The following is a 144179-nucleotide window of genomic DNA, read 5'->3' as shown; positions in this document are numbered from 1 at the left end:
TTGTTGACGCAGTGCTTGGGGGGTGGGGCTTCAGGCAGCGTGGTGCTCGGGGGAGTGTTTCAGCGGCATGGCACTGGGGGTGGATTTCAGTGGCACGGTGCTGGGGGGGTACGGCGGGACGGCACTCTTCTTTTTTGCTTGCGGCGGCAAAAAAGTTAGAGCCGGCCCTGGGTGATGGGTAAATTGTACTAACCCAGGCATATTCCTAGAGACACTGAGGAGAACCAGGCCTCTGTTACACTATCACAGTTCATCTTCTTCTTCCTCTTGGTTCCCAAGGGTACTAATTTACTGCTGTCCTATACCAAGCAGTAAATTATTAACCATCCATGCTGATTCAGTCACTATGACCTATGTATTATATGGGAGGAGCTAATGCTTCATGCATTTCCCATCAGACCCACTTTCTGTCCATCTGCTCCAGGCAGGGACTAAGCAGGTAACATGTCCAGACCCCAGATCTGAGTAGCCTATGCATAGCTGTAAGGGGAATCCTTACTCCCTTGAATGAATGCATTTTATCCTAGTCACAGTCTAACCCATAATGTTTTTCAAAGGAATGCTGGCCAAACTAATAAGCATTTAATGCTTACCTGGCACTTAATACTTCTAATTTATGTTTCAGCTGTTGCCAAAGGCACAATGCCTGCTCACACAAGGAAATCACTCACTGCTAGATTCACAAGAAATATGGAGGCTCTAGGAAGGAAATGCTAGAAAGGTAACAGCAATCATAGAATCACAGAACTGGAAGGGATCCTGCACTCGTGGCAGGACTAAGTGTTATCAAGACCATTCCTGACAGGTGTTTGTCTAACCCGCTCTTAAAAATCTCCAGTGATGGAGATACCACAACCTCCCTGGGCAATTTATTCCAGTGCTTAATGATGCTGACAGTTAGGAATTTTCCCCTAATATCCAACCTAAATGATTTTTTCAAGAATATTTCTTAAAAGAAATGGTGCAGAGACGTTTTTATTCCACTTTAGAACAATGCAAAGGTTGTTGAAAGCGTTGGAAGATTTATCTATGCAAAGATTAGAATCTGTCTTTTCAAAACTCATAAGAACATTCTGAAAATCCTGGAGTATTCAAATGCATTATCAGATACCCAGGCATATATTCTGATTACAATTACAATGCACTACAATAGAGAATCATTAGTATAGTGAACATGCAGTATTTACTTTTACCATAGATGTTCGCTGTATTTGCATATTTTGAATGGTTAATTTAGCTACTGCATGTGTTAAATGTATTGAGGCAAATTCAGGCATACAGCTGAGCTCTGTCTGGGGCAGCACCTGAGGGAAATGCCATGACTACTTTTATTTAGGCCCTGAATGTGAAACTAACTCCACTCAGACCCCTGTACTTGCACAGAGCCTGATTGACTGAAGTTAATGAGGGTCCATGCACATGTAGGGGGTCCTCCTGCCTGGAATTCATTGCAGGACTGGGGTTTTAGGTACTCCGTTCCCAAATATGCCAAAGGCTATTTGCACTTTGTGAGCTTAGGGGAGGTAGAAGGGTGGCATAGGGTGATCTGGGAACCAGACTGACTTCTGGTGCAATTTAGAGCAACCTAAGCTCTGCTTTAACTTCTGCCATTTTACAATCATCCCCTAGGAGCCAATACACTGGCATGGATCAGCTAGAGCACAGTGCACTCTGATCTCATCCCTGACATGCCCCCCCATTCTTGAGAAATCCTCCACCGCCTCTTTAGGGCAACTTTGGTCATGGCGCAAAGTGACCTTGACATAGGGCAGAATCTGTCCCAAAGAATTGTAAATGGTCTGACTAAAAATTCCTCGCCCTCTGAATTGCTCAGCTTTCCCTCTTGAATTAGGTAAAGTCACCATTTCACTAGCCCTCCAGTCACTGTAGTCTTACAGCACGAACGTCTAACATTAAAAAAAAAAAGAGAAAAAAGATCTTATCGAGCCTTCTGCATGCATTGTGAGAAAGCAAAGCCAGGCAACATCCAATTCATTTTCCTTTGCAGGTCAGCTTTAATCCCTCATTTCCACTGGCTCTCAGCCTACACCCTTCCCCCAGTGTCCTCTGAAAGCAATAAGTGTAAAAACACCCCTCCCTCCAGCACTCTGACTGATCAGAGAAAGTTGTGTCGATTTCAAAGGTTTTCACTTCCTCCCCAGCTCTGAGTGGCCCTGGCAGCACTCTTTGAAGAGGAAATGCAAGTAGCAGACAGGCAGGTAGCTTGGGGACCTGCTCACAGAGCCCCAGAGGTGCTTGGGAACAGCAGAGGACATTTTGAAAGACATTTCATAATACCTGTTTCCCTGCAGTACCTCACGGGCATGTGGGGAGGATTAATTAGGTTATGATTGTGCAGCACTGGAAAGATGTAAAGTGCTGTCGCATCAAGTATTATTATCGAGGGGTGTATCCGAGCTGTGAGAAATGGAGGGAGGATAAATCTAAAAGAGACTCTCTTTCCTCAGAGTCTCTCCACAGGCAAATTCATATGGGTGGGAGCCCTTCCCAGAAAGCCTGGGCTTGGGCTCAGGCATCCTCTTAAGGACCAAAGAGCTGCCAGAAGAAAACTAAATGGAGATGGATCCCAGGGCTTTTAGATACATGTTAACAATGAATATAAGTGATGCAAGTAATAAAAAGTGCAGCGCGTGGAAAAGGGCTGCTAGCTTCCTGGCATCTGGGCCCTATCTCCTCCCCTCCTCGCCCCTTTACTGCCGCCTCAGGTCTTTCCTCATTGAAGTCAGGGCCGGCGCTACCATTTAGGCAGCCTAGGCAATCGCCTAGGGCGCCAGAATAATTGCTGGGTGGCATTTTGCCAGAGGGGGTGACAGGCAGCTCCGGTGGAGCTGCCCCAGTGGTGCCTGTGGAGGGTCTGCTGGTCCGCGGCTCCAGTGGAGCTGCCGCAGTCGTGCCTGCAGATGGTCGGCTCCTCGTGCGGCTCCGGTCAACCGCCCGCAGGCATGACTGTGGCAGCTCCACCGGAGCCGCAGGACCAGCGCGCGGGGTGGCGAAATTGCTGTCCGCCTAGGGTGCTCAACCCCCTAGTGCTGGTCCTGATTGGAGTGGTCCCTTGCCCTCGAGTGGGAAGGAGGCCACTCTGCCTCAGTACAGGCAGACTGCAAGTCACAGTTTGTGGGGGAAACTGCAGCCCTCTGGGTGGGTCAGAGCCACAGTCTGTAGCCCAGCACCCTCTGGCTGGGGCGGATAGTAATTAACAGTCTATAAGGGAGCTCTGGTGTCCTGGGCAGGGCAGGGCAGACCAGAGCACAACCAGTCTATAGCCCAGCACCTTCAGGCCAGGGGAGAGGGTACCAAACAGTCGAGGCCTGTAGTTAGGGGAGAGTAGCAAAGGAGTCTAGGGGCCCAGACCCTCAGGCAGGGTGGGGTACCAAACAATCGGGTGCACTTACTCCAGTGGACGGCTGACAGATGCAGGCCTCTGGGCTTAAAGGTGGGGATGCTGCCACCTCAGGGTTAGAGTAGCAGGGGTAGGGGGATCCAGGTCCTCCTGACTCCACCGGGTCCCAGCCCAGGGCCCAAACAGTGGCAGAGAGTTCCACCACTAGGTCGGGGAATCCAACCGCAACACGACTCACACTCCGGCAGCAGAACCGGACCAGAATCTGGTTCCCCTGGGCTACTTCTTACCACAGTATGGATGTAGGGCTCTGTAATACCAAGGTCCTCTGTTTCATCGGGGTACTCAGCCACTGGTAGTCCTCACAGCTCCTTGGTCATTTGTCTGATGGCTGTCCTGGCAGCTCCTCGGGGCACTCATCCGTCTCCTCCGGCCACAGGGTGCAGCTCCACTTAAGGCCTAGTCTGAGATCTTGAGATCCCAGTTCCCTGGAAAAGCTGTCTGCTCCCTCCAGTGCTCCAGCCCCAGCTGAGCTCTGGAGCTCTCCTTTTATACTTCATGTCTCACCCTGGGACTTCCGGAGAGCGTGGCAGCGTGGATTTAGCTCTGCCCACCACAGGGAGTGTAGTGGTCCCTTGTTTTCCTGCTTGGAAGGAAGCCACTCTGCCTCACTACACACATCGAGCTCTTGCCTCCAGTTTTAAGGCTCAACACAAAGCTCTTCCCTCTCCCACATCTCAGCTCCTATAACCCCCACTCTACATTCTCCTCAGTCCTTTTTCCCCTGACTGCTCTGTACGCACTGATCTTGTGATCAAACCCCCTAGCGTAGACCTCTGAGCCAATGGGGCTCCGTACAGGTACAGGAGCTATGACAGTGAATATGACGGCAGGATTGGGTTCTTGGTCTCCTTCTCCCAGGCCTTCTTTCACTCTCCCCATGCTTATGCATGGAACAGCCCCTCTTTCCTCTGTGCTAAGCCATCTGGTTCCTATCCCTCCTTTAAGGTCACTTCTTCTTTGCCTTCAAATGTTGTTACTCTCTCTAATTCTCCCTCACTCTTCCCATTGTCCTTGGCTCTTTGTATTTGTCTGATATATGTGTTAAGCTCCATAGTGGCCTGGGGTCTGCTCTCTTTTTCCTACAGCACCACATACTCGTCTGATGACATCAAACAAACAAACAGTAATACAGATAGATCCACTTAAAACCTTTGTTTCCCTAAAGAAGGAATAATTAAGATAAGTCTTTCACAAGCACAGTAACACAAAAAAGGGATTTTGCCAGCCACACATGCAGAGCCAAGGGGTTAATATATTGGTGATTGACTGATGCCTTGCCCAGAGCTATCAGGACATGTGCTAATCCAAACTCTGATACTGCATCCATGCCAGGCTATGGAGTAGTAAAGGATCCTCTCCACGTGGCTACTTCTGCCTCAGGGAGTAGCCTATGCAACTGGTGTAGTCTCCCTATGTGATTCGGCTTAGCTGGTGGATTTGTGAGGTTGTTGGTGCCCCATCAGTTTCCACTTCTCTTCCTACAGCCAGTTCTATCTGATTGGTGAAGGGTTGGCTCCATGATGCCCAGTGAGTTTGTGTATCCTTTCCATGGGCTCCTCACATCCTGCCTCTGCCACCATACAGAGGAACCTACACTGGTTCATTGCATAGCAGGTGCCATTGTCCATATGATAGGGCAGGATTTACCCTGAAGCTTAGTAGTGACCCTTTCCACTTATTGAGCCAGATACTCAGCTTCAGTGAAGTCAATGGAGCTGCGAGGTGGATGTGACACATGTCAGCTCTTGCCAAGGCTTTAGGCCTCAGCCAAGCATTGACAAATTCATTGCTGGAAAGCAGTCGATTAGTATGGTTAAGACAGGTATTGAACTTATAACAATGTGGTTAGACTATGAAATGCTTGCAAGTTGCTGCCTGCATTAATCTCACTTAGAATATCTTTATCACCTGCTATAAGGCAAATATTCAAGTGTTTGCTTTTTAACTATAAACAGTGTTTGCTCTGAAACCATGAACCTAGTCAGGAGGGATTGGCTCCTGCCCAGCAAGAAAGGCTATCAAAACGAAATGGGCCATTGTAGAACATCGCAATACAAAGACTTTAATTGCCCCCTCACACTATGAAGAGGATTCTTGCAAAGGGGCTTGTCCCATCAGCTTGAATTGTGGAAGAAGGAAATAAAAATGGCCGACAAGAAAATTTTTCATCTCTTTTGCTGTTTGGGCTCTCATGGGGACAGAAGCAGAGATCCCCAGGGTCAACCTGAGTTAGCCCTAAAAGACATTCAGAGCCAATGGATTATTACAATTGTATCAGCTTTTGAAACCAAAGACTAACCAAAGATTTATTAACTAGGAAAAAGAAATGAGAGTTACTACAAGGTTAAAAGCAGGCAAACATATATATACAAATGAATTTGGTTTATTACAGGATTGGCTACAAGTGTTGTCTTTGGCAAAAGATCTGAGGTAGAAATTGACCTGAGACAAGTGATTGTTCTCTTGGGACTGGAAGCAAACTGAATATTTTGTGTTCTTTGGTGTATAACAACCAACTGTCATAAAGGCTGGCTTGCCTGGTGGCAAGAGAAACTGGAATGCCCAAGGGGACTGTGACTCCATGTTCAAACTGTTACAGTGTTTTAAGCATTCACACTTGTTGATGGGTTGGTGAAATCCAATTATAGAACATACAGCCAGTGTGGGGTCTCTGCCCTGAGGCTGGCACTTACAGTCATGAGCCACTCCAGACACAGTGATCACGGAGGCCCATTTTTAAAAAAATTGATTGATGTATCCTACTTTCCTTGCAATCCAGATGAAGTGTTGAGCAGAAAAGTTTCCAGTCCACTTCTGGATCTGACTTCATTTTCATGTCCTTCCTTTGGATCTCTGTGTGAAACAGTCTTCGTGCTACCACAGTTCGCTCCTGAGACGGCCATGTTGCTTTCTCCGTCCATTGTCTGCTGGGGACATTGTGATTCTCGACTCTTAACTTTTCCAATGTTTAGTTAGCCCAGTAACAGAGATCTCCAACTGCACATCACTGCCTCACCTAGTAATAGTCAGAGAGCATACGGACTTCCCTACTGTCCACTGCAGGAGCAGCTACTTCACAGCAAAGCAAGAAACTTCCTGAGGAAGAGTTGGGAACTGGCATAATTTTGCTCAGAAGATGTGGTTGCTGTTTTCAGTAGAAGAACACTTCAACTTCTCTAACCACTCAGTGACAGACGTTAAGGTGGCAATTTTGCAACAGAAAAGCTTCAAAACCAGACTCCAATGAGAAGCTGCTGAACTTGAATTAATATGCAAACTAGATACCATTAACTTAGGTTTGAACAGAGACTGGGAATGTCTCGGTCATTACACTAATTGAATCTATTTCCCCACGTTAAAGTACCCTCATGCTTTCGTGTCAACTGTCCGAAATGGCCCATCTTGATTATCACTTCAGAAGTTTTTCTCCCCTGCTGATAATAGCTTCTCTTAATTAATTAGCCTCTTATAGTTGGTATGGGTACTCCCACTTTTTCATGTTCTCTGTATGTATAAATATCTTCCTATTGTGTGTTCCATTCTATGCATTTGATGAAGTGGGCCGTAGCCCACAAAAGCTTATGCTCAAATAAATTTGTTAGTTTCTAAGGTGCCACAAATACTCCTGTTCTTTTTACCTGTTATAGTTATCATACAGATGACAATCCCCATTTACACAGGATCAAATCCATGGTTTATTGCCAAAGTATTGAAAACCTTTGGGTCAGACAAAGCATTGCGGTATGACAAGAACAAAAGCTTTCTGATAAGCTTGATGTGTGCAGTACCAAAAGCCTGAGGATCACATCTTCAACAAATTTGGGGGCCTTTTAACATCAGCTAATTCTAGGCTCCTATATTTATTTGTAATCGTATACATATCTACATATACATATATTTGAGGTTATTAATTAGTACCTGTCGGGACTTGTGAGAAAATCTTATTATAGTCTTTTTCCTTTGTCTTGTTTTTAACTAGCATCGTTCCTTCAAAAACATGCTATAAGGCATAAATGGAGAAAACAAACCATATGTTGCTTACAAGTAAACCATAATGTTAACTCAAGAGTTAAGTAAAGAAAAAAATAATGGTAAGAGAGAAAAGCAACAGATTAAAATTGCGAAGTCACTTACAAAATAGATTCTAAATGCCCGTGTTAGTGGCCAAATCCTTTAGAACCCAACAGTGGCAGGATAACGTAAAGCTCTGCAAGCCCTCTTTTACTTGAAAGCAGCACTCTGAGCATTTTTGTCTCATAATAGGCTGGAGTAGCAAAGGAAAGATAGGTGGATAGCCATGGAAACCAGCACTGCACTGATGACAGGATGCTCAACATTACTAGCAGGTGTGTGATAGCCAGGCAGTATCTGTATATGTTCCCTGCTTGAATAGTTCAACAGAACATACATAGTATTTAATTTTACTTACGTGCATAAGAAAAGTAAAGCCAAGCCGTTTGAATGGATGAGCAGGTGGAGAGCTGGTCCAATTTATATTTTGAAAATACATTCATCTAGAGCTGTGGCTAAGACCTTATACGTTATCTGAAATATGTGCTTTGTACGGGATACAGCAGATTTGAACCTTCAGGATTGAGAAAGAGCCAGGCATTTCAAATGAGCAATGTATCATTTTGCTTTTGGAACCTTTATTGGAAGGTTGTAAGAACGTTTAGATGTAAACATTAAGCTTTGCCTTCTGATTTTGCATGCCCACTGTTTTCACATCTGAACTGATTGCCCCTGCAGAAGTGGACCTGTGCCTAATGTGCAGCTACAAATGGCAACTTCCAACATGTTTGTCTTTGTTTGCAAACATAAAGTTACAGGGGCTCCCGAACTAGAACCCTGCATCCAAACCACCCTGAACTTGGGAGAATTCAGATTTGCACCCATCTCCATACTTAGTAGTTTAGATCAAGCTCTAAAATGGGTCCAGACTGGAATCCTGAAGCCAAATACCCCTGGACACAGGAGAATTCAGCTCTGAATCCAAATCCTCCAACTAAGCCCATCCTGTGGAGTTACCTGTTATTAACACTGTACATTCCATAATGGCTGAGAGTCATTTTGAAGCTTTTATGGGTCTGTTATGCAGCACTCATGTTCTCTGTAAATTGAAAGAAACAGGCTCAAACAGCCTGTCTGCTGGGCCTTGCACTTGTTCTCTTTTCAATGTACGGTCTTAGTGCGAGACAAATCTAGGATTTGCATTAAATCACCCAGCATTGCGCCCCTGGTGCTAACCAGCGCTGAATGATTCAGAGTATTATGGCAACATTGATTTATTGTGGTAAAAGATCTGAGATGGGATAAGAAGGAAACAAGCTACAGAAGCCACACCCAAAAGCTTCTTGGGTGAGGTATTTACATTGTCAGAGCTATACTGAGACCTTTGCTCTTAAAAAGCAGAAGTGACTTACAAATCCAGGAGGTTATATTGGCTTCCCTTTGTTGGACCAGGGAGCCCCCAGATGGCTTGGCACTGAGCTGAGTAGAGGCTCATTTAACACAAAGTGAATTTACTGTGCTAGAAAAAGACAGACACACGCCAGGTCTGGCCCCAGTGTGTGTTGGGGACAGAGAAAAAGTTTGGTCAAAGATCTTGAACTTGGAGCTTTGCTGCTGCTTCTGCTGTCTTTGGGCAAGCAGGTAAATATTTGTGAATAAAGCCCCTTTGGAATAGAATATCCTGGGTTTGTGCCAGCTCTTCTCTTCCAACCCACACCAGAAATCCAAGACTTCTTTAATTACTCAAAGACTGGGACAAAAGGATGACCAAGATCCCCCAACTGACTCAGTACATAGTGCAGTGCTGTCCAAGAGGATACGTTCCTTCTTGAACTCTGTGGTGATCAGCTTACACCTGAAGTGCAACAGCTGATTATCCTTGTCCTAACAGGCAAATATTACTTATGGAGTCTTAGAGGGGCAGAGACCAGACCCTTCCTTCTTTGCAAAATTAGCAGCTATTGTGGAAAAGTTATAAAAGGGAAGAGAGATTGCTGCTCTGGGGATTCCCAGAGACACACCAAGCATTAGGGGGACAGATCAAGGGGAGGTCAGAGAGGGGTACCACATTTACAAAAGAATGACAGTGGCTGCTGGCTTGTGTCTCTGGGTTGTGCTGCCTCTGGGTAAGGTCCTGTCACTTCTACATGCCCTTGAACATAACAAGAAACAGGCAGGGTGACTTTCAAGGATCCTGCTGCCGCTAAAAGAGGCAAGGAGTGTACAAAGCTTGAACAGGGGACTTGTTGGTGGGTAGGATTGTCTGATAATTACTATTTTATTACAGAAATGTATAGAGACCCCAGCTGAGATCAGTGCTCCATTGTGCTAGATGTTATATAGACAGAATGAGAGACAGTGCCTGCCCCCCAAAAGCTTACAATCTAACTAAACAAAAGATTAGAGAAGAAACAGACAGGAAGAGATTTGCCCTAGGTCCTATGTCAGAGCCTGGCCTAGAACCCAGGTGTCCTGATCCCAGTCCATTACAACTGGGCTGGCTGGATGGCAGGCAAGAGAGTCAGATAAGCCTCTAAAACTGTGAAAACAGCTTCAACTTTTTGACGGGTGTTCATGAAATTTCAAATATTGATAAAAATAAGAAATGTCAAAATCTTCATAACATTTTCATCTTGTTCCTATCCCAGCTTTGATTATAGATTGAGCTGAACTAAATCTTTGAGCCTTTTGATGCTCATCTATGACTAATATGTCTCAGCAGTTTAGTGTTCAGAGTAGCAGCCGTGTTAGTCTGTATCCGCAAAAATAACTGTTCTTTTAGCAGTTTAGTAGTAGTGGGTAATAGTTGTGGGACATTTTATGTTCCATTGACATGAGTTTGTGTGAACCCTCATCTGACCTGAGCGTTATGAATGCTGCTGTTCTCTCTAAAGTGGTAAATACTTTATGAAGATGGAAACAGGACAGAGTTATAACTTTCGCCTTTGTTTGCAAAACCCTTGAAGATAAGCTCTTCCCCCACTGGCTTGGTTCCCAGCGTGAAAATACACACATGCTTAACTTTAACCACATGAGTAGAATTGGGCTACTCGGGTGCTTAAAGCTAAGGAAATGCGTAAGTGTCTGGAGGATCAGGGACCAAGGCCCATTGAAATCAATGGGAATTAGGTACCTAAATCCTTTAGAGGATATAGACGCAAGATCATACCATCTTTATATTAGCCTATCTATTTTTGGCCCAAATCATTTGACTATGTCCCTTTAATAAAACTGAACAATAACAGATACAGAGATTATCACTACCTCAATGGAGCTATACACTTTCTTAAAGAAAGACGTACAGCGGGCAGGTTTGTATGTTATCAGTGCCTTTAGAAAAAACAAATAGTTGTTCCAGTATTTACTTATGGAGCTTGAATTTGATAAAATACCCCAACACTAGAGAAGAGTCAGATTCAACATTTTTTTTCCGTTTCACACATTTTCTCTTTTTCTTTGTTATATTAATTTAAAAATTACCTAGATATTATCTCAGAAGGGAAATGGACAGAGGAAGTGATAGAAACAAAGGAGAGCTGAAGACCAAGACAATATGTATGTGATCTGTTTGGTGTATTTCACTATTTTGTTTCAATGGTAATGCAACAAAACAGGAACTGCTGCTAGTGTGACTTTTTGTTTTTCAGTGAAATTAAGATGTATTCTAGATGTGAATAAGTGATTAGTCTTTCTGCAACTAAGAGGAAGCATTAATTTAGATTTCCTTTCTGTATGAAAGAACTTGTTTGTATAAACTGAGTACCATTCTGATCTCTATTCAGATAAATCTTCATTTTGATATACCACCTGAGTGCAGCAATGAAGATCCTAGCAAACTGACAGTACTTAGTGTAACTTGCCTTTTGTGGGGAATAAAGTGTTTATTGTTCATGTTGGGCCATATTCTCCTCTCACCTGAACTTCACTGAAGTCAATTGAGCAGCATAGATGAAACTTGAAAACCCATTACCTATAAAAATAGTGAATTAATTCTGGTAACATAAGATTTGACTCTTTGTACGCTGCCAAAACTCTGTAAGTGTTGAGGAAACGATTCATTAAAAGACCCTTCAGGTAAGTTCTACCATGTTTCCAACTTTCTTCACAGTAGCCTCCAGCTTGCACTTATGCTCTTTCAGTGGGGAAGAATGGACTTGTGGTTAAGGCACTGGGCCAGAGCTGTGGGTTCGGTTCCTGGCTCTGCCATGGACTTCCTGTGTGAGCTTGGATAAGTTACTTAGGTGCTTAAATACCTTCAAGGATTTGGCTCTAATGCCCACTGATTTCAAAGATCTGGGCCTTAGTCTTTCTGTCCCTCAGTTCCCCCAATAAGCGCTTATATACACTACCACTTGGGCTTGATCTATGATATGCAACTTCAGCTACGTGAATAGTGTAGCTGAAGTCGACGTACTTAGATCTACTCACCGCAGTGTCTTCGCTGCGGTAAGTCGGCAACTGACGCTCTACCATTGACTTCGCTTGCACTCCTCGTTCTGGTGGACTACCGGAGTCAACGGAAGAGTGCTCAGCAATAGATTTATTGTGTCTGTACTAGACACAATAAATCAACCCCTGCTGAATCGATTCCGGTGGGTAGTGTAGACAAGCCCTAAAAAGTGGGGATAATAATGCTTCCTTTGTCTATTTAGTCTGTAAGTTATTTGGGGCAGGGACTGTCTTTTATGTGTGTATGTATAGCTCCTAGCACAACAGGCTTCAATCTCTGTTGAAGCTTCTAAGTGTGATTATACGATCAATAATAACTCTATCTACTGAGACCCCTCAAAAATCAGCCATCTCCCAGAGACCCTAAATAAACTCCCTCTCTTACTAGACCATCTCCCTCCCCCAACGCCTGCATACAAAATGCACTACTTGTATTCCCACCTCATTTTAAGATCTATTGTGGAATCCAGCTGTTGTCAACCCTGGGCCACAGGGTTCTGCATTTTACGACTCACCTCCTTTGAATTTCAGGTGGCAATCCAAGTTATGTCAAATGCTCACCGAATTTAAGGTGGAATTACACATGGCCTGGTGAAGAGCCACCTGAACCCCACTGAAGATCTTTCAAGATGGGGAAAGCTGATAGGGTTACAGAAAGGGAAGAGATCAGGTGTTAGGCAAAAGAGATGATGGCAGCCCATTGGAGAGCGAGGGAGGGTGGCAGGGTCAAGATGGGGGTTCCTCTGTAAGGAGAGAGGGAGTGCTTGTTGGAGAATAGGGAATGAAGTACAAGACTGGAAGTTTGATTATAGTTAGAATAATCATGTAACCTTCTGGATGCTCATTAATACTGAATTATCTCTCATCGCTAATTATTAAACCCCTGGTTCAGCAACATATTTAAGAATGTGCCTAACTTGAACCTTAAGTGTAGTCCCATCATACTTCTGGAATTAGGGCGTAAATGGAAAGAAACTGAATAAAACAGAGGCCGACGGTGAAAAGGTGCAATCAGAGGTCCAGTAAATTGCTAACATTTTCCCCACACTGTATTGTAAAGCGCACTCTTGTGGTGAAGGGGGGTTAATGCATGTTTGAATGGTGTCCTTTCATCATACTAAGGCTTGGGTAGGCAACCTATGGCACGCATGCCAACGGCGGCACACAAGCTGATTATCAGTGGCACTCACACTGCCTGGGTCCTGGCCACCGGTCCGGGGGGCTCTGCGTTTTAATTTAATTTTAAATGAAGCTTCTTAAACATTTTAAAAACCTTATTTACTTTACATACAACAATCATTTAGTTATATGTTATAGACTTCTAGAAAAAGTCCCTCTAAAAATGTTAAAATGTATTACAGGCACGTGAAACCTTAAATTAGAGTGAATAAATGAAGACTAGGCACAGCAGTGCTGAAAGGTTGCCGAGCCTGTACTAAGAGAATAAATATACAGGAACAAATGCAATGCTGCCTGTCTTCCGTTTTTCAGGGGGTGTAAGTTGGCATTGAATTTAGGCCATTGAGCAAACACCAGCTGATAGATTTTTAAGGCTAGAGACAACAGTGTTTATGTACGCTAGTCAGAAATATGTAGTATTATTATAATAACTCAGCACTTATACACCACCCATCTTTTGTAGATCTCCAAATGCTTTATAAAGCTGGGTAAGCATCATTGCCCCCATTTTACAGATGATGAAACCTGAGTTCTCACAGAGATTGTGACTCACTCAAGGCCAGTGTGTAATTCAGCACAATTATTATACTTCCATTTCTGCAGCAGAGTGTATATTTCTGGGGAAATGGACAAAGTGGGTGTTGGACAACAGGGGGTTACATTGGACCATAAGAATCGTCAGACTGAGCCAAACCAATGGTCTATCTAGCCTAGTATTTTGACAGCAGCCAGTGCCAGGTGCTTCAGAGGGAATGAACAGACCAGGGCAATCTTGAGCTATCTATCCCCCTGTTGTCCGGTATGCCAAGGCTTGGCCGACATGGGGGAAATTTCCCATATATCTCTAATCAGTTTTTAAGCTGGTTCATCTGAACCAATGATGCTTGTCTCATATAATCCTTTAATTCAGGAAACCTTCTTCACTCACACGGGGCTGGACACAATCTTTCCCTTCAGTAGGTAGGAAAGATTCTGGATTGATGCCAGGGGTGGCTCTAGGTATTTTGCCACCCCAAGCACGGCAGGCAGGCTGCCTTCGGCGGCTTGCCTGTGGGAGGCCCCCGGTCCCGTGAATTTGGCGGCAGCCTGCGGAAGCTCTGCCAAAGCCGCAGGACCAGCAGACCCTCCGCAGGCATGCCACTGAAGGCAACCTGCCTGCTGCTCTCACAGTGACCAGCAGGGCGCCCCTCGTGGCTTGCCGCCCCAGGCACGCGCTTGGCGCGCTGGTGCCTGGAGCCGCCCCTGATTGAGGCCACTGCTCAGGGCAGGGTGAGGAGGGGCTGTTTATTGGCAGCCATGCCCAGAAGCATTGTGCCTGAGGAGCACTGTGGGAGCAGCCTCTGCCACCTCATGTTGAGGTATGTGCTTTTCTCTTTGCTAGCCCAGCTCCACTGCCAGAATATGGGAGCCTAGGGGAGTATGGGGAGAGGGGAAGTTGCCATGGTATTGCCGTTGCCTTCTTCTGCCCTTTTGGGGTGTGTGAAGCCACTGTCTTTTCTAAACCTCCTCAGTCCTGTCGCAACTGGGAGTGCAAGGACCAGGATGGTAGTGGGAAGGGGAGAATGTCCCTTGCCTTCTCTCTCAACATGTGCACCTGGACATAGAGAAGCATTGAGAAATGGGTTGTGCCTATCAGAATGATGGGAGAACCTTGGGTGAGCAACATGGAGAAAAGCAAGGCAGCAATGAAAAGATTCTCTATAGTCTCTGTCCGCCATCTATGGAAACCTCCACAGAACCCTTCCACTATCCATCAGCTCCTCAGCTGTCCAGCCGGGGCTCCCTCTACTCCTCAGGGCAGAGATCACGACAGCCAGATCACTCTCAACCTTGGTTTGCGCTGACAGCTAATCTGTTTACAGTAGAAACATTGATGTTTTGAACATCCCAGGTATTTAATCTCAGGAATACTAATGTACCAACTCGGCTGCTTCCATTGCATTGAGTCACATATATTATTCACGGACCCCAGCAAGATTGTCTGACAGTATAATTTTAGCTTAAAAAATATCAGCCCAAACAAGCGTTGAAATCTTTCCTAGCATTAAAAAACTCCTTATTTAAAAGTACATTTGAACAGTGAACGTACCAGTGGCTCACAAAAATATCATTAAAAGATCCAAGACATTCTGAATCTTATATAAGGGTTCTACATATTAATTTTTTATTTTCTAGCTACTGGAAACATGCCATATTTGCATTTTTGAGCCTGACTAGTTTTAATTCAGTTTTTTTTATTGTACAAGCTAAAGAGGAACATTTACTTTGTTTTCACTGATTAGTTATACAATTATTCCTTTCAGATACTACATGAACCATGAACCATCATATTATATTCTTTGCTAATGCATTCTGGCAGAGCTATTTACATGAAAAACACAATACACAAATGTAATGAATTTCTCAAATGAACACATTGGTAATATAAAGTAATCACTTTTTTATACAACAAAAATTCATTAAACTTTTCTCAATTAGCAAAGTGACTTTTCTAAATAAGCTACTGAGTGAGTGACAGTCACTCACACAACCCTGCTGGATTGTGTGATATTGCTTGGTGCATTATACTGGGAGGACAGGAAAAGAAAGAGTTCATCTTAATAAACTTCAGATAATGCTGACTCCCAAAGAACTAGATAAATATCAGGTTCCTTTGTTTTTGTAATTTAGCTCCTTTTAAAGAGTGACTGGATTTTATAAGTTCATACATTGTAAGGTCACAAGGAATCATTTATTCTGACCTCGTCACAGGGTCAACTCACCACTAAGGGTCACTCCTCCTGGCCACTCTGGGGATTAGCTCCACACCAGATGCTGCACCATCCTCTTGTGGTGTGGCCACCTATCTCTGCTGCTCCTCTGTAGCCACTCTTGCCCCAGGAGCTGCAGCTTCCTGTCTGTGACTTGGCCCTCTGGCCAGGTCACTATGGTCCTCTCCTTCTGGGGTATCAAAGTCTTCCAAGGGAAACTATCCCAGGCAGTCTGTTCTCTGCTGTCAGGTCTGCACCACTTCCCCAGTGTCGAGGAGGGGAACTTGGGCCCACCCTCTTCTCTGGGTTCCTGCTCAGGGGCCCTCACTTCAGCTGCCAGGGTCTGCCCACCCCATACCTTGCAGTCTTTCCCATGAGCCTTTCTGGCTCACCCCCTTCTCCGGGGTTTGCTAGCCCAAACTCCCTCCTCCCAGGAAGTAACTGTAAGCTACCTATCTCTAGAGCCCTAAACACAGCTCCCTTCTCCCAGGGAGTGACTGCAGACTGCTTCCCTGCTGCTCCTGTCCCATTGAGGCTCATTTAATCAATCCCCACTCCCTGGCTCTCCCTCCAGGTGCAGCCTGGGGAGTAATTTGGCCCACCTGCCCATCTTAACCCTTTCTAGTCTTGTGTGGGGTAGGCACCCCATCACATTCCTAGAACCTCCCCCAGTAATTACGGCATCAAGCCCATCACTTCTGTTTGAGTAGGTCTTAAAGAAAGCCATCCAGTCTTGACTGAAAGACTTCAAGTGATGGAGAATTCCCCACATTCTTAGAGAGGTTGTTCTAATGGCTAATTAATTATCCTCACTGAGGAAGGGGCAGGAGTTCAAAAATCAAAAGACAGACCAAACAGACGGCTTTTGACTCTCCCTGCCCATTCCTCAGTGTACGGCGGTGTGATGACAATTAGTGTTGCCCCCTTTCCCGAATGTATTGGTTAAAGTAATTTTGGTCCCATTGAAAGAGCTCTCACCCTTCACATCTGCTCATCCTCTACCAAGCAGCTAATTCGGCCCCCTTCCCCCAGCTCCCATCAGTGCAGCTCCTTTCCAGTTCAGGCTTCCCACCACAATTCACTCCCCCAACCCCTCAGTTCTGCCCCTCTCCCAAGTTCAGCCCCCAGCCTCACCTCCGCTTCTCATAGACTCATAGGCTAAAACCAGCGGGGCCCATCTTGATCCTCTAGGCTGAGCTCCTGCACTTTGCAGGCCACAGAACCTCACCCACCCACTCCTGGAATAGACCCCTAACCTCTGGCTGAGTTACTGAAGTCCTCAGATCATGATTTAAAGACTTAAAGTTACAGAGAATCCACCATTTATGCTAATTTAAACCTGTAAATGACCCATGCCCCATGCTGCAGAGGAAGGCAAAAAAACTCCCAGAGTCTCTACCAATCTGACCTGGGAGAAAATTCCTTCCCAACCCCAAATATGGTAGTCAGTTAGACCTTGAGCATGTGGGCAGGACCTGCCAGGCAGACATTCGGGAAAGAATTCTCTGTAGTAACTCAGAGCCCTCCCCATCTAGTGTCTCATCACCAGCCATTGGAGGAGATATTTGCTGCTAGTAGTCGCAGATCAGCTACATGCCATCATAGGCAGTCCCATTATACCATCCCCTCCTCCATAAACTTATCAAGCTCAGTCTTGAAGCCAGTTAGGTTTTTTGCCCCCACTGTTCCTCTTGGAAGGTTGTTCCAGAACTTCACTCCTGTGATGGTTAGAAACCTTTATCTAATTTCAAGCCTAAACTTGTTGATGGCCAGTTTATCATCTATTTTTTCTTGTGTCCACATTGGTACTTAACTGAAATAACTCCTCTCCCTCCCTGGTATTGATCCCTCTGATGTATTTATAGAGAGCGAACACATCTTCCCTCAGCCTTCTTTTGGTTAGACTTAACAAGCCAGGCTCTTTGAGTCTCCTCTCATAAGGCAGGTTTTCTGTTCCTCAGATCATCCTAGTAGCACTTCTCTGCACCTGCTCCAGTTTGAATTCATCTTTTTAAAAAATGAGAGACCCCAGAATTGCTCCCAGGATTCCAGATGAGGTTTCACCTGTGCCTTGTATAATAATACTAACACTTCCCTGTCACTACTGGAAATACCTTGCCTGACGCATCTGAGGACTGCATTAGCCTTTTTCACAGCCGCATCACATTGGTGGCTCATAGTCATCCTGTGACCAACCAATACACGCTGGTCTTTCTTCTTCTCTGTCACTTCCAACTGATATGTCCCCAGCTTACAGAAAAAAATATTGTTGTTAGTCCCTTAATGCATGACTTTGCACTGTTACATTTCATCACATTTCTATTAGTCCAGTTTATAAGGTTGTCCAGATCCTCTTGTATGATATTCTGGTTCTCATCTGTGTTGACAATACCTCCCAACTTTGTGTCATCTGCAGATTTTAATAGCACACTCCCACTTTTTGTGCCAAGGTCAGTAATAAAAGTGTTAAATAAGATTGGCCCAGACCAATCCCTGAGGAACTCCACTAGTAACCACCCTCCAGTTTGACAGTTCACCTTTCAGTATGACCCACTTTAGTCTCCCCTTTAACCAGTTCCTTATCTACCTTTCAATTATCATATTAATCCCCATCTTCTCCAATTTAACTAATAATTTCTCATGAAAAACTGTATCAAATGCTTCTTCACCCCCCTCTCCAGGCTTGAGGGGGCTGCAGGATTTGCAAGGAGGGGCAGTCTATGGCTGTGTGTTCTGGTCCCATGCGGCTCCTAAACCCCAAAGGAATGTTCCGTGGAGCCATTACAACTTCATTGTGGCTGCTGCATGCCACCAGCCATCCTGCAAATAAAAGGTCTTCAAATAATGGTCATAGCTCATCCATTACTACCACAAAGTGAAGGAGCTACCCAAGCACCTGTTGCCTCCAGAGTCCCCTTCTCTGGGCCTTTTTGTAAATATTATTGTCTAAATATTAGCATAAACCCTGAATGTAGCAACATTCCAGACACACTGCAGCTGATGAAGCAGGGCAACCCGTTTGAGTTAGAAATATTGTTTCTGGAGCGGGGACAGTTGCTCCTGACAATCTCCTCTTGAGGCCAGATCCCCTACTGGTATAAATCTTTGTTGCTCTATTAACATCTGTGGAACTGTGTTGATTCATAGTAGCTGAGGCTGCGGATTTACTGAGATTAAATTTTTCAAAAGCGAACAAATTCCACCTGTTTTAAAATCACTCTTATTGGATTCAAAAGAATATATATATTAGATTTCTTTCTAAAGGCATGAATGTCTGAAACACAGTCAGCTCACTAGTAAGAGTCTGGATTTGTTAGATAGACTAGTTGAGCTGCAATTTGAGTAGATAGCTCTGTAAGATGCTACTTCTTGGGGAAATAAAATCTGCGATCCCGTGTTTGAACACACACACACACACACACACACACACTTTATTGACTACAATAAAATAATTACAGAGATCACCTCTTCCATCTAGTTTGCATACATTGGTTCTATTCTGGGTATCACAGAATGAAAGCAATTCAGTCCTTTCTGAGCAATATAAATAAGCCACTTAAGGGAGGAGGGATAGCTCAGTGGTTTGAGCATTAGTCTGCAAAACCCAGGTTATGAGTTCAATCCTTGAGAGGGCAGTTCAGGGAACTGGGGCAAAATCAGTACTTGGTCCTACTAGTGAAGGCAGGGGACTAGACTCAGTGACTTTTCAGGGTCCTTCCAGTTCTATGAGGTATACCTATCTCCATATATTATTCTTACTTTCTAGACAGTAAATCCATTGCTGGAGCCAATATGGCAATTGTTGCAGAGATCAATGTTTACTGAAATTAAAATGATGGGCCAAGTCCTGGCCTCCAGGAAGTCAATGGGAGTTGTCTATAAGAACAAGATTTGGCCCAAAGTCAGGCACAGTGTGTAAAAAGGAATAACAGCTAGTAGGAGTTTGGAGTCTTGATACAGAGAACACCTTTCCAGGCCTTTACACAGATCATATTGTTATATCATGGGCCTGACCTACTTTGCTTTAATAAGCTCATCTGTGTGCAATGAAAAGATACGCAAAAACACCCTCCTGTTCCAAAAAATCTATGCTATCTATATGTGCCATCCTTTTTATGGGTGCTGATAAGGACCCGGTCATGCAGGCAAAACCTTCATTGACATTAAGGAGAGTTTTGCCTGCACAAGGGTGGCAGGATTGGGCCCTGTAATGGGGCCAAAAAGGATGACTTCATCAGATTATGTAGAGATATTTGCAACTGGAATAATGCTGCATGACAGAATCTGTGTATAAAGCACCTGAAGATGCTCTCTACATCAAGACACAAGTGGCTTCGGGGGAGATTTTCAAAGGCACAAGGGGCAGAGGCCCCCTTCCTGTTGAAAGTCAATGGGAGTTGGGCCCCTAAATCCCATTTGTTCCTTTAACAATCCCTTCTTTTATTTTCAGAGGTGCTAAGCCCCAACAGTCTTGAAAGAACATCGTTTATCTGCAACAGATTTTGGCCCCATTTCAGCAAAGCACTTAAGCAGGAGCTTAAAATTGAGCACTTTGCTGAATGGGGATGGAGCTCAGCACAGGCCACACTTTGCTTAATTAAAGCCTTATGCCCAGATCTTCAAAGGGATTTAGGCACCTAACTCCCAACCTAACATAGTAGATAGGAATAATGGGCCAAATCCCACCTGGCTGTATGTAGCTGAGACCTGGCTTGAAATTAGTGATTAACATATGGAGGGAGGCCCCAGATTCCTGAATCCCCCATTTCCCCACCATGATTGAGCCAGATCCACTCAGCACAGCAGTGCTGTACCTGAATGACAAAGGCTGGGGTCAAACTGAATCTTATGGAAGCAGATCTCATGGGAATCCCAACCATATAACCCCACTGAAGTCAAGGGAGTTACATCACAGAAGAATTTGGACCATGGTGGTTTGATAGTGGTGCAAAGCAAGGCAGAGAACTGTCTCTTGATTAGGAGAGCTGCATTGGGTGGCTTTTACATCAGGCAATAAATGCCCACAACACTTAAGGGTCTATAGTACCTTCATTTGCTATTCCTAATCATAGACTATCAGGGTTGGAAGGGACCTCAGTAGGTCATCTAATCCAACCTACTGCTCAAAGCAGGGCCAAACCCCCACACTAATTTTTGCCCCAGATTCCCTAAATGCCCTCCTTAAGGATTGAGCTCATAACCCTGGGTTTAGGAGGCCAGTGCTCAAACCCCTGAGCTATCCCTCCCACCTTTTTGTTAATACTTGGTACTGTGGGACCTCTCTAGTTCATGTTCTTTCTAGTTAATAATAGCCTTTATGCAGGCCTTCCTTTCCTAGGAGGGAAGGCTAATGCAATACTCACTGAGTTGCAGCTGCTGGCTTGGAATCGTCAATAGGTCATAAACCTACCACCACATAGGAAAGACAATGAGATTATATATACTCCTACTACCTCCAATTATAGTAAGAGCAACAATTATAAGGCTGTACTCCTACAGCCACCCTAGGGAGAAAATGAGAGGAAAATGTTCCATTAGCCTAATGAAGAGAGTGTACTAGAGCTACAGTCAAATTTTCTCACTATTAGCCCCTAGAGTGTGCCACTAACACACAAGGGAAGCAGGAATCATAGGGTAACAATTAAAGTTCCTGACAATCGGCCCCTATGATGTACATGCCTCTAACCTGATGAGAAAATTAAAAAGAGTCACATTTACATTTTCTTGCCATTAACTTCGGCAATGTACAATGTGTCATTTGCCAATGAGAGAGAAAGCAAATACAAGTTCGTCCCGGATCAGGTGTGCACGATGTCTATACAATGCCATCAGACCTGGGCAGTGTAGCACTGTGTGTCCATAGTCGTTGTTAAATGTTCTGGCTAGTCCTGGAGTCACTGGAAGGCACACAGAGATGGTTAAGATTTTTGTTATTTAACAGCGATGAAAAGAGTTGTTAAATTTTCACCTAGTGAGGGAAAAGGTGGACAGAAATGATGTGGGTAATTTTCTGGTGTATACTGCCACTGCAATAGCTTTATGAAAGAGGAAAAGCAAGAGAGAGAAGGACTAGACCAGGGGTCGGCAACCTTTCAGAAATGGTGCTCTGAGCCTTCATTTATTCATTCTCATTTAAGGTTTCAGGTGCCAGTCATACATTTTAACATTTTTAGAAGGTCTCTTTCTATAAGTCTGTAATATATAACTAAACTATTGTTGTATGTAAAGTAAATAAGGATTTTTAAAATGTTCAAGAAGCTTCATTTAAAATTAAATTAAAATGCAGAGCTCCCTGGATCAGTGGCCAGGACCTGGGCAGTGTGAGTGCCACTGAAAATCAGCTCGCATGCTGCCTTCGGCACACGTGCCATAGGTTGCCTACCCCTGCACTAGAGGCTTAGGAGATGGAAAAAGTTGGACCCTTAATGTGTGCGATTAACAATGTAGGGACAATCTCAGCCATCACATAATTTGATATAATATCCATTGACCTCAATGAGAGTTGCATCCTTTTGTACCAGCAGTGAATCTGGTCCACATGGTAGCCAAGATTAAAAGCTAGCATTTACCAAGAATGGCCACAACATGGTACCTGACATACCCCAGCTATTACCTATTATAAAACCATGGAAATCCTGCAGTATCTCAGATATCACAGTGTAGCCAATGTTGGTGGAAACTGAGATTTTGATGGTGACTGCTAAGTGACACACTGGATTAGGTACTTCACTTAAAAACCCTGAGGTGAAATTCAGTCCCAGTGTAAGTGGGCATAGCTCTGTTGGGAAAGTTGCCCCATTTACACTAAAGATAAATTTGACCCTATTTTCCAGTTGCTACTCGGGTGACAAGTTGCAATTGGCTGGATGGTTGCATCATCAAGCCAGATTTACATCGGTTATGGAGCTGGTCCATAATCTGTAATGGCTTTATTTCCACATCCCTGAAAATGTAAAGTGGATGAACTACAATGGCTGTAAAATCAGTGCATTTAGCAGGGACTGGAAACACTTCCCAAGCCAGTTAAATGGAGAACTGGTTCAACAATTAATCCCCAGAAGTAATGTGTTCAGTTTTCAGTGCTAACCGCACAAGGTGATCTGCACATGTACCATTCCGTGCAGCCCTGCGACTGTAATTCATTGTGAGTCACACCTGAGGTCTTCCTTGGCAGACTACCTCTCTGATTCAAACTTGGCGGTAATTATCTCAGTGGCTGCTTCACCATTGTGAAATAACCAAAGACCAGGGCATGCTAATTTCTTTGTGCAGCCTTTGATAATAATCTGCTTGTACCCAGAGTTTTCACAGACCTCATTTTCTCCAGTTGGCTGATTTTTCAAAAATGGTTTGCATTTCAAAGCCACCTAAAGGATGTAGGTGCACAAATTGAATGGGAGTTGTACACCTAAATTCCACAGTTTGTTTTGAAAAAATTCAAACATGGCTTGTACTTCATCATAGGACCAACATCTGGAAAACGTGAAGTGAAACCAGACTTTGCTCAATGGATTGCTGAAGAGTGAATGCATCCATACTAGTGTTGGGTTAACAGCTTGGAGCTATACTGCTTTAAAGGAAGCTTTTTGTTTGATCTCTAATATTGCAAAGCCAAGAGCTGCACTGACAGCTTCTGGAGAAATTATAGGGTGTAAAGAAAAGCCCCCTCTTCTTGTTCCCACACACCTGGAGAAATGGTGATCCACTGAGAGACCAAGGGTGAAAGTTAGAAATAGAGGGAGATGGAGCAGAAGGAAGGAGTGGGTGGTGAGAGCAAATCTGAATCCTCTCCTGGCATCTGCATTAGCTAATGGCAGTGGTGCGAAAAGCTGGCTGCCCTGAGTGATTTACGTGGTGATTTCTGAGCCAGTGAGCGCTACGTGGTAAAGCTGAATTCCACTTTTAACCCAGTTAAGAGATAAGACATTATTATTATTATAATTACTATGCTGTTAGTTTATTGGGTAAATTAACATTCAGTTGTTGGGGTTGCTGTGCAATATACAATATTATTTCACCTACTGTGCCTTCAAAGTCATCTTGTCACAGCAACAGCGTGGCAGCCTGGAAAAAACCTTTTAACAAATAGGTAAATACATGCCTCTGGGGAATGCAGAGGGCTAATTATGTCAGCTTCTGTACATTTGTGGATGAAAAAAAAAGCTAAAAATAAGTTGAACTAAAAATATTAGAAAAATATCTAACATTTTTCAAAAAGTTGCTGAGATAAAAAGGTCCAGAAAATGGATTTTATTTCCATGTTATTTTATTTAACCAGTCCCACACCTGGGGCCCACTGAAGTCAACGGGCCAGAGCCCTGGGTCTGGTAACATCCCTTTAAACCACTAGAATATAAATGCTACCAGAGAGGCTCTGTAGCTTAGTAGATTTGGAAGTAGTGAGGTATGTAGAAAATTGGAGTTCAAGATCTTTGTGCATCAGTTTTCCCCATCTGTGAAAAGGGAATAATAATACTGACCTCCTTTGTAAAATGCTTCAAGATCTATAATTAAAATAATCTTAAACTTGCCTCCAATGGGAAGCTAAGGATTGATTAGTTAAAATGGGCACTACAGTCTCTTCTTAATGAAATCATACTTTTGAAAAAGAAACTCAGGGAACAAACTTCCTCACGCTTGTTTAATGTGTCCATTCTTAGTGCATCAGAAACCTGGGATTGCATCCAGTTGCATTGCAGTATATAACATATCTCAGTACCTACATTAGAAACTGATAGATTTTATCAAAACATCATCGGGATTAGAGCACAAAATAGCTTTGTATGTTCATGGTATCTTGTCATATTTGCAGGCTCGAGAAGCATCATTAAGAATTACAGAACAATTGATCTTGGAGTTTAGGCAGGCAAGAGGCTTCAAAATAAATTACAATAAAATCTGAAATGTTGGGAATGAATATTCCTGAAAGAGTCAAAACAAACTGTTGACAGATACATACATTTAAATGGGTAATAGGATCTTCCAAATATTTAGGAATAAATATTGTGGAGAAACAAAAATCTTTTTACAGCAAATTACCGTCCACTATGGAGTAAAATATTTTTTTAAATGGTGGGAGGGAACAAATAAGAAATTTCTTGGCTAGGTAAGGTAGCCTTGGTAAAGATGGATGTTCTCCCAAAGTCATTATTTTTGTTTCAATGCATCCCTATTGGTATCCCTGACATTAAAAACATGGCAGGATGCACTATTAAAATTCAGATGGAAACATAAAAGTCTGTGACAGGCAGGGCTTTCGAGCGGAGCCCGGAGCTGGAGCATGAAGCAGCTCTGGAGCAGAGGAGCTGCAGGTTTTTGCCTGGAGCTGGAGCGGAGCCGGAGCACAGCTCGAAAGCCCTGGTGACAGGGTAAGCTTCTGCCCCTGCCTTCTGCTGTGTCTCTACAGACTCAGAGACCTTCAGTTGTTAAACACCCTGATGCAGCGAATTTGCATTTTCTCTTGCCACCACCTTGCTGAGCCATACACCATATTATTTACAGTTTCTCCTTGGTTCTCTGCCAAGAAAAGAGAGTCAGCCAGCTAACCCTTCCTGTGCATTCTTATATGTTCTGTGTTAATGGGTCAATTTACTCATTAGTCTTCCCCATCCTGTTCTAATCCACAAATTTGGCCCATCAGGTCCACCCTGTGGGGAATGAATTGCTGTTTAAGTGCCCAGGGTGCTGTCTCAGCTGTTGGTTCCCAGCACTCTGTCACGCAGACAATGGGTGAGTTCTAAACATCTATATAAGCCTACATAGCAGGAGGGACTAGCTTTTCCTAAACTGGTTTTTTATTATGCATCACACTTGAAGATGGGATCCGTTGGTTTAACGATAGATGATCCAAACTCTGGGTAAAACTTGAACAAAACCGGAGCCCAAATATAGCTATTTATAGTCACTGTTGGGTTAAAAAGAAATTTAGGTCACCCCAAATAGTAATACACCCATTCATCCAGACCACCATACTAGCTTTGGATAAATGTTATAAACTCCTGCCACCAAGGCTCTCTCTATTAGCTACTTTCATTAATAATCAAGAGTTTATCCCTAGGAAACATTGAAATGGCTATTCTTTGTGGGTAAGAACTGAGATTACTCAATTTGAACAGCTGTTCCCAGGTCCTGATTTCAAATTATACCAAGAGATATGTAGTAACACAAATCTGGGTACAAGACAGCTTTATCTAGACCTTTAACAACACTGGAGGAGTTGACCCAGGACAAAGCTGAAACAAAAGGCTGAATTACTAATATATGTACGATGTTGATTGAAAAAGATGTTGAAAAGAAAAGAATCCAGACAAAAAGATGGAAGAGGGATTTAGACAAAGAAACTGATCTGGATGAGTGGGTCTCTCTATGGGAAAGGGGATACACATCTTCAATTTGTGTAGCGCAGAACAAAAATGTTTATAAATTATTGTAGCTGTTGCATTTGACTTCAGTTAAGATCCGTCGTATTTTAGCTACTAGGGAAGTTCTCTGTTGGAGGGGTTGCAGGGAAAAGGGGGACATATTTGCACATATGTTGGTTGTGTCCAGGAATAAGATGGATTTGAGGGAGTGGGGGGAATTATGAAAGAGATTCGTCTGATGACGAAATACCAGCTTCCCAGAGATCCCTGACCTGCTTCCTTGTTGTTCTAGAAAAGGATCTGCATTTTAAACAGAATGACAAATTCATTTCTTTTTTATTGTTAACAGCAAGATTTTGTATTGCACATTATTAAAAAAATGTGAGCCCTCTTCCACACAGAAGTGTGGTATAGTAAAATGTGGACTGTCCTTATAACAGAAAAGCTTTCACACCATGTACGTAGGCAAGAGATGTGCCAAAAAGAGGATGGGCATTTAGAAATGTGGTCACCCTTTCTAGCATAGTCAGTGGAGGAGGGGTCCCCAGCCAGTAAGGCAGAATCATTAGTCAGGTTCTTTAGATATTAACCTGACCCTGAATAAGTAATAAGAAATGTACAATGAAATATGTTACCATTTTATTGTACCCTTAATAACAAGTTTAATGAAAAAAAAAGAAAAGAAGCAGCTGACAGATTTTCAGCATGCCCAGCTCACATGGGTTGCTGTTGTCTAAAGCATAACAGCAGCTCTCTCTGAGCAAAGATGTAATTTGGGCAATTGGCAGCATGTATCCAGTTCTGACGGGAAAATTATGGTAATCCCACCTGTAGTGCAGCTCCTAGGATCCCGAGCCTGCAAAATGTGAATTGTGTAACTTTCCTCATCTGAGTGGCCTCAGGCTGGGTGCACTTAAGGGGCAGGAGGCAAAGGAGGCCCTAAGCCACCTTTCTGATCCTAGGGCCAGCTGAGAGCCAAACCAGCCCCTGGCACAAGCAAGAGCAACTGAACCTCTGTGCTGCCTGTGACGAATCAGAGATATTTAGCAGGCCCACTTCCACATTCAAAGCACTTGACAAACAGAGTAAAGGCAGGGCCAGAGTGCTAAATGCTCTAGCCATTCCTGGCTGGCAGATGGGGTCAGACAGGATACTACATCCCCCTCGCCCCGGAGGCTACTCTAATCTAGGGTGATCAGACAGCAAGTGTGAAAAACCGGGACAGATGGTGGGGGGCAATAGGCACCTATGTAAGAAAAAGCCCCAAATATCGGGTCTGTCCCTATAAAATCGGGACATCTGGTCTCCCTGCTCTAATCTGTGCTGGAGCAAGGGCTGAGCCTTCCTTTTGCCCCCTCCTCCACACTGCATCTCAGCTGTGCTCACACTCAAATATCAAGAGAGTGAAAATGAAACTGACCAAGTCAGAATCCATCCGTTTCAATTAGCAAAGACATTCTATTTCATTAACAGTCTATTTCATTAATTAAATCTTTAGAACAATGATACTCAGACGGAGGCTGGCAAGCTACAAGTGGCTCTTTAATGAGTCTCCTGCGGCTCGTTGCAGCACATGATATTAAAACACCGTGTGACTAAATTATTAACCCATCTAAGTTATTAACCAGTCAGGAGGCTTTTACTATTCATAGTAACCAATTGTAGTTGATAGAGTAATAATTTTTGGTCAGTCATTTTGCTGTGAGAATTATATATATATCTATATATTTAAACATCATGACAGGGCGAATATTTATTTTATAAATATACATACATACATATGCATATAAGCTAAATATCTGCCATCATACTGTTTAAATATGACTATATACAGTAAATGAAACAATGACTGCACACTACTGTGGCTCTTTTAGGCAACGGTGATCGTTTATTTTGCGCCTGAATCGCTGAGGTCTGAGTATCACTGCTTTAAAACATCCTAAATTAACTGTGAATTAGGGGCACAGAATGATTTTGCCAATGGCATGTGTTCCAGGTAATCCATACAGACACTACCAGAATTAAAATTGCCTCTCTCTCTCTCTCTCTCTCTCTCTCTCTCTCTCTCTCTCTCTCTATGTATGTGTATATATATATATATATGAAATGTATGTGTTTGCTATGGCTGGTTAAGTGCCCACAATGTACCCAGTGCTGTACAACATGCAAAACGAAGACCATCTTGCCCTCAGAGGGCTTGCCATCTAATAGACACAAACGGAGAAGATGGAGCACTCTAGGAAGGCCAGAAAAAGGAGCAAATTTCTCTGATCTATTGTTGCAAAACACACTAGAGACAAGTGGTTCAGCTAATGAAGAACCAACCACATCACATCATCTCATAGGATGGGCAAGCTCTAACGCATCTGTCATAGTATAATTCCCAACTTTGGACCTGAGCATCCAGGATATGGGTACTAGCCTAAAGTCCTCTAAGCTTAATTACCAGCTTAGATTCTGTAGCGCTGCCACCAATCAGGAATTTCAGGGCCTGATACCCTCTGGTCCCCCCAAACCCTTCCCTGGGGACCCCCAAGACCCAGATTCCTTGAGTCTCACAACAAAGGGGAATAAACCATTTCCCTCCCCCCTCCTTTCTTCTTCCCAGCTCTTTCCCGCCCTGGGTACACTAGGAGACCACCGTGATTCAACTCCTTGAATCACCACCCGAGAAGAATGTTACCTTCCCCCTCCCTTCTTCCCCGGAGAGAGATACAGAGATAAACGCAGAGAGCAGGTTTTTCTTCCTTCCTCCCTTTCCTTTCTCCCACCAATTCCCTGGTGAGTGCAGACTCCCTTCCCTGGAGTCTTACAAAAGATAACCAAAAAATCAATTAGATTTAAAAAAAAAAAGACGAAAACTTTAATAAAGAAGGAAAAACATAAAAATTGTCTCTGTATTCAAGATGGTAAATATACAGGGTTTTTATAGCTTATAGACAATAGAAAGAAGCTTTCTTCTGCAGAAACACAATTTAAGCTACTTCCAGCAAGTACACATCTGCAAATAAAGAAAAACAAGTTAAAAGACTATAACCGCATTTTTACTTACTCACTATTCTGAATAGATAAGAGACTGTAGCAGGGAGATTGGCAGAAACCTGGTTGCACCTCTAGTCCCGTCCAGGACCCGAGAGAACAACACACAAACCCACAAACAAAGGCTTCCCTCCACCCAGATTTGAAAGTATCTTGTTTCCTGATTGGTCCTCTAGTCAGGTGGTTGGGTCCCTGTTTGTTAACCCTTTACAGGTAAAAGAGACATTAACCCTTAAGAGACAAGTGGTTCAACTAATGAAGAACCAACCACATCACATCATCTCATAGGATGGGCAAGCTCTAATGCATCAAGACACGGGGCTTCTGAAACGCCAATGAGCCTGATCTTGAGCTAGTGCAAATTGTCCTAGCTCCACTTGACATCAGCAGAAATGTGCTCATCAATATCATTTGGAGAACTGGCCCGAATGTAATTTTCTTTTGGCCAGAGCTGAGGCGTCTCATTGCAAGTTCATGGAGAGAATGGGACAGGAGGAACAGATATTGTTACTCTAGAGCCATAAGTACCAATGCAGGATTCAGAACTTTTATTACGAACAACCTAATTAATAGTCTTTAGAATTATTATTAATGGCCATTGGTTTGGGCACTTAATATGATGCTCTTTGTCTAGTTTTTAATCTCTTTTTTTTATTCTACAAGCTAACCATGTTATTGCAATATAAAATAACAGCTAGGAGATGAATTTGGTGGAAGAACATATAAATGAGATGCTAGCTCTTGTCTGCCACACAATCCAACCCTCCACTGCTCTTTTACAGAAAAAGAGGTCAGTGTAAATTGCAGTATAACATGCAATTATTCTTTCTACAGGCTAACTATGAATGTTTTCCCACGCATATTTGATCACTATATTCAATTACACATCCACTTAAACAACACACACTCGTTTGCATTTCTGTAAGGCTTTAATTTTTCTCTTTGAACAGATTGTTTGCTATGTGTGCTGAAGATCAGCAGGACAATCGCATGAAACGTGTGAAGTCTTGTGTAAAATTATCTTATTTTCAAAATAACTTGATTTATTGTCTGGAAAAATCTCCTTCCCTCCCAATACGCACTCCTGAAAAGAATAATTTCTGGGGCAAGCTCTCTCTAACGTGTAATCTTCAGACCTGAGTTTGCTTTCACTTGGTTAGCTGCGGGGAATATGAGCAAAATTAGAATGCTTTTGGGTTGTTGGGCGTTTTTTTCAAAATAAAGTGCTCATTTCTGTTAGCAGTTCTGCACAACAAGGCAGCCCCTTCTGTGAATCTGAAGATGCAGCTAATAAATTTCCAACACTTCAATAAATAGAATTTAAATGTTAGTCATTATAATGCCTCTATTGTTAATGCCAAACCTGGATTTTTCAACCTCTGACTCCCAGCAATGACTAGCTGAGTAGCAACAGCATAGTGCTGAAAGAATTTTTCAACAGCAATTTGCTTGTTCCAATTTGCTTTTCAAGGTTTGTGATCAGGATTGCTATAGAGCCGGTAAAAGGATCTAGTTCTATTAATTTGGTCCAGTCATTTCTCTTGTTCTAGTCATATTTAGTTTCTCTGGCAGTTCCACTGAGTAAGTTAATTGAATCAGCAGTGCCTCCAGTAGCCTGTGTGCAGTTCTACGGTTTCACATATAAAACCTGCTCAGCTCTGCCGCAGAAATAGATACGCTGCACCTGTTGAGAAGCTGAAGAAATGTGGAAATGACTGTTTTAGAGACATTTCTACACTATAGCTTACGTTGCTTGTTCCTCCCTTCCTCTTCCAATAGATCATACAATAAAACAGTGTTTTATGTTTTGCATGCTGTGTAATATCAATTATACCAGAGCACTAGTGACTGGACAAAACATAATGAAAAAGGGAAATGTAATAGACTAGATTTTTAGTAGAATTGCACTTTAAATAATGAAGTGATTCTGTAAAAATGGCCAGATGTCATTCCATGTTGATTCTCTGTCTTTGATTCTAGATCAAATTTGCCCAGTTTACTAATGCAAAGATTTTTTTTTCCAGTTGCCAACTCTGCAAACTCATCTTGGAGTCCATCCTGTTTCCACAGAACTACAAGTAATTATATTAAACCAGCCAAATTCTGCCCTTGCCTACACCATAAATAGGCTTGGAAGGATTAGATTGTTGTTGGTAAATGTTGGTAAACGTCAATTTCACCATGCACACACAAATCGATGAAACATTTCTACCAATAATAATCATCAAAATGTACAGATAGGCAAAGAAATAGAAAAATCTTGGTTGAGAACTTCTTAGAGGTTGATTTAAGGATCTTTATTTTGTAAATTTTAATGTGTGATGTTGACAATTTGTGTTTTAACAGTGATCAAGCTTCAACTTTTTGAATCTCAGCATCTACGGTCATTAAATAATTTCTACCTGACCCTGCCTATTGTCTGATTCTCTCATAATTTCCCACACCTGTGTAAATTTAAATCAGTAAAATTGTAAAAAAACAACAAAACTTTTAAAATCCATAATTTTGCAGAAGTGTGAAAATTCAGATAGATGTAGAAAACAATGCTTTAAAATATCCTTTGATATTATCCATTGAAAGTATATGAAAAATTTCTGCTGAGCCTAATCATAGAACTGTGGGGCTGGAAGGGACCTCCATAAATCATTTAGCCCCTAAACTGAGGCAGGACCATGTAAACCTAGACCATCCTGGACAGGTGTTTGCCCAACTCTTCTTCAAAACCTCCACTGACGCAGAATCCACAGCTGATCTTGGAAGCCTATTCCAAATCTTAACTACCCTTATGGAAAATTTTCCCTAATTTCCAACTTTAATCTCCCCTGTTGCAGATTAAGCCCATTACTTTATTCCCCTACATTTAGAGCCCCATCATCTTCAAATTAAATATCTAAACCCCTCTAACTCTCAGCATGTTGCAACAGGTGTAAACAAGAGGAGAATTTGGCCCTACAGTATTTAATTAACAATTCTACAAAAGATCTGCAAAATCACCTAAACTATTTAGGAGCCCAAATCCCATTGAAAATTAAATGAATATATGCTCCTAAATCACTTATGGTCAGCTTTTTAAAGTTATTTAGGTGTCTCAAGATGCAGATAGGTGCCTAGTGGGATTTCAAAGACACTAAGCTCTCCAATTTCCATTGATTTCAACAAATCCCGTTCACCTAGGCTCAATTAGTCCCATAATTACCCCTGCCTTAACAGTCCCCAAGTCCTTAAGGTATCAGCACCCTTTGGCTGAGGAGGGCAGTGGATTTGGAAAAAACTCTGACAAGAACTCCACACATTTGCTGAATTGTGTGCATCAGCCATTGTGGCTCCTGGCAGGTGCAAAACTAAGTACATGCACAAGCGTCTGCAGGCTCAGAACCTTGGCGATGTGAGGCATTTCTGCAGCCTCAGCTATCTCTAAAGATAAGCAAGCTGTGCCTGTAATACTGCAGGCAAGCACCTTTCAAATGAAAGAGCAATAAATACATGAATCAACGAAGGATGGGGAACTGAACAGCAGACCTTGGCCTGGCAGAATACTTTGGCCCATTTCAGTTATCAGAAAGACACCATAAACTTGCCATGAAAACAAAATGTTCTGTGTTTGTATGGTGTCTAGCACAGTAGTATCCTGATCCATGACTCAGGTGCTTAGGAACAACAGCAATATACATCAAGAATAAATATTCCCTCGTTCTCATCACTTCTGCAGTGGACTTTTTTTATTTTAAATGAGTAGTTTTTTTCACCACCGCCAGGGGGCAGGAAAGGCCTTTAAAGAGTATACTTTTCCATGAAAGCCCTACTCCTAACTAAAATTCCTGAAGACTCTAAAGTTTTCCACTTTTCTAAGTAATTCCTATCTCTTTTACAAATAATGTGTTGACCTGCCATATCCTACAAAGTTAAAACAGTGGCCTGTGTGAAGGATGATGCTTTACGACCTGTATAATCTAGAGGTGTTACTTAGCTGATCAACACAGAGAACACAGGGTCACACTAATTTTTGTTAAGGTATATTCTAATGTCATGAACTATTTATTTCTTAAGAAATTAAATAATATTTTAACAACATTAATTGGGATAAAACCTTTTAACTTAATAAGGATGAAGTATTATCCTTAACCTCGTATTTCCTGGAAGTTTATTATTATTTGTTTGGATGTATTTCTGTTGGTAGGGAACTGACATGCAAATACCTTAAACACAATACAGCTTTTCAATAACAGATTTTTTGCTTCTTGATTACACATACAGTACAAACTAATGAAGCCACTGCCCCTTGCTTCCTGCTCATCTTGGAGTGGTACCGTTTGTATTATTCATGTAAATAAAATGAATTTTCCTAAACTGTTTGATTTAGTAATTAATTATCTTAATTTAGAAACTAATTATTGAACATCAGCTAGACTGTAGAAAGGTCAGTGTGGGTTTTATGGCTTGGTTTTTTGTTTTTGTTTCTTTAAGTATGTCACAATTATTAAGTCACTTTGAGTTCCTTTCTCGGAGCTGAGGAAGAGCTCTGTGGAGTTCGAAAGCTTGTCTCTTTCTCCAACAGAAGTTGGTCCAGTAAAATATATTACCTCATCCCTGTTGTCCCACAATTATTATGCAGGTTAAATTCTTATTGGATTATTTTCTAGGTTTAATTTCTCTTCTCTCCCAAGAATGCTATGAAATCGATATGATCATTACAGTAAATACATAGAATACTTTGATACGTACATGCGTTTTTAACTGAATAGTGAATGCATGTAACATTTTATTTACCAGCGACCCTAACAGCACCTTTACAAATCCTCATGTAACTCCAGATTTTGGCATTTCTTAAAAAGGGATTTCTTTTTAAAACCCACTACACTGTAATGGCTCTTAAGAAGCTGTTACTGTCTAGAGTGTAAATCCTTCTTAGTGTGTGTATTATTGACCTGATAGACTGTGATGGAACCTTCCAGGAACCATTGTGTTGATTCAGCTGTGAGGCATGTGCGGTAAGTCTACTTTCTGAAATCTGTATGAAATTTTCCCTGAAATGAGGAGGGGGACTGAATCAGAACGGAATATCCAAGTCAAGTTTATTCACTGGTGCCCTAAAACACTCATGCTATATACAAATTCAGGCTTTTTCAAGTAATAGAATACTAACCAAAAAATGCATTTTAAGAACTTTTTAAAAGTTCAGCCATGAATTTAAAAGTAGCCACACATAGCTTCTAATGCCCTGATTCTGCAAAGACTTAAGCGCATCAGCCCAGGCCCTTGAAGGTATTCAGGCTCCTAACTTCCATAGAAATCAACCTTTGATGACCTGGGCCAGGGTTAACTTAATTTATTGACCTCAGTGGGAATGGCTTGCAAGGCAGGAAGTTAAGCAGGTGCAGGATCAGAGCCTAAATCAGGAATAAAACAAATGTTCTCTTGAGCTAACCTATATGATTAACATTCATTTATGTGCAAATAGTAAAGCCTTAAAATGAGAGCTTGTAGAGTGAAAATGCTGCCAGCCACTTTACCTGAAATGGCATAAACAATATTGCTTTCCTTTTCACTAAAAATAGATTCATCGTGAGGCCTCTGGCCTGCACCAAGAACCCACAGTGGGAGACGCAGCTACAGAATCAAGGCCTTATTCTTATACTACCATCCACATCTCATAGTCTGCAGATTACATTAGTACAAAGTTATTTAATAAGTCAGAAGAGAAGACAGAGAGAAGGATGTTAGAGAATGCGTAAGCAAGGGCGGGGGGGGGGAATATAGATTCAGAGAGAGACCACCACCATCTCTAGGTTTGAAATATGTGATTTTAATGAACTTTTTTTTTCTAATCAGTCACAATATATGTTCCTTTAAAAATATTTTATGGCATAAAATATAGAACTATGCATGTATTGAATCTGACAATAGCCATGTCATAGCTATTGTCAGCTATGTCATAGCAGGGATTTTCCAGCCTAAGACAAGAGGTTAACACCACACCGGACTTCTAAGGGGGAAAAGCTTAATAGATTAAGATAGAGAATTCTGTGTTGCAATATCTTTTTCAAAACCGTGGATCCTTCACACACCCCACATGCTGCTCGGTAATCAAATGGAAACTGGAGGACCAGCTTTGCAGAACAGAAGCACTTCTCTCATTATAAGACAAGGCCCTTCCCTTGAGATACGTGATGCAGATAGCACATGTAGCAAAAAAAAAAAAAAACAGTTAGTTCAACCATCTTGTTTTGGGGAAGAAAAGGCCTAGATTTCCTAAAATCATTATTGTCCAAAGCAAGAGGAGCTATTTGTCCTATTATGTAAGAAACAAACTTTATTTGGTATTCAGCTGACTTTCTAACTTAGAAGAGAGGACTTCAAATGCAGAAAAGAGATTGCATTCTTGGCTCTTGCTTGAAAAGGTTATGAAGAATAAACGCACACCCTGGTAGCGTTCTAGTGATCTCCCTAATCTCAGTTGCACTTTGTCAGAACGAGGTAACTGGTAGTTAAGTGAAATACCCTAGATCAAAGGGGGATTAATCACCAACTGAATCCTTGCTGAATAAACCTGTCATTCAAGAAAATTATTTCCACTGAACTTAGCAGAGGATTGAAGGTATTTGCATAACAGGGACCAACGTACTTCAGCCAGGTTAAAAGGTTCAGAATTCATCCAGTGTTTAGCTTTTTGCCTCCTTTTCCTTTCAGCAGCCCTGTACAATGGCTCCTAATCTGATAATACAGCTAACTATCTAAATGATGTCAGAACAGGAAAGTATTGCAAAGTTTGGATGAGGGATGGATCAATTTCACTTTCAGTAACTCCTAAATCTGATTTGTTGGAATTTAAGATGTAATCCTTAAAAAAAGTCCCTTAAACCTGAGGGCTGTTTATTAACATCCTTTTTTTTATTTGACCTTTGTCTTAGAAACTACTATTCTGTACCTGCCACCCTCCAAGGGTCCTTTCTGATAATTTCAAATGCGTTTACTTTTAATGACTTATTTGGGAGGATAGCTACAAAACCAGTTGGGTTACATATACAATTTCAGATTTTTATTTTAAAGCTTGTGTGGCTGAGTTAATGAATTCATACGAATAGAAGCAGGATGGATAGGGTTAAATAAATGAAAACAGTAGGCTTCTAGCACTTTCCAGAAAGTATTATCATAAGAGTTTCAGACACCTACAGCCTTTCAATGTGTAATCATACAAAGATTTTTAAAGCCAGGAAATTGTCTTTTTTTTTTTCTTCAGGGAACTCAACTGTGGTGGAACAGAAGATGAGGAGAATAAACTGGTTTTAGACTGCTGTGGCATTCTAAGTCTGTGCTATGAAAACTTTGGAAAAAATATGAAAAATAGTGCAATTTTTGTGACTGCTTTCACCATCTGTCTCAAGGAAAACCTCTCCCTGTGCTCATTTTCAGGTGCCTTCCAACTCTCTCACCTTTTGGATACATGGCAGGAAGTTTGGATACATGGCAGACGTCAGATTTCATAATCAGATTTTGACACTCAATGGAATTTAGCCGCTTTTGCATTGAGAATACGTTTGACACCATTCAGGTTTTTAGCAGAAGCAGTTCATATTCATTGCAAACTCAAAGCATCTTTCAAGTTAAAAAAAATGGCAAAGAATGGTTATCAAAGAAAATGAATAAAATCCATATTGAGATAATTTTTTAGAAAATGATTGAAGTTTTAACCCAAGAAAGGACTCTTGGAGTTTCTTATAGCTTAGAATAAGAACATGTCAATCACGATTAAGCTTCTGGAATCGGAATCCCTTTGAAATGCAGCTGTTTCTTCTTTAACTGTGGCAGCGGACTCAAAAGAAAAGAAAGGTCCAGCCTTAAAGATGAGTAAGGAATACAAAATAGCTCAGGATTAGTTGTGGAGTTCAAAGGTCAGTAATTACACTAAGGAGTTCCCAGACACAGGGAAAACATTAAACAGGTCACCTACCAAATGGGAAACAGACTTTGTCTTCAAAAAAATTATCTTGAATAGAGAGGTTTCTAGACAAAATCAAAAAGCATCACACAGTGAGACCAGCTGATCTCAATGGGATGAGAACGGGCATTGGTTTTAGTTCTCTACTGTTATGGATGGCTACAGATACCCTGAAGATTAACAAAAATTGTCTAGATTTCATCCAGCTTTCTAGAATGCTCTATTAAGGCATAGGGAAAGGCCTCAGTATGAAAAAGATGGTTTTTACTTACTGCCCTTGATCTGCATCAGTGAAATACAAACCACCTCTAAGATCAATAGCTGACCTTGGTACTTGCCTATAAAATTGTTCAGCTGGTAGAGAAACTTTAGCCTAGCCAGTCAGATGACTCTGCTGACAGCGCTATCACACAAGAGATGCTAGTTCAAGAATGACCTCCGAGGAAATCTTTCTCCACCAGTGGGGGCTAGAAATGGCTTGAGGGTAATGGTTTCCCTCAAGGTCTCTTCCCAAGAGAAAAGTCCAAGGAGCATTGTTTGTTGGCTCTGCCTAGCAGTTGATCAAGGGGAGGAATAAATATCAGCTGGGGATGAAGACGGCTGTTCGGCAGCCAGGTGAGTGTGCAGCAAGAATTAGGAAATCATGAAGGGAAATGTGGTGACTAAGAATGACAGTGGGTGGAGGCAATAGGGAGATTTCAATGACCAAGGCCCAGATTCAACAAGGTACTTATGCAATACCCAGCGTTAAGCATTGACTTCAGCTGGACACGAGGAATCCCATTGATTTCAAGTGAAATTCATGAGACTACTCACATGCTTGAAGTCCAGCACATGCTTAAGTACCTTGCTGAATCAGGGCCCAATGGTCCCTTGTTGTCAAAACCTGTTCATTGTCATTGCAAAAAGATCTACCATGCCAAGCTATGTCTCATTCCATGGGGAATGCCATCCTTCACTGGAAAAACCTTAGAGCATTCAGTTTAAGGGGGTGAGGGCAGGAGGAAATCTCTCTCTGCCCCCTTAGTTTATTGATTAATAAAGTTATTTACATGAGAACAAGATCTATTTCTTCAGTTCCCACTTTCCCATCTGAAGTCACAGTCTTGTTCCTGATATTGCAATCAGTGGATCTTAGAGCAGAAACAGATTTGTGGTTTCATGGAAATAATGCTAGAGAACTGCAGAAAATCTGCTCATTGTGTACCTTAGTGGTTTACAAAGAGCCCGTACTTGCTCTTGGAGTCAACTGAAGTTTTGCCATTGACTTCTATGGAGCAAGATTGGGTTCAATTGTGCCATCCTCCTCTCCCTGCACACTGTGTGACAAATTAAGAGCTGGTGCCACGGGAGCTAACCCATACACAGGCTATGAAGCTGCAGTGCAGCCCCTCTGTGGCAGTTATCGATCGTAAGAGCAAATGCTGCACCTCTTCTGCTGAGGTCTGGAGTTACTGCTGTGACGGGTTACCTCTGGGGTGCCACTTGGGACTGAGGTATCATTGAGCCCACCTGACCCACCAGCCTGGGCTCCTTTTACACTGTACTGCTGAGGCAAGCCAGCCAAGCCCTTTCCCAGGCTTCAGACTACACTTTACCAGCACACATACAGGTAGGGACACACCCAGCTGCAGCTACACACACACATGCTAAGATCAGCTCTGCATGGGAAGGCTCAGCTAAGGAACTGCCCAGTTACTCAAGTGCACACCCTCACTGCTGGGATCTAAACCCAACATTGTATCATCTTGCGCTGCACAGAGAATTCTACAGTGTGAGCTCATGAGATTCGCCCCCTCCCTCAATGTGCAGAGGAATATACACAGCTTTCTGCCCCTCCAGTTATGATTTCCACACACTGGTTTTAGACAAAACAAAAACAAGTTTATTAACTACAAAAGATAGATTTCAAGTGATTATAAGGGATAGCAAACAAACCAAAGCAGATTACCTAGCAAATAAAACAAAATGCAATCTAAGCTTAATATCCTAAAGAAATTGGACATAAGTAGCAAATTCTCACTCTAAATGTGGTTTTAGGCAGGTTGCAGACATTCTGGAGGGCAAGTAACTCTTGCAGCTTAAAACTCCAGGTACTCCTTTCACAGGCTAGGAAACTCTAACCTGGGTTCAGCCCTTCTCCCCCAGTTCAGTCTTTTTTCTTATGTGTTTACAGCAGTGATCTTGGTTGGGAGTCAGTGAAGAATGACTCATGACCATGTCACTCCCTTGCCTTAAATAGTTTTAGCATATGGTGGGAACCCTTTGTCATCTGGTTTGATTCCCACGTCGGGTCAGTGGAAAAACACTAGTATTATGATGGAGTCCAGTACCAGGTGACTTGGTCACATGCCTCTGTAGGGCCATAGCAGCCTTGAGACAGAGGCTGTTTGTAACATCCTCAGGAAGGCTCCCCGGTGGGAGATTATCATTTTCAAAGTTCTACTGCTTTCCTTAAGTCACTGCTTCCCAGGATAGAGTCCTCCATCCTGTAAGTATGGCCTAGATTCTTTGTTCCTAGATATATGACTTTACATTTGGCCACATTAAAACATATTGTTAGCTTGTGCCCTGCTTACTAAGCCATCTAGGTCGTTTTGTATCAGAGACTTGTCCTCTTCATTATTTAACACTTATGCAAATTAGGTGTTATCGGCAAACTGTACCCGTGATTTTGTGTTTTCTTCCAGGTCATTGATAAAAACATTAAACGTGGGCCCAAGAACTGATCGCAGCAGAACATCACTAGGAACACACCCAATAGAGAAGTGCCCATTTACAATTACATTGAGACCTACCAGTTAGCCAGTTTTTAGTTCATTTAACGTGTGCCGTTTTGACTTACTATTGGTCTAGTTTCTTCATCAAAATGTGCAGTACAAAGTTTATTACAAAACACTATTAAGCTTGTTTAATAAAGGTATGTAATCAAAACAGATTAAGTAAATTCCATTATTTTGCCGCACATGGATGTCAGGCTGATAGGCCTATAATTACCCACGTTGTCTCATTTGCTTTTTTAAAAATATCGGCACAACATTAGCTTTCTTCCTCTCCTTTGGAACTTACCCTGTGTTCTAAGACTTATTGAAAATAAACATTAATAGTCTGAAAGCTCCTTGGCCAGCTCTTTTAAACTCTTGGATGTAAATTATCTGGACGTGCTGATTTAAAAATGTCTAGCTTTAGCAGCTGTATCTGTGAGAGGTGCAAATATGGAATTACAAAAGAGTCAGGGCCCTTCCTCTGAGAAAGAGCACTGTGTATAAAAAAATATTCTTAAAACTGCCCTTTGGTAGAGAAAATATTGAATAATTATTTGAAGTAATTATTAAATGGATGACCTTATCTTGAAAAAGAGGTTTGGTACATTATTAAGCAACTAAAGGGACATCAATTTGATGTCTAATTAACATCAGAACAAGCTAGTAGTAGTTGAAGGAACACCTATCCTGGAGTCCCCCTAAAAATTTTGTGGGTTCACAATCATATTTTCCTGATATATAAAAAAGTTCTTCTCCCAGTTAGTGTGTGTGAAAGACCCACACAAATGAGGAAAACTGATAGGGAAACAGCAAACCTGGCTAGACACAACATACCATGAAAAACACAAAGTAAACAAATTGAGAAAACAGAGAATTTTTTCTCTAACTTCTCCTGTATAGTAATCTCAGCTGTAGGCATGACATTTTTCAGATAGCACTTCCATTAGATATCATGGGGGATTGTGGTGGTTATAATTAGCGGTAAAAAACCAATAACACTGTTTCCCATTGTTCATGCTGTGGCTGTCTCACAATCACCACACCAGAGAGGGGTCTTGTGGCTATTAAACAAAGCTGTTTAGCTCAGACATGCTTGGTCTACCTCCATTTGTCTTTCAGGCTGACTAGTTCATAGCTGCTTTCCAACATATGGGCCAAATCATGCTCTCAAAACATCCCACTGAAGGCCAATTTTGTCAGAAGGGGACTGAGAAGTAGTAGTATTTCCCTCGTCATCTGACTATGAAGGATTTTTCTGCCATGGGATGTCATGGTTTCCAGTGAGGTGAGAGAGGCTGGCCATGGCCTGAGGAGAGACACCACCTGCACCAGCATCCCCCTCCAAACCTTCACTGACATCCGCATGTAAATTAATCCTGCCAATCACTTTCCCTTCTTGCATACTGAAGTCCTCCTCACTAAGGAAGATTTGGAAGTATGGACAGGAGGCAAACCAAAACGAGCATAGCTTGTGAAGCAGCCCTGCTTTCATGGACAAGGGAGCTCCTCCTATCACACAATGAATTCCTCAGCCCCTGTTGATGCTCCAAGATACACAGGATTGTCCTGGAGATTCTTGGACACCTGTGAATTACAAAGGCAATGCCTGCTTTGAAGGGTGAACAAATCCCCTTTCCCTCTACTGGGATGGGGCAAAGCAATCCCCACAAGTAGAAATTCAGATTCATGGCCCTTCTGTAGTTTTCTCGTACATACGGAGGCGGGGGGCACACCATGCCCTAACTTAAAAAAAAAAATTCTCTAGCCTAATCTCAGCACAGTGTTGGTCTGTATGTATGACGGTGTCTTTGGGGGGCAGGGGTGGGGTCAAAACTCTAGGAAATTTATGAATGCACTCTTTGTCCAGTAGTAAAAATGAATGCAGCATCTTTGTAAAATGGGTCATTTACTGTAGGTGTCCCTTAGAAGTTTGCATAGCAGTTTCAACTGAGCTGCATGGTTCACATAAATTAATCTACTCTTTAGAACGTTTAACCAACCAACTAGATTACTATCTCAATCTAAGCATATTTAAATTATAGCTTAAAACTTTCATCCTTATATAATCACTAATCTTATTTATCACACAGCGTACAGTTAAACAAGAGGTGCTGTAGCAGCAGCCACAGTGCTCAGTTATTAGAGGCAACATTCTTCTCTTCTTTTGTGTTGCTCTCCAGGTTCCCATTTTTTTCCACCAGCTTTTCACAATTTGCTCATTTCCTGATATCTCTCTTAAAGTCCATTTCCTGTGTTCCTGCAGATACCAATTTTCTTCTCAAAATTGGTGGTTTGCCTCTGTAAACTCACACTCCCTTTCCTTTAAGCCCAGTTTTCCAACGAAAATGGGTTAGTGATACTTCTCAGCATGTTAACAAACTTGGATAATTTTGTTAGCTATTTTTGGTTAATATTCTGTCATTTATTTTTTAAACTGTATTTGCATCTCTGTATCATTGTTGCTACTGTCTCCTATAACAATGCTATCTAAAGGTAGATAGCAATAATCTGGCAATCAATGTAATTATGTGGTTATTGTTCACAACTTTAAAAGCACGATACAATTCATTTGCCATTAGTAAAATATAAATGAGCTAAGGTGTTCATATGTACTTCATACAGAACCACACACAAAACCAATTGGGAAGAGCAGCTGTATGAAGACAAAGATAAAAAGGATACATTGCTATTGGACTGCCCTATTAATTTAGGGGCCAATCTGACTCCAACTGACTTCATTATAGGAGTAAGATCAGGTACTTTATGTGGGCCTGTAAGTTTGTGTGTGTTAATGGACGCTGGTGCCTACGCAGAAACACACTGAAGTCAGTGGCATTCTGCAAATGAACAGAGCTCATCCATACCAGCTTGCAGCATTGGATCTTTATTTGTAAAAGTTAATAATAGCAGGAAGATATGTGTGGGGTAGCGATGGAGGGGTGGAATCAGATTTTAAAGTGTATTATTTCAAATAGTATCTAGGACTAAAAATTTTACATCAAACAAGATAAATTTTAATTTGATTGAAATAAATTGATATGCTTTCCCCCCAAACAGGAACTTAAATACAAACATATTCATTAAAAATGCTGCTCTCCCCCCACTTTACAATATATTAACATCACGTTTGATAGCGGTCTTTTTTGTTCAAATACAAAAATTCTTCACAGGGAAATTAGAAAAATAATGTTCTGTACACTACAGGTGCTGGGGCTTTGGAATTCCAGATGTAATAATCTGAGGAAATCAATTCCCGGGCTAAAAAAGATAGACAAAATAAACATTAAATGGTGTCTTGCATTAAGATATTTCTTAAATTAAATAAAGTAAATATTGATCCATTCTCACTAATTGACAGAAAGTGTAATGGTCTCTTTACATTGTAATATTTAAATTATTATTTGAAAATCGTTTCTGAAGAGGAGACATTTAAAGTCTCAGCTTCAATTACCTCTACTAATACATTGGTCACAAGTTTGTAATTCAAAACAGAGGTTAACTCAAATTCAGGCGCATGGTTTGGATTTTGTTCAATGAATATAAACTGTGTATTCAACATAAATATATATGGTATGACAATTAACTGCTGGGATGAATGGTTTGGCATCACTAGAGTTCTCATGAGGAATTTCTTGGCTTCTGCTGAGGTACTTGGAAGAAGTTACAGAATAAAGCAGCAGCAAACAGAATGGTGACTTTATTAGCCACCACTGCCTGCTCACATACGAGTGTCTAATGTTTGCCCAACAGTGGTACTTTTTGGGTGAACACTCAAGAATCTTAAGTGTTCAGACTCACCAGAGAAAGAAAGCAGCACTGTTAATTGGGGATGACACTTTCCTACATCACTGGCGTGTAGTGAGGATAAATATATTAAAGAATATTAAAGACTGTGAGGCTCTCAGATACTTTAGTAATGGGGGCCATATGAGTATTTAAAATACAGAGATTATCCATTTATGCCACGTGCATATTGTTCCTTCTATAACCCTTTTTTTTTTTTTTTTTTTAAATCAGGTACCAGTCTTAAAACAGACATAATTTAGGTTGGAGCTAGAATACAGTAGCTGTTCTACATGGCATTCATAATTCAGTTTTCCAAGTGTAGTTCATAATGGCGTATCTTGTCAAAAAGACTGCACTATTTACTGTAAGAGCGGGTATGATATTTCTAGTTACCATGTCACTAAATTTTTACATTCTTGTCAGGCTCAGTCACATCATTCGATTAAAAAGGTACTTTAAAAAAATAAAAAAGGGTTGATAGACAGTTTTTGCTTTAGTGACTTTTACACTGAAATTCACTAACTTTGAAAGTCAAATTTAATAAAATCAACAAAAAATAATTTTAAAACTCAGCCAGTTATTTATCAGAGGGTAGCCGTGTTAGTCTGGATCTGTAAAAGCAGCAAAGAATCCTGTGGCACCTTATAGACTAACAAGACGTTTTGGAGCATGAGCTTTCGTGAGTGAATACCCACTTCCTCAGATGCATGTAATGGAAACATCCAGGGGCAGGTATATATATGTGTGCTAGCAAGCAAGCTAGAGATAACGATCAGTTCAATCAGGGAGGATGAGGCCCTGTTCTAGCAGTTGTAGGTGTAGGACCTACAAAATCTCCACCAAGCATTCTCAAAACTACAATACCCGCATGAGGAAATAAGGAAACAGATCAACAGAGCCAGACGTGTACCCAGAAGCCTCCTACTGCAAGACAAACCCAAGAGAGAAACCAACAGGACTCCACTGGCCATCACATACAGCCCCCAGCTAAAACCCCTCCAACGCATCATCAAGGATCTACAACCCATCCTGGACAATGATCCCACACTTTCACAGGCCTTGGGTGGCAGGCCAATCCTTGCCCACAGACAACCTGCCAACCTGAAACATATTCTCACCAGTAACTGCACACCACACCATAACAACTCTAGCTCAGGAACCAATCCATGCAACAAACCTCGATGCCAACTCTGCCCACATATCTACACCAGCGACACCATCACAGGACCTAACCAGATCAGCCACACCATCACTGGTTCATTCACCTGGACATCCACCAATGTAATATACGCCATCATATGCCAGCAATGCCCCTCTGCTATGTACATCGGCCAAACTGGACAGTCTCTACGGAAAAGGATAAATGGACACAAATCAGACATTAGGAATGGCAATATACAAAAACCTGTAGGAGAGCACTTCAACCTCCCTGGCCACACTATAGCAGACCTTAAGGTGGCCATCCTGCAGCAAAAAAACTTCAGGACCAGACTTCAAAGAGAAACTGCTGAGCTTCAGTTCATCTGCAAATTTGACACCATCAGCTCAGGATTGAACAAAGACTGTGAATGGCTTGCCAATTACAGAACCAGTTTCTCCTCTCTTGGTTTTCACACCTCAACTGCTAGAACAGGGCCTCATCCTCCCTGATTGAACTGACCTCGTTATCTCTAGCTTGCTTGCTAGCACACATATATATACCTGCCCCTGGAAATTTCCACTACATGCATCTGAGGAAGTGGGTATTCACCCACGAAAGCTCATGCTCCAAAACGTCTGTTAGTCTATAAGGTGCCACAGGATTCTTTGCTGCCTTAGCCAGTTATTTGTACTTCACGACTCCACTTCGCTGTTTCAACTAAATAATCAATAATTTTGAACTCACATGTACTTATTTTTGGTTTTCCTGATGAAAAGACCTGAACAGAATGCTGGTCTGCATAACATCCAGTAAGCGTGTAGTCTGGGATCCTAAAATAAAGCTTCAAAAATATGGAGAAAACATGATCAGATGCATATTTTTATTCTTACTTCAGAAATGCTGGCAATCTAAGTTGTGTCACCCTTGGTGTGCAAAGATATAAAATTGATAGGAAGGAGCATTCTAGAGAAAACAGAGAAGATACTGATTATGTGTGATGCAAATCAATGTAGTTTTATAGCCAATTTTAGTTAATTAAAAGTGATTACTAATTCTCATACAGACTACAACTCACTTTTACATACGCTGTGCTCCCACTGCAAATTGGATCAACTGGTTGCTCTTTGCTCATAGAACCAAAAGTCACAGTTCCAGTAAGAGAAATTTCTAATGATTTGGGAAACTTTTGTCCTAGAAACAAAGATAGCCTCGGTAAAATTTTAGATAAACAAATGTATACAAAAATGACTAGAAAAAAATTGATGTATTTTATTCAGCTTACCTATGACCCAAACTAATAAGCTTTTCTCTCGAGATACATCTAGCTGGCCATAACTAACTTTGTACTCCAAATGAGCGACTGGACCCCTATTGTAGAAAAGGGAGTAAAATGTCATTGGAGCGAACACCATACAACTATTTATTGACAGGTATTTTATTGAATAAAGCAACAAACGCATTAAAACGAATGCCACTATTTTTGTGTACACAGCCAAATCACACTGAACTGAACATACTGCTATCTTGTGGAAAGAAATTACAGCCAAGGGGGATCGTTACCGTTTTAAAGTATTAACTGCAGTAAAGCTTTTGGTGACTTTATTTCACTGACAACATTTTACCACTGCAATGATCAATGTCAGCAGCTTTGTAGAATTTCATTGTTATAATTTAACAATAATTATATGACAATACACTCATAGCAATTGTGAGAGAGGCTTAATAAAACTAGTTTTAATTTTAAATAACTATATTTGGATAAGCTGATTTTGGACTATGATTAGAAGTCTCTACAACTGGGAGATCCTGGTTTGGAAACAACCTCAAGACTTACTCCACCCGGTGGGTGGTGGCTGAATTTGGCACAAAGAATGGTAGAGGGAAATAGGATAGTCAATAAAAGTGATCTAAGTTATCCTTTAAGAGTAGTAGCATAAATCTGGTTGGAGAAAGTGTCTGTCCTGACTGTTGGTACCACTGATAAAAAAAAAAAGGCCTCCCGAATCAGGATCCAGGTGAATATCCTGAGTATCTCATTTGAGTCTGAATACATCTTAGATGATTTCTTAGTCTCAATTACAACAGCCTTGGGCATAAACTTGAGGGAGAACTAATCCTGATATGCTGATCCATGAGATCCCCATTCTAAGAAGACTATTAGGGAGGTGAAGAAAATTATTTAAGATTTCTTTACTCTTACCTGTTAAAGAAAGGTATACGAGCTTCACAGTACTCAAAAGCATTTTTTACACTTTCATGAAGTTTTAAATTAACTGTTAATTTTAATTGCAATTCTTCTTCTTTCAGCTGGTAAAATCCCAAAATTGGTGGTATAGGCACCTGAAGAGAGTACATTAATTTTAGGAATAATTCAGCAATACCTTCAAGAAGTTAGTTATGCTCTTTAATAATAGTAAGTAACTTGATAGTTGATTAATTTATATTGAGAACTATACATTTTTAATGAACCTGCAAGCCAAGCTCCTCAGGTCACTTATGCTACATAGATTTGTGGTGTGATAGGAACAGTTATTGGCACCTTATCTTTGCTCTACTGTGTCAGAGTAAAGTTCGCTAATCCCTGAGGAAGCTCACTTAAACTTTCTCAAAAATATAGATTTTCTCCCCCCTCCCACCTCCACACCCACTTGAAAGAGCGGTAAGTTATATGCATCAGGGAATGTAGTTACCTGGGACGTATAGTAGCACAAATTGAATAAGTCAGAAGGAGGAGTGAAAGGAAGTTTGTATGGCCCACTAAATGCAGAATCATCCATGACATCAACGCTACAGGAAGTAAGAATTGCAGAGTCAAGAGAAGTCACACAGGGATGCACCAGGATATCCTGGAGTGGAGAGCCATTGGCAGGGAGGTTCAAGCTGACAGTCACATTTGATGTAGCTCCTTCCAAATCACACTTGGAACACAAAACGTCAGGAAATTACTCAAAAATATTTCTAAAATCAGAACTAGACATTTGAAAATAAAACAAAAAATAAACACTCCCATTAAAGAATTTGAAATGGGTTGCATGTGAAGATTGACAGATATACTTTCACACCCTTGTCTTTTCCCCAATTTTTAACCTTCTGATATCCTAAGGAGTATTAACACAGACTCTTTTATAGAACAGTCTTTTAATTAATACGCACTCCTTGGCAAAAGATGCAAATGAACCAAGCATATGCAGTAACAGATACATTAAGAATTTGATAGACATATTCAATAACTGTCTGTCCAATTAATTCAGTTATTCATACATCATCAGTTTAATAGATTCAAACATGCTATTAAAGTCCACTGAGATACCATGTCAGCTTTCTCGCACTGATGGCCTGCAGTGCTATCCACTGTCTAGTCACTTGGTGCGCCAGCTCAGCAGTGCGTGATTACGCCAATACTTTCTTTTTATGGCTGGCTATCTACTCTGCGAAGTGACCCAGAAACCTGCCCTACTGAGAGCAAGAATCTCTCCACCAAGATAATCCTCACCCGCACAACTGGTGGGAAAAACCCCAGTGTCTTCAAGAGCAGTATACTTTGGTCAGCTTCCCTATGAGATGAACACGTTGACACTTACTGCTAATAATTAAATTACCATGATGCACTTCATCAGAATTTCTTTTCTCCTTATCAAACAGTAGCAGCTACAAAAGTGGTTAGTTATAATAATGTCACACACTTCTCTAGCACAATTTATGAAAGAAGAGGAACTTTAAATCATTTGATACAGCTACTGGATTCACTATTAAAGATACATATATTAGCATGTTTCATAAAATTATTATTAATCTACTTAACCAACATGCTTCCTCATTTTTACTAATAAAAATAAACACCTGAAATACATACAGAAGTTATTTAAAACAATCATAAAGCTGTTTTCTTTCATAAGAATCTATGTCCTTAGATTTAGCAACATTAGGAATTACTGTATAAACAGCATGTGTGGATGCATGATTTTGTTTTAATAGAAGATATAAAATTAAACTTTCATTTACTAGAAACCCACCAAGCAATTTTAAAAATGCTAATGCAAAGACATTTGTAACATTCTCATTTAAGAATTTTGTTTTTTATTGATTATTACTAAACCTTTATTAGATGATGGGGGTAAATTTGGCACTGTAATTGTTATTTCCCATTCCCTGCCCTTACATGCAAACACTTACTATTTCATTTAACAGAATAAGAACATTGTAAAATACTTTGGATCTGGATGATGCTTGAGAGGAATGTTGGTTTTATTTCCCATAAATAGCTAGTGAAAAAAATGTGTGAAGAATGCAAGAAAACAACAGTAAAGCAACATTTTTATTCTGATTTGGCTCATTAATCTAATAAATATCCTCTGGTATACATTTAGGCATAAAAGCCATTTAGTTCAATTGCCCCATATGCCAAGGTAAAATGAACTGAATTTTTATTTTTCCTAGTGCGTTCATATGCTAAACAGGTCAGTCAGACTTGTACCAGAAATATCCTCACCTTACAAGTCACAGTTCCATAAACCTGCCACATATCTGCAACATCCCTTTTGTCATATTGCATGGACTTGACTTTTTCAGTGATGCAGACATTAACCTGAGGTTTGCCTTTGTATGTGCTAATTCTCCAAACTGGTTGTTTCTGCATGTGGTTTGTAGAAACATGAATGTTATCTAATAAGCCATTCAAGTCTGTATCTAATGGGGTGCCAAGTGGACAGGCCTGCATGAGCAAACTTGGAAGTTGGCCCACTTTTGCACTCATCTCAGCTTCATTCTTCTGACTGGAGTTAATAAAGACCAGCAATCCTGACAAGAGAGCGAAGGCTTGTGAGATTCCACTAATGCTAATAAGGGGTGGGCGTGGCTTCAAGGATTGCTCAACTAGGGGAAGACAAACGTATATCAAACCACTTTTCTGAAAGGCAAGGACAGGCCAGAGGTCTCCTCCTGTTGGAAGCGCATACACTGAAGTCTTGTTGATTCGAGAACAGCTATCTCGATATTCCACAAAGTTCTTGTCTCGATCTGTCAGCTTCAGTTCAAAAAGCAATGCTTTAAGAAAAACACCGTCCTCTGGTACGGTCACATAGCTTGCTCCATTGAAGGCTTTTGCTCGTTTTTCAACAGTGGGGTAACGCCTGTAATAAAGAAACAGAAATTCATTAGAATTACTCATCTTACTCTGCCCACAAAACAAAACACACACACACTTCCTGATATTTATTGTCTGAGCTATACTTTGTCTTTTCTAATTAGCCAAATGCAGAAATTCCGCTGCTGCTCCCAGAGGGAGTATTATAAAGAACTATGGAAAATGGATATAGTCAGGGTTGAGGTTCAGTCAAATATAAAAGCACAGACCGAACATTTGAAGGCCCTCATCCTGCAATTATGCTATGTTCACGGATCCCTATGACACCCCAATGAAACAAGTGGGTGACTGGGTCTGCCCACCCAGAGCAACTTGCAAATTAGAGCCTAAATCATTGCTAATAATATAGAAGATTTTTTGGCAACAATGGATTTTCATTGAAAAGTTTGAACAAAAGTATTCACCCATTTTTGAATAAAGATATGTATCTTTTCTGTTATAAAAAGATGCAGACTATTTAAAATAAAAAGAAGCATAAATAACACCTGTGCAACAGAACTTTAAAAGTTGAAATGTTCCAAGAAGCTAGAACTTCTTCACTGAGGACTAGTTTCCAGATAATTTTCCAGGAAAAATGAAAAATAAGTTTTGCATTTGTGCAATACAAAATTTGTGCTACCTTTAGTGTTATAATAATATTTAAGACTACAGAAGAACATAAATACATAATATCAATATCAGTTCATACATGTAGTTTTGCATTTCTATTCCACTGTGGACTTTCATAATTCTGTAATTCCAAAACCGCACAGGCAAGAGCTTACATAATAAAATCTGTAGAGTGGTGATTACTTAAATTAATCTAATATTAAGGTTAGCCAGCAACCTTTACTGTAATATACAAAGGCCTTTCAATAAAAAAGTCCATTTTTTTCAACAGGAGTTGTATGGATTTATATGTGGGCAAAACTGGATTCTAAATTGTATGTACAGTATGTGTAATTTAAGACTACTGTAACAACTTACGGTAATATATGCATTAACTGTTTAAAAAGTTATAATCTTAATATTGCATTAAAAGATTTTATATATTTTAAAATTTCTATTTTGTATCAATGTTCCTTGCATTTTTTTCTCTGATTTTCTAGTGAGAGAATTTGAGAGAAACCAAGCCAGCTATTTTATGCTACACCTGGTAATTTATCCTCAAACAGTATTAGTTTATTTATTTGTTTTAGGAGGGGGAGGGAAATCCCCATTTTCTTTTTAGGCTAATTTATATCCACCGGGAACAAATGAAGATTTGACTTTTTAAAACAATTGACAAAAGAGGAAGAGTGTTGTCATTGGTTTACTCCATCCCCTAATCATCCTGAAACTGATTCCTATTTGGGCCAAACTTCTTTTTCTTTTGTGTGTGTTGCTCTAGGACTGCTTTAAGCAACAGGGGAGCAAAAGTTATTTTTTACATATTATATATATATATATATATATATATATATATATATATATATATATATATATATATATATATATACATATACATACACACACACTATATATGTTTATATGAATTTTTAAAAGACTATTTATATGATTTTACAGAAATTAAAAAGTTAGACTCAGAGACTGTCATCCTTTTTGCACTTCATTTTACGTGTCTTCCATGTGTTCTGCTCCCTTTCTCCCTTTGACTCCTTGTTCCTCAGGTCATTGTTCCTTAGTTGGAGGTTTCTCTCCCATTGACTGGCAGACAGCTCCAATCTCTTCTGCTTCCTCTCTTGGCAGAAACCCTCACTGGAGGCAGCTATGCTGGCTTTTCCTGGTTGATTTCAGGTGGTTTTTACAAGCATCTAGGCCTTTGCAGTGAAGGGCCTGGATGCCTGGATAAGAAAGCATAACAAAAAGAGAAGCCAGAACTGTGTGATTTACACATGGGCCACAGGAAAAAGTTTGAGAATCATCTCTCCAAGTGGTGTCATATGCATGATGAACAGTAGGGGGCATGGATCTGTTTCACAGCTTGAATTTTTCTTGGGGCTTGTTAAACATAATTGAATAGGATGGGACCAAATTCTGCCTTGGGGATTACCTCTTGTTTTTGGATGCTTTTTTGAAAATATAGGAAGAGGAAATGCTTGGTGTGTAAAGTTTTGCATCACTAATATCCCACTCTTCTGCCAGCACACTTCATCTGCTTGAAGTTTGTCAGCAAGCCACAGTGATCTCATTCTATGCATGGGGAGTAGAGGCTCAGATTCAAAGCACTGATAGTGTTGATCATCAGAAGATTATATTGCTTTACTGACTTGCTGGTCTCTTAGACTTGTGGTTTTTCCTTCAAGGACATGCTGACAATTTCATGGATTTAAAGTTTTCACTGGTGAATCAGCTGTGGTGGTGCACCTATCTTTATAAGATACTGTAGAGTGAATGCTCTGATCTTTGCCTGGACATGGATGTGATCAGACCAAGAGAGTGGAATGTTCGTGATGTCTCCAATGTCCTCACTTATGCTGAACATCAGATCCATGAGTGCATGAGTTTGGAGATGATTTTCTGAAACCCAGGGTTTCTAAGCAAGATAGTCAACTGGATGTTAAGACATTCTTTGTATTATCTATGTTGAAGTTAAGGTCACTGATGACAATGACCTTGGGTATTCCACCACAGCTATGTGCCACAGGTTTATTAGTTCCCCGAGAAAACTGACAGGATCTTTGTCTGGACATCACTAGAAGTCTAAGATGCTCTTTGTCCTCTTCCATGCAGTTAACTGGGAAACAATGTGTTTTAATAGAAAGCAGTACCGAATAGGGTACTGGACTAGGATTCAGGAAACCTGAGTTCTATTTCCTGGGTCTTCATCTCTCTCTCTCTATTTACTCTCTCACCATTTGTCCAGCTTGTCTGTTTAAACTGTAAGGTTTTCAGGGCAGGGACTGTTTCTTACTATGTGTTTGTACAACAGAGCCCCAATCGTGGCTGAGACCTCTAAGTACTACTCTAATACATATAAGAGGAGGAATTTCTAGGGTAAAGCAGTCTTCATCTGAGGTTGGAGGTGACTACTTTCTTTTTGTCTTGTTCTGGATTCTCTCTTGATTGTGTTGAACTGAGTATAAGATTGCATCCCTCCACTTTTACCCCTTCTTCAGGCCCCACAATTTTTTCCCTATCCTCAATATGTCCAAGTTCTCTTCTTTCATTCTCTGGAGAACAACAATCCTTTAGAATCATACAGATTACTCTCAAACAGGCAGGAGACTTCCCATGAAAACACAACTGGCTTTTCTAGTCAGAAGCCTTTCTACTCTCTGTGCTTTCAGTTCTAAATGATTAAGAGTCCTAAATAAATAAATTCTACTTGGAAAATGCCCCTTTAGTGCCCAAAGAACTCTCTCTATATGAAGGTTACAATCAACTTGGGCAAAAATCACACTTCTGTCTGAAAATATTTTACCTACTCTCCAGTTACAAATAGAAGAGTACCAAAACTCAAAGAAGTTATAAAAAATATTGTTCAGTTGTTTGCTTTGACCATTTGACAGCATTTTGTAAAGAGTCATCTTCATGATTTTCTGTGTGCCAGACACTGTAGTTGGTTTCTCTCTTAATGAAAAGACCCTTATTAACATCAGAGGAACAAAAACAACCCCCCCCTCCTATTTTTAAAAAAAAGAATTTAAATAGTACGGCAGCAAAGAGTTCTGTGGCACCTTATAGACTAAGAGATGTTTTGGAGCATGAGCTTTCGTGGGTGAATACCCACTTCGCCGGATGCATGCTCATGCTCCAAAACGTCTGTTAGTCTATAAGGTGCCACAGGACTCTTTGCTGCTTTTACAGATCCAGACTAACACAGCTACCCCATGATACTAAATAGTATGGGTTATTTTACTGCTCTCTCAGAAATCGGAAATTTTAAAAATTAATTCCTAAAATTACAAAGAGACACCGTCAACTTGAAGTACAATATATTAATAAAAAATTATTTAATTGGCATTATGCAGTTTAATCCCAGTATGGTGATTGGTTTTATTTGTTTATTTTTGGGAAGGGAGTCGAAACGTTCCATATATCATCATTCAAGATGTTATGAAAATAATGATGTCCTTACAATGCCAACTGGTGATTTTTTGTAAGAGTTACTATTAAAAAATAAAGCAAATGCAATAAAATTATGACAAAAGCATAAGTAAGCAATCACAGCCCAGAAATATCAAATATCTTTTCACTAATGCAGTAATACCAAAATTTTACTGACATAACTATATCCAATCACATCACTTTATTTTCACTATATTTCATCTAGTTACCAGTATTCACTTTTTAACCCTATCCTCATACTTACCAAGCTTTACTATGGCATTTGATCAGTCACATAAGTTGTATAATCCTTTGTAAACTCTTATGCAATTAATACTAGTCTTTAAATAATGCAAAGAGTCCAACATAAACAAAAATTAAGATCTATTTCTCACTCTATTGTACCGAATAATGGGTAATGTAATGCAGATGTACTGAATTACCAAGCTTCAGGTTAAAGATGGAGTGGAAGTCTCAGTTTAGCACTTCATTGCTTTTGTCTGTTCAAGTCAGCCTCTTACCATTTAAGCAGTTATTTGAGTTTCCATGCATTTCTGAAAAAAGTGCCAGCTCTCCCCCCAAAGGAAAATAGATTTTTTAAAATAAATCCTTATCTCTTTTCCCAGTAGCATTTGAGATTTAAAAAAACGATTTCATTTTGTTATAATCTATGGACCCAGCCCTGCATGGGCAGACCCATGCGCCAACATTGAGGTCTAGTGAAATCAGTGAGGCTCTGTGAAGGCACAAGGGTCCATCCAGCCTGTACATATTAGCTTGTAGAACTAGGACCTAAATGACCTTTCAGCATTTATCTCTTCCTTAAGTGAGGATGGATTTGCAGGGGAGTGCATACGTGTTACAGTTATTCTCTGGAGAATGGATGATTTTGCTGTTTCAATGGGCTTGTCTTCACTAGAATATCATGTTAGATCAGGGGTAGGCAACCTATGGCATGCGTGCCAAAGGCGGCAGGCGAGCTGATTTTCAGCGGCACTCACACTGCCCGGGTCCTGGCCACTTGTCCGGGGGCTCTGCATTTTAATTTAATTTTAAATGAAGCTTCTTAAACATTTTAAAAACCTTATTTACTTTACATACAACAATAGTTTAGTTATATATTACAGACTTATAGAAAGAGACCTTCTAAAAACGTTAAAATGTATTACTGGCACGCAGAACCTTCAATGAAAGTGAATACATGAAGACTCAGCACACCACTTCTGAAAGGTTGCCGACCCCTGCGTTAGATCATAACCTTGAGGAGTCATGATAAATAATACAATGCTAGACAGGACTTTGAAATCAGTGTAAACTGGGCTAAATCACATTAACTATTGAGCCACTGGTTATGGGCATCCCTATTAGGATCATGATCAGTACACAGGACATTAAACACTATTTGTCCCTGTCTATGCTGACTGCAAAGTCATGTTCAACATCTGACAAGGTTGTGCCTCTTCTAGGTCATGTACCAACATGACCTGATTTTCTGATGAAGCAGAGCCCAATGAGAGATATTTACTAGCCCTGTCAAGGCTCCCTGACACAATGAGATTCACAATGGTTAAAATTATTGGGTCTATCATAATCTGGGAGTGGTAATTTTAATAAAACAGTATTTAGAGTAAATCACTCAATGACCTGGCTTGATTTTAAATTTTTTTGTTTTGCCAGGTCTGAGCCACCCTCATGCACACATTTTAAGCAGTAGAGACTTGGATTAACACAGATTTAGGCAGTGTTACCTGGAGAACAGCACGGTTCCACAGGCCCCTTGTTCGTAGCTGATTAGCCACACTCCCCTCAGGGCCATCACAGCCAGCTACAGGCCAGGACCACTGCACTTCAGTTCATCATGCTGGACAGTTACCTGAGGTGCCTGGCATCCCAGGCCTACTGGCTGCTAAGGGCATCATTTAACAGTGACATTCCTGCCTGTCCCCCTCAACAAGTCCCTCCCCAGCCTGAAGCAGCAACAGGTACCCCCACAAGCCACCCAGGGGACCACCCCCTTTGCTAGAAAATGCCCCCCCCCAAAAGCAGAAGCCAACCCCCTACAATCTCTCTGTCCTCTCCCCACCCAGACCAGGAACACCCTCTTCCTCTGCTCCCCAGTAAAAGCCTATGGACCTAAACCCAGAGCCCTTCTCTGGCTCTGTCGAGCCCCCCAAATAAAACAGTACCCCCAAAAAGGAGCAGGCCCCTCCCCCTGACCTCTGCCCAGCCACAGCCCCCCAACTCAGGGCAGCCCCCGCCCCAAATGGAGTAGGTCCCTCCCCCTGGCCTCTACCTAGCAGCAGCCCCCCAACTCAGGGCAGCCCCCACCCCAAAGCGGAGCAGACCCCTCCTCCTGGCCTCCAGCTAGCCGCAGCCCCCCAACTGAGAGCAGGCCCCTCCCCCCTGGCCTCTACCCAGCCACAGCCCCCCAACTCAGAGTAGCCCCCGCCCCAACTCGGAGCGGGCCTCTACCTAGCCACAGCCCCCAAGCCAGAGCAGGCCGCGGGGCGCCCCCGCCCCACTGCCGCTCTCTGCTCTGCGGAAGGACTGACTCAGGCGCCGCCGCGGCCCCGCCCGGCGATGGCGGAGCGCGAACCGGGGGCGGGACGTTCCCGCCCTTCCGGGCCGGGCGCTGCGCAGCGCGCGGGCTGCGGCTCCTCTGCGCAGGCCGGGCCCGTTTCCGGCAGGCGGTGCCGCGGCGCTGGCCTGTCAGGGGCACAATGGGCGGCGGCGGCGGCGGCGGTGGGGTTTGAGGGGCTCGGCGAGGAGCTCGGGGCTGCTGCCGCAGACATGGCCGCCACTGCCGAGCTCTTCGAGGTGGGTCGGGGCGGCCCTGGCTGAGGGGCGGGTCTGTGTGTTTGTGTGTGTGTGTGTGTGTGTGTGTGAGGGAGATGGGTGGGCTCCTTTCGGGCCTAGGGCTGGAGGGGCAGTGGGGCCCGGAGGGGAAGGCGGGAGAGGAGTTCCCTGGGGCTGCAGGGGGAGTGGGGCAGGGGCCCTGTGGGACCTGGAGGGCGGGCGGTGTCTTTGCGCCCTGGGGCTGTTGCGAGCTCAGCAGGCAGCAGTGAAGCCGCTTTTCCAGATGCGGTGGGCGAGGTCTCGCTGAGGTACGTTTGGTGTCTGATGAGGTGAAGCAGAGGGTGCAGTGCGTGGGGTTTCCTCCCCCAGCGTTAGTATTTCCTCCCCTGGAGCTCGGCCCCGCGGGCGGCGGGAGCTGCAGGCCTCAGGAGAGGAGTGCTGGTGAGAGCCGAGACGCTTGGGTTCCTGGGGGCTGGTTCCCTGCTGTGCTAGTCCCTGGTGTAGCTGCTTGCTGGAGGAACGGAGATGTCCAGTGCTGTGAGCTCAGCCTACACTCAGAGCTGTCTTGGTGCCAAAAATAAATTCTCCCCTCCGACTCCAAACACATGCAACTGTCAACTTCATACACGGGTGCTGGAATGGGAAACAACAGAGAAATAAAAGCAGAGCTGAGAAGGGGTTGCTGTGCTGGGAGAAGAATAGATATGAAAGGATGGGAAACTGGATATAAAGGAAAAATAGTGGTGGCTGTGTTGGGTTAGGTGCAGTGGGGCATGCAGCGGCTGGTTCCCCTCAGTGTGGGCTCCAGCAAAGAAATTCCTATTGGGGCTTGCTTTATACTGGCTTGTAAACTGTTTGGGGCCAGGAATTGTCTCTCTGCTATTTGTTTGTATAGCACTTAGTACTGTGGTCCAAATCTGGGGCTTCTAGGTGCTATAAATAATATAACTTTTCCATGGTGTGAGCACTGTTGTAGTAGAGAGATTGTTCTTATAGACCATCTGGATGCTGACTTGCCTCCATGCAATGGCAAATGAAGTACACAGCACGTGCCTCATACATCACCTGGAAATGTTCCGTGGACCAGTTTGGGAACATTTGCCTTAAACCTGGCCCTGGGAATAGTTATTCTGCTACTGTACTTGAGTCAGATACATTGTGAATCATTATTATGACCGATCCATGTTATGACACAGTTTTTTCTGACTTGTATCAAAACAAAAAAGCAATGTTAAAACACCATGTTATAACTGTATTAAGGAACCATATATTCACACCCTTTACTTGTGTTTGGAAAAATATGTTTGCCCCCTCAGCCTGAAGACAGCATAGTTGCATTTTGTAGTGTAGCTGTTGGATATGCATAAAACACTAGGTCTTTTCTGCATTACAAAATGAAATTGGTTGTTACATGACAAAACATGCTATGCAGTGGTGGTTTAGCTTTGTTGGTCCCAGGACATTAGAGAGCCAAGGTGGGTGAGGTACTGTCTTTTATTGGACCAGCTTCTGTTGGTGAGAGAGACAAGCTTCTGAGCAATGAAGCCCTCTTCTTCAGGTGTGAGGAAGGTACTCAGAGTGTCACAGCTAAATACCAGGTGGAGCAGATTGTTTAGTATAAGCAGCTAACACATATTGTCAGAGACCATTCAAGGGGAAATGGCCTGTTAACACGTCTGCAATCATAGGACAGAAAAGGAGTGACTAAATTATTGTAGTAAGCCATAAATGCAGTGTCTTTATTGGGTTCATGATTTTTAGTGTCTTGAAAAGTTATGAATTTAAGCTCCCTGGCTCATCTTTTGAAGGTGTTGTGCAGGTTTTTGGTTTTTTTTTTGAGGGCGAGGACTTAGAGGTCAGCTATAGAGTGATGGTTTTGGAAAAGTGTTCACCCATGGGTCACTCAATTTATTTTTTTTATCTCTTATCATTTTTCTGTGCGAGTTCATTTGAGAGTGTAGTTATTGTCTGGTTTCACCCACATACTTGTTGCTGAGACATTTAGTGCACTGGATAGGCTACTCCACATGTTGTGATGGGCATCTTAAAAGATGTCTTGTGGGGGATATTGATCATCCTAGCAGTGGAGATATGTCTTCCAGTTTTGCACCTGTTCTGGCAGGGTCTGTGTGCTGCCTTACCTTGGTCCTGGTCTGTGGAGAGGTTGCTTCTGATGATGAGCTTGGAGAAGTTGAGGGGTTGTTTGAAGGCCAGAAGAGTGGACTAGGGAAAATTTCTTTCAAGATGTGGTCCCCTTTGAGTATAGGTTGTAATTGTTTAGTGATACCCCATACAGGTTGCAGTGTGAGGTGCGGGTGACAACTAAGTTTGTGCAGTTGGAGTGGTTTCCCACTCTCCTTCCCTCCCCCCGTATTGAAGCAGATTCTCTCTGGGTATTTGGGTGGTCCATTCCATGATGGGATCTACTTCTCTGGTGGAATGTCCTTGTCAACGAAAGCAGTTTTAAGTATGTTAAGGTGTATATCATGGACTTTTTCCTTAGAGCATATTCTGTGTTGCCTGGTTGTAAATAAAGGATTTCTTGGTGTGGTTACAGGATCTGTGAAGGTAAGCGAGGTGATCTGTGGGTTTATTTTATATAGCTGTCTGTAGAGTTCCATTGTTGAAGCTGATTGTGGTGGCCAGGAAGTTGATGCTGGTGCAGGAGTGTTCTAGAGAGAGTTTGATGGATGGGTAGTGGTTGTTTTTGAAGTTGTGGTGGAAATCTATGATAGATGACCTAAATTCTCTCCAGAAGATGAAAATATCATTGATGTATCTCAGGCATATCATTGATTTTGTGGTCTATTTGGCCGCCAATTCTTCCTCAAAGTGGTCCATGAAGAGGATGACATTGGGGAGACATCCTAATATCCCTGTCTGTTCCCATGGTTTGGACAAAGTGTTGCTGATTGTGAATTTGTTCTGGGTGAGGATGAAATGGATGAGTTTGGTGGTGTGTTTGGAGTGGTTATCTGAGTGTTGTCCATTGTCTTGTAGATATTTGAGGCAGGCAGCAATGCTGTCACTATGAGGGATGTTGATGTGTAGGGAGGTGACATCCATGGTGCAAGGATGATGATTTGAGGAAAATTGTTAATGTTGTGGAGTTTCTGCAGGAAGTCAGTTAGGTCCTGGAGGAAGCTGGCCTTTTGTGCGGTGGATAGTTGAGGATGGTTTCTGAGTCCTGATCATCTGCCAATAAAAGGGCTATGGCCAGATAAGATGGATCTGCATAGGTTCCCTTGTTTGTGTATCTTGGGAAGCATGTGGAGGGTGCCTCACATGACTTCATGGGAAATGAAGTTGTAGAGTTTCTCTTGGAGTTGTTTGTGGAAGGGTTTGGTGATATGCTTAAGTACCTGTGTGAATTGTGGTATGGGGTCTTCTTTGACTTCTTTATAGTAGGTGGTGTCAGAGAGTTGTTGTTTGGCCTTGTTAATGTAGTCATCGCGGTTGATAACTGCGATGTCTCCCCCTTGTCTGCTGGTTTGATTATTGTTTGATGATTTCAGGAACTGTGTAGCCGTCCTCTCAGCGGTAGAGAGATTGTGGTAGATGTGATGTTTATGGATTTCACAATCAATGTAATGATAAAGTGTATGATTTTATCATTGTGGGATATCCAGTCAGATGATTTTTTCTTACTGTTGGTGGAGATGTGTTAGTTGTGGGTTGTGTCCTTGTTGTGAAATAATTCTTTGAGGATGGGTCTGCGAAATAATTCTTCTAATTCTCCATATTAGTATGGTATCAGTTTCTGTGGTGGGGCAGAAGTTCAGTTCCTTGGAGACTAAAGATAATTCAGCTCCGATTAGGGGTGGCCTTGATAAATGATGATGGGGTGTTATGTAGTGTCTATATGGTGAGTTCTGGTGCCACAGTTTGTTCTGGAGTTGAGGTTGTGGAGGAGTTGTAGTTGGTTTTGCTGTTTGTGATGGATAGCTGTCATCAGGTTTTTTGATAGATGTTTTAAGTTTTTTTGCGTAATTCCCAGTTAATTGTCCTGTTGTTGTTTTTTTTCCTTCCAGTGTAAGGGAGTATGTGGTGATTTCTTTGAGATAGTCTCTTTTGGAGTATTTAAGGTACAAGAGATGGTTCCTCAGTTTTTCTGAAGTCCTTCTGCAGAGCTGTTCAGTGTATTTGGAGTGGTATGTAGTGGTAAGATTGTTATTGATTCTTGCATTTTCCCAGGAAGTAGGTGTTGTTGTTAAGTTTTGCTTCCTTTTTCTTTGTGTTGTGGAATTTCCTTTTCAGATGGCAAATTTTGATATCTGTTATGTACCAGAATTTGATATCTATATAGCAGCCATGGTGAAATTGTAGTGTGTAGATGAAGCCTTACTGTAGATACCAGGTTTGAAACATTGTTCCCTAATATAGGTACACAGTCTATTTTTGTCCATTTAAGCAAATAAGAAATTGTAATAGCTTTTTAAATAACTGTTAGTCAATAAGCTGCTTGTCCGACCCCTCCTACTAGTGTTTGAATTTGAAAAGTGATGCATATTATGATGGTAACTGGGTTGAACATAGATAGAGGAAGATGTGTTACTGCCACATTTGGGCAGAACTATGTTTGAGAGAGATTTTCAACCTGATTATGTGCCCTAGTGTGGACAGAGAGTTAATGAAAATTGATGAGCCAGAGGGGACTTGAAGGATCGATCTATCTACTGAGCCAAAATAGAGTTCAGTTATGATTATGGCTGAACTGGATTTTAACAGGGTTTGATCCAGTTTGGGTCAATTTGCCCAGGCCAGACCAAACCATGTTATTGCCCAATTCAATCACAATTGTCATCAAATTCGGTTGTTTTGGCACTGTAGATATCGTCCCATATATTGCTTTGGTGCTAGAAGGAGGTTCAAAGCTGTACAGAAAACACCTGTTAGAGTTCATCTGATGATATCACTTTTACAGATTGGGTGCTTAGAAATGACATTTACAGTAAATGTTATTTTCTGCAACTGTGGAAAGGAAATGTAAAATGCTTTCTCGACCATCAGATTGCTCTAGATTCTCTTTTTCATTGTACAACTGTTTGAGCTTTTATGTAATACTTTCCACTATTCTAATTCTTGCCAAAAGAGAAGCAGCAACAGATAATTCAGTAATAATATTCTTTTTGTTGTTGTTAAGAGCTCTTGTTTGTTTGTTTCTAAAGAGAGAGACAGATTGGACATTGATGCTTTATGGGGATATTTAGGTTCAGTACATGTTAACCATCTTCATATACCTCTACCCTGATATAACGCGACCCGATAGAATGCGGGTTTGCATACAACATGGTGAAGCTCTGACATGTTGCTCTGCTCAGCGTGTTAAGGGTGTCGGGCCAGGCCAGGGCTGAGGGGTTTGATACGGGGCAGCGGGTCTCGGGACAGTCAGGGGCTCCGCCCCCCAGGGCCTGGGGGGCAGAAGCTGTGGGAGGGCACTTTTGGGGGCCCCGCAGTCCCAGAGTGGCCTGGGGGATTAGTGGGGGGCTGGGAGCAACCCGCTATGCTTCCCTTGCGCTGGCCTCAGCCGTGTCGCTCGGAGGAGGGGATTTGGGGGAAGGGATATCCCCCCCCCCCCCCGCACTCACCAGCAGCGGCAGAAGCGGAGCAGCCTGGCCCCAGGCTGCTTCACTCTGCCAGCTCCCAGTCGCAGCGCTCCACTTCCCGACACCGGTGAGTACGAGGGGCGTCCTTTCCCCAACCTCCCCGCGCTCATCGGCAGCAGGAAACGGAGCAGCCCAGCTCCAGCCAGCTCCGCTCTGCCAGCTCCTAGCTGTGGCGCTCTGCTTCTCGCCACAGATGAGTGCAGGATCTTTCCCCAGCCACCCCCCAGCGACACGGTTGGGGCTGGGGCAAGGAAAGCAGAGCAGGCTTTTTACCAACCCCTCGCTCACCGATGGCAGGAAGTGGAGCACCCTGCCTGGGAGCTGGCAGGGTGGAGTGGACTGGGGCCAGGCTGCTCTGCTTCTCGCTGCTGCCGGTGAGTGCTTGTCAGGGGGCGGGAAGGGGTGGATAGGGGTTGGAGCAGTCAGGGGACTGGGGGTTGGGTAGGGTGTGGGATCCTGAGGGTGATTAGTGATTAGGGTCTCTGGAAGGGGCAGTCAGTGAACAAGGAATGGGAGGGGCAAAGCAAGTTTGATATAACACAGTCTCACCTATAACATGGTGAGATTTTTTTTGTCTCCCGAGAACCGGGTTATATTCGGGTTGAGGTGTACTATAAAGGATGCACAATTTGTCATGCACTGTATAGTTTCACATTCTGCCAAAAAAACTGGGATATAAACTATTACAGTAGATTATTGTTCAGTACAGTTGTAATAATTTAATCTATTTTAATAAATGTTTTCCTTTCTTATCAAGCTTATACATTTGCAGTTGAATGTGCTACGTAACTCTCAAAGTGAAATTACCAGTTTCAAAATCAGATATTGCTTACTGCAACATCAATGAAATCAATGTACAATTCACTTATAGTAATTTTAGAAGTTACAGTAATTTAAAGATTGGAGGAAAAACCTATTTTCTAAGTTTACTTTTTAAGTTTACATTGATCAATACTTTGTATTTTGTGTGCGTGTAACTTTCACACAACAATGGGGAGAGGAAAATGTGAAGGTAAACTTACCAAAATTGGCCAGGAGGTAAAAGGACTCATAGACTTTAAGCTCAGAAGGGACCATTATGATTATCTAGTCTGACCTCCTGCACAATGCAGGCCACAGAATCTCACCCATCCACTCCTATAACAAACTCCTAACCTATGTCTGAGCCACTAAAGTCCTCAAATCGTGGTTTGAAGACCTCAAGGTGCAGAGAATCCTCCAGCAAGTGACCTGTGCCCCACGCTGCAGAGGAAGGCGAAAAACCTCCAGGGCCTCTGCCAATCTTCCCTGGAGGAAAATTCCTTCCCGACCCCAAATATGGCGATCAGTTAAACTTTGAGCGTGTGGGCAAGACTCACCAGCCAGCACCCAGGAAAGAATTCTCTGTAGTTACTCAAATCCCACCCCATCTAACATCCCATCACAGACCATTGAGCATATTTACCTGCTAATAATCAAAGATCAATTAATTGCCAAATTAGGCTATCCCATCATATCATCCCCCTCCATAAACTTATCAAGCTTAGTCTTGAACCCAGGTTTGTCTTTTGCCCCCACTACTCCCCTTGGAAGGCTGTTCCAGAACTTCACTCCTCTAATGGTTAGAAACGTTCTTCTAATTTCAAGTCTAAACTTCTTAGTGTCCAGTTTATATCCATTTGTTCTTGTGTCCACATTGGTACTAAGCTTAAATAATTCTTCTCCCTCCCTGATATTTATCCCTCTGATATATTTATAAAGAGCAATCATGTCTCCCTTCAACCTTCTTTTGGTTAGGCTAAACAAGCCAAGCTCTTTGAATCTCCTTTCATAAGTCAGGGTTTCCATTCCTCAGTTTACCTACCTGAAGATCCTGCATCTTCAGACATGTTCCTTTCATCATAAGAATGGCTGTACTGGGTCAGACCAAAGGTCCATCCAGCCCATTATTCTTTCTACTGACAGTGGCCAATGTCAGGTGCCCCAGAGGGAGTGAACCTAACAGATAATGATCAAGTGATCTTGCTCCTGCTGTCCACTACCACCCTCTGACAGACAGACTACGAACACCATTCCTTACCCATCCTGGCTGATAGCCATTAATGGACTTAACCTCCATGAATTTATCCAGTTCTCTTTTAAACCCTGTTACAGTCCTAGCCTTCACAACCTCCTCAGGCAAGGAGTTCCACAGGTTGACTGTGCGCTGTGTGAGGAAGAACTTCCTTTTATTTGTTTTAAACCTGCTGCCCATTAATTTATATTATGGGAACAAGTAAGTAATTTTTCCTTATTCACTTTCTCCACATCACTTGTGATTTTATATACCGCTATCACAGGGGTAGGCAACCTATTGCACGTGTGCCGAAAGTGGCACGCGAGTTGATTTTCAGTGGCACTCACACTGCCCAGGTCCTGGCCACCAATCCAGGGGACTTTGCATTTTAATTTAATTTTTAAATTAAGCTTCTTAAACATTTTAAAAATCTTATTTACTTTACATACAACAATAGTTTAGTTATATATTATAGACTTTTATAGAAAGAGATCTTCTAAAAATGTTGAAATGTATTACTGGCACGCAAAACCTTAAATTAGGGTGAATAAATGAAGACTTGGCGCACCACTTCTGAAAGGTTGCCGACCCCTGCTCTATCATATCCCCCCCCAGTCTCTTCTTTTCCAAGCAGAAAAGTACTACCTTCTTTAATCTCTCCTCATATGGGATCCGTTCCAAACCCTTATCATTTTAGTTGCCTTTCTCTGAACCTTTTCTAATGCCAGTATATCTTTTTTCAGATGAGGACACCACATCTATCTGCAGTATTCAAGATGTGGGCGTACCATGGATTTATATAAGGGCAATAAGATATTCTCTGTCTTATTCTCTATCCCGTTTTTAATGATTCCTAACATCCTGTTTGCTTTTTTGACTGCCGCAGCACACTGCGTGGATGTCTTCAGAGAACTATCCACAGTGACTCCAAGATCTTTTTCCTGATTAGTTGTAGCTAAATTAGCCCCCATCATATTGTATGTATAGTTGGGGTTATTTTTCCCAATGTGCATTACTTTACATTCATCCACATTAAATTTCATTTGCCATTTTGTTGCCCGATCACTTATCTCATCTTCAACGCAGCTTCCTCCTGAGAAGGAACACTTCTCATGAAGTTGTTTCTTTCGGGCAACCAGGCCTTGCATTTCTTTGTGGCACTGTTTGCATTTTGCCCACATGCCTGTCTCACCCACAGGTAGAGGAACGTCATTAAAATATTCCCAAACTGGGTGTGTTTTACGGCCTGCTGCCATTATAGGTTTTCCCTTCAAGTAAGAGAATGGTATGGTAGATCTCAAATCAGTGAAGGCTACACTCAGAAAGACCTCAAGACTTCTGGAATATGCTGCTCAAATAGTTTCACTTTTGTTTCTACTGCCTGTCCCTCCCTTCTCACATTTATCTCCAGACATCATCTTCTTGTTTGGATCTATTCTGCCCACAACAATCTTCTATTCATTGAACTTTTTGAAACGTTGCACTTTTAGAGAGAGATAAGGAATGGACTCTGTGTACACAAATTTTCAGAGGGACAATAGGGTTGAGGTCTGTTATTTTTCACCTCTATATATTGTGTTGGGGTGGTTGCCAAGCTGGACAGTCATTTCAAAGCATTTCAAAAAATTTATGGGGCTTTTAAAGCATAGTGGTGGGGGTTGACTTTGAGTCTTCATGACTCTGAGCAGTGGAGTTCATTGTAAGCAGAATGGTCAGTGTTGGGCACTCTGGGACAGTTGCTGGAGGACTGTCTGTGCTCACACTGCATCAGCCTCTGTATATTGACCATGGCACAAGGCTGCTTGGGGAGGTGATGTTACTGTTATTACATTGAAGTAAGGGGATGCTTACATCAGTGGGGAATGCATTTAAGTGAAGACACATTCACAGCTTGGTCGCTGCAAGATGGAATATGTCGACTGAACTTTGTAATATAGACCAGGCCTTGAAATTGAAGAGTTAAGGCTCCTAACTCACAGCACCACTTAGGTGCCATGTGGGAGGGGAGGTGCTTGTGTGTTCTGTCAGATGACACATTTCAACATGTAAAGTCTGTGTCAGTGTATTAGAAAAGCTCTAAATACTTATTTTGTTTACTTAATGGATAGGTCTCAGCATTACTCTGGTCAGAATTTTGGGAGTTGCTATTTACAGTCTTGGACTGGTACCAAAATAACTTTGCTAGTTTGAACAACTAGAAACCATTTTAATATGTAGTTTCTGATGAGCTGATAGTTGGAAAGCAGACATTTATTTCTATTTTAGATATTAAACATTAAAATTATACTTTCCATCTACTTTTGTTCTGACTCTATTTGAGTGACTATCTCAAGATATGTTAGTATTAGAACCAATACTATACATCATCTGAAAGCTTTCAAATGGGATAAGAGAAGATCCTGATCCTGTGTAAGTTACTGGGCCCATAGAGGGTTAATGTTGAACTCTTGGGGTTCATGAGATTATAGCTGCTAATATAGCACTGGAGTAGAAATGATGAGTAATAATACTGATTGAAAGGAAGGTTGGCATCACCAAATTGAGCCTTTTTCAATATTTGTTATAAGAGTAACTTTAAAAAAAAAATTGTAAGTCAGTTAAGTTTTAGTTGTACGTAGTGGGGACTGTATCTTAATAGAATGAACAGAGAAATAATCTGTCTTCCCGCCCATTCACAGTTGCGTAATGTCTCTGGCAAGTACAGCATTCGTTTTTATGGGAAAGTTATTTTAGTAAATTTGTATTTTAGCTGTCTGTTGTACACCAAGTATATTGTCCTTTTTGAAAAATGATAAATGGCATTGTCTGTTTTTGTTGAAATTAATCACACTGTCTTCTTTTGCTGCTCTTTTCATCCTTCTCTTCCCTCTGATCTTTTTGTCTCATCCGGAAACAAGAAGAGCCTGCACCCTGTTAAGTCAGCTCTTCCCAGACCACCAGCAAGTGTTCTGTTGGTCACCAGTAGTTCACAGACGATAGTTTGTCAATCTTTGACCTAGACATTCAGTATACCATTCTTATACAGTTTGTAGATTTAATATATAAACAAGAAAGATGATGGTTACAGTCAGCACTGTGTATGGCCTTTATTGCAAGTTTTTAACCACTTTCATAATGATATGTAAACAGCAACTTAGTAAATTACCCACTGTGGCACATTGTAAAGAGTCTTTATTCTGTGGCTAGGAGCCTTTTGTGGCAGATGAGTACATTGAACGCCTGGCATGGCGAATTCCTGGAGGAGGTTCCAAAGGTGGAGCAGAAGCTTTTGATCCCAAAAGGTAAATGAAAATGTGTAATTTGTTTTAACAATCTTTAATTATTCAAATTTTTTTTTTTTTACATCTATAACAGAACTATATGCAGTGTCGGCATGTATCCAAGAAGATCTCCAACTGGGAGAATTGCTAAAATATGTGACCACAAGCCAGATTTTTAATGAACTTTCAGAACAATTTTATTTAGGGGAACAAATATAGCAGTAAGAAATGAGCGGGGAAATCCCTTGTTAAATAAAAGGGAATGGCTTCTACTTGGCCTTGTGCTTTGACAGTGATAATTTTTTCTGGTCAAGAGGGAGAGCTGGTTTGAGAAGTGTCCCAGGGCAATGAGGCCAGCCTTCTTTCTGATGTGTTAATAACCTTAATCAACAAGTAAACACAAATAAGTAAAAATTCTATGCAGCAATACCCTTGGCGGGGGAGGGGAGTGAAAATATTTTGTACCATTTTTGTTTTTTATCAGATGGAGCATTCTGGTATCTCAGCATCTTCCACAGAATATTCATTTGTTATCTTGGTTAGCATTAGAAAGGCCATGTTGGCTTAAGCAATTTTGATTTTTCTGATATGTTGAAAAGAATCCATGTTTCAATCAGTGCTGTTCATTGTGACTTTACTCTCACCAATGCTATTCTTAGAGCCGTCATTGACTAGAGTATGAGTATTTTGGGGCTGGGTGAGTGTCCCTTCTTCCTTTTTTAGTCACATTTTAGGAGTGCTCAGTAGGACTAAATTTAGGGTGGACCTAAATTAATTTGGATTAAGATAGAGTGTGTATGTAAAACACAATAGCTATTCTTAAATAATTCCATGTGTGAATACCCTCATTCTGGATTAAGAGTGTCTTGTGCCTGTTTAACTTAATCTGCAGCAGATCAAGCTGAACAAGACACTCTTATTCCACAGTAAGAATGTCCGCACATGGAATTAGGTATCTCCACATGTGGACAAGCCCATACTAGCCAGAGGTAGATATGAAAGACAAAGATAGAGGCTCCATTAATAAGGTTCAGAGACAACCCCCTAGTGAGAAGCCCAGCCCCTTAGACATAACATAAGAAAAGCCATACTGGGTCAGATTCAAGGTCCATCTAGCCCAGTATCTTGTTTTCTGACAGTGGCCAGTGGAGGTGCTTCAGAGGGAATGAACAGAACTGGTAATCATCCCCATCGCCAATTTGCAGCTTCTGGCAAACAAAGGCAAATAACATCATCCCTGTCCATCCTGGCTAAAAGCCAGTGATAGACTTGTCCTCCATGACAGCTGCAACAGTTGGGATGGGGCTTTCTAGAATGATGCTGTCCCTGGAATTAGACTTCAGAACTGAAGTTACCCGTTGAAATGATTGGAAGAGGTTCACACTTCTGAGTTATTTTTAAACAGTAGTCACAGTGGTTTACATTCAGGCCATATTTTAAAGATTACTTTCATAACCGTAAGCTTAGATTCTCAAGAACAGTAATGTGGCAGCATTACTATATTGCTCTCTATAAATATATCAGAGGGATAAATACTAGGGAGGCAGGGGAATTGTTTACGCTCAGTACCAATGTGGACACAAGAACAAATGGATATAAACTGGCCATCAAGAAGTTTAGACTTGAAATTAGATGAAGGTTTCTAACCATCAGAGGAGTGAAGTTCTGGAACAGCCTTCCAAGGGGAGCAGTGGGGACAAAAGACATATCTGGCTTCAATACTAAGCTTGATAAATTTATGGAGGGGATGGTATGATGGGATAGCCTAATTTTGGAAATTGATCTTTGACTATTAGCGGTAAATATGTCCAATGGCCTGTGATAGGATGTTAGATGGAGTGGGATCTGAGTTACTACAGAGAATTCTTTCCTGGGTGCTAGCTGGTGAGTCTTGCCCACATGCTCAGGTTTTAGCTGATCACCATATTTGAGGTCGGGGAAGAATTTTCCTCCAGGGCAAATTGGCAGGGTCCCTGGGGGGTTTTCGCCTTCCTCTGCAGCATGGGTCACTTGCTGGAGGATTTTCTGCACCTTGAAGTCTTTAAACCACGATTTGAGGACTTCAGTGGCTCAGACAGAGGTTAGGGGTTTGTTGCGGGAGTGGGTGGTGAGATTCTGTGGCCTGCATTGTGCAGGACTAGACTATCATAATGGTCCCTTCTGACCTTAAGGTCTGTGACTATGACTCTCGTGCTTGCCATGGGTAATAAACTTACATGGGCAAGTTTCATGAACTTCTGCACAATCTAACATTTAATAAGTTAACATTCTTTTTTAGTCCTTACGGTTACAAAGATGGTTTTTGAAATGTGAACAGTATATAAACTAATGCAGTCTGCACAGACAACTCCAATACTACTGCTGCTCATAGTTTTGCGAAGCTGCAGCTAAGTGAAAACTGGTCAGTCTTAGCAGCAATAAATACTGACATTCAGACCAGTGTGAAACTGATAAGAATCAGGTCAGTTTCATGCAGCTGCTTGGTGGAAAAGCTATAAGCCTCAGAGGAGGTAGTCTCTGGAGCTACTCCCTGGGAAGAGGCACAAGAGGGGTGGAATAGCAGAAATACCACTCTCCCTTCACTTCACAGTTGCCTGGAGACTTTGAGATGGGAGTAGTGAGCAGAGTGTGTGTGCTCCTTCTCCTTTCTAGTAGTTGGATCAGGTTGCAAGGGCTTCAAATTATTTGGACACTTACTTGCCAGAGGCTAATATGAAAAAATGGATCCTCCAAACAGGGTCCAGGAACAGCATCCTGGAAGAAATGCCATCAGCTTCTCCTCTGCTAATTCAGCATTTCCACAGATGCAGAGTTCCCTGATCTTTCATTTGTTTTTGTTATTAGGGTTAGTCCTGTGGCTGTTTTATTCCTTAAATTGCAGGGGATGAGTTGGCACAGACATTTTTCACCTAGGTAAGAAGGCCTAGTGTTTGTCTACATGAGGAATTTTTGCACTGGTATAAGTAAACCATTGTAAAAATCCCTAATGGGACAAGTCCTTGGGCTAGTAAGTGCCTGGCAATTTTTTTTTCCAAGTGGCTATATCTATATCTAACAATATGAAATGCACAGGTGTAAGAGCTATAAATATAATTTAAAAAAACCCAGAAGCTTCAATTTTACAGAGATTGATACCTTAGGTTCAATCACTAGCCAAAGAAAGTTTCCCGCTTCCTGCAGGTGAGTGGATTTCTTAGGCCTGTGCCTTTAAGTTTTTACTGTAGTAGTAAGATAAACCTTTTCATATTAAAATCTGCTTTATCAAATCATCATTTTTTAAATCAGATTATTAGAAGAATTTGTAAATCATATCCAAGAACTACAGGTAATGGATGAAAGGATTCAAAGAAAGGTGGAGAAGCTAGAACAGCATTGCCAGAAAGAAGCCAAGGAATTTGCCAAGAAAGTACAAGAGCTGCAGAAAAGCAACCAGGTAAGAACTAAGGTGTATAGTCAATATTAAATTATAAAAGCTATTGAAAAATGCGTTATCCTATAAAAAAAAAAATTCTCAATACAGTGGGCCCATAATTTGCAATCAGATCTCTGTAAACAGTTCCCTTTAAAAAAAAAAATGGGTGCGGTGTGTGTCTTATCTGTTGCTGGGCGGGCTCTTCAACCCCTACAAGTTGTATTGCCAACTGCAGGGGTTCTCATGAAGGCCATATGTTCAATCACTGTGAGGAGCTTTAGCACAGGGTTTCTCAAACGGGTTGCCGCTTGTGTAGGGAAAGCCCCTGGCTGGCTGGGCCAGTGTTTTTCCCTTCCCCTGTCCACAGGTCTGGCTGATCGCAGTTCCCACTGGCCACGGATCGCTGCTCTGGGGCAATGGGAGCAGCTGGAAGCGGCGGCCAGTAAGTCCCTCAGCCACTCCCATTGGCCAGGAGCAGCAATCCAAGACCAAGAGCTAGGAATTCCTCCCCACTCTCCTGGGATTTGTTGGCAACTATCTGCTAGGGGAGAGGATTAAAGGGGAGGAAAATAATCTCTCTTAAATGCAGTACTTACATTGTAGTAGCTAATGGCTATGTACTACAGTGAAACTCATTTATAATGGAGTGAAGCTTTGAGTAGCAGACCCTGCCCTGCTTTCTAGAATGCATGAGGACTAGCATACTTCCACAGTGAAGTGAGTACAAGAGTGAGGTGTCAATAGCCAACCATGTCAAGCATTAGGAGCATAGTTATATAAGAATTAAAATCACTGCTATTGAGCTGCTCAGGAACATGCAGAACAAAAGTTAGGGATAACTTTTCGTCCGTGTGTGCAACTCATTGCCATGGGATGTTGTGATGGCCAAAAACATAACTGCGTTCAAAAAAGAATTAGATAAGTTCATTGATAGGTCCATTAATGACTATTAGCCAAGATATTCAAGGATGCAACCCTACCATGCTCTGGGTGTCCCTAAATCTCTGATTGGCAAAACAAGCTTCTGGCAGTCTTCCCTCTGAATCATCTAACCACAGCCATTATCAGAAGACAAGATACTGTGTTAGATTGGACATTCTTATGTTGTTACAAATCCAAATTTTGGGTGCTAATCTGGGATGTGAGTATCAGTCAACTAAGAATAAAATTATAAAATATGTATCTTATTTGCAGTATTTTATGCATAACTTAAAATGTTCGTTTGAAACCATATACATTTGAAGTTTGTGTGTCTGTGTGTGGATTTGGCCCCATATCTTTTAGCATAGAGAGAGGCAAAGTTTAGGGTACAATACACATTTGTAATTAAAGTCACATCTGATTTTGATACTTTACAAGTTATGTTTGGTATTTTACATAAATATCTCTCTGCTAAAAGATATGGGGCCAGATCCTCAGCTGGTGTAAATCAACATAACTCCACTGATTTCAGTAGAGCTACATCAGTTTACATCAGCTGAGCACTGGCCAACTAACTTGTTTTATTAGTTTTAAAATACTAAAATTCCAGTTCTGATTATAGATTATTGCCTTTCATCTTCAGTGTTTGCTTATGGTGGGTCTCAACCTATTTACCATTGCGGACTGCTTTTGTAGCTCTTTGTGTTATGTGGGCTGCATCCACACAATATACATACTGCCTGTATGGCCCTGAGGAAATCACATGGGCCGCAGCTGTGTGCTGATTGGGCCGTAAACCAGCCATGGGTTGAGAACCACTGGGTTATATGGCTCTTCAGAAAAGTGTAGAGAGTAAGTGAACTCTGGGTAATTAGGGTTACACTCTAAATGAAGCATATACAGTAACTTCTCCCTCAACGTTGTACTTATGTTCCTCAAAAATGTGACTTTAAGCAAAATGATGTTAAGCGAATCCAATTTCCCCATAAGAATTAATGTAATTGGGGGCGGGCGAGTTAGGTTCCAGGGAAACATTTTTTTTTGCTGGACAAAAGGCATTGCATACATTTTAAACCATTTTAAACAAGCAGTTTAATACTACAATCATCATTGCTGAGTATGAAGCAATGGGAGGTGCCCCTGCCTTACCCTGCACAGGCATGGCCCACTGGTACTGCAGACCACGAGGCAGGCAAGGAGGCTGAAAGTGCCGTAGGCTAGGAGAAGCACGTTGCGCAGCAGCAGCTGCATCTTCCCCTACTGTGCCAGGGGCAGGGGACTCAACCCTCAGCCCACCCATCCACCCTTCTCCCAAGTCCCACCCTTAACCTGCCTTCTCCCCCCCCCTTTACTCCGCACACTGCATCCTTGCTCCTCCCTCCCCTGCCTCCTGCCCATGGCAATCAGCTGGTTTGCGGTGTTCAGGAGGCAGGAGAGGGAGGGGGAGCCTCCACGCCGAGTCCTTGCTCCTTCCCGCTCCCTCCTGAATGCTGCAAACCAGCTAATTGCAGTGGGCACGAGGCAAGGGAAGCGGGCAGGAGGTGCTGTGGGGGACATAGGGGAGCTGATAGGGGCGCTGCCAGCTGTGGACAAAGCAGGCAGCCAAATGACGTTATAGCAGAGCATTGCACAACTTTAAATGAGCATGTTCTGTAATGGAGCAGGACCGTAAGAGCGAAACAACATTAAGCGAGAAGACGTTAAGTGGGGAGTTACTATATCTCTTTCCCCATCACAGGAGTTCTCTCGAGCTGTGAGAGCACTGAGCTTGTAATTTAGGTGTCCAGTTTGGTTTGCTTGTCATTGTGACTCACACTAGATAGAATCAATAGTTTACTTTTATTTTATTTTTTTTAAGTACAGTAAGTGGAAAAATTGGGTATTGTATATGCATGTCTGTGTTCTCCCAGGTTGCCTTCCAACATTTCCAAGAACTGGATGAGCACATCAGCTATGTAGCAACTAAGGTCTGTCACCTTGGTGACCAACTGGAGGGGGTAAACACGCCACGGCAACGGGCTGTGGAGGCTCAGAAACTGATGAAATACTTTAATGAGTTTCTGGATGGAGAGCTGAAGTCTGATGTTTTTACAAACTCTGAAAAGGTAAGAGCTGTCAGCGGGATAAAAGCAGTTCAAAGCAATAAGCAGTACTGCCCTAATTGCAAGCTGCTACCATGACTTACCATGGTCAGACTTCAAACCAGTGAGTGACTGACTTCTTAAAGTTTCATTGTTCTGAAATGTAAATTAACAACACTAGCCTGCAGATTGCTGATAAAGCATTTGTATTCAGTGATTCTTAATTTGGCAATGTTGGCATTTTTCATTTTATGAAATTATAAGAGATTTGAAAAATGCTGAGAGGGCAGCTTTAGAATGCAGACAGAAATCTCTTGCCTTTTTTTCTTTGAACCCCTCCCTCACCTCAGTTCCACTCAATAATCCATAAAGTTTTTGAACACAACGTCTGAGATTCTGTTGTGCTGGGCCAGTCTACTGGCCATGGATACTTATAATTGGGGTGTGCTTTTGGGCTATGTAAAGCCTATGGTGGTGTGTTCTCTCCTCTCACCAAGATTTGGGGGAAATAGGCATGAAAGCTGAGACTTCTTAAAAGAACTGTAAAGAAGAAAGTTTCTAGATGTCCTTCCTGAGGAAGATACCTATGAAAGCATAAATCAGTATAAACTGACTAGTGGGACTGAAAGGAACAAACTGCAGAAGTGGAGGCCAGCTGCTGCAAGAAACAGGATACAGAGATATCTTCATGCAGTATGTAAAATGAATGTTACATTTGAGATGTATCCCAAATAATCATCTCGCTAACCCAAAGTACTGCGCATGGTGTGCATGGTGGATAGGAATTGCCACATTTGGGATGGGAAAAATTTATTTTGCAGGCCTGGCAAAAATGTTAAGGATGGCTGGCTATACTTGAAATACATCCTATGGGAGAGATGTGAGTCATAGCTCAGGGTTAATAGCCATCCCCCTACTGCTTAGCTGAAAACATATCATAGGGAAATTAGAAACTAACCATTTCATATGTCCATACTCCATAGCTGCCAGTTGCACAGTGTTGTTTGGATCATTGTCTGTGGGTATACAGTAATTGCTGTTTGGCACTCTGCATTAGTCAGTGAGAGTGTGTGGAAAAGAGCTCCTGTCCTTCAAGAAAAATGAGAACAAATTTAAATTAAAAAAAAAAAAAAAAAAAGGCATCACAAGCAGACAAAACCTTTTCCAGATCTGTATATAAAAGTTATTTGTAGTAACTTTCTAAGCTAGACACAGATAAAACTTGCATACATTTTATTTTAAGAAGTGCTTACCGTTCACCTCCATATAAAATCCCATGTAGTAACATGAAATTTAAATAGTACAGTGCAGGTTAGAATAGTTACTTTTGAGCCCACTGCAGTGTCATTGTTAAGTAGCTAGTATTTTCATGCCATTCATAATTAGAAGTTCCGTAGCACTTTCCACTGAAAGATCCCAAAATATTTGAATAGATTTTAAGGTGGGGAAAAGATTTGACAAACATGAATTAATTCTAGCACCACCCAGTGAAGTAGGATCTGCATCTTACAGGTTTGGGTGTGAAGGAGAAAATTAGGCACAGGCCAAACGATTTGCTTTAGACCGCAAAGGAAGCCTGTGGCAGAGCTGGGAGTAGAAACTAGATTTTCTAGATACAAGTAATCCTATGTAGATACTAGGTAAGTCTGGTGCTTGAATATTGATTGTGCTCTGTAACTTTAACATTACCTCCTAATTCAAATCATAAGTAGAGATAATATTTATAGGAATAAGGGGGAACCTGCTTAGATATGTGCTTTACCATCTCCTTGTACCCACAACAATTTTAAGTGCAATCCTGTGTGCGCTCTAAAAGTAAAATATCAACATTTCTTTGTCTGTTATATGATCTTAGAGCCCAAATGTCTGTGTACATTTCACTGCTTTTGGGGTAACAGCACCTCCTGGGTTGCCCTTGCATTATCCCCACATAAATGCAGGATTTACTCTAACATTTTTACCACAGTGTTAAGATAATTTCTTTCTTGGACACTTAATGATTGTGCCTGGGTAAACTGTTATTGCCTTATTGACCTCATGTGTGCAAATTCTTTCCTGAAGTCTAGTTGGATTTTTTTTCTCTTTTCTACTTTTGGATTGTTCTTTCAATCTTGCCACTTGTTAACTGCTCTGAATAATCCTCCCACATTTTTATTTCTGTAATATCATATCTCTGCTTTGCAGTCTGTTCCCCAAACTGTATGTATCCAATTTCTTCAGCCTTCAGAAGGCATATCTTCTGTTCCTCATCACTTCTGTTGCCCTACTTTGGAGGGACTGGTTAACCAATCCTCTTTCTGTAATGAGAAGCCTATAAGTGAGCAAAGTGCTCCAGATGTCACTTTTCTAAAGATGGATAAAATAATCACCTTCTTAGTTTTATCAGTGATACCCAGATTAGTGTTTGCTCTTTAGCAACATCATTTTAGCATGTGCTCATGTTTAATGTGTTTGCTGTCATCTTCAAATCCTTCTCTGCATTACTGCTCTGTAATCAACATTTTGCTGTTTTGTCCTTTACACGGATTAAAATACATTACCTTGAATTTTTTTATTAAAACTTCCTCCTGTTCATCTCAGTCCATATTTTTCTAAATTCTTTAGGTACTTCTAGTCTTTAACTTGTGTGTGTGTGTGTGTATTTTTAATAGCATCTGTATTTATTTTGATTTAATACAGTTCATTGAGGTCTGATTCAATTAAAAACTAAGTGTGCGGATTGAAGTAGAAACCATGGAAAATTGATTTGTCGTGGCTTCTGTTGTACACAGGTGTTATTGAATTCTGGACCTTCAGTTAAGAAGTTGGTTAATAAATGTGAGAAAATATATATATAATTTGTATTATTGTAGTGTCTACAAGCCTTACGAGCTCACAAAAACAACTGGCAGGAAGTGCAGAGAGACCACATGATGTTCATATCTCCTTAATCCTGTCAAATCTAGCAGCATTCTTTTGTTGGTGGTTTTAACTAGGGCTGTCAGCTAATCACAGTTAACTCGTGATTAATCGCGATTAATTTTTTTTGCGTTAATCACACTGTTAAACAATAGAATGCCAATTGAAATTTATTAAATATTTTTGGATGTTTGTCTACGTTTTCAAATCTATCAATTTCAGTTACAACACAGAATATAAACTGTACAGTGCTCACTTTATATTTTTGATTACAAATATTTGCACTGTAAAAATGAAACAAAATAGTATTTTTCAGTTCACCTCATACAAGTACTGTAGTGCAATCTCTTTATCATGAAAGTGAAACTTACAAATGTAGTGTTTTTTTGTTACGTATTTTATTCAAAAACAAAACAATGTAAAACTTTAGAGGCTACAAGTCCACTCAGTTCTCCTACTTGTTCAGCCAATTGTTAAGAGAAACAAGTTTGTTTACATTTATGGGAGATAATGCTGCCCACTTCTTAATTACAGTGTCACCTGAAAGTGAGAACAGGCATTCACATGGCACTGTTGTAGCTGGCATTGCAAGATATTTACATGCCAGGTGCACTAAAGTTTCATATGCCTCTTCATGCTTCAGCCATTGTTCCAGAGGACATGCTTCCATGCTGACGACACTTGTTTTTTTAAAAAAAAATGCATTAATTAAATTTGTGACTGAATTCCTTGGGGGAGAGTTGTCTCTCCTGCTCTGTTTTATCCACGTTCTGCTATATATTTCATGTTATAGCCGTCTCGGATGATGATCCAGTGCATGTTCATTTTAAGAATACTTTCACTGAAAATTTGACAAAAGAAAGCTACAGCACTCAACCCAAGGTTTAAGAATCTGAAGTGCCTTCCAAAATCTGAGGGACACAGGGTTGAAGCATGCTTTCAGAAGTCTTCAGAGCAACACTCTGATGTAAAAACTATAGAACCTGAACCACGAAAAAAGAAAATCAACCTTCTGCTGGTGGCATCTGACTCAGATGATGAAAATGAACATGGGTCAGACTGCACTGCTTCGGATCATTATTGAGCAGACCTCATCATCAGCGTCGACGCATGTCCTCTGGAATGGTGGTTGAAGCATGAAGGGGCATATGTATATTTAGCGCATCTGGCATGTAAATATCTTATGACACCGGCTACAGCAGTACTATGCAAATACCTGAAAGTGAGAACAGACAACATTATAAACAAAAAGCAGGCAGTATTATCTCCTGCAAATGTAAACAAACTTGTTTTGCTGAGTGATTGGCTGAACAAGTAGTAGGACTGATTGGACTTGTAGGCTCTAATGTTTTACTTTGTTTTATTTTTTAGTTCAAATCTCTTTTGTACATAATTCTATATTTGTAAGTTCAACGTTCATGATAAAGAGATTGCATTATAATACTTGTATTAGATGCATTGAAAAATACTATTTCTTTTGTTTTTACTGTGCAAATATTTGTAATAAAAATAAACAAAGTGAGCACTGTACACTTTGTATTCTGTAATTGAAATCAATATATTTGAAAATATAGAAAACATACAAAAATATTTAAATAAATGGTATTCTATTATTGTTTAACAGGGCTATTAATTGCATGATTAAAAAAAAATCACGATTACTTTTTAAATCTTTTGACAACCCTAGTTTTAACATAGTGGCTAGGATTTTCTTTACCCCACTCAAGGTGCCCTCCAGTCCCCAGGGCTGCAATAATAAAGCTTCAAAAACCATCATGGAGGCATTTTGTTTGGGCCTGTCAACAAACTTCAGCTTTTAAAGGGCTTCAGTAACATCCAGCTGTAACATTTGCAGTTGCAAAAGCTGTGATTTGCTTTTTCATAATTTTAACTCAGCCTGCTAAAACTGTCACTAAAATCTGTACAGCCACCCTTTATCATGATGACTGACAGTGAAAAGACAAATTATCTTAGTCACCTCTCAAAAGTTTTCCTGTCTATGGGCAAATAGGAGTTTGCAAACTGTATTAACTGCACTGGTTATTTTTTTGTAACTAAATATTGACAAGGGTGTTTGTTATAAGCTGTTATTTTATAGCCCCAGAATTAAACTCCCTTTCATCTGAAACATAGCCTCTGCCTTAGAAGAAATAATTTGTATGTGATTTCTTCCCCACACCCTCCTGTAGCATGATTTTAGAAACTCTAGAGATGCTCTACTTTAACCCTCCAGGCATTGTCATGATTGCCTTTTCTGGTTGAAAAAAAGTCAGGGTGCTGCTTCTGACCTGGCTGGAACGGTCATTAGCCACTTTAACCTGGGGTTTAGCAGAACATCACAACATTACTCTCAGACTTTTCTAGTTCAGGAGTGGGATATTGAGCTAAATCTTGAATTCAGATCCCTTGCACACTGTAATGTTGCAGTAGCACTAGACACATGAGCTAGCTGTTTTTATAGGTTTAAGATGCCTTATTGTGATCCTGTAACAAAGAGGCTTGTGTTTACATGAAATTGTATGAACTGCTAGTATGTAAATGAAGATTGATATGACATAATAAAAACATGCTGAGAGTTCTGAAGCAGTTTTTACTTTCCATGTGGATACCAAGCAACTTTAAAAAGAGCGGAGGGGGAAATTGTGAAGAAAGAGAGAAATCTTATAGCCATAACTTTTAGGGTTTTTTAGTAAATTTATGACTTTCCTCCCCCAATAGATTAAAGAGGCAGCTGATATTATTCAGAAGTTGCATCTGATTGCACAGGAATTACCTTTTGACAGGTAAAATCCAATTCAAACATTTAAAATAATATTTGGAAGAGCTATAACTTTATTGTGTAACTTCAGTTTTTTTCTGGTGCCTGGCGTCAGCTGATTTCTTTAATAGTTTTTGACATGAAGAGTGTATTTGTTTATTTGTATGTATTTAGGATCACCTTTGAACATACACCTCAAAGAACTCTAAATTTTGCTGGAAACAACCTAATTTGAGTGTGCTTATTTCCTTGTAAATTGTATACTAATTTCTTACAGATAAAGCTTGAAATATCATTGTCTTCCTGTTCCATATGTTGTTGAACCCTAACTACAATTGACAGCAAAAGTGTTCACTTAACATTTTAATACTTGTTTGAATTTTTTTTGTGTGTATTTTGATTAATAGTACGTTTTTTGATTTAACAGGTTTTCTGAAGTAAAATCAAAAATAGCAAGTAAGTTTCCTCCCCCATTCAGCCAATTTTTTGCTCAATCTTAACTTGTGTTGCTTGGTTCTCTAATCTGCTTTTATTGACAACATTCAACTGTCTGTCTTTATTTCTTTGTCAAAAACTTCCTTGCAAAGCCTGATGAATATTTTTTTTTTCTTTTCAGGTAAGTACCATGATTTAGAGTTGCAACTGATTCAGGAGTTTACCAATGCACAGAGAAGGGGGGAAATCTCCAGAATGCGAGAAGTAGCAGCCGTTTTACTTCACTTCAAGGTAAGGACTGAGTTTTTAACTCTAGAAGCACATGCTGCATTAAGTACCTTTCTGAATGGATACAGTAATGAAGCTGGTCTAGACTTCTGAAGAAAATGGGTCTGAGAAAGTTCATCCTTTTGATAAGTCTTCTATTAAAACTAAGTAGACTGTTTTCTGTAATTGCTGCATTTTCTTTATTGAATTGTCTTTATGTAATGATATTTCACAATAGTGTAAGCATAGAAAACATATTAATTTCTATTTTTTTCCATCCCATAGGGCTATTCCCACTGTGTTGATGTATACATAAAGCAATGTCAAGAGGTAGCGTGTTTTAAAACCAGATATACCTTTATTTTTGGGTCAATTATTTGTGCATGCATTTTATTAATATTGATACCTATTGGTTTGGAGATCTTACATTGTAATGTGCCTTTAATCTCTAGGGAGCTTACTTGAGGAATGATATATTTGAAGATACAGCCATCCTCTGTCAGCGAGTGAACAAACAAGTTGGAGATATCTTTAGTAGTCCAGAGACTGTATTGGCCAAACTTATTCAAAATATATTTGAAGTCAAACTTCAGGTATTTAAAATTTGGTATATTAAAGTTGGTTGTTAAGAATGAGTAAGAAGATTCCTTAAATACTTCTAGTAACAAAATCCTAAAGAATCTATATTGTTTGTAATATTTTGAGTAACCTTACTCATGGAAAAATCACTTTTGACTGCTCTTTAAAAATGACAACAAACACTATCAATTAAGGATGTTAAAGTAGCCATTTGTGTACTATAAGCACAAGTAAGCAAGAATACATAAAAAACAAATATACGCAGACTTAAACTGGAAGAATAGATGTATTCACTAATGATTCTGATTATGTCATTCAATGTCAGGCACATACTTGGTCTATCTCTGCAGCCCCAACATCAAAAATTTGGGAAAGGAAAAATTTCTGTTTAGTTAATATCTTTAATCCTTTTACTCTTTGAGTCAGATTTCCAGTGTGAGGCTAGCATTGAATATGCTAAAATAATGTATGCCAAGGAATAGGGTCCCACAACTAATATAGTAGTAGTATGAAAACCTGCTGTAGCTGAATGACAGTCCCTCATTCTGCAAATACTTATATATGTGAGTAAAGTCAGCGTGACTACTCACCTGTGTAAAGCTATTTCTCTGTAGGTGTGTAAGATCTTTGTCCTTCCGATCTAGAACAATATTGTTAGAGCCTAATCATAAAATTGAAGGTTCCTTAGATTTAATTCTTGGGCTTTCCTTGAAGGAGGAGTGATCTGTTTACTTACGATCATGTAAGTGGATCTAAATTATTCACTTGTTCATCAGTTGTGTTCATTTACTCTGTTTGTGTACTAAGAATGCATGTAGACTGCCAGTCATTTTGCTCTGAAAATCAGATGCTTTGGCTCTTATACCTTGGGTTTTGTACATAAGCAGTTCAAAGATATTTCAAACAGTAGACGTCTGCAATTTCAAACTAGTTTCCTTAAACTAAACACGTTTATCTAAAACCCTGGAGTTAAATGTAAGATATCTGTAAATTGAGATGAAAAAATAAATATGTATGACTGTGTTATATAAGATGTGATACTTTCTTGGGGGTTTATTGTTAAGGCTAAGTTTTAGTTAGGGGTATTTTTAGTAAAAGTCATGGACTTACCCATGACCCCAATCCATGACTTTTACTAAAAATACCCCTGACTAAAAGTGGAGGAGGGGGGCACAGGTGCTGGGGAGTGGAGGGGGGGTGCAGGTGCTCAAGGGAGAAGGGAAGGTTTGCGGAGGCTGAAGCAGGCTCCCTACCCATCTCCTGGGAAGCGGCAACCCTAGCTCCACATGCTGCCTCTGCTCTGCCCCAAGGCCCAGTTTTATAGCTACCATTTCCTGGGAACCACAGCCAGTGGGAGCTGCGGGGGCAGTGCCTGGCTGCCAGCAGAGGTAATATGGGGAGCTGAGGGAGCGATCCCCCCTCCAGATAAGCACTGTCCTTCCCCCCCAATACCAAGCCCTGACCCCCTACACCTAAACTCCTGGAGACGGGTAAGGGGGAGCCCGAAATTGCCCCAGCAGCAGTTGGTGCACCTGGCCCAGGGGCTGCCCGAGCTGTTCAGGTGGCTCCTGGGCCGGCCTCACCAGGCTGCTCCAGAATCCATGACTTTCCGTGACCTCCAAGACAAACATGGAGCCTTATTTATTGTAGATAATATGAAATGTTGATTTTTCTTATTCCATTAACTGAGATTATGCCTCCATTTTATAGAGTAATGTAAAGGATCAGTTAGAAGAACACAGGAAGTCAGATGCAGAACAGTATCTTAAGAATCTTTATGAGCTGTATACAAGGTAGCTATAATTTGATTATTAACATTTTGTTGTGTAAGTAGCATCTTGTGAAAGGTTCATTTGTTGTTAAGAGGTGGAAAGAAAGGCAGCAAAATAGTCATCCAATTTTTAGAGGAAGTTGGAATTTTCGTCCTATCTGCCTTGACAGTTTTCCTTTTTAAATTGTGTGACCTTTTAGAAAACAGCTGCTGTTGTACTTTTAAAGAAAGTATCTAGATTTTTGAAGAATCAGAGACTGACATTATTTATCAAAGTATATAACACCCTACTCTTGTAATATGAAAAGTGTAATTAACAATTTGCACTTGTACCATATGTATAAAGCTTTAAGAAAGTTGTGATTTTTTTGGGGGGGCGGGGGGTGTCCAAAACTTGTGGCCACATTTTGTGGAAGTTATGGTTTGGGGTGCAGCTGTGTATGTGGCTGGGGTTACAAGACCAAAACTCTTGCTTTGTAACTGACTAGATGTTGAGTTGGAAGCACACCCTCCACAAGGGGCTGGATACCCCCCCCTTCCTCCAATCCTTTCACCCTAGAGCTAGCCCTAACTCAGAAACCCCTGGAGATGCTGTGGGTGGTTGGCACTGCTGGGCCTCCCCGTCCCAGCCCTCCACCCTGCGGAAAGCATAAGCTCCTGCTTGGCGCCACTCACTGGGTCCTCCCCAAGTGTGTCCCCCAGTACATTCCGGCAGCTGAGGAAGGCAAAATCCTTGAGGTCACACAGGAGACATGACTGGTCAGCAGACCCAGCCCACTCCACTTGGCAGAAGCGAAACTTGGCCGCACCATTGCTGGTGGGGCTGAGTGCACTTGGTGCAAAGGGGAGGCAGCAAGCAAGACGAGCCCCCAGGATTGTGCAGCCCTCATCCGCACGGGTCCTAGGCCTCACTGTCCTCCTTGTCCACCTCCCCCATCACTCCACCATGTCATGATGGAGGGGGATGGATGGGCCAAATTTGAGTAAGCGGCATTGCAAAAAAGTTGTGAGTGTTGAAAGATGCAGTTTCCACACCAAAATCATAGCCTGCCATTTTCTTATATCATTACATATGTGCGTAAATTATACAGAGTTCTTTGTCATTTAAATTTGGTAATGCTCAGATATCCCAGTCAGGATTGGGACCCCATTGTTCTAGGTGTGTTGCAAACATGTAATACTGTAACTCATACAAATGCAACATTTTTTTCTCTGTTTCCTTTGCATAAAGAACTACTAATCTTTCAAGCAAATTGATGGAGTTTAACTTGGGTACTGATAAGCAGACTTTCTTGTCTAAGCTTATCAAATCCATTTTCATTTCCTACTTGGAGAATTACATTGAGGTGGAAATTGGTTATTTGAAAAGTAGGAGCGCTATGATTCTGCAACGCTATTATGATTCCAAAAACCACCAGAAGAGGTCCATTGGCACTGGAGGGTGAGTTTCTTTTTAAAGAAGGGAAAATATAATAAAGGGCAAAAATACAGTGAACATCACTTAAACTGTACGTTGATCATCTGCATAAAAGCTGGCTTCCAAAACCACCATTGTTTTCTGTATTACTTGTGTTATCACATTATATTACCATATATTAAAAGGTTTGCTCCCCTGGATACAAAGGAAATGCTAGATAAATCCATTATATAGTCACATGAAATTAAACTAAATATCTTGACAAGTAAGTTGAAACATAAGCCTTAGTGGTTAGCAGATCTTTCTGCACCAAATATAATACTTTCATCTAATATCTTTCTCAGGCTTAGTGTGAGCCTTATTACTGTAATAAGGCTAAAGACTGACACAACCTGAAATAAATTGGTGTCACACTACCACTTGTGCAACCGTTGACTTCTAAAAGTTGAATAGGAGTAGTTTTTCTGGTGCTTCCGAATTTTTTTGCAAACTGTCACATAGTGAAGATCCTAAGGTGATCAAATTGAACAGACTCAAAGTGGGATCTTTGAAGTGTAGACTCTGTGCACAGCTGAAAGTGTGTTAGCAGTTATGCATTCTTTCCTTTTGTTTATGAAGGAAACAGATTTTGTTTAATGTCTGTTTTTAGACAGTCTTGTAAAATCCCACTCATCTGGGGCAAATAGGAAACTTTTGTGGGCTGCATGATCTAAGTTTTCTCTTTAGTTGTTAGCCCTCATGGCTGCAAAATCAGACTGAATGTACCTAATACTTTAGTTACCATGCGGTGAGTGCAACTGCTGTAGTTACACTGTTGGCCTGAAGGAGAGCTCCAATAGGCCCTGCTGGATCCTTCAGCCTCTCTCTCTTCTGAGTGCATAGAGGGAAGGGGATTGAAGACCAGCAGTTATAATTCCCCCTCCCCTGGTCATGCCTGTTCCCTCCTTTATCCCTGCTGGCTGGAGTAAGAGTTGGAGTCGTCCTGCTGTTCTGCCCTATATTCTTCTGCCCAGCTCTGAGCTCCCGTGCTGAGACAAAAGAAAGGGAGGAGAAGAGAGTGAGTTCCCTAAAATCCTTCAAAGAATCCAGCAGCAGAGAGGGCTAGAGCTGAGCTCTTGGTTCTCCTCCTCAGCAACAACCACATGCGTAGACAGTGAGGGTCTGTAGCACCGAATGTGCATAGCCACATCATACAGATTTATTTCAGGCATCTAAAAGCTCCACAAGGTTATTACTGATCTGGTGTGTAGCCAGGTTAAACATGGATGACCTTGTGGTGCTACCAGTCTGTGCCCAGGCAATGTCCCCTCTTGGTCTCAAGTCCAATCTTCAGGGCTCAGTATGCAGGGATTTTATCTCCAAAGTGGGCTATATGACCAAAAAGTGTCACCCAGTGGTGACCGATGATGACTTCAGTCCTCTTAAGCTCAGTTCTCAAATAACACATCCCTATTACTAGAGCCCTGCAAATCTGCGACATTCGCTTTGTATCCACAACCCATGTTAGCAGATTGTTGATCGGCTGTGGATACAAATTTTGTACCTGCTCAGGGCTCGACCTTTTGCTGATCAAATCAAACCATCTTATCCCAAGAGTCCTCCTCTGGAACTGGGAAACTGTGGTGCTGCAAGTGGAGCAGCTAAGGGGAGGGTTGAGGTGCCTGCCATCAGGAGAATGCTTGAATCTTAGCTGCAGTAGCGGTGCTGAGGCTGCTGAATCTTTGAAGAGCTGCTGTTGAGGTGTAATGGATTTGGTGGCTCACAGAAGAGAACTGATTTGGAGGAAGGGAACGAAGAGAAAAATAATGCGTTGGCAGGAAGAGATCTGATGTTGTAGGGGAGAGAATAAACAGACTGAGATGACTGGAGTTCTGGCTGAATTGTGGTGGAGTGTGCATGGAGGTGAGTCTGGGCATATGAGACTGAGCCAGGGCTGCTTATTGAGTGAATGTTGGGGTGGTGTGATTGTCAGGTGCATGGGGATGTGTAAGAGACAGAAAAACTGGTGTGAGCAGAGAGTCCAATGGGATTTTGTGTGTGTGAAGTGAGAGTTTCAGGAGGTGGGGGGAGCTAAACTCCCACAACAGGATATAAATATACACCATTGAACTCACTGGGAACTACTTGTGTCATGCAGTGGGGAGTACCTAGTCCCTAGGGTGTGGAGGGACATGGCAGAATAGTGTGGGTGTGGTCGTGGTCATGGGGCTTGAAGAGTGGGTTGTGCATGCTAACGTTTGGTAAGGTCAGTAGGTTTTTGTCTGCTCTGGTAAGTTTTTCTTGACCACTTTGCAAGGTTTTATTTATTTAAGTTTTAGTCAAAATACAGATGTGCACCTATTAAGTTATGTTTTAGGCTTCTGTTTACCATGTTAACTATTATAATATTCCCAACGTATTGTTAAACTTGAACATTAACATTTCCACTCGGTGCGATTTCCCTCTGGTGTATTGAATTCTAGTATTCAAGATCTCAAAGAGAGAATAAGACAACGTACAAACTTGCCATTGGGCCCAAGTATTGATACCCATGGAGAAACCTTCCTCTCTCAAGAAGTGGTGGTTAACCTTTTACAAGAAACCAAGCAAGCTTTTGAAAGATGTCATAGAGTAAGTCTGCTTTCTGTGACTTCTATGAGTAGATATAATTTGAATGGCACACAAAAACAAAATTGAGCTAGAAGAAGGAACTGTTTACATCCTCAATTTTAAGAACACATCTTGATTTACAATTAGTTGAAGTCTAATAGGAGGTGGGTGGACTTGGTGCAGAGGCAAGGACTTGAGTCTCATTTAATGAAATAAATTACCTTTTTAAAATCAGGGTCATGGTGAGGTAGCGTAAGACATTGTTTATAGACTTTGTTTCTTAACAAAAGTAAGTCACATAAAACATCTGACCATTTGTTTTAAAAACACTATTTATAACCAATTGAATAAAAATAGCTTTTTACATTTTTTGTTTCTAAACCAGTCCTTATAATTGATTAGCATTTAGTATAACAACTTTGATATGTTGTACAGATGTCAGAGTTTAAAACAAGAAGTTACAAAAATAAGATTAATTTAGATAAGATAATTTCCCTACAAACATTCAACTGTCACATGTATCAGTCTTCTATTATTAATTAATACTATTGATGAGAGGCTGCGGGGGATAATCTTTGCTGTTGCATTGTTTACCTTCTATTTAATCCTTTACTGTTTTCAAATGTTTGTGCCTAATACAAAATAGAATTTTTACTATTGATATAAATCACAGGTTTTTCTGTGCCTCATTGGCTGTGTTGGTGTAGTGCTTTAAAGGTTTAATAAGAACCTTAGATTTAATTACAAACTTTAATTTAGAGAAGCCATAATCATTTTTTGCAAATACACACATCTATTTATAAGAATTATTCTTAAAATGAACAAAACAGAACTCCAAATATTTTGCTGAACTGTCTGTGTGTTAAATAGCTTTTAACATACACCTCTACCCTGATATAACGCTGTCCTTGGGAGCCAAAAAATCTTACCGCGTTGTAGGTGAAACCACATTATATCGAACTTGCTTTGATCCTCTGGAGTACGCAGCCCCGCCCCGCCAGAGCACTGCTTTGCCGCGTTATATCCCAATTTGTGTTATGTTGGGTCACTTTATATCGGGGTAGAGGTGTATTAAATATTGAGAGGATACAGTGTAACCATGGTTATAGCAGAAATAGATACAACATCGGTTAATATTCAGATAACAGACGATTTAGCATTGATAATGTCAGAGTGACGGCACGATGCACAGATAAATTAATCATTTCATCATTATAGTGGTCATTGGTAAAAACTGCTGTAGTTCTAACTCAATTCTAACTTCTGTTCTAACCTTCCTTTTCAGTTGTGCTTTTTTTTTTTTTTTTTTTTTTTTCCCCAAACACATTCCTTTTGGGATGAAATTTTTCAAGTTTGGTCTCAGCCCAAGATTGATTTGTTTGTAAAGTTAGAGCAAAATAAATTCAGGTATTTCTGCATGCATGAATAAATGTTGCACTTTCATAACCAAAACAGATGAAACTAGAAACTTTAAAGCACAATTTATCAAGGAGACATAAAATAAAAACTTCTAAAGGTAAAGAATATTCAAAATTAGTAACTTCATAGGAATGCATTTGAAGAATTAGAATGTGTAGTTTTTATTTTATTTGGACACCTAAACTAAACATACATTTAACTCCAAATGCCAGTGGTCCAAGTCTCCTGTGCTGCAAATATTCTAAACTACAAAGGACCAAAGTCCAGTTGCTGTTCAGACAACTTTAAGAGCCACCTTTTTTAAGTTCTCAAATCCCAAATAGTGTTGTGGTTTTTTTGTTTCATTTTTTATGAAAAAGAAAAGGCAGTGCATCAGATTTTGCTATAGAAATATCTAGGATGAGATTTTAGAATTTTGTGCATATAAAAATATACTCACACCATGCAGTTACTGAAATTGTATTTGTGCACATGGTAACTGACCATGGAAAAGACAAGTTAGATGTGTACTGTTACCCTGGCAGTGCATACAGTCATAGTAACTATGTATCAATTATTCAAACATGCAGCTCTAAAAATCTGAGCACAACTGCCTAATCAAACGTATGCATGAAAATTTCAACATGTGATGATTGTCTATAGTCCTATATTATATATTGATATATAAGGGCAGATCCTCAGCCAGTGTAAACAGTCTCACTTTATTGACTTCAATGGAACTATAACAGTTGACACCATCTGAGGATCTATTTTATTATTTTGAAAGTGCTCTGTAATTTTAAGTCTTCTGCAATCACTGTTTATATATTTTTTAAAAGTGTGTACAAAGGATTGTCTACACATTAAGTTATTCACGAATAGCTCTGTACGTGGTCACATTGTTCTGGAATAAGTGTGTCCACATATGGAGTTATTCTGAAATATCTTGTGTGCTTTAAATTCACATCCTACCCTAATTCAAATAAACTTCCAAGTGTAGACAACAAGTTTTAACACTAAGTATCAAAATATTTGTTGTTCTTTTTAAAGCTCTCTGATCATTCTGATTTACCGAAGAATGCATTCAGAATTTTTTCTATGCTCGTGGAGTTTTTGTGTATTGAGCATATTGATTATGCCTTGGAAACTGGACTTGCTGGTAAGCATAATTCTGTCTTTTGTTTTCTTAAATGTGTGGTATTTCATTATAAAATTGCACAACATTAACTTGCATAGATCTCAAGGCCAATCACTGAAGAGTATGAAGTGCTCTGAATGCATTGACCAATGAAATTAGAAACATTAATATGTGCTAAGTGTGTTGATTAAGGGAATTTAATTTATTTGGAATCCAAAATATAAGCTTCTAAAGCACAGCTTACATGTGGGAAATCAGTACAGACTGACAGACAATGATTATTCAGAAATATCTGGAGGCTTTATTTCTTGCATCATAAGAATCTGAGCACGATCATTCCTTTCCTACCTCTTTCACCTTCTCCATAAAAAGAGAATAAGGTTTTTATAGAGTGTGTTTATTTAGTGTGTGGTTTTACATGTATATGTTATATAGAGGAATACTTGTTATATAGAAAGACTTTTCTCGTATTTACTTTTTAAAAAAACCTCTTTTGTTTGTGTGTGCAACTTTTAATATTTTAGGTAAACTTCTCAAAGTAAATTTTTTTTCTGTTTCAACTGTTTTGAAGAATAAACTACATGTGGTTACAGAGTTATAAGTCTTTCGTACAATTTGCTGCCTTTCGTTGATAAGCAAAATTCCTATCAATATTAGTGGAAGTCCATTGAAGTTACCCTTTGTACTATCTGCATACAAAGAATATTGTATATAGACTTCTAGGGTAATTATGAAAAAATCTCCTGTGATTTAGGCTTGGTCTGCATTACAGAATTAGGTCAACATAAGGCAGCTTCTGCTGACCTAATTATGTCAGTGTACATACTACATCCTTGATCCCCCCGATATAAGTTCCCTATTACACCAACATCAGAACTCCACCTCTGCAAGAGGCATACAGTTTATGTTGGTGTAGCTAGGCTGATGCAGTGTCTATGTAGACACTGCATTACTTACCTTGGCTGTTGGCTGTCATAAAGCCATGAAATTGACAAGAAAGCTGGGGCGGGTAGAGGGGCTCCAGCTAGAGCCCAGCTGTTCTCAGGCTCCCCACTTCCAGCTGGGCTGCCCCCTTCCCGCTGAGAGCCTGGCTGCCCCCTGGCTCCCAGCCCAGCTGATGCCCAGGCTCCCTGCTCCGCCTGTGCCTGCCTGGCTCCCTGTGAGGAGCCCTGGTGCTGCCCAGTGGCAGGGAACTGAGAGCCAGGGGTGCAGCTGGGCTCCCGGCAGGGAACTGTATGGGAACAGTCCTCCACACTGCCCCTCAAGTCAGTGGAAGTGCTCCTGGTGAGGATGTGCACCAGGGTAGTGTGGACATGAACCACTGTGGTGGGTGTAAGTCACCCTAACATAGGTCGACTTATGTTTCTAGTGTAGATGTGCTCTTAGATGCCTAACTCCCATTTTCAAAGTGACTGAAGTTCTTAGGAGCCTATATCCCATTGATTTTAACTTAAGTACTTTTTTGAAAATTTTACCCTTATCCTTAGAAAGGATAGTGATACAGATTACATGCACTGTATTTTTTTTATGATCCTAAATAAATGTTTCCGCCTTAGGCATTCCTTCTCCTGACTCTAAAAGTGCAAACCTTTATTTCCTGGATGTTGTACACCAGGCCAATACTATATTCCACTTGTTTGACAAGCAGTTTAATGATCATCTGATGCCATTAATCAGGTATGTCAGGTGTTATGTTTTGCATTTCTTCTGTGAATATGTATGGTGGTCATTGCTAGAAAATTATGAATTTCATTTGTGTTACCATTAATACAGTTAAATATTTTTATTAAAATAAATTTACTTTAAGAATAATTCAAATTATTGATGATGTAAGATGTAGAAAATTTAGTGTTTATATAAATCTGACTTTTAATCAGTAAATTTGGAAGAGGAGCCTTTTAGTCTATTATGCTGATATGCAGCATATTGGCATGCAGAGCAGTCTTGGCTCACTCTTTGGTCCACTGGGGATTGGCAGCAAGATGGAAGCAGACTGCTCATTTCAGAGGCAACTCCCTCTGAACTACAGCAGAGTGTCACCCACCTCTGGGTCAGCAAATACAGTTGTAGGGTCTTCTGACTTTTGAAGTAGCTCCATCCATTAGTCCTTGATTACAAAGACAGATAACTGCATCCAGTCTGGTACTTTCTGGGAGAGGCCGGGTGGGGAATCCTGAAGTACTCCTGTTCTCGCTAGCAACCAAAGCAAATGGATTTGATTTGCATTATGTTTGACTGTTATGATTTTTCCCTACTATTTTTATAGCTCTTCTCCTAAGTTATCTGAATGCCTTCAGAAGAAAAAGGATATAATAGAACAAATGGAGATGAAACTGGACGTGGGCATTGATAGGCAAGTGAAGTTTTAAACTTTCCATCAATCACTGCTCTACTTACCATTTTTAACACAAAGAAGTTTTGCCTTAGCTTGTTTTTCCTGCCGGGAAGTAATCATTTAGAACCACGGAATTTATTTCCTTTGAAATCCAAACCATAAATCAGAGATCACACTGAACTTTTGTCAAGAAAAAAATAATTTTGGGAGGCTGAAATTTTTCCATTATTGATTTTTGACCTTAAACTAATACTTTTGGGAAGAGTGAGCAAAATGTTTCATCCACTTTTGGGTTGAGGGAATGAGATCATTCACAATTTTCCTCTGTCTCTCTAAAAAACAAACAAAAAAACCCCAAAACACTTCATGTTTTGGGCTCTGGGGGAAAAGCTCACATACAGAATGTTGAAACTTTAAATTTTAAAATATTTAAAGAGCAGTATATGTGACAGACTGAAAGAGATTAACGGACTTGCTTGAGTTGGACCGTGGTGTAATGCATATCTTGGGAGTCAAGAGAATTGAGTGTAATTCTGGGTTTGACATTGACTTGCTCTGAGACTTGAGTGATTCTTTTAATCTCCATCCCTCAGTTACCTCCTATATAAAATGGTGTGATTTTTTTATGGATGGAAAAAGCACTATAAATGCAAAGTATTATTGCCATTTTGCAGTGGGAAAAGACAAGAAAGAGGTAATACTTAATGTTAGGGAGCAGAGTCACAATGTAAGTACTATACTTACAGAGTAGCTATATTGTTACTTATACCAAGGAGATTTGTATTATTCCCATATCTCCAAATTATTTGTTGTTTGACTTTGGACCAGTTGCTTAAGCTCCATGCCTTGGTTTCCCGTTCATAATGTAAATAATACATCCCCATGGGAATTGAAAATAATGTCTGTGCTGCCTTGAAAAGTGCCATATAAGCATTAATTATTAGGTGTCCACTCCATCCCGAAGGAGCAAAGAACAGAATTGTACAAGAGAAAACAAGCATTGCTCCTTGTATCCTAGCTCTGTTACCTTCTGCTCGGTGAGGAAGAGTCTCAAAGGAATTGAGGGGTGTTTTGGTAAAAGTATTTGCTGTGGCGATGGAAGGAAAGGAAAAACAGGAGAAAGTATAGAGATAACAATGGAGATTTCAGCTTCTGCTGCTGGAAATGCCGTAGTGGTTTAAACATTAAGTCTGAACTTCTTAGATTCTCTGAAGCCACAGGTTCAAACCTAGACAGGATTGCCTGAGCCCTCAGTGTCAGAGGAGATAAATTTAGTTCTGTGTACAATAAATAATCTCTAAAGACTATATGGGGATTTTCAAACGTGCCTAAGTGATGGAGAAGCACAAGTCCAGTTGGAAGTCAGTGGTACTGTGTTCCCAAGTCACCTAAGGTGGGATTTTCACAAGCCCCTATGTGTTGCAGGCAACTACATGTTTGTGATGACTCTGTAAAAGAGAGAGACCAGTTTTGAGACAAATCACTTATATAAAAATGTGGTTACTTGCACACCATTTTGTTTACATGAGCACTAAAATACTAGAAAGAACCCCAAGAATAGATCATGCTGGACATGGGCACCATCTGGTAACAAAGAAAGGTAGATTCCCAGGCATTGTTGGTTTAAATGTTATCCAGGATCTGACAATGTCTGATAGCAGACCCTTGAAGAGTTTTCACAGTGATGGTTTCTTCCTCAGTAATGATTAGTTGAACTGGTTTTAGTCCATGGACCATCCTAATGAGTAAGCATTGCTGTTCTATATATCCATAGAGATTGGCTTACATGCATGTATATTAAAAGTAGAAGTTGGAAGAGCAGAGGGATGTAACTCTGATTTCTGTTGTTGGCTGAGGCAAGGTTGTAGAGTGAAGTACGGCCAGAATGGGAGTCTTAGCTTCATAGGCATGGAAAATAATTAATTTGATTCCCTGTTTTGGGATTAGGTATATTTTTCCCTCCCTCAAATCCTGTGGAGTTTTCATAGTCCAAGCTATATAACTTCATTTTTGCTGATTACGGTCCCTAGAAAACAGTGAGAAAATCTGTTCCGAAAAAATGAGTGTTCCAGTGAGAGTCACTTGGGAGAGTGAGCACCATGTATTGTAGCTGCTTTGCTCTTCAAGCACTCCCTGGATCAGCTTTGCGATTGACTGTAAAATAAACCATTTCTGACTTCAGATAATGTTCAGTAAGGATAACTGCTAGGGGGAAGAGAAGAACTGTGATGCAAGTAAAGTTGCACAGGATCTTTCAAGACAAGTGACCAGCACAGGTGAATGGAAAGATTCTTTCTTGTTGCAAGTGTTTTGTGATGCTGTTTCACTTGAACTGTGTTTTCTTTATAAAGTTACTGAAGTAGGTCTAGAAAGTTCCCTTCAGAATCTTTCTGGTTTCCCCAGCAAAGAAGAGTGCCTGGCTATTCTGAAGAGCTGGCTTTAAATTGGTTATGTTTCAATTAATATGTCTCCTTTAAAATCAGCTGGCCAGCACATACTGTGTTGCATTCCAAGATAAAGAGAACTTTGGAGCAGAGACTTCTCAAAGGTTTCTGTCTGACTCTCATGCTTCTACCACATTCAGAAAATCAGACTTGTCTTTTGTACTAAAATTGTACTGCATAGCAGCTTCAAAAATATTTATGGTCTTTGTAGTTCATTTTAGTATGAACATCTTTTTTTTTTATATTAAATGGTGAAACTCATTTAATGTTCATGAATTTGTAGAAGTGGTGGATAATGGTGGATTTCTACTTCACTGTGCACTAATCACTTATATTTTATGTGGTATCACTTTAGAATTTTTAAATGTTAAAATCAAGTAAATGAAAAGTTTTATTTTAAAACACGTATATTTTAACTTTGAAGGACACTGAATTGTATGATTGGTCAGATGAAGCACATCTTGGCTGCAGAACAAAAGAAGACCGATTTTAAACCAGAAGATGAAAACAGTGTTTTGATTCAGTATACTAATGTGAGTAAACAAATAGAGATTTGTCAGTAATACACTGTAGCATTTTGAAGATAATTTGAGCAGTGTTGGCATTTTGATAGTGTACGTCCAATTACTTGTACATCTGATTAACATTCAGGCTTGTTTCACTCTATGCCAAGGATTCTCAAACTCCTTCACAATGTGAATCCTAAACTTGATGGGAATATTCTCAGTTTTGTTGTATAATAATAGTGTCCAACAGCCCCAGTCAGACTGGACTAGCTGCCGTACAAACACAAACTCCCCTTCCCCTAAAGTACCATCTAAATTAACATGGACCTTAATAGACTTAACTTAATAGAGAGTTTGTCATGCATCTGCCTTCCCGTTTGCAAGTCTTCCCAGTGATAATGGCAACAATTGCTTACCCAGAAAAGTAATATTAGGGCAGTATTTAATGAATTATGGATGTCTTTCAATGCAATTTTTCTGCTGAAAATGAGGAACGCCAGCAGCAAATGGTCAGCTGGTGATCCATAGGTCGTTATGTGTGAGCCAGTGCTCTGTACATTGCTCATGATTAATCTGAGACTTTGCTTTCCAAATGTTTAAGAGGGAAAGCTTCTCTCTAATCAGTTAACTTACAAGCAATCTTTTTATAGGCCTGTGTCAAAGTATGTGGCTATGTCAGAAAGCAAGTGGAAAAAATTAGAAAATCTATGGATGGTAAGAATGTAGACACAGTTCTGATGGAGCTTGGAGTTCGTTTTCATCGACTTATTTATGAACATCTACAGCAATATTCCTACAGTTGCATGGGAGGCATGTTAGCAATTTGTGATGTGGCTGAATACCGGAAGTGTGCCAAAGAGTTTAAGGTTAGTGTATGTATACTTAATACGTGTGGTGTTTAGAGGCATACATAAAATGCCTGGATAGCAAAACAATATTTTTGTTGAAAAGTGTCGTTCATATAGCCACATTTCACATCTTTTGCCTTCTAGTCACAACTTACCATACATTTTAGACTGTAGATTGCCCTAGTACCATGGCAGCAGCTTTAATCATTTAATAAAAGACGTCAGCAAGACCGTCTTTTCCAAATAGTCCTCATAGCTGTCTCCTAAATTCACTTGCTTTGTGTGATGAGCTTACCTGAGTCAGTTGAGCATCTCACAAAGCAAGCTTGCCCTGATTTTATAAATCATAATAGCCACCTGGGATTTAAAATTCTGAAACATAAAAGTCCTTTGGTGGCTTAACCAAATGCTGTAGTCAGAGTTAGATCCCTGACCAAGCCAGGCCTCTTGGGTTAAAGCAGGGGGAATCCTTCCTGCTTGTCCCAGCTTCAACCAAAACTGGCCCTTGGAAGAAGCAGTCAGCCCATTTTATCTTGCTTGCTGGGCCTTGATTGGCTTCTGTCTGCTTCTAGCTGCTGGAGAATTAATCCTTTTTGGTGCTGCAAGCAGCTGACCTGGAATGGCCTCTAGACAGTTCTTGCCGGTTCAGACTTGCTGCTTTTTTTCTCACAGACATATTCAGGTGGAATGGGTCAAGGTGGTGGTGGGGATTTCAGCAGGGAGTAACAAATGACTGCTATGCACCAACATGTATTATTTTGAATGCAATTCAAAAACACACTGAGTGTTTTCATGTGTGTGTAGAATTTCACATTGAAATAAGTTAGGAATGTACGCACTGCCAGACAAGATAAGACTTGTGGTCCATCTAGCCAGTATTCTGTCCTCAACAGTAGTCAGAGGCAGGTGCAAGAAACCCTGCATTAGACAGATGCAGGACAGATTATATTACATATTAGGTGTCCTCCTAATCCCTTTTAGGTATAGATTTAAGACCACAAACATCTAAGGATTAGTCTCTTGCAAAATTTGTTACCATCCACTATTATAACTCTGGATATTCTTTTTATCCTAAACATCCCATTGTGCTAACTTTTTGGCCACAACTTCCTGTGGCAATGAGTTCCACAGTTTACTTACATGTTATATGAAAGTATTTCCTCCGCCTGGATTTGAATTTGCCATATTTAATTTAACTGAAAACCCGCTAGTTCTTGTGTTTATGAAACCGAGCAGAAGCTCCCAGCCACCTCCATATCATTCATTATGTTACATGCTTTTAAAGCATTATGAAGCTGACTCATTTTTATTATTTCCAAACCAAGCTTCTTCAAATAGCAGAAGCACTTGTTCTTAATGAGAGTTAAGTTCATGGCAATTTTGAAGCTTTAATAAATCAAGGCCATGTTATGTTAGAGCACACAAAAAATCTGAAAAAATTCTTTGTGCAAACTATTTTTTCATGGTGGAATAACAAAAATAAAACTGAACTTTACCAAAAATGAGAAGTAAGCGGGTAACTTCTTCCAGAAAGCTATAATTGCATGTAATTGGGTATTATAAAAATACCACCTCAGTCATAAGTAGTGTAACTATAATATTAGTGAGTGGTTGTGGGTTTTTTTTGTTTTGTTTGAACAATTTTCACACATTCTCTGAATGGTCACATCTCCCATTTCTTCTAAAACAAAAGTACCCAAATTCATATACATTTTTAAAAATTATATCTGGCTTTTGAAAATTGCTTTAGTCGGTTTTTTACAGAAGACACAAATGAGTCTCCTGTGTGGAAAATAGCACTGACATTCTGGATGAACTGTGCAGCAGCTATTTCATTATAAGACTTATATTTACTTTGAGCATTTTTACTGTGTTTTTTCTCTCTCTCTCTTTCAAACAGATTCCATTGGTGTTACAGCTTTTTGACACCCTGCATGCACTCTGCAATCTTTTGGTGGTAGCACCTGATAACTTGAAGCAGGTCTGCTCAGGAGAACAACTTGCTAATCTGGACAAGAACATCCTTCACTCCTTTGTTCAGCTGCGAGCTGATTATAGATCTGCTCGCCTGGCTCGCCACTTCAGCTGAGAATGCAGACAAACATGTTGTACTATTGCTGGGCTGGAGGTGTTAGAAAGCACAGGGAATAATTTCTTATTAAACAGCAGTTGTAATTTTTGTGCGACAATGACTGTTCAGAACAAAACAGCAGCCATATTTAAACCAGAATTTATTTGAAGAATGTGAGCAGATATAATCCTTAATTCATATTCCTTAAACGACATTTCCCCCAGATATAAATTTCTGCAAAATTACTTGCCACTAATTTTCCATTGGAAAAATGTTGGTGAAGAAAGGCAAGCGATGAATTGAAAGTATTTTAGTCCTCAATCTTGAATTATCTAATACCATTTGTTAGACTTTAACTACAGAGCATAGCGTAGGTAATGGATTACATAGACTAAAAGTATGTAAAAACATTCATCATTTTTAATAACTTAAACTTCAGCACAGCTAATCATAATCAAATTATCTTTGCTGATTGGTGTTTCTAAATCATTTCATTCTTTCAAAATGTTATCCTACGCTATACAATTTCTTGCTTTAATTAATTAGCTTTGAATTTCTCTGAGATGTAGGAGTAACAGAAACACTATCCCAAGAAAGATGTAATTTATTCATTGAATAGAACTTTAAGCTAAGCTAAATTGGAGAGGGGTTTTTGTTGTTGTTGTTGTTGTTGGAGCCCACTGCAAGGTATCAACTTCGTATGAACTCACAGCACTCTGTTTATTATCTGTCTGATAATGGCACTTTTAATTTTAAATATGTTCCTAAATGAATGCAGCCACCTTGTTTTAGATTTCATTACTATGAGGTGAAGATACTTGTCGGTTTAACATGATAGAAGCTTGTTTGTTTTTTATTCTTTATATAAACAAATTGAGATTGTAACAGAAATGAAAGGATGAGGTATAACCCACACATTCATCTGTAGATGGGAAGAATATGTGTAAAATCTAGCCAAAATCCAAAGCTGAAACTTAGTTTAACTTTAGGACACGATCTTCAATACCTGAGCAACATAAAATAGTTGCAGGTGCAGAAACTTTTCTTCCCCCTGATATATCTAATGCTGTGGATAACTATTACTGTATGTGTGTTTAAACAATAGGAACTTAAGGTGCGTCTGAGATGGATCCATGTTGAGTACAGTAACTGAAGTGAAGTAATGGGGATGATGAAATATTTGGGGTAATATTTCCCAACAGTTGAAAATTCTGTAGTAAGTGGTGACATTTTCGAGCCAGAGAGCTCCTGTAGAACTCGGGTATGAACTGTGTTGTTTCAGCGTTCTAAGTTCCACTCATTATCGCTGTGCGGATCATTTGTAGTGCTCTGTCTTAATTCTACTCTGCAGACTTGGCATATTTTCCACAGAACTTTCTCTCTCTTCTTCAGAGTAGGTTTTCCTAAAATCTACTTTGTCTCTCCATTACAGCTATCCTCTGCCAAATTTTTTAAAACTTCCCAGGCTCAGTCAAAATTGTTTTTTTCCCTTTATTTTATATTGAGCAGAGAATTATATTGGTAAACAAGAGAAATCAAGTATGCCAGGTTTTCCTTCAAAGCGTTCTGGGAAACTGTGGCAGTTTTGTCCAGATGTATAGCTCTATTCCTTGGCCATGGCAGAATCACAAAGAGTTCTGGATACTGGAGGAGGCACATGCTTGTAGTGTTGCCATTTTTAGAAAGCTCTGATGTGAATTCAAATTATACCTCTCTCTGTTACCTCTATAACTTAAAGCCAACAATTTTAAGATAGTGGCTTTACTAACCAATATAAAATCTTTGTACAAAAAATGTCAATTTGTAAACACTTCAGAACAGTAAACAAAACCACTAGGCATCATTTTAAGACTGCAAATTACAGAAATGCTTCAAAATGTCTCATGTTGTAAATTTCTTGTTTTGAATTATATTTTAAAATTATATAAAATGTACTCACCATATTATTTACTTAAATTGTGGTGTTTTCCATGCATAAATTCAGTGCAATATTCTCTATTATGTTTATTAAAATAATGATGATGAGATAACAATAGGTGAACACTTAGACATGTAAACACTCAATAAAAAAAATTCCCTCCACATGCCTTTTTCATTCCATTCCATTTCCATATTCTTATCTTATATACATTTGTATAAATCCCTTTTATTAAAAAAAATCAATAAAAGTAATTTTACTGATCAAATTTATTGATTAGTGTGGGCCTTCCCTTCCCACTTTTAAACAAAATAAAAAACATAACACAAACCTTTCATATAATAGACTATTATTACCATGAAGTTTACTGTAAAAATAAATTTTGGGTTGGGATGGGGCAGCTATAACTTTTATACATTTCAAAGTTTATAGCTTTTATAGCATGTAAATTTAGGAAAATATTTTCAGGAGTTTCTAAATATAATAGCAGTACTATCAAAAATACAAATATGCTTTTTTATGTGTATGTAATGAGCCAAAAGTACTACTTTTCTAATGTTCACTCTTGGAACATTGGTTTTTAACAGGCTGGCAGCTGAGTGAATGTTAAAGAGGAGGTATGTGTATTTGCATGTAATTATGCTGTCTCCAATTGTTAAAATGGTTTTGCAGTAAATTATTGTAGGTTGGAAAATAAGCTATGTTTTTACAAGTCCTATAATTTATTAACATGACTTGGTATTGTGTTGTATTTGCGTAAGTGCAGAGGGCAGAAGAAAGCAGGCTCTTCATAACAATATAACTCAACAAATAGAAAAAACAAAAATCAGGAAATGGAGGATGTGGTGGACGAGGACGGAAAAAGGGAAGTTCTAGGTGGTTAGAAAGAGAGGATAGTAGAAAGACCATGAAGATGGCATAAGCTAAAAGGATCTGGAGAATAAGCAATTTGTAAGTAAAAAGGCCAGTGCCTGAAAAGGGAAGGCTAGAGTTCTAAAATATGATTTAACCGGGCCCATATATCAACAATATGGGAGAACAGACAGGATTGTGATCAGAATTCTTTATACAAGATCCCATCCTTATATTAAATGAGATACTGCTTTCTGTGAGAAGTGGGAAATATACCAGCAATCTGCAGTTTAATTGGAATGCAAGAAATTTTCCTGGAGCCAAGTTTGTTTTCTTTTTCAAGGCTCTCAGTGGTCTGTAGAATGGTACATGGCTGTTTGAATTGCAAGATACTGACATGCAGAATGTCAGTTTGCTGTGGGTCTCAAGCAATTAGTAAAATAACTTGGTTTTTCTGCCTGTCTCTAAGTGCATATAAAGCACCTACCATGGTTTTATTTAAGTGCTGCACGTAACTTACAAATACAGTGAGAGGTGCCTCAAAGGGAGTCCAACGTCGTCTGAATCTAACTGGTGCCCCTGTGGATGGATGTTCAGTTTCTCTCCTGCGCTAGGTTGTATTATGTTTCTGTGGGGAATGCAACGGCAAGGAGGTGCATCTTATTAATGACTGAGAGGCTAGGACTCTTCCTGCTCTTTGGAAGTGTGCCCTGTTTGGCCTGCTAGCGCTATCCCCAGCTTCCTCAAGTCTGTGTATGGGTGCCAGTAAACCTAGCGTGCAGGATGATCTTATCTGCCATGGAGGATTCCTGGAGGAAAGGTGACCTTTGAGATAACGTTGGACTATTGTGGCAAGGGCTTTGTCAATCTGTATCAGACTCCTGAATTGACACGGTAGTGCAGGAGGAACCGGCGAAGGCTGTTGGGAGACAGGCACCAGCTTCATTGCCATCACCTCCTCAAATATCAGGAGAAAGAGCAGGCAACTATCCTCCTCCCCCCTTCCTCTTTCACCCTCAAGAAAACCCTCCCCCCCAAAGTACCTCATCTGAGGGAGTGGAAGTTTGAGAGTTCAGTTACTACTGACAACTCAACACTTGGCTATGATCTTCCCTGATCTGCCTGTGGGTAAGGCTGCACCTCGCAGGGATAATTCCCTTCTGAGCACTGCAGGTGGGAAGTTATAGACTGATTCGTCCAGCACACATCCTCCTTGCTGGAAAGGTTTGTCTTCATGTATAGTGCTACACTGGTGCAGCTGTGCTGCTGAAGTGAAGACACTGCTCTGCTGACGGGAGAGCTTCGCCATCAGCATAGTTAATCCACCTCTCTGAGGTGAATTTAATAATAAATTTAAAAAATCTTGGGACTAACTTTGCAGACCATCACCGGTCAATCTGCTTATCCCTTTCCCCAACTACCATCTCTGTCTTGCCCATTTAGATTTTATGCTCTTCGTGGCAGTAGCTATTGTCTCTTACTCCGTAAATGGTGCCTCGCTCTTGGTTGGCATTATCCTAATACTAATAAATAATAGTAAACTTGCAAGAGTTGGCAATGCTGCTATTGAGTGGATTTCACTTCCCAATCCCTCTTTACTTCTCTTGCATTAGAGCCAAGTTTCTTGTGCTTTAAATCACTGGAGTAGATGTCACCTTTTGATTAACTCCCAGGCCTGCTTCTGTAGCTTGTAAGAAAACTTGTTTCCAAATGCCTTTGTATTTTAGTGGTCTCCATAAGAAGGTGGCAACATCTAAAAGTGGGTAGTCCAACCTGTTGAGTGAAGGTGTAGTCAGTCAATACATAATGTGGCAAGGTCGTACTGTTTCTAAATCAAAATGAGTTGGGCGTTGTCTACTGAGGAGAATGTGTTACTGGTCTCCATTGAGCTGAGGTTAGACTAATCTTGCCAGTTTAAGTGCAGTAATTTTGAATTTAGCAAAATACTGACTATTACAGTGCAGCCATAGAACAGCCAGTTAACGTGAGCTTTAATCTGAAACCTTTTTATAACATTCATTTTATTGTAAACAATTCATTAAAAATAACTTGTTAAGGCTTAGACAAGTGGATTTTTGAAGGTTGCTCATTGTGCTTACCTATCCATCCAAAGTCAATTTGAGTCTGAATATATAACATTTTACTCATAATAGCAAACAGCTTCACAGAAGAGACATTTATTCTGGAGGCATAGATTCAAACTAGACAGCAATGATGCATTACAAATATATAATTATTTGCACTAATATTTGAGCAGGTGGAATGGATTAGTACATGGTCAACATTACATTGCTGATAACATGTATTTTTCTGTATTAATATGTACTGTGCAACATGTATTAAAATTGTCAATAATTCATTTTAAAAGTGATACCAATATTTATATTGCTGTGTTCTGCAGTCAGCAAAATGAATTGGTAAAATTTGCAAAGCTGGGCTAGATTTAACTTTAAAAATATTTAAAGACTAGAATTAATTCTCTCCTTTAAAAAACAAAAGACCTTGCTATTTCTTTTTAAATGTCAGTAAAGTTGGGAATTAGCAAAGTATGTATAATATCCACTGTCTGAATGAGGGGATATTTAAAAGAGGGTGACAGGGTGGGTATGAAGAGACAGAGAGAAGTGACTTACATAAGCTATTATCTCTGGGACAGGTAAATAAAGTATAGAATTAAGAGTAAGCAGGAATATTATTACAGATATAAAGGCTTGTCTAAATGGGGACACTCAGGGAAATTAATCCAAATTAACTAAAATTGGAAATTTAAAGTGAATTGGTAAAACCGCATAAAACCCTTGTGTGGACACACTTATTTAGAATTAAAGTGCCCTTAATTCGATTTAGTTTGTCTTCACTTCCAAAGTGACTTAATGTGAGACACCTTAAAAGGGCCTGAGGTTTAGAAAGTGCTGAGCACCCACCCTCTGAAAATCAGGCCCCTTTAACATGTCTCAGGTTGGGCACCCAGTGTTAAAACTGGTCGGGAGTTTTATCCGATTTCTTTTCCATCAGAAAATACTGACTCATTGAAACTAAAGCTTTGCACAGACACTTACTGGTTTTGATGGAACTTTAGTCAGGAAGATTTCTCGGGGCTTGGTGGGAATTTCTGGTCAAGACCACACAGATAGTTTAGAGCAGGCTAGAGAGACTGTTCAAAGACTACCAAACCTGCCTTTCCCTCTTATCTCTCCAGTCATGCACTGGCCACAGCTCACCTGGACTAGCAGATCTCTCCCATGTGCATATATGCAGGTATTGGTGTATACAGTCATCTCTTGCAGACAGCTTTGAACATGGCTGATTTCTTTTTCTGTTCTATGTAACTTGTTTATCTTAAAGTAACATCATGTATCCAAAAAGCTTCTTTAAAATGTAATGGCAGCCTGATACGGTATCTAACACTGCCTGCTATTAGCATCCGTGTGAATGAGCACCCTACTGAGATGGACAAATAAAGACTTGCTTAGCTATTGTGAATCATCTTGCTTTTTCTCTGTAACAGTGAGAGCACAAGTAATAATATAGAGGTAGAGGGTTAAGTGTCGTTCTAGTGGTTGAGACCGCAACTATCTGACTGTTACCTAGGCAAAATAAGGCATATTTGTGCCAAATTCATTGGTAGTGTAACACGCACAATTCCATTGACTGGAATGAAGATATTTAATTATTTTATAATATTCATGCACATTAGACACAAACCTTGGGCTTCTTACATAATGGGAGATTTCCTTTGGAGCATAAATCCAGCATGACTTTGAGACCACTAATGCTGCTTCAGTTTAACAATTCCCACACATTTGAGATAAAATAGGTAAACTGCTTGGCTGAATTCTAATTTAGTAGAAGCTCATAACCATTTTCAAGTTGGTCTATTAACCCCTGCCCCCCGTACATTGCTAAAGAAATTCGATAGCTTAGATCAAAATTAGTTAAAGTAGCATGTAGGCATTACAATTTCTGTTTAGCTGCTTCTGCTCAAACCACAAACTAAGCCCTGGTCTACACCGTGTGTGTGTGTGGGGAATCGATCTAAGTTACGCAACTTCAGCTACATGAATAATGTACATAGATCAACTTACCGTGGTGTCTTCGTCATAGTAAGTCGACTGCTGCCGCTCCCCCATCGACTTTTCTTGCACCTCTTGCGGTGCTCAAGTACAAAAGTCGATGGGAGAGCACTCAGGTCAGTTTATCACGTCTAGACTAGATATGATAAATTGTTCTTTGCTGGATCGATTGCTACCAGCCATTCCGGCGGGTAGTGAAGACATACCCTAAGATACAAGCTACCAAAATGTCAGCTACGTTGCTGGTACATAAACATAGTACTAACCTTAGCACGTGCATATTGGATACAGCTCACTTTTTAGTGATTTGGATACTAGGATGGTACTTTAGTTAGAAGTTGGAAATTATCCTTTTCTGGGAATTGAAAAGTAGCTCAAAGTTACTTTTGGGAGGTTACAAACATCTGCAGTATGAAGTACAATAGATAATAGTCCCCGTAAAGATGAGGTAAGGATTTGATGAAGTTAAAACACTTTACCTAATAATAAATTAATATTTGGTCCAAAAAAGAGCACAAGAAATCCTGGATGAATGGAGATTCAGGATTTATAGGAAAAAAGCAGTAAGACTGACTCTAGGATGATATTCCAAAGTGTACACTCAGATTATACCACCAGGGGGAGGATGCCTTTTACATTAGTGAGATGATCCAAAATTTATCCATTACTTTTTTAAGACACCACACGTGTTGAGAAAACCCAAGGAATTCTTTGTGCAACTAATAATGCAATCTGCATTGCTGTTTTCAATTCAGACCCACCGTATGAGGTAGAGTACATGGAAGTGGGCAGCTTCGTGTTTTGTTTCATACAAAAAATGGTGCATTTTAGAAACATTAGGGGCCTAGCTTAAAAGGAGAAGGGAAAAGAAAAACCCAAAGTGGAAGCTTAATACTCAGCTGTGAACTCATGTTGTGAGGGCAGAAATGAACAGCAGCATCAGATAAGGGACAGCGTTCATGACTCCCTATTTCCAGGTTTTTGGTGGTTTGAACTGGATCATTAAAGCTTATAAAAAGTGTTTTTCCTTGTGAATTTTTGAGAGAGAGTGGGGGTTGGACTTTCAAGCCAGCCTAGAAAATGTATATTAGTTACACAATGTGGCATCAGATACAGGATTTTGCACACATGTTGTGCTTTTAATTGGAAGCCTTTATTATTGTTTGGGCTTTTCAAGTGCCAACAATCTACTTTTGTGCTGCACAAGACAAAAATGAATATAGTCCCTTCCCTGAAGAGTTTGTAGCCTGTAAAAATAAGCATAGAAAAGATTGGCTGTACTGGGGAACCAAGAAAGAAGAATAACAGGGATTTTTTTAGTTCCGCTTTATTTTTGGACATAGAGCTAGCTATATGAATTCTAGGAAGGAAATGGAATGCAGCCAGCTGAGGGAGGAAATGTGTTGTGATGCAAAGCATACAGCTACATTCTCCACCACAATGTGTGACTGAAATGGAACCATTGAAAGAACAGGGAGTATATAATTCCCCGTATTCTGGGGCAGGACCTTAGGGCTAACAGCCCTGCTCTTCCGGAAAAAAACTTGCTGTGGAAAGTCAGCATCTGACCTCTCCTCTGAAAAATGAGAAGAGTGCCACCTGCTGAATCGTAGGTAAATGTACTGCGTATATAGGTATTTATATAAACCCACACTGACTGAAAGGTTTGGCTAGATCCCAGTCAGAGGGCACGTCTCCTTTAAAAGTTATGCTCAAGAAGGCCATGGAGAAATTCCGGCCACCATTAATTCCATACCCAGAAAAGCTCAGTTAAAATTGTATTGCTTCTGACCTTCTGGTGTATTACTGTATTTATGCGACACACAAGGAGAGAGTGAGTGCTAATATCAAATATATTAAATCTGCCTTCTTCCTGGGTACAGTATGTGGGAGAGTCTGACTGGCTAGGAATTTTCTCTTCCAGCCAATTTTTCTTTGACACAATGCCAATGAATAATGAAGTTTCCTACACCATTTATGAAAGTTCAACTCCTTTCTTTAGGGCAGGCTGAAGTCTGGGCAGTGTGATCATCTCTCTTTGGGTAGCAAAGAATCAAAGGCGTGCCCATACCTGCCTGATCATGTTTAAAATCTTGTTGAGCAGTCACAGAGGCACGCAAGGCTGCCCATAGCTTATGGACATTAAATGGTGGTTGACTCCTCAGGGCTTCAAGGTAGACTTGGTGGTGTATAAATCCAGGCCCTCAGTGAGGAACTGGCCCTTCTCCAAACATTGTTAACATACAAGCCAAGAGAGCCACTTTAAATCAGCTGCCCTCATTGCTTTGACACCTGAAAATTGCCTGGCTCCCAGGAGGGCATTTGGGTTTCATTTTTTCCACTGCAAATGGAAGAGTCTATAGCTGGCATAATTTCATTAGAAAATCCTGTACAGAGAGGAAGGCTTGGATTGAGTGGACTCCTTCCTAGAAGTGTTCAATGGCATCTTTAGCAGGACTGCAAGTACAGTTGGTTGTATAGGCAGGGCCTGGCATCTGGGTTTATCTCCAATGAGAGTGATGTCCCCAGAGCTGGCTCAGAGCAGGGGGTGATGCAGGCATGAAAACTTCACGTACTCGTGGCCGTGCTGATCTGGGGGCAGGGGGATAAGCCAGAGCAGTGGCTCTCAACCTTTCCAGATTATGGTACCCCTTTCAGGAGGCTGATTTGTCTTGTGTACCCCCAAGTTTTACCTCATTTAAAAACTACTTGCTTACAAAATCAGACCTAACCATACAAAAGTGTCACACTGAAAAATTGCTGACTTTCTCATTTTTACTATATAATTAGAAAATAAATTAACTGAAATATAAATATTAAACTTACCTTTCAGTGTATCGTACATAGAGCAGTATAAACAAGTCATTGTATGAAATTTTAATTTGTACTGACTTCATTAGTGCTTTTTATGTAGTCTGTTTTAAAACTAGGCAAATATCGAGAGGGGTTGATGTAATCCCTGAAAGACCTCCGAGTACCCCCAGGGATACACGAACCCCTGGTTGAGAACCACTGAGCTAGAGGATAAATGGTTCTGGTTTTGATGATTTTGGTTAGGACTGGTCAAAAAATGGTAATGAAAGAAAGGTGAGAGGGGGAGACAAAATAGTGAAAAATGTTCATTTTCAATTCCATTCAATTTGATTCAAAATGAAACATTTTCATTAATCAAATACTGGACAACTTCAAACAATATGAAGGCTTTTTGTGGAAGACATTTGTATAATTTGAAAAAGCGTTTTTCAATCGGCCTGAGTTCTAACCAGCAAGTGGCAGTTTAGTGATCCGTACAAGATGATGAGATAAATATGCATTTCTTCCTGAAAAGGTTCACATTATTTTCACTGCTAGGCATATGCTACTGTTGAACAATAGCACCCTCGGCGTCTCTTGTATTCCTTTGAGTCCCTCCATCGGTGATGTTCCAGTTCCTCTGGCCCCTTGGCGTGTAACAGCTTAATTCATTATAACCCTGGTGAATCAAGACGGTGCCGGCCTGCCTGTTTACAACTCCGTGAGGAAGCTGTGTGTGCGCATTTTGCTGGCTACGCTACTCCGTTTAGAGAGGTTTCCAATCCTACAGGATGTAGGAAGCTTGTGTGTGCAGCTCTGCCATCAAAGAACACCCAGGCTGGTCCAGACGCCCAGAAACCTTTCATTCCATTTGAGGAGTGCATTCCACGGCAGGAAGGAACACCTACATTTTGGGCAGAGGAAGCTGTTTCCAGGTTTTGCACAGAACACAATAGAACGACTATGATCTCCAGTTGGTGGATGGTGTAGAGACAAGGCAGGTCATCACCATTCACTTCTTGAAGATGGGGCTATGTGATCCTGGGATCTCAAGTCATCCTTTGGGAGAGGGTGGTCTTTCTGCGTGGTAACGTTTCAGAGCTTATTTGATGGTGCAGTGAATCAATGGGTGCTCCTGCTCCAGATGGGAAATAAGGCCCTAGCCCCCAGTACCGATTTAATGTGATACTGAAAGAGAGGCTAGTCTTTGTCAGCCTGAGACCAATGTAATATAGCACAGACACCCGTAGAATTTGCTGTAGCCATCTCAACAACAGGACTTGCTATGTGGCCACTGGATGTTTGGACATGTGGAGGGTCTTACTGCTTTTATTTCTATATATGCCAAAAGCAATGAACTTGACATCCCCAGGGAAGATCTGGGTTGTTAATATCGGTTTGCTTAACTAGGTTTCCTTTATACCAGACTTATGAATGTTCCTTCCCCTTTTGCAGTTTGGATTTGTAGCCGAAGCATTATCCACTGGACAAACAGGTTGGTGGATAATGGAAATACAGGATTGCAGTTGGCAGTTGGTGCAGCCCAGCTTTGACTGAATTGTCCTAGCATTATGGCACGTGGTAAGAGCAGCTCGCTTGTAATGCTATTTGCAAGGGATAGAAGGCTGGGTCCACCACGAGTTTTAATTATATGCCCGAGCGTGGATGATTTATTGGAGAATTCGGGGGTTCATTTCTTCATTTGAATCTTGATGAGGCCTCTGGCTGCTGAGATCTGGGTGAGCATGGTGTGACCAAGCCTACTTCCACCAAAGGGGAGGAGATAGTAAGTCTCACCTTGAGTTCAATAAGATTAAGTATCTATTTTTTTTATTACTGTTGCACTTAGGGGCTCTAGTCATGGACCAGGACCACGTTGTGCTAGGTGCTGTACAAACAGAATAAAACAGTCCCTGACCAGAGGAGCTCACCAACCAGAGGGCAGGCACAGGCTGGGGGGAGAGATCTCTCACGCAAGCAGCGTGAACCCTGTGATGGTGGCAAGCTTTGTTAGTTCCATGATTCATTCTTTCCGGTGGGTTTAGTTCAGAAGGAAGGGAGAGGGCAGCAGAGAAGGGGACAAGAGGGCAAGAGGAGTGATACTGAGATGAAGTGATGCAGCCAGGAGGGTTGGAGCAAACAAGTCAATCTGCACAGGGCAGAGAAAGTCCAGTCAAAACTAGAAAGTTCTCCAAGGAATAAAAGACCCTGTGGCTGGCCTGGGTCAGCTGACTTGGGGCTCAGGCTGCGGGGCTAAAAATTGATATATAGATGCTTGGGCTGGAGCCTGGGCTCTGGGCCCCTCCTATCTCATGGGGTCCCATCCATGGATGTTTAATTGCTGTGTAGATGTGTATCTCAAAGGCTGGCTCCTCTTTGCAGCTTCCTCTCAAGCCTAATCAGGGGAAAGTGAGGAGGACACGGAACCCATCCTCATGCCCCTGGGCATAGAGGGGAGCTTTGGGTGCAAGGAGATGCTGAGGGGAGGGGTGGAACTTGCAGAACCTCATTTCTCCCCCCCTCCCCCAAATGCAGCAGTCCCTGCTCTGGCTGCTTCAGCCCCTATCAGCTGGAGTCTCTGGCTGGCTGCTCTCTGCATCTTTCTTCCAAGCCCACTTACAAGTATTTACAGGTCCTGATCACCTCCAGGGAGCAAATGAATAATTATTCAGCACTGCTAACCTGAAAGTCCCCATTAGTTCGGTGGGAGGGGAAATCTCTTTAATACCATGTATGTAGTCCAGTGATTTCTAGGGAAATTAATTTCTATTACAATTTGAATATTCTGTTGGAGAGGGAACTGGTGATGCAAACCTAAGAAATCCAGTCAGTTCAGATCAATTCTCCCTCTGTGGGTGGGTGGGTGGGCAGGTAGGTAGCAGAACTGGTGGAATAATTGCAAATAGTTTATTTCGCCTCGATGAATTTATTAAAAATTTATTTGCAAATAAAATATTGTCAGCTCTATAGATGGTGGAAATGTATTTCTCAAAAACGTTTTTCATCACTTATTCCTATTATTGGCAGTCATGCTTTGTGAATCCTGTTTCCATTAGGAAAGCAGCTGTAACGTGTGTGTATGTTAGGTATATGTAAATATGTACCTGCCTATACAGAAGAAGGGGAATCTCTCCACTAGGTTTTCCTTCAAATACCCCCCACTCTTGTGGTAACTGCGGGGAGATGAACTGGTGAAAGCAACAGGGGAGCTCAGACGTATACAAGGTTTAAGGCAGCTCCTGGCATTTTAAGCACCGTGCCACCAGACACCACTCAGAGCATTTCTACCTGTTCTCAAATGCCCCAGGGAAATAGACCAGCTTTACAATGTGCAGGCCTTCCCAGTCAGGCTATTTGAAACCAAGGGAGGAAGCAAATTCAAAGCCTCAGGACCCTCATTCAGAATACCCTCCCAACAGCCCCTTCTTGTATCAGTGGGTGTGCACCTTGAGCGACTCTCCTGATTCAGCTGTGGGGGTACGGCACAGAAGGGAAGGTGCGCTCTCAGGCAGCAAAGTCCTAAATTGTGTAAGGCTTCATAGCTCAAGATCAACATCTTACATTTCACCCGGAAACTCACAGGCAGCCAGCGCAGATCATGAATATACTCCTGGTGAGACCCTCCGTTTACCCAGGTGCTGCGGTCCAGTGCAGGTGCTTCAGCTTCTGGCTGAGTTCAAGATGTCACCCCACAGAATGCATTGCAATATTGCATTCAGAGCTGACGGAGGCGTGGATGGTGGTGGCGAGGTCGGCAGCCGAAAGGAAGAGCCACCATCTTGTACGCCTCTACCTCGATAAAAAGCTGTCCTCGGGAGCCAAAAAATCTTACCGCGTTATACGTGAAACCGCATTATATCGAACTTGCTTTGATCCGCTGGAGTGTGCAGCCCCACCCCTCCGGAGCGCTGCTTTACCGCGTTATATCCAAATTCGTGTTATGTCGGGTCGCTTAATATCAGGGTAGAGGTGCACATAAAAGCTAATGAGCTGACTGGATTGTTGCTATTACCTGATCTGCTAGTGGAAACTAGGAGTCCAAGCAGCCCTTTTAGATTGTGGACCTGATCAACACAAGCTGGACGCACACCTTCAGTCAATGGCACAGATATTACTCAAGCCAGTGGCTAACCTCGGTCAACTCAGCTTTGCTTGGAATAAGGCTCAGTGAGCCAGCACCCCTCTACTGCCCCAGTTTCAGTCAAACGCTGTGTGAGCTGACTGGCCATTTTGGCTGCGACCGATGGAACTAAACACAAAGCTGCAAACAAAGTGTCTTGGTAATAGCAATTACTGTTCTCTTGGGCTCCTATGGGGGCTGTCAGATGTCTATAGTTTTAGACCTTAAACTAGACTTGAAGGAGGCCGTGCAGGAGAAAGGTGAGCACTTTTCCCCCTGGGAGCCTGATTCTGTAGTGAGCGCTATGGGAACAGATTCTTACCACAGCATGGAACTCCTTGCAGGACTGAAGCCATGGGAGTAGTTTGGAGGGGAGGCATGGGGGGGTGTTGCACCCTCCCACCCCCACCCCGCCAAAACTGCAAGCCTCAGGCAGGTGCAGAATTCCTCCCCCCATCCCCATGACCTGTTGGCCTGGCTGGAGCTGCCCACCCCCTCCCCCCATCCATATGTCAGACTACACCTATGATTGAAGCCTGAGTGAGCCAGCTGGTGCAATCTGACTGCCTGTAGTGGCTCCGTGAGTATGTAAGTGTGGAATGAAATCTGTATATTTCACACACGTAAATATGTAGTATTGTTTGACTCTTGCATGTTTTTCTAAAAGATATGCTCTTGTTCAAACAAATTATTTTGGCAAAGCTCTATGGCCTGTGATAGGCAGAAGGTCAGACTAGATGATCATAGTGGGCCTTTCTGGGCTTGGAATCTGGGAGGCTATGAGGAGAGAAACAGTTAAGCATCTTAAGCTGTGTAAGCAAAAAAAAAAAAAAAAAAAAAAAAAGTTGCCAACATATTTTTTGACAAAAGACAGGAAAATGACAGGCTGTTCTGGGTATGCAAAAAATGTTCCCTTTCATACATATTGACAGCCAGAGGGGGGTTATTATTGAGAATATGGGTAAAGTTACTGCCAGTTTCTGCTGGTACTCGTGTTTAAAAAGAAACTATGGAAACCAGGAGTAGGAATATTAATTAAGTTCAAATTTGGAATGCCTTTGCCAGGAGAGGCTGCATGAATTCAATGAAGCAACCTGTTGGGTTGCAATTCACTATGTTGTTTGCAATTTAATAGAATGCTGAACTTTTCATAAATTAACATGTTGTTTCAATAATCTGATTAAAAGGTTATATGTTGATAAGATTAGCCTTAGCTGTGTTTTCCCCCTTGTTTAAAGAACCAGTGTATATTTTCTTGTCTTAAATCTCTGTGCAGCCATAAACTGTATCTTAGGGACCGTCTCATCAACCTGTGTAAATCATTGTAGCTCAATGGATCTGTGACCATTTACATTAGCTGAGGATCTGATCTTAGTCCTCCATTTCTGGACAGGATCTGGTTAATTGAAGCTATTCTTAAAAAATGTGGTTTTTGATTAGTTGTATGCCTATAGTATAGATAACAATAATGATACTTTCCCTGCTTGGGCTGTTATGCCTCACCTGCACATTGACTGTATTAGACCTGATGTGTTTACTTTTTAATTTTTATATATGAAAAAAAAATTATACTGGTCAGATCCTATGAGGTAGAGTGACCCCAACCCTATCTCATAGAGCTGGAAGGGACCTTGAAAGATTATCAAGTCCAGTCCCCTGCCTTCACTAGTGGGACCAAGTCCTGTCCTTGACAGGTGGTGGTGGTGGTTGTTTTCCCTTCCCCCCAGATCCCTAAATAGCCCCCTCAAGGATTGAACTCAGAACCCTGGGTTTAGCAGGCCTGTGCTCAAACAACTGAGCTATCCCTCCCTCCTATTAATAGGAGGAAACTGAGAGCCAGATATAAGTACTGTTACCTCCAGGATGCAGGTAGGGGAACTAGAGCACAAAGACAAGGAATGGGAGGGTTTTCAAACAAGGTAGTCATACAGTTGCACTCTGCAAGGATCCCAGTTCTACAGCAGAAGGATTCCATTGGCTGCAAAGGTAACTGGGCTGTGCCAATCTGATGACACAATTGTGTCATCAAACTTGTGCACAACCATCCACCTAACTTGCACATGCAGACATGCCAGTTTGTGTTTGAATGAAGCAATTAACCAAAATCAACCATGTGCACATGCAGTTATCAGACTTTGCCCACACAGTAATGGGAGTTGTACAACTGTGTGCCTGACTTGCTTGAAAAATCCAGCCCCAAGCATTGAGTTGTTACAGGCCACACAGAGTAGCCAGGATTATTTCTCAACAGTTTGTGGCTCCTGAACCTCATCTCAGATCACTGGATCATAAAGCCATTGAAAAAATGCCTAGCATTTGACATTAGCATCTGATAACTGTCAATAGTCCCGTATTTTTAGAGTAAAGTAGAAGAGATTTTATGTGCAACGCACGTAAATGGCATCTCTGGTTGTGGAAAAACATCATTCAATTCAACCATAAGAATTTAAGAAAAGGCGGAGGGGAAATGGAAAGATTATATTAATGTATTGTATGTATCAAAACAGGCAGAATTATTTGTGTGATGCTGTTGTTGAGTTTTTAGAAATGCAGGGAAGTAAATTGCAAGCTGTTATGGCAAAATCCTCAATGTAAAATATCACGGATAAAGGAAGGTTGCCAATGTTGTATGACAATAGGTTGGCTGCAATGGTTTTTAACTGCCTGACATCTTTGTGATAAGAATGGGTACTGTGTTCAGAAAACGCTTATTAAGCCAAAAATAAACCCCATTCTTCTTTGAGTGATTGCTCATATCCATTCCAGTTAGGTGTGCATGCACGTTTGTCGGAAGATTTTTACCCTAGCAACTCCGGTGGGTCGGCAGGTCGCCCCCTAGAATGGCGCCGCTATGGCGCCTGATATATACCCCTGCCAGCCCGTCCGCTCCTCAGTTCCTTCTTACCGCCGTGTCGGTTGTTGGAACTGTGGAGCGCGGCATAGCTGTCTTCCACGTCCCTAGCTCTCCATTGTATCGTTGTTCTGCTAGTTGTATTTAGTTGTAGTTGTAGTTAGAGTATAGAATATTAGTTGATAGTTGTATTTACTTATTGTATATAGTTAGCGGGCTTGGGCTATAGCCCTCCCCTGCGCCTGGCTCATGCCCGGTTCGCCAGGATTCAAACAGTGCTCGGCCTGCAAGAAGCTGATGCCCACGAGCGATCCCCACGACTCCTGCTTAAAGTGCCTTGGGGAATCGCATATTTCCGAGAAGTGCCGCATTTGTAAGGCATTTAAGCCAAGGACCAAGAAGGACAGAGATCAGCGCTTAAAGACTCTCCTCATGGAAGCAGCGCTTAACCCTCCATCCTCTACACCAAGTGCCAGCTCCGCTCCGGCACCGGACCGTGTCGGGCCCAGGAAAATGCCTTGGCGCCGACCTTCCCCGGCACCGAGCCCCGACGCAAGACCTTCAATGTCCACTACTCCAGCCAAGCAGACTCGAACGGAGCGCCCGGCACCGACTACTGCCATGGCACTGTTACCAGGGATTCCGTTGACTCCGGGCCAGGGGCATCGGTCGAGTCCGGTCCCTCACAGCTCCCCCATAAGATCCGGGGTCGAGCTAATGGTCCCCTCAACGCCTGAGACATTTTCCTCAGCTAGGGACCTGATAGCACTAACTGAGTCTACGCTGCCTCAACCCCCGGTGCCTCCGGTGTGGGTTCTACAATCTAAAGGCAAGCCTGTGGCTATGCGAGCGCCGTCTCTGGATTCACCGAGCTGGCACCGATCCCCATTGCGGTCCCGGCGCTGTTCCCGGTCCCGTGGGCGGTCTCGATCAAGGCACCGCTCGCAGTCCCGGCACCGCTCTCCGCGGCAGTACCAGTCATACTCAACGGCGCCGGTCCTCTTCATGCCGGTCCCTATACTCCCGGCACCGCTCTGGCTCGAGCCATTGTTACCGGCGCCGAGATTCGAGAAGCCATTCCCAACGTCGACGTTCCAGATCCTGGTCGACCTCCCGGCACCGAGCTGGTGGCAGGTCTCTGTCTCGATCCCGGCACCACTATGACTCCCGGCACCGGTCCCCGGTACCGAGGAAGTCTCCACCGTTGGGAGCGAGGGACCCATATCAGTCCCGTTCGGCTCCTCCCTGGCTGTCCCGACAGCCGTCTGTCTCCTCCCAAGCAGACAGCACGTATGCCATAGACTCTGACAGGCCTGCTGCTCTCTTCCGTGATCCCCCCACTCAGGAACATGGATCACAACAGTGGGGCTTCTGGACTCCCTGGGCGTATCATCAAGCCTAAGGCCCTCAGCAGATTCCCCCGCATTCGACGGCATCTGAACACAGGGCTCCGGAGGCCACATTTTCTCATCCTCCCCCTTCCCCTGCAGAGGAGGGGTTGTCTCACCGTCAGGGCCCTGATCTCCCTCTAGAGTCGGATGCAGTGCTCCAGGCAGAGCCTCCTGCAGATCCACTCCTGCCGGGTGTCTCCTCATCATCCTTCCCGGATGAAGCAGTGGCTGGAATGACATCCACCAGCCCTCCTCCGCTTGACCTCAGGGCGCATCAGGACCTCCTCAGGCGCGTGGCGCAAAACATGAACTTACAGGCTGAGGAGGTCTCAGAAATTGAGGATCTGATGAGCATATTATCTGCCGATACACCCACTCGAGTCGCCCGCCCTTTCATCCGGACCATTCAGGCCAATGCCTATACCATCTGGCAATCGCCGGCTTCCATTCCCCCCGCTGCACGTGGAGTGGAGCGCAAGTACATGGTGCCCTCAAAGGAGTACGAATATCTATATATTCACCTGCCCCCGTGCTCCCTCGTTGTACAATCTGTGAACGAGAGGGAGCGCCATGGCCAACAGGCCCCGGCATCAAAGTCTAAGGAAGGCGAGGCGCATGGACCTGCTCGGCCGAAAGGTCTATTCTGCGGGCGCCCTCCAGCTTCGGGTGTCCAATCAACAGGCTCTCCTTAGCCACTACACTTACAACACCTGGGCGGCAGCGGACAAATTTAAGGAGCTGCTTCTGCAAGATGTGCGTCAGGAATTCTCTGCGATCCTTGACGAGGGCAAGAAGGTAGCGAGAACTTCCCTACAAGCATCTCTGGATGCCGCAGATTCGGCCACCAGGACTCTAGCTTCTGGCGTTACCATGCGCTGCATTTCCTGGCTACAGATCTCTGGCCTCCCAGAGCTCCAGTATACCATCCAGGATCTCCCGTTTGAAGGCCAGGGCCTGTTCTTGGACAAAACTGACCCCAGGCTACAAATCCTAAAAGACAATAGGGTCATTATGCGCTGTTTGGGGATGCATACACCCGTCACCCAGCGCAGACCCTTCCGGCCTCAACAACAACGCCGGCCCTACCCCCAACCCCGGCAGAGGCAAGACTTCGCCAGACGACGAAGTAGAAATGGCCGACGTAAACAACCGGGCAACCAAGGAGGACAAAACCAGAGCTCCTTCAAGGCTCCCTCCAGCCCGAAACCTTCATTTTGAATGTGTGTCCGAGGGCGCTGCACCATTTTCCCTCACGGATCCGTCCCCTCCCTTTTCCAACCGTCTTTCGTTTTTCCTCCCTGTGTGGTCCCGGCTAACATCCGACCGATGGGTCTTACACACGTTGGATACCATCTGCAATTTGTTTCGCACCCTCCGTCCCACCCCCCTCGTCCCTCTTCAGGGATCCCTCTCACGAGCAACCCCTCCTTCAGGAGGTGCGAACGCTCCTCGCCAAAGGAGCCATAGAGGAGGTTCCAGAGAGCGAGCGGGGCAAGGGGTTTTTATTCCTGTTACTTTCTGATCCCCAAAGCCAAGGGAGGCCTCAGGCCTATCCTCGACCTGCGGGAACTCAACAGATACGTGGTGAAGTTGAAATTCCGTATGGTATCCTTGGGGACCATTATCCCATCCTTGGATCCTGGAGACTGGTACATCGCCCTCGACATGCAAGACGCATACTTTCATATAGCCATTTTCCCGCCCTACAGACGGTTCCTTCGATTTGTGGTCAACTGCCGCCACTATCAATTTGCGGTCCTCCCGTTCGGCCTCTCTACAGCCCCGAGGGTGTTCACCAAGTGTATGGCTGTAGTCGTCACCCACCTTCGTCGCAGTTGCATACATGTATTCCCATACCTCGACGACTGGCTGATACGGGGATCGTCAGAGGCACAAGTCCTCAGCCACATCCGCATGGTCAACAGACTTTTTGCGAGCTTGGGTCTAATCCTCAATATAGAAAAGTCAACACTAATCCCCACTCAGAGGATAGAGTTTATTGGAACCCTTCTGGACTCTACTCTAGCCAGAGCCGTTCTTCCTCTATCAAGGTTCCAGACCTTGACGGCCATCATACAACGACTGCAGGCAGCACCCTTGACCTCAGTACGCACTTGCCTGACTCTATTGGGCCACATGGCAGCCTACACATTTGTCACGGGGTATACGCAGTTTCGCATGAGGCCCCTCCAGTCCTGACTCATCACTCAGTACCGTCCGGCCAGGCACCCTCTGGACACGATTGTCACCGTCCCCCAGGATGTATTAGGTTCCCTGCAGTGGTGGCTGGATCAGTCCGTGGTGTGTGTGGGGCTCCTGTTCCATCTGCCCCAGCCCTCGGTGTCCCTGACAACGGATGCCTTAGATCTAGGCTGGGGGGCCCATCTCGGAACCCTGCAGACCCAAGGCCGGTGGTCACCTCACGAGCTGACCGTCCACATCAACGTACGGAAATTGAGGGCGGTCCGCCTTGCTTGCCAAACGTTCCATCATCAACTTCAGGGCCGCTGTGTCTTGGTGTTCACCGACAACACAACGACCATGTATTATATAAACAAGCAGAGCGGCACGAGGTCTTCTTCCCTGTGTTAGGAGACCGTGAGGCTCTGGGACTTCTGCATAGCCCACTCCATTCACATCATCGCATCCTTCCTTCCTGGGATTCAGAACACGCTGGTGGATCATCTGAGCAGATCCTTCCTTTCCCACGAGTGGTCCCTTCTCCCGGACGTCGCCCTTTCGCTCTTCCGGAGGTGGGGATGTCCCCGGATGGACCTCTTCGCGTCCTGAGGGAACAGGAAGTGCCAGATGTTCTGCTACTTTCAAGGCCTCGAACCGGGTTCGGTAGCGGACACCTTCCTTATTCTGTGGACGACGCACCTGTTCTACGCATTCCCTCTGTTCCCGCTCATCCACAAGGTCCTTCTGAAGGTGCGCAGGGACAGGGCCCGCTTGATCATGATAGCTCCAGTGTGGCCCCGGCATCTTTGGTACTCCATGTTGCTGGATCTGTCTCTGGCCGACCCTGTCCCCCTGCCTCTTCACCTGGACCTGATCACTCAGGACCACGGCAGGCTCCATCACCCGGACCTTCAATTGCTGCACCTCACGGTGTGGGTCCTGAGTGGCTGACCCAGTCTGAAATGCGTTGCTCTCCCCCAGTGCGTCAGGTGCTCCTGGAGAGCAGGAAGCCTTCCACCAGAGCGATGTATTCGGCCAAATGGAAGCGCTTCACGTGCTGGTGTGCTAATAGGAACTTCCTTCCCACTGCAGTCTCCATCTCTACTATCCTTGACTACCTCTGGTCCCTCAAACAACAGGGCCTGGCGGTGTCATCTCTAAGGGTTCACTTGGCGGCCATTTCCACCTTCCATCCAGGAAGGAATGACCGCTCGGTGTTTTCTCACCCGATGGTGACTAGGTTCCTTAAAGGTCTGGAGCGTCTTTACCCACAGATTCGCTGCCCTGCCTGCATGTGGGACCTGAACCTGGTTCTGGCCCGAATCATGTCCCCTCCCATTGAGCCTTTGGCAACTTGCTCCCTTCTCTACCTCTCCTGGAAGACCGCCTTCCTGGTGGCCATCACCTCCGCTAGGCGGGTGTCGGAGCTCCGGGCCCTCACGGTAGATCCCCCATATACTGTGTTCCACAGGGACAAGGTGCAGCTGAGACCGCACCCAGCCTTTCTCCTCAAGGTGGTCTCGGCCTTTCACGTCAACCAGGAGATCTTTCTCCCTGTCTTTTTCCCGAAATCCCATTCGTCCCGCAGGGAGCAGCAGCTTCACTCACTGGACATCCATAGGGCGCTCGCCTTTTACATAGAGCTAACCAAGCCGTTCCGCAAATCCCCCCAGCTCTTTGTGGCGGTAGCGGAATGTGTCAAAGGATTGCCCGTCTCATCTCAAAGAATCTCCTTGTGGGTGACGTCCTGTATCCGAGCCTGTTATGACTTGGCTCATACCCCTCCGGGCCACGTGACTGCGCACTCTACCAGAGCTCAAGTCTCATCGACGGCTTTCCTCACCCACGTGCCCATCCAGGAGATCTGTAGGGCAGTGACCTGGTCCTCCGTTCATACTTTCGCTTCCCATTATGCCCTGGTCCAGCAGTCCAGAGATGACGCGGCCTTCGGCTCCACTGTGCTCCACGCCGCGACTTCTCACTCTGACCCCACCGCCTAGGTAAGGCTTGGGATTCACCTAACTGGAATGGATATGAGCAATCACTCGAAGAAGAAAAGACAGTTACTCGCCTTTGTAACTGTTGTTCTTCGAGATGTGTTGCTCATATCCATTCCACACCCGCCCTCCTTCCCCACTGTTGGAGTAGCCGGCAAGAAGGAACTGAGGAGTGGACGGGCCTGCTGGGGTATATATCAGGCGCCATGGCGATGCCACTCTAGGGGGCGACCTGCCGGCCCGCCGGAGTTGCTAGGGTAAAAATCTTCCGACGAACGTGCATGCACGGCGCACACACCTAACTGGAATGGATATGAGCAACACATCTCGAAGAACAACAGTTACAAAGGTGAGTAACCGTCTTTTTTTATGTGAAAAGCAAATCCTAAATATAACCACGGTCAGCAATAGATCTCAGATCTAAATTGTACGCCTTGCTGATTCTTATTCCAAATCCAAGGCAGCAGATGGTAACAATGCACTTCCCTTAGATGGTAGAAGGGAGGCACTCTTGTTTCAAGTAATACTATTTTTGGGAAATAATCCAAAATGCACGGTAGGCGGAAGTTAAAAGGAAGTGCTTGCTTTTAGGTTTTTAAACTATATCCCTTAATCCCGGGTGACGATTGACAATCATGATTTAGAGTACGAGGTGCCCCTCTCTAATCCAGCAAGTTTGATGTTATTTGCATATCTAGGATGCTTTATTCAACTAAAACTAAATTGGAGCCTGTGCAACTGATGCCACATTTCAGAGATGAGTCTTGGACTGGGAGTCTATTTTCAGATTAGTGGATACACAGTTCCCATCGTTATCGGTGTGTGTGTGTGCGTGTGTGTGTGTGTAAACAGTGCCCTTCACTGTAGTCTGTGTACTTTAGAGACTCCAAAAGGCAAATTTACAATTAAAATGTTTCTTGCTGGGTAAGAATACTAGTAGAAAATTTTTTACAAAATTTAAATCACCATAAGGGAAGCAATATATGAGATTATATTAATCCTAATTTTATCATTATAATAAAATAAAAATCTTTGTATTTACTAGTCATTATAAAGCTCATTGATTTTTTAAATTTTTTTTATTTTTTACTATAACATGTTTGATATTGGTTTCCACAAAAATGTTGTCTTCCTTCTGCTGGCGTTTACAGTGACCAAATGCAAAATGAAGACGACAAGCAGGTAAATGACCTTATTTCAAAACGTTTGTTATTGTTAAAGGCAAGGTGATACTTGATTATGTTCTGTGTTCAGCAGCTTTTAAGAGCTGTTTTGCTTAAAGGATAAATGGTAACAGATCTCTATTCATTTCAAAGAAATAGAAAAAACCAGCACATATTTAAAAAGAAAATCTACAGAAAGACACAAACAAACTGGTATGATCTACCGCAAAAATGTTCATGTCTGTTAAAAAGGTGCTTTGCTGTTGATTTACCAAATACATGGTTCCTAAACTGTCCACTTCTGTAGATTGAAAGCTGGCATCTATATTTGAGCATTAATCACAAGCAGATGCAGTGTAGGGAAACCCTCTTTATAGCCAGCCAGATAATATTAGATTAAAATGATCCATATGTAAGGTGTTGAGATGCCTACTACTGCGGTGGAGGGAAATCACATTATACTTGTGACTAGATTAACACATGGGCTGAGTTGACTATTCTTTCCTGGCCTTTTATTTTGCTGGGTGGGAGAAATAAAATGCATCTACACGAGTGAACTGCTTCAATGAGGCATGCTTCTGTAATTGCTTTGGATACACAGATTGGTTCCTCAAGTCAGCAGAGGATACCAGCAGAGTCAGATGCCACAGGATGCATGTCTGTAAACCCCAGTTACATAACCCTTTCTACTGCAAGTACATCCTGGATGTATTGCATTGGGTCAGATAGTTGATGGAGCTGTATTTATTTTGGATCTCCTAACTGTGGAACCAGACTCTCAGCTCATGTAAATCAGTGCATCTTTATGGATGTCAGTGGGGCTATCCCAGTTCACACCAGCTGGGGATTTAGGCTACACTAGACGGTAATCCAGTGTACTGTACATTGTAATATTTTGATATTGCAAATGCAATATAAGCACAAGTCCTGGTCTGCAACATTTGGTTCTTGAGTTTAGACCATGCAGGAGATCGTCGCTATAAGATGATACGTGGGGTTCAACCCTGATGAAATATTTTATTAAACTCATGTTGCATAGCTCCAGTGTTTGGAACTGAGCTGTCAGACAGGAGGGGGGCTATTTAACTCATTCTGTCTTTCTCTCATGAATGGCACCAGGGGCCCCTTCTTGAACTGTGACGTCACACTGAGTCATTTACACTGTGATCTTGCTAGCATTTTACCATTTTCCAGAGGGGTTCTCTCTAATGCAGTCTCACTGCAAGACTCCACCTGGCTCTCTGTACACAAGACCTTGGACCAGATTCTGATCTCGGCTGCTAACCCTGTACACGGGCTCTGTGAATTTACAGGAACTGCAAAACCAGAGCATCTCATTACTAGGGAACATAACTCAGTGATAGCAGAGGGAATTCCCTGTGGCATAGGGCTTGCCAGGCATCTGGTTGCCAAGCATCCGTTTTTTTTACCAGAATGCCTGGTCAGAAAGGGACCCTGGTGGCTCTGATCAGCACCACTGACCGGGCCATTAAAAGTCTGGTCAGCAGCGCAGCAAGGCTAAGGCAGGCTCCCTGCCTGCCCTGGCTCTATGCAGCTCCCTGGAAGCGGCCGGCATTTCCCTCTGGCTCCTAGGCGCAGGGGCGATCAGAGTAGCTCCATATGCTGCCCCCACCCCCAGCACTGGCTCCACAGCTCCCGTTGGCCAAGAACCACAGGGGCAGCGCATGTGGGTATGGGCAGCACGCACCATGCAGATTGCCTGGCTGTGCCTCCGTGTAGCTAATTCTGGGAGCAGCGCGGAGCCAGGGCAAGCAGGGAGCCTGCCTTAGCCCCGCTGCACCGCTGACTGGGAGCCGCCTGAGGTAAGCACCTGCCCAGCTGGAACCCGCACCCCAACCTCCTGCCCCAGGTCAGAAACTCCTCCCACACCCACTCCCCCAGCCCTGAGCCCCCTCATGGAGCCCGCACCCCAACCTCCTACCACAACCCTGAGCCCCCTCCCACACCCAAACTCCCTCCCAGAGCCCGCTTCCAACACCACCTCCCACATTCCAACCCCTTACCCCAGCGTGGTGCCCACTCCTGCACCCAAAAACCCCTCATCCCAAGCCCCACCCCAGAACCATCACTCCTCTCACACCCCAACTGCCCACCCTAGCCCAGTGAAAGTGAGTGAGGGTGGTGGAGAGCAAGCGATGGAGGAAGGGGGGCTGGAGTGAGTGGGGGTGGGGCCTCAGAAAAGGGGTGGGGAGGGGCGGGGCCTCAGGGAAGGGGCAATGCGAGGCAAAGGTGTTCAGTTTTGTGCAGTTAGAAAGTTGGCAACCCTAAGTGGAATGACCGTATGTCACAGCTCCTGGCATAGAACCGTGTTGGGGGGGGGGCTTGAGAAGGAAGGGACAAGGCCAAAGTGCTGTTACTGCTGGACAGCCACTTGAGCACCTATAATTTACAGCAGGACCAACCTGATCCCTGGCTGCCTCCAGAACCCAGAAGGTGCAAAGGTGCTTGGCCACCACCTGGAATCAGGGCCCTTGTCTCATTCTCTGCATCTACAGCTCCATCTATCTGCTACTAGGTCTTTCCTTCTGCTCCTTCTCTGTTGGTTTGCACAAAAGTTCCCCACCACCTCCACTAAGCAGCATTTCTGCTGTTGTGCTTCCCTTCAGCTCTGCTTCCTCTCACTGTCTTGCTGTTCTCGGGCCCTTCTCTGCCAGTCCTTGGCTTCCTTTTCCTTTTTCCCAGTTGACCTGCCTGTGTTAAGAGTTCATGTAAAGAGTGCACAGAGGAAGCCATTTGCTATGCACAAGAAGTGGTATTGGTCCTTATAAAACCACGCCCCAGGCAATGTACTAGGTGTTCTTGAGGGCCATCTTCTGGCATGTTTATATCGACAGACAGTGCTCTTGTAACAGGCCTGGTCTACACTACGCGTTTAAACCGATTTTAGCAGCGTTAAACCGATTTAATGGCACACCTGTCCACACTATGAGGCCCTTTATATCGATATAAAGGGCTCTTTAAATTGGTTTCTGTACTCCTCCCCAAAGAGAGGAGTAGCGCTAAAATCGGTATTACCATATTGGATTAGGGTTAGTGTGGCCGCAAATCGACGGTATTGGCCTCCGGGCGGTATCCCACAGTGCACCACTGTGACCGCTCTGGACAGCAATCTGAACTTGGATGCAGTGGCCAGGTAAACAGGAAAAGCCCCGCGAATTTTTGAATTTCATTTCCTGTTTGCCCAGCGTGGAGCTCTGATCAGCACGGGTGGTGCTGCAGTCCCAAATCCAAAAAAAGCTCCAGCATGGACTGTATGGGAGAGACTGGATCTGATCGCTGTATGGGGACACAAATCTGTTCTATCAGAGCTCCGTTACAGAAGACGAAATGCCAAACCGTTTGAAAAAAATCTCCAGGCTACACAGTGCTGCATGACAAGCGTAATGGAAAGCCAAAGAATCAAATGGATGCTCATGGAGGGAGGGAGGGAGGGAGGGGGTACTGAGGACTCCAGCTATCCCACAGTCCACAGCAGTCTCCGAAAACTATTTGGCTGAGCTCCCAGTGCCTGTAGGTTCAAACGCACATTGTCCGGTGTGGTTCAGGGTATAGCTCGTCAATTTACTTCCTCCCCCCACCATGTGAAAGAAAAGGGAAAGAAATCGTTTCTTGACTTTTTTCAGTGTCACCCTATGTCTACTGAATGCTGGTGGTAGACGCGATGCTGCAGCAGTGAAAAGCAGTATCCGCTCCTCTCCCCTCCCCGGTGGCAGATGGTACAATATGACTGATATCTGTCTTCACCATCGGCCTGTGAGTGCTCCTGGCTGGCTTCAGGTGAGGCTGGCTGGGGGCGCCTGGGTGAAAATAGGAATGATTCCTGCTCATTCCCAGTAGATGGGACAGAACGGCTGGTAACCGTCCTCATCATAGCAACTGGAGGCTGAGCTCCATCAGCTCCTCCCTTTCCTGTGTAAACAAAAGATTCTGTACTGCCTGGACTATCATAGCAGCAGGATGCTGGGCTCCTCTCCTCCGCACCACTTAATGTCCTGCCTGGACTGTCATAGCAGCGGGAGGCTGCCTCCCTCTCATTTTATCTCACTAACAAGTCATTGTTTCTTATTCCTGCATTCTTTATAACTTCATGACACAAATGGGGGGGACACTGCCACAGTAGCCCAGGAATGTTGGGGAAGGAGGGAAGCAATGGGTGGGGTTGTTGCAGGGGCACCCCCTGTGAATGGCATGCAGCTCATCATTTTTGCGGGATCTGACATGGAGCAGCTATGCTCTCTGATACACTGGTTCTCTAATACACTTGCCCCATATTCTAGGCAGGACTGACTCTATTTTTAGAAACCATAAAGGAGGGATTGACTCGAGGAGTCATTCCCAGTTTTGCCTTTGCGCCCCTGGTCGACCTCAGCCAGGGGCACCCATGACAGCAGCAGACAGCACAGAACAACAGATAACCGTCATCTTACTGCCAATTTACAATGGCAGCAGACGGTACAGAACGACTGATAACCGTCTCTGCTATCATGCAAAAGCAAACGAATGCTGCCTTGCAGCGCTGCAGTAACGCCCCTGTTAGCGGCATCCAGTACACATACGGTGACAGTAAAAAAAAAAAAAAAAAAAAAAAAGCTGAATGGGCTCCATGGTTGCCGTGCTATGGTGTCTGCCAGGGCAATCCCGGGAAAAAGGGCACAAAATGATTGTCTGCCGTTGTTTTCCCGGAGGAAGGAATGAGTGACGACATTTACCCAGAACCACCGGCGACAATGATTTTTGCCCCATCAGGCACTGGGATCTCACCCCAGAATTCCAAGGGGCGGGGGAGACTGTGGGAACTATGGGATAGCTACGGAATAGCTACCCATAGTGCAACGCTCCGGAAATCGACGCTAGCCTCGGACCATGGACACACACCGCCGAATTAATGTGCTTAGTGTAGCTGCGTGCACTCGACTTCATACAATCTGTTTTACAAAACCGGTTTCTGTAAAATCGGAATAATCCCGTAGTGTAGATGTTCCCACAGTCTCCATGCTACCTTAGTCTAAATGCTGTATTTCCAAGGTGCTCTGCTATGATGAGCTTGGCAATGTTGCCTTGACTTTATGGTGCCTTCTTGGAATATCATCCCTGCTGCAACTGCAAAGGAGGTTTGCTCATGGAATGCAAGACCCCGCAAAAGAGTCAGTTCACAAAGTGCACCTCAACTCACTATATTCAAGAGGGATCAGACTGTACTTATACAAGTAGATTAGGGGGCAGGGACTGTTTTTGTGTTTGTACAGCACCTAACACAATGGGGTCTAGGGTGACCAGATGTCCTGATTTTATAGGGGCAATTCTGATTTTGGGGGCTTTTTCTTAAATAGGCACCTATTACCCCCCACCCATCCCAATTTTTTTACACTTGCTATCTGGTCACCCTAATGGGGTCTGATCCATAACTGGGTCCTCCCAGACAGTACCACTATACAAATAAATAGTAATCATAGATGTCAGCCAAACACCTATGATTGTATTTATTTTTACACTGGATTCAAAGAATTGGGGGTTTGTGGCCACTATGTAGTTGATTGCTGAAATACATTGGTAGGAATTTTTAAAATATTGGAAAGGGAAAGAACTTGAAATTTCCAGAGATCACCAGTGTTAGGTTAATGAAGCTTAACTAACCTGTACTACACTGTGTCTCTGTGTGATCCTGATTGTAGGCCTGATCCAACTCCCACTGAAGTCAAGAGTAAACCTTCCACTGACTCCCCTGGCTGGTGATTTAAGTGTCAAATGAAGGGGAAACATTTCAGTACAGATTTGGGTTTGGATTTCTGGAATAGCTTTGGAGCAGTGACTGCAGTTTATTTCATGGCACTACAATGCACAGGACAACAGATTGAGGCCACTGAATTACTGTGATATAGTTGTTTAATACTAACAATGCTGCTGTTGTATGCTGGGATTTTCGAATGCATCTAAGTGATATAGGAGGACAAATCCCACTGAAAGTCAATGGAATTTATGCTCCTAGTTCACTTAGGAGCTTTTGAAAACCCATCTGTAGAGCTCACCCAAACCACTTCTTTCTAATGAGTACCATGGTCACTCCAAACTCGTGTCAATAAAACCTTAACAGCACATCGCACTATCGTGTGTCTTATAATAATTATTGTTACCTGTATAACATGAGAGAATGTAGGATAACGGGGTATGGTATAAAGGTTTTATTGGTTACGTTCTGGGACAGCTACATTATTCAGAAGTGAAATATGACCTCCCAATGACTGCCGATGAAACATATTTTCCACATTACCTTCATCTATTTTGTATATGCTGCATATTTCACAGAAGGTGGCAATTTTGCAACAGAAAAGCTTCAAAAACAGACTCCAACGAGAAGCTGCTGAGCTTGAATTAATATGCAAACTAGATACCATTAACTTAGGTTTGAACAGAGACTGGGAATGGCTCGGTCATTACGCTAATTGAATCTAGTTCCCCATGTTAAAGTATCCTCACACCTTCGTGTCAACTATCCGAAAAGGGCCATGTTGATTATCACTTCAGAAGTTTTTCTCCCCTGCTGATAATAGCTTCTCTTAATTAATTAGCCTCTTACACTTGGTATGGGTACTTCCACCTTTTCATGTTCTCTATATGTGTAAATATCTTCTCACTGTATATTCCATTCTATGCATCTGATGAAGTGGGCTGTAGCCCACGAAAGCTTATGCTCAAATACATTTGTTAGTCTATAAGGTGCCACAAGTACTCCTGTTCTTTTTGCTGATACAGACTAACATGGCTGCTACTCTGAAACCTGCCATTATAAAATAGCATTCACATTATTTTGATTGGTGCTGTTTTTATGTGCCCCTCTGCTTGTAAAATCAAGCACTCTTGTACTGAAAGGCATCCATCAGAAGATTGAAATTATAGCCAACGGAACTTAGAACCTTCTAAAAAGGATCCAAAGCAGCTTTTTCTACCATCTCTAATATTGCATATTTAATGTCTGAGCTCTCGTGACCTGTCATGGCTAGAAACAAGTGCTGTATCCCATCGGAAAGGGAAATTCAGAGCTCTCTGACGTTAGAACACAATCATTTCTTGCTTGGTGGGTTCACCAGACTTTACCCTTTAAATCGTCACTATTCCAGGATTGAATATTGCCATATGTGGGCTTTGACAATTGTAGTTTTGTCAGAGACACTTTCTGTATGCAGACATGCCGAAGGAACAGTCATTTTTTTCTTGCAGGTTTAGGAGTTTTGTTTATAGTGGTTTGAATAGCTGGTTTCTTTAAGTTGGTTTGTTTTGTGGATCTCAGTGAAACTTAAAAATCAAGTCAAGTTTGAAAACTATAGTCTGCTATAACGTGTTGGATGCATGACTGTACAAGAAATGCCAGATTGTATTAAGTGGCAAATAATTGCATAAAGAGATCATATTAAGGCATAAGAAGAGGAAGCCGAGTTAAGGATGAGCTTTTGTCTTTAATTCTGCTTTTCCTGACTTTTAAAAGCTTGTTTTGTCAAATTCCAAGTTGTAGTTGACACTCATATTTTGGGTACCGATCTTTTGTTTAGAGAGAGAGAAAAAAATTGCAAGTGGAACATCACAACATTAAAACGAGCATTAAGGGACGGAAAAGAGATTTTTAAGATGAGCTTAAAATGAGATGAATGAGAAAAGCAAAGATGCGTGATAAATATAATAAAGTAATAAATAATAAAACAAATAATAATAATAAACAAATAAAGACAATGAAAATGAATTACTCTCAGGAGAGGTGGGCCTAATCAAAAAAACCCAGATCTAAACTTTCACAGATGTATTTGAGTGCAGAAGGGGAGGGAGCTAATAGCTGAATCCAGATCTGGCTCTGGATTTCTCATCTCCCATCTTTCTCTACAATGGGCTGAAACCAAACTCCAGATGTGGAGGAGTCAAAATCTGGATCAGAATTTTGCAGCTCAGACCCATTTCTAATTATAACATCATTAACTCAAACACAAGTATCATCCAGTACCTGACTAAAATAGGGCTAAAAATGTCAAAGGAGATAAGGATTGAACCGTGCAGTTTGGGTTTACAGATGGAGGCAAACCAGCCCCCTCAAGTTCCCCTGAAAGTCTGAATTCATCCAACTCCAATCGGGAATCTCACAGTTGTTTCCTTTGGCTAATTACATAGTTAGATGCTTGAGCTGAACCTGAGAACTGATTAAAAACCATTGCAAACCAGGAAGCCATCAGCATTCTTTGCTCACATCATCCCTACCTCTGACCCAATAGATAAGTGGCCACTTTCTGTACTAGATGAAGCTTCTGAGTGCTTCTGAAGTGTAGCCCTGGATGTGGTGGAACATGCATAACTGTGGTGGTGTTTGCATCAGAGAGGGAAAGTCACCATTTCCTGACCAACTAATGGTGGTAAAATCCAGGAACTGCAATAGATGGAAGAGGCCAAGTTACTGAGAGTATGACACATTATTATTCATGTGACTTCTACAGATAAACTGTATTAAACACAATGAATTCCTTCAATATTAACCCTTGAGGATTAAGACCCTGAGTTCACAAACACTTATGTGTAACTTTAGGTTCATAGATTCATAAATTATAGGCCAGAAGGGAACGCTGGATTGAGTCTGTTTTCCTGTATAACGCAGGCTACAGGACTTCTCTGAATTAATTCCAGTCTGAACCAGAACATCTTTTAGAAAATATCTCGTTTTGATTTAAAAAACGTTAATGATGGAAAATCCACCACAATAAATTTCTCCAATGGTTAATTACCCTCACAGTTAAAAACTTGCATCTTATTTCTAGTCTGAATTTGTCTACCTTCAAATTCCAGCCATTGGATCTTGTTATACTTTGCTCTGCTAAATTGAGGAGCCTTTTGTTATCAAATTCTTGCTCCCCATGCTTGAGCAGTCCCCTTGCACGCTACTCATGTGCATAAAGGAAAGCACATATTGCATACTCCTAGTTGTGTGCAAAGGATATTTTATTGTAGATTATCAAGCTCTTTGAAAGTGTTGGGAATTCACTCTAATTGCAATAACAGTTCATAAATGGATAAAAGATGTGTGATCTATTTTAATGATCTGTTTAATAGGCTACGATCTCTGTCTTGCTTTCTTCAGAGCAGCATGTATGTGTGTAAAGCCTGGTCTACACTATGCGTTTATACCGAATTTAGCAGAGTTAAATCGATTTAACCCTGCACCTGTCCACCCAGCGAAGCCCTTTATATTGATATAAAGGGCTCTTAAAACCAATTTCTGTACTACTCCCCGACGAGGGGAGTAGCTCTGAAATCGGTATTGCCATGTCGGATTAGGTTTAGTGAGGCCGCAATTCAACGGTATTGGCCATTGGGCGGTATCCCACAGTGCACCATTGTGACCGCTCTGGAAAGCCATCTGAACTCAGATGCACCGGCCAGGTAGACAGGAAAAGCCCTGCAAACTTTTGAATTTCATTTCCTGTTTGGCCAGCGTGGACAGCTCACCAACACAGGTGACCACGCAGAACTCATCAGCACAGGTAACAATGCAGTCTCCTGAGAATCGAAAAAGAGCTCCAGCATGGACCGCATGGGAGGTACTGGATCTGATCGCTGTATGGGGAGAGGATTCCGTGCTAACAGAACTCCGTTCCAAAAGACGAAATGAAAAAACATTTGAAAAAATTTCCAAGGCCATGATGGAGAAAGGCCACACCAGGGACCCAGTACAGTGCTGTATGAAAGTTAAGGAGCTCAGACAAGCTTACCAGAAAACCAAAGAAGCAAACGGAAGGTCCAGGGCAGGGCCGAAAACATGCCACTTCTATGCTGAGCGGCATGCAATTCTTGGGGGTTCCACCACCACTATCCCACCCCGTCTGTGGATTCCGAGGTGGGGGTGGTAATCTCAGCCATGGCTGAGGATTCTGCGGATGGGGAAGATGAGGAGGAGGAAGAGAAGGACGAGCTTTCAGAGAGCACACAGCACTCCGTTCTCCCCAGCAGCTGGGAGCTTTTTCTCACCCTGACGGACTTACTCTCCCAGCCCTCCCAAGCCACTATCCCACACAATGAAGCCATGGAAAGGGACCTCTGGTGAGTGTACCTTTGTAAATATAAAATATGGTTTAAAAGCAAGCATTTTTTAATGATTAATTTGCCCTGAGGACTTGGGATGCATTCGTGGCCAGTACGGTTATTGGAAAAGTCTGTTAACATGTCTGGGGATGGAGCAGAAATCCTCCTGGGACATCTCCATGAAGCTCTCCTGGAGGTACTCCAAAAGCTTTTGCACAAGGTTTTTGGGCAGGCCAGCCTTATTTCGTCCTACATGGTAGGACACTTGACCACGCCATGCATGTAGCAAGTAATCTGGTATCATTGCATGACAAAGCCTAGCTGCATATGGTCCCAGTGTTTGCTGGCATTCAGGCAACATCCGTTGTTTATCTCGCGGTGTTATGTTCAGGAGAGTGATATCGTTCATGGTAACCTGGTTGAAGTTCAGGAATTTAATTAAGGGGACAGAGAGAGCCATTCCTACTGAGCTGTTTGCCTGTTGCTTAAAAGAAATCCTTCTTGCAGAGAGCCAAGCATAGGGAAGGGGGGCGAGTGATTGGCGCTGAGCTTTTTCGCGTTTGGCTAGCAGGGATCTTCCCTGTTACCAGCCACGTGGTGGGGAGGGGAAGAGGGTGTTTAGCAGTGATCTTCCATGATACCAGCCACGTGGTGGGAGGAGGGGTAAAGCGATCATCCCAGAGAATTGGATGTGGCGGCGTGGTTTCTGCTGCTGCATGTTAACAGAAAAGCAGCGGCACTGAATGGGCTTTGCTTGCTATTTGGTAACGGAGGGCGCTGGATATATGAAGCCTGCAGAAGCTGAAAGACAATGGCTTGCCATGGCTGCATGCAAGCTGAATTCTGCTGCCTGGACCTGCATCTGTGAGATCTCTAACACCAGAGTCGCAGGCACTCAATATTAAGATGCAAAATGTGACCTTGTAGTGAAATCACATGTGCTATGTAAGGTGAATAGTGTTGTTCACTGTGAAAGAGTATAAGCATTGTTCTGTAAAATGTATCTTTTTAAATACTTCTCTCCCTTTTTTCTCTCCCTCATGCAGCTGCAAATTTTTCAAGCCTCTTTACTCCATCCTGAAGGCTATCTCAGATAAGGCAGCGGAAAAAAGACGCAAGACGAAATGTTCTCTGAAATCATGGAAGTGACCCGCCATGAAAGAGCTCATCTGAATGAGTGGAATGACGTGGTATCAAATTACAGGAAAGATGCCAGTGAATGTGAGGATAGGAGGGACAAACGTGAGGAGAGGAGAGACGCTCGAGATGAGAGGTGGCGGCAGGAAGATCAGAGGTGCAGGCAGGAAGATCAGCGGTGGCAGGATGCAATGCTGGGGCTGCTGCGTGATCAAACTGACATCCTCCGACATCTGGTGGAGCTTCAGGAACAGCAGCAGGGTCACAGAGTGCCGCTGCAGCCCCTGTGTAACCACCCTCACCATGTTCCATATCTTCCTCACCCAGACGTGTAAGAACGCGTGGGGGAAGGCTCCGTGCACCTGCCCACTCCACCCCCATGGACAGCCCAACCAAAAGGCTGTCATTACTTTGAAATGTTTTTAGTGGCCTTTTCCTTCCCTCCTATCCTCCTCCCAAACCACACCCGGGCTACCTTGTCAGTTCTCTCCCTCTTTTTATAATGAATTAATAAAGAATACATGATTTTTAAATGATAGTGACTTTATTTCCTTAAGCAAGCTGTAATCGAAGGGGGGGGTGGGTTGTTTACAGGGAATGAGTCAATCAAGGGGTGGGGGGTTCATCATGGGGAAACAAACACAACAGTCACACTGTACCCTGGCCCGTGATGAAACTCATTTTCAAAGCTTCTCTGATGCGCACCGCTTCCTGGTGTGCTCTTCTAATCACCCTGGTGTCTGGCTGCGTGTAATCAGAGGCCAGGTGATTTGCCTCAGCCTCCCACCCCGCCATAAAGGTCTCCCCCTTACTCTCACACAGATTGTGGAGCACACAGCAAGCAGAAATAACAAATGGGACATTGGTTTGGCTGAGGTCTGAGCGAGTCAGTAATGTGCGCCAGAGCGCCTTTAAACGGCCAAATGCACATTTTACCGCCATTCTGCACTTGCTCAGCCTGTAGTTGAACAGCTCCTGACTACTGTCCAGGCTGCCTGTGTATGGCTTCATGAGCCATGGCATCAAGGAATAGGCTGGGTCCCTCAGGATAACTACAGGCATTTCAACATCCCCAACTGTTATTTTCTGGTCTGGGAAGTAATTCCCTTGCTGCAGCCGTTTAAACAGAGTAGTGTTCCTGAAGACGTGAGCGTGGATGTTGGTGAAATGTCCCTTGTGATCCACCAGTGCTTGCAGCACCATTGAAAAGTACCCCTTGTGGTTTACTTTACTGGGTGCCCTGGTGCTCCAGTGCCAAGATAGGGATATGGGTTCCATCTATCGCCCCCCCCCCCACAGTTAGGGAATCCCATTGCAGCAAAGCCATCCACTATGACCTGCACACTTCCCAGAGTCACAACCTTTCGTAGCAGCAACTTAATGATTGCTTTGGCTACTTGCATCACAGCAGCCCCCATAGTAGATTTTCCCACTCCAAATTGATTCCCGACTGACCGGTAGCTGTATGGCATTGCAAGCTTCCACAGGGCTATTGCCACTCACTTCTCAACTGTGAAGGCTGCTCTCATCTTGGTATTATGGCTTTTCAGGGCAGGGGAAAGCAAGTCACAAAGTTCCATGAAAGAGCCCTTATGCATGCGAAAGTTTCACAGCCACTGGGAATCGTCCCAAACCCGCAAAACTATGCGGTCCCACCGGTCTGTGCTTGTTTCCCGGGCCCAAAATCAGTGTTCAATGGCTAGAATCTGTCCCATTACCAGCAGGACCTCCAAAGCTCAGGGGCCCATGGTTTGAGAGAATTCTGTGTCCATGTCCTCATCACTGTCACAGCCGCGCTGCCGTAGCTTCTGCCTCCTCGCCTGGTTTTGCAGGTCCTGGTTCAGCATAGACTGCACGATAATGCGCGAGGTGTTTACAACATCCACGATTGCTGTCTTGAGCTCAGCAGGGTCCATGCTTGCTGTGCTATGGCGTTTGCACAGTTCACCCAGGAAAAAAGGCACGAAAGGGTTGTCTGCTTCTTTCACGGAAGGAGGGATGAGTCTGTACCCAGAACCACCCGTGACAATGTTTTTTTGCCCCATCAGGCAATGGAATCTCAACCCAGAATTTCAAGGGCGGGAGAGACTGCGGGAACTATGGGATAGCTACCCACAGTGCAATGCTCCAGAAATCGACACCAGCCTCAGTATACGGACGCACACCGCCGAATTAATGTGCTTAGTGTGGCCGCATGCACTTGACTTTACATAATCTGTTTTAAAAAACCGGTTTCTGTAAAATTGGTATAATCCCATAGTGTAGACATACCCTAAGTAAGGCCTAAATTTGTGGATGCCAAACTTGCCACAAGCTAAAGGGAACTAATTTTTAAAGTGTGGATGCTCAACACTCTAAAAATCAGGACCTTTGAACGTGTATCAAGTTGGGCCCCAAACAGTGAGGCACCCAAAACCACTCTTCACTCTTGAAAATGTACACACCCTCTGCTTAGACTCCACTAATAAACAGGGGTGGCTTTATGAATTTTCTACTCCAAGAACGACAGGTGGCTTTCGGTGGCGCTCCTGCGGGAGATCAGCTGGTAACACGGATTCGGCAGCATGCCTGCGGGAGGTCCGCCCGTACCTGCCGCCAAATTGCCGCCGAAACCGTGGGACCTCCCGCAGGCATTCCGCTGAAAGCCGCCTGACTGCCACCCTCATGGCGACCGGCAGGCTGCCCGCCGCGGCTTGCTGCCCCAGGGACGTGCTTGGTGAACTGGTGCCTGGAGCCACCCCTGCTAATAAACATGTCGGATTGAATCGGCTGAGGTCAATGGTACCACTTCCATTGACTTCAATGCCAGCATTGGCTCCATGATTTTGATCTGTTCTATTATCATCAAATAGAAAATAGTCTTAACAGTCAATTCAGCTTTCATGTGTGGCCCTCTTCCCCCTCCCCACTCCCCCCCCAGGCCAAGGAAACTTGTGTGTGTTCAAGGCCTTCTCTGGCTTGGCACTGTATTAGAATACTTGCAGTGAAGAGAGGAAAATCCTGAAAGCTGTGCTTTTACCGGTAGCTTGGCACCATCACTTCAGCTTTCATCCGCCAACTGGAGTATGCCAATCTCACGCTGGCACAAACAGATGTGACTCTAGAACTTTAAGTGTCCAATGAAAGAGGCATTGCTTGCTGAACGCCACGCTGAAAACAGCCAAATTCACCAGCCTTAGGATTTTCCGTTGAGTTGGACAGTGTCTTGGAGCTTCGCTTCAAGGTTCCTGGATGTTGATTCTCTTTCATTTATTTTATTTTTTTGGTTGGTGAACTGACGTTTTCCCAACATTGTGTGTGATTTGTTTCATAAGACTGTTTTCATTGTTTCATAATCGTGTTTTCAGATTAGGCATAGTGCTAAGAAAGCCATTTGATTCCATCTTAAAGCAAATGCTTTATTACATACATGGTAACTGATTAAATGTACTGCACTTTCCCTGAAAGCTCACATATATTGAGATTTGGTGCAGCAGATAAAATATATTTTGATTTCCACAGCGGTAGCCACTTTTCCTGCTGTTTGAAATATATGTATTTTATTGCTTTAGATACAGTAGAGTCCATGCCGCAGACTCTCAAAGAGGAGATGGTTTAATTGGCAAAAACCGCTTAATCCAGACATCTACAAGGGAAATTAGGTAAGCCCAACGATGCTTAATGGCAGTGAGTGCCACTTAATGGGGATTGTAATTCTGCTTAACTGGGACACCTTGAGGTAATTTAGCGAGGCTTAGTGGAGCTGGGTGAACAATTTGCAGAGCTTATTCTGCAAAATTTAGGCTTTTTTTTTTTCCTGGTTTGCAAATACTCAGTGAACAAACTGCATTTCCTAGAAATACGTTTGCTAGTCACAATTGTCTGAGGGTCAAATCATAACTGGGGCCTTGTATGTTGGGGGAGGGAAAGGGACAAGAACCCCCCCCCCCGCTTCCTGGAGTGGCCTGGGCAAGGATCAATCACAATAAACTAGTAGATTCCAAGGCCAGAGGGAACCGCAGTGATCGTCTAGTCTGACCTGGTGCATAACACAGACCATAGAACTTCACCCAGTGATTCATGCATCCAGTCCAACAACCTCTGGTTGGATGAGAGCATATCCTTTTAAATATGTCCAGTCTTGATTTAAAGACTCAAGTGATGGAGTATCTACAGGTGGGGAACAGAGGCACAAAGAGGTTAAGTGAGCCATGCAAAATCACACAAGAAATCCATGATAGTGGTGGAAATCAAACCCAGTTCACTTCAGTCTCAGTTGAGACCATCCTTCCTCCTGAGATAAAGAAGAGCTTATGGTAAGATTGGTAAATGCTGTGTCCAAAAATTAGAGACTAGGGGAAAAATTTCATGCCAAGCAGTATCAAAAGATGTTCTAGTGAATTTTTAAAAGAATTGGCTGTGAAGAACATGTTGAGTGAAAGGCAATAACTTGGGGAAGTCTGACCTACATTGTGCTAATTGTTTGTTATAATTTTGCAGCTCTTGGAATGAGTCTCAAATGAAAAATCTGTTCTGTAGCACATTCCATATTTATATTCCCTCAAGACAAAGCATTCTTGACGGTGTTATTCCAGGCATTTCTTCTTGGAATGAATTGACAATAACCCTAATATTTGGCTGGAGGGAGGTCGCTGCTGGGAAAGAACGGGATGGCTCAGCTGGTCACAAACTGGTAACTGTCTGTTTAATTATTGTAATAATTCAACATTTAACGTTTCCTACCAGACAGAACTTTTAGATCTTCTAGAAAGCAACGCTCTTTGACAGAATAGCTTGGGACCAAGTAATTGTAGCTTGCTAAAAAAACTCTTGTTCCTTCATATTTTCCAAAGCACAATGGTTGAATGCCATCAGTGAGAGAAATGTTGCTCTTTGGAGAATTAAAAAGTGATGAAATGATTAAGCCTCAACTTTAAAAGAAAAGGTTATGAAATGAACTGCAAGAGTTCTCTTGAACTAGGGAACCCCCTGAAGTGTAGGGTGGACGGTATCGTTACACAAAGATTATAGGGTGCTGATTCAGCAAAGCGCTTCGGCACATACTTAACTTTTAAGCATGTGAATGACCTCGTTGGCTTCAATGGGATTATTCACATGCTTAAGGTTAAGCATTTTCTTAAGGGCTTCACTGCACAGAGACCTAATGGCCTGGTCCTAAACCCATCAAAGTCAATGGAAGTCTTTCCTGTGACTTCAGTGTGATTTTAAACAGGCCCGCAGTGACTAGGTTGGGACTTTAAAAAGCACTAAGTGACTTGGGAAAACAACGGCCATGGAAAGTCCCATTGATTTCATAGGGATTGGATTGGACGCTTGGCAAGGAATAATATGCATGTCCATTAGATTTCACAGTTTGTTTTTAAATTGCTTTTACACAGTCGTAATGTTCTGCAGCACTATGTTTTATGTGTTCTGAATAATGAACTAGAAGCAAATAGCCTTTAGTTTCCTTAAGGTAAGACAGGACTAGTAGAGAAACTGCATTTAAGCCCAATTCATGATTTTTCATGATTTCTTTGCAGCCAGGAATAAACCCCAGCGATGATTCTACCATGGAGACCTAAATCATTTAGGTTTTTTGCTTCAAACTGGAAATGTTTCTTACCAAAACCAGCCACAATTTTTCGTACTTTAAAGGCCACGTTTTCAACCCTGGCCTATAACTTTGCATGCCTTCCTTGGTGTGTGCCACGAAGAGGATGCATGTTAGTTTTATGCACATCATCACAGCCTTTTGCGCATGCACTTATGCAGTTGAGTGGGCAACTTTACAATGGTGTGGGTAGCCATTTTTGAAGTTGCCTTAGTTCCATGGGCCCAGTCAGAATCTGGGACTGGCAATATAGTCATTAAAGGTGCGTTAAGTCAGGTTCTCAAATCAAAAACCACACACCAGTCAGAAATCAGCAACATGCTCTTTCATTAAGTTTTCCTCAAATGGATGTATTTAAGATGGTTGCAGGTATCCCATAATATCAAAAGAGGTCTCTTAAGATGGCCTATTAATTGTATGCAAAGCCAAATAGAATGCCAGTATAAAACAATAATCAAGGCACATGAAATATTTGTGTTTATTATTTATTCCATTTATTACACTTCTTAAAGATTCTAATTAAATCTTGTCATTTGCTCTGTGTGTGTGACACACACATGAGATGATTGCGAGGAACTTCAGAAGAGCCTAGCCTGGGCGACCGACCATGCAATGCAATAGATGAAAATATATGTAGAGAAGTGCACACTGGAAGGAACTATTCATACACATTGCTGAGTTTTAGGTTAACTGTAACTACTCCAGAAAAATATTTATGGGACAGCCCAGTGAAAACAACTGCCTGGTGGTGATTTTAAACCACTCCAAAGAGCAAAGTATTATGTAATATTAAAGAAAAGAAGTGAAAATATTATGTTGTTGCATAAGTCAATGATACACTCTCACCTGGAGTACGATGTCCATTTCTGGTCACCACATATCAAAAGGATATACAAGAAATATCTAACGTCTAAAGAAAGGCAACAAAAATGATTCATAGCAGGGAAAGGTTTCTGCAGGAAAGTGCTATTAGGAAGATTATAACTTCTTGGTGTGAAGAAGACATCAGAAAGGTGAGAGACAATAGAGATCTAGGAAAGATCAGTTGAGACCTGAGGAGATTATCTTGGTCCCACTGAAATCTGTGGCAAAACTCCCATTCATTTCTTTGGGGTCAGAATTTCACTCCTGCTTTTCACCCTTTCTTTTAAAACAAGGACAAGGAGGCACCCAATAAATTAACCAATTTAAACAAATGAAATAATTTCTACACATCCCATAATTAGCCTGTGGAATTTTACCTCAACAATCTATTTTTGAAGCTTAGGAGCTTTTTAATACCCGTTAATATTACTAAGAATGCCTACGTTTACACTAGATAGGACAAACATCAACTCTGTGCCTGGAAGCATGAAGCCAATTACTTAGTGCCTGGAGTTAGGAAGGAACTTTGCCTGTGAGCTGATTACTGCATACTTAACCACCATAATGTTCCATTACACCCTTCGCTAAAGCATCTGGCACTGGCCTCTGTCACACAGAAGGATATTGAACTAGGTGGTTCACTGCTGTGATCTGGGATGGCAAATCCTCTGCGGGTGGGTGTAGGAATGTGTGTTATATATTTGTTGCATACCAATGTGACCAATATTGCCTTTTAGTGGAATTACTCCTGCATTCCACTGGTATAAATGACAAGAGAATCAGGCCCATAATGTGTGTGTGTGTGTGTGTGTATATATATATATATATACACACACACACACGTATATGAGCCTGTGAGACTACACACACATACATAGGGCCCTACCAAATTCACAGCCATGAAAAATGTGCCATGGGCTGTGAAATCTGGTTTTCCTCAGTGAAATCTGGCCTTTTTGTGTGCTTTTACCCTACACTATACAGATTTCATGGGGGAGACCAGCATTTCTCAAACTGGGGGTCCTGACTCAAAAGGGAATTGCGGGGGGGTGTCACAATGTTATTTTAGGAGTGTTGTGGTATTGCCACCCTCACTTCTGCACTGCCTTCAGAGCTGGTGACTGCTGTTGTCAGGGCACCCATCTCTGAAGGCATTGCCCTGGCAGCAGCAGCGCAGAAGTAAGGGTGGCAATACTGTACCATGCCATCCGTACTGCTGCTGGCGACTGCTCTGCCTCTCTCCAGCTGTTCAGCTCTGAAGACAACCCTGCTGCCAGCAGCAGCAGAGAAGTAAGGGTAGCAGTACTATACCTCGTTACACAATAACCTTGTGATTCCCCATGCCCCCTCCCCCACAACTGCTTTTTGGGTCAGGACTCCTACAATTACAACACTGTGAAATTTCAGATTTAAATAGCTAAAATCATGAGATGTATAATTTAAAAAGTCATATGACTGTGAAATTGACCAAAATGGAACGTGAATTTGGTAGGGCCCTAGACATATGTAATGTCAAATAGAGGAGTGTATATGTGTGTGTGTAATATAAAAATCATAAATATATAAGCTGTTTCACTTTTGTATGTTTCAGCAATGAAGACAATGATTTATAGCAGGATGGTCATAACTGGAGTATAATTGCCCTAGTTGACTGCATAGACATTTCGCAAGTCTTTTCATGCGCAAGAGGTATTTTTTTCTAATATGACTCTTTTTCCCTCCCTTCCTCTTTTGCCATCGTTTTTCAGTGCTGATGGCCCAAACTGCACAGTTGAATCATGTGAACTCTAAATTACATAAAAGCTGGTGTGTTTGAAAGCCAACTACTTCATAAGCTGTTCGGCTAAAGGTCTCCCAGTTAGTCCAGAAATGTGTGTGTGTGTTTTTTTTTTTCCCCCTGTCATTTCTGTCCTGTTAATTTGAGCAGAAACTATAATTAGATGTAAGTGGTCCTTTTCCCACAGAAATGAATGGCAGCATCTGGAGAGAGACTACCGTTCCAAATACTTTTGGCTACTGGCTGTCTACAAGTTAGCAGTATGGAGCAAGGGCCTGAATCCAGACTTCTGTCGGCCTAATTTTGTATCTGTGGAAGCACAACACTAAATCCAATATTCTAATGACGTGCTGTGATGGGTGTAGAGCAGAGTACATTCCAGACCTCATTGTTGCCTGCTCCTCCTGGGAGGCAGACGCTGCCTGCGTCTCCATGTGGGATTGTGAGTATTTTTCTGAATCACCTGGGCCAGGAGAAGGGAAAGGCATTTTTTTTGTTTTCCATTGCATTATCAGACTTGACAGTATCTGGGCTCCGTTTCCCCAGACAGGAATCAAGCCATGTTTGCAAACCAGTAATTGAGTTAAAAGATGTTTTATATCTGAACTGAGCCAGCTTCGTCATTTGCTTTCCCTGCAAAAGGGCTGAACTGCTTCTGCAGGAAGGTGTGGCTCCTGGCACCACATGTTTCTGCCTTTGAGCACAGGTTCGTCCTGAGGTCACATGGCTCCTTATTGCCACCTAAATAGGCTCTAATGAGCATTTATCGTAATCAGCACTAGGGTGTTAAATTTCATCAAACTTCACATCCTCTACAGGAGCATCAGACTTGAAATATCTCCATTCACCTTTCAGTTAATTGAAATCAGATACATTTCTTTCCTTTCTTCATCTTCTTTTAAACATATCTTTCTTGGGCCACTTTCAATAGGTCTTCACCTTTTGAGGGGGAGGGATAGCTCAGTGGTTTGAGCACTGGCCTCCTAAACCCAGGGTTGTGAATTCAATCCTTGAGGGGGCCGCTTAGGGATCTGGGGCAAAAATCAGTACTTGGTCCTGCTGATGAAGGCAAGGGGCTGGACTTGATGACCTTTCAAGGTCCCTTCCAGCTTTATCAGACAGGTATATCTCCATATACACCTCTACCTCAATGTAACACTGTCCTCAGGAGCCAAAAAATCTCATTGCATTACAGGTGAAACTACATTATATTGAACTTGCTTTGATCCACCAGAGTGCACAGCCCCACCACCCCAGCGCACTGCTTTTCCAAATTCATGTTATATCAGGTCACATTATATCGAGATAGAGGTGTATTATTATTTATTTGCAGCATTGTCATCACTGGCCAAGTACTATACATATTTGAACTTTTTCTTTTTAAACACAGCTTCGCAGTGTTACATAATTTAACTAGTGGGTCTGCACACACAGGACATGCATGATGGCAATTTTAGAAATGGGTTATTTGTTGTTTGCTTAGTGAGTTAAGCTTGTCTTCTTTATTTTATCTTGCTAACATTCATCACTCTGGTAAGATGATCTTTCTGCTGCTTGGTTTTATTTTCCAGTACTTTATTGTCTAACAAACTTTTGGAAATATAGCGGGGGAAAGAAGTTAGCAGGAGGTTTTCAAAGCTGCCTAGAAGAATTAGATGCACAATTTCCACTGAGATAGATGTGCAATGCTCATGAAAATCTCTTAGGTGGTTTGCAAATCTCTACCTTAATTTATTATGGAGGCATCAGTAGTGACTGTGCAGTTGAGGCTGATTTGAATCTTGCACTTGTAGCAAGGATTCAAAATCTGTTACATGTGAAAAATACAGTGTATCATCCCCAGAATTACAGCACTTATTTTTTAAGTACAGAATTATATTTTGAGAATTTACAAGTAAATCTTTTAATTCGTTTGGGAATTTAAATTAAAAATTGGTCCTTTTAAGAACTGTAGTTCTCTGCATCAGACATTTTTTTTGCTCTTAATAATCCCAGTTACACAGACTCTTCAAACTTCCCATATAGCTAAACCTAACTGAAAACTTTTCTATGGGCTATACTTGATTTTTTTTTTTAATTGATAGTATTTTTCCTGTTGTTCTTCGTAACTGAAGGTTTCTTCTTCAGTAGAGACAAAAGTATGCCAATGGTTGGCTACGGAGAATTCCACAAAGAACTGATTTATTTCTAAATGTCTGCCATCTTCTCTTGTTCTCAAAAGGATTATTGAAGGCACAGCTACCGGTGACCATTTTGAGAAGGATCTGTCTCATGGGCTTCACAGCCTGAGCTCCAGTCTGTGTCTACACAGCTATTTTTAGTGCGGTAACATGAACCTGAGTCAGTAGACCCGGGCTTTGAGATTTGCTGCCATGGGCTTCTGCTTGCCATATGGGACTGAGTGTCCCAGTCTGCTCACAACGTACAGGGCCGCCATCTTTCCTGAGGGCATTTGTGGCATCAGACCTATTGAGAACAATGGGAGATGGTGGCCATTTTGAAAAGAAGCAAGTCTTCCTGACAGATAAACTTTGTGAAAAATAATGAGGGAAAAATACCATTAATCCTATCTTTTCTAAAGCCACCCAGATCCACTCAACAGATAGACCAGCAGCGAGGGGAAACTAGGGGTATAGATGCCAGCTGTTTTACTCTGCAGTGATAAGACAAAGCAGCTGTAAACTAATGTATCTGGTCTGTTTGTGCTGTTCCAGTGGGGGTTAAAGCAACCAGAGTGAATCTGATCCTAAAAATTAAAGTTAAAAATTGGTTCTAGGTTGATGCCTTATAACTTCAGATCTTTAGAAATATTGCATTAACATTCTTTTTTACTTTATTTTGTTCATATATACATTTTTAATTGAAACAAAACCCAAAGAAATTCCCACACAAAAACTACGTTAAAATGGAGTTTACAGATGCAATTTTGGAAAACTACATTACAGAGGTGTTATAATCATTGCAAAAGGAAGTATTCTAAACCTTGGAAATTCACAATTAAGGTTAATTTATTATTTATTATTTCTTTTTATTTTATTAATAATAATTGAAAGTTTTTCCTTAAACTGAAACCTTATCTCTGCCCTGTAGTCACACCACACAATTATGATTGAGACATTTAGTGTTTGGGCATAGGTCCCAGCCCCGCCATAGGGAAACAAGCACAAGTTCCTCTCTGCAGTACGGGCCTCCCCACAGTTCCCCCAGACCTTGGTCACCTCTAGGTTGGACTACAGCAATATTCTCGTTCTTGGGACTGCACTCAAAGGTCACTTGGAAGCTTCATTAGGGTGTTTCTCATTGGAGGCATGATTCCTGTTGTCCATAATCTTTACTGGGCTCCCGGTTCTTTTCCTTGGCTAATTTGGAATCTGCCTTGCTGTCTGCTTGCTAACCAGAGGGCCCTTGAGCTAACGGCCCTGGTACGGAACGGGAAACTGGTGAGGGAGCTGTTCAATGAGGGAGCTGTTCAATGAAGGGATGCCAGGACACAGACCACAACTCATATTCTGACAAATCCATTCTTCCTTTCCCCTTCGAGTATTCAACTTTAAACTCTAACATGCGTCTAATCCTTTATATGCCCGCTTTATTTTTTGGTCATTGCTCATTTTAGGACAGTAACTTTTTTTTTTTAACCGTAAAGGCATTCTGAAAAAAATCATTTGTTTAGATACAGATTTTTGTCTGTGAGAGGTGATTGGAGAGAGTTAAAGGGTTTTTAGTCTTTTTTTGGGGGTGAGGTAGAGGGCTGGGGTAGGAATCTTGGCAACAGGGGTGCAAATGAGTTAACTGTCGTTTGACTGAGGTAACCATGTGT

General features: G+C 42.1%; 2 protein-coding genes across 4 annotated transcripts; one reads left to right on the top strand and one right to left on the bottom strand.

Moving 5' to 3' along the window:
- Positions 1-42768: 42768 nt before the first annotated feature.
- On the bottom strand, positions 42769-56611 carry AP5M1 (adaptor related protein complex 5 subunit mu 1). 2 transcript variants are annotated; one of them, XM_030563002.1, is made up of 8 exons: positions 55762-56608; positions 49331-49970; positions 47532-47759; positions 47042-47181; positions 46124-46209; positions 45917-46032; positions 45586-45682; positions 42769-43172 (listed from the first exon to the last, which is right to left on the bottom strand). In XM_030563002.1, the coding sequence occupies exons 1-8, from the start codon at positions 55827-55829 to the stop codon at positions 43090-43092; spliced, it is 1458 nt and encodes a 485-aa protein (XP_030418862.1). In that variant the 5' UTR covers positions 55830-56608; the 3' UTR covers positions 42769-43089. The 2 variants fall into 2 exon arrangements, with proteins under 2 accessions (XP_030418862.1, XP_030418864.1); XM_030563004.1 differs by lacking the exon at positions 45586-45682 and adding an exon at positions 45732-45804 and having other exon boundaries at positions 43084-43172; positions 55762-56611.
- Positions 56612-56695: 84 nt separating this feature from the next.
- EXOC5 (exocyst complex component 5) lies at positions 56696-103831 on the top strand. Of its 2 annotated transcripts, none has more exons than XM_030563000.1 (18): positions 56696-56830; positions 67637-67731; positions 70996-71143; positions 73954-74148; positions 79741-79805; positions 80208-80236; positions 80397-80506; positions 80768-80812; positions 80935-81075; positions 82772-82854; positions 84064-84273; positions 86712-86859; positions 89287-89395; positions 90931-91051; positions 91641-91727; positions 94578-94686; positions 95310-95525; positions 97408-103831. In XM_030563000.1, exons 1-18 carry the CDS (start codon positions 56804-56806, stop codon positions 97594-97596), a joined length of 2127 nt encoding a protein of 708 aa, XP_030418860.1. In that variant the 5' UTR covers positions 56696-56803; the 3' UTR covers positions 97597-103831. The 2 variants fall into 2 exon arrangements, with proteins under 2 accessions (XP_030418860.1, XP_030418861.1); XM_030563001.1 differs by having other exon boundaries at positions 56716-56830; positions 71028-71143.
- Positions 103832-144179: the final 40348 nt, after the last annotated feature.

Source organism: Gopherus evgoodei, chromosome 4, assembly GCF_007399415.2.
Source record: "Gopherus evgoodei ecotype Sinaloan lineage chromosome 4, rGopEvg1_v1.p, whole genome shotgun sequence".
In the NCBI taxonomy this organism is placed as follows: Eukaryota; Metazoa; Chordata; order Testudines; family Testudinidae; genus Gopherus; species Gopherus evgoodei.
Note: the sequence above shows the minus strand (reverse complement) of the source record. Positions and strands in the feature narration are given on the sequence as shown.

Excerpts from the sequence above, each read along its gene's own strand:
- AP5M1 (XM_030563002.1), bottom strand. The coding sequence starts at position 55,829 with ATGGCCCTGAGGGGAGTGTGGCTAATCAGCTACGAACAAGGGGCCTGT. Across the intron at positions 47,182-47,531 it reads TGTGCTACTATACGTCCCAG|GTGCCTATACCACCAATTTT; the intron begins GTAACTACATTC and ends TACTCTCTTCAG. Across the intron at positions 46,033-46,123 it reads CTTATTAGTTTGGGTCATAG|GACAAAAGTTTCCCAAATCA; the intron begins GTAAGCTGAATA and ends CTTTGTTTCTAG.
- EXOC5 (XM_030563000.1), top strand. The coding sequence starts at position 56,804 with ATGGCCGCCACTGCCGAGCTCTTCGAG. Across the intron at positions 86,860-89,286 it reads CTTTTGAAAGATGTCATAGA|CTCTCTGATCATTCTGATTT; the intron begins GTAAGTCTGCTT and ends TTCTTTTTAAAG. Across the intron at positions 91,052-91,640 it reads CATCTGATGCCATTAATCAG|CTCTTCTCCTAAGTTATCTG; the intron begins GTATGTCAGGTG and ends CTATTTTTATAG.